Consider the following 132,114-nt stretch of genomic DNA (forward strand, 5'->3'; position numbering starts at 1 on the left):
GCCTGGGGTTCAGTTATGGGTAGCTCACCAGCATGACAGAACTCTCCTCACTTCCGATTCCCAGCAACATCCCTCCTTCTTCCTACAGATTTCTCCAGGCAATATGGTCCTTAGCATGAAATAACCAAGACTGTATCTGCAGTTCATTTCCCTTCTTTTCAACATTCTCATGGAATGCCAAACTCTTGTGGCTGGACCGACTTTAATCCTATTGCCAACAAAGATGCAAACTTGTGTGCATTCCCAATATCCCCCAGCCACCCACTCCTCCAGGGTGAGAAGTAAACCACTCCCAATTAAGACACATCATTAAATAAAGAGAGAATGAACAAGTGGGTGCTCAGTTATAGAACACTGACTTTAATTAAACAATGGAAAATGTTCGAGGTAAACTCTTTAGTAACCAATTGTTTTCATTTCCAGTAAAAAAACAAAAACAAAACACACAAACACAGAAAAACACAACAGCACCCAATTTCCCCCTTGCAAAGGCTCAGATGTTCACTTTGGTACCGAGCTTCCATTTCACGAAGCTCATAAAAATCAAAACAATAGAAACAAACAAAAAGAGAAAAACAAGTTTGTCATATGTTTTTATAAAAACGATAGTATAAAAAAAACAGTTTTGGCATCAAAAATTCTAAAAATATAGCACCAACGAGAGACAGGAAAACCTTATAAAACATTGTCACAACAACATGCCTGAAATGCATCTTTAAAAAGAGGCAAAAATGCAGTAAAATAGTGGATTTTGCCCAGCAACAGACATTATAGTTATTGCTACTTTTTTGTGCAAGTTTCACAAGTAGACAGTCGCCTCAGTTTCTTTTTCTACCTTGCTTCCTACAACTTGTCCTCCTCTGGTGGAGGGTCTTACTGTTTTTAGCAAAGAAGCCTAAACTTGTTGAAATGGCAAATCTGCTATTGTGGTCTGGAAAACAAAATAATAAAAGAAAATAAAGGACAAGAAGGCACATATGGTTAACTCCCTTTCTTGAGTTACATACATTTCCATTTCCATTCCAGCAGTTTTATTTCCATGGACAAAGCTTGGGCTCAGAGGAGCCAATGTGGTTTCTGCTCAGTGGCTCACTTGCTACCTGTTTATCTTAAGATCCATTCATGCGGCAGGAAAATCAGTGGAATTCCAGCACATGGGAGGGTCATGGTTTCAAGGTATTCCAAATAAGCCAGACCTGGTACCCCCTCCTGTAATGTGTCTTCCGAGGCATCTCTGCTCAAGATTACTGGCGTTCATTCTCAAGCAGAAAGTAGAGGCTCCAGCTTAGTGTAGGGCCAATTCACTACTCCAGTGTTGGCAGTTTCTTCAGCGGTGGCACAGATGAGAGAGATGATACCTAGGTCAAGCAAAAAGTAGAGGAGGAGGAGGAAAGCTTCCTTCTCTGGTTTGAATCGGCTTCCCTAAGCTGTTCCTTCCTGAAGGACCCAGGCGGTGAGAGACAACGTCCAGCCAACAGCCCAATCTGATGCAATGCCTGCTGGAGATAAATCTGGGCAAAGCTGACATTGCTGCAGCTATGCTGGGGAGCAGAGGAGGGCATCTCTGCCATACTTAGTATGTTCCCCGAGCAACATATTTTGGCTGTTGTTCAGTGGGGGAGCTTGGAGCACAGCTTGGATCTGTACCTTAAAATACTGATGGCCCGTGGGGAACAAACTTTAACAATCTCCGACGTGTCCACTAAGAAGGTCTCCTGCTCACAAGCCAATGGAACGAATGCGAGGAGTGTGTGCCCACAGTCGTGCCATTCTGCCTATCAGTGGAGCGTCCTTTTCCCCCTGAATGATTCTTATTTCTTGGCCAGCCTTCTACCCATTCCGCTTTTACATCAAGTCAAGCGCTATGGCAACCTCCACAGCAGTCTTCCCCAACCTAGAAGCCACCAGACTGGGGAAGGCTGCTCAAGAAGTTGTGGACTAGTAAAGCACGTCTCCACAGCTGCCTGATCCAAAAGAGGTCTCCTTTCTTTGGCAAGTGGCACAGAACCCGGAGGCATGTGAAAGGATCTCTCCAGCTCCATCCTCCATGGGAAAGAACCCATTGAGTTGCATCATATCCACTGTATCAAACGCTGCTTCTTAGCACATGGCAGTGCCCTGATGGGTGGAAAGAGAGACGACCTACAAAAACAAGTTGCCCCAGCAGACAGATGTCATTTCCTTTCCGTAACACAGCCAGTGGTACAAGGTAATGCCAACTGAGGGTTGGGGGAACGAAGCTAACATTCATGAGGAAAATAGCAGCATCAATAAGTTCCAGACCTGATGTCCCTCTGCATGAAGTCCTGTTGCGGACATTGCAAACAAAGGTCAACGTGTCCTACAGGTTTTGAGTCCACAGCAGCATAAGCATTTGCAGAATTTTTTGGAGGGTGGGGGCCAAATGTGAAGCTCTTATTCCCCTTTGCTCAACCCCAAAGGCCAAGAGATCTTCTCTGCCCCTCAGGTGAAACAAGAATTTGTGGGGAAGCTCAGAGGGGCTCTTGCAAGGGGCTCTGGGTCACTTCAATGGGTCTGTGCAAGAAAAATCCAGGTGGACTGTATGTTAACTTCAACAGCATGTTTTTTTAAGATAGATTAATAGTTTAAAAGTATACCTGGATGCATTTGGCAGAGTTGGTTGGTTATAGTTGGCCACTATAATTATCCCACACTTGTGTTTCAGCTAAATTCCTCTTGAGGAATTTCCACCATTCACACATAACGCTGAAAAAAGCAGCAGCCAAGTGTCTCGCTTTTTAAAAAAGTTTTGTTCTATGTATTTATATATATTTTAGGAGTTTAAAAAGAAGGATAAAAAGGAGAAGAGTCTCCTCGTCTTATCCTGATTGTTTCCAGTGTACAAAACGCAGCAAGGCAGGATTGTTGCTGCAATTTTGGTTTTCTTCATGATTGTCCCTGGAGAGATTCTGTCACTCATCCTTTTAAAAATTATTTTTCAAGTTTGGGGGGGGGGGGGGGTTCCGTACAGCCCCGTCAGAAAACTGCCTCTCAGTCGGGCAGCGACTGACATTGATCTTAGGGGGAAAATGGTTGGCTAATGCTGCAGTCGTGTCCCTCCATAGACACAACAGTGTTTTGCACGGTGAGTAAACAGAGGTCTTTTGACCTTTTAGAAATGTCAGTATTGATGGAAAGGAACATTCCCACCCTTCCAGTCTCCATGGTGGCGCTTGCAGATGGTGGTGAAGGGGAGATGCCGTGCTGTGGGTTGCACTTGCAGGAGGGTGTCGTTCCAAGCTCTTTGCCGCCCTCCTCTCCCAAGGCTGCTTGCTCAAAGGAGACCTGGGCACCCCACCTGCTCCCTAGTCGCAGGCAAAATAATCCTTGAGAGGAGCAAACAGGTGGCGGATGACCGGGACACTCCATGCCCTGCCAAGCAGCTTCTGGCGAGTTCCACGCCCCATGTTGGACAAGTCGGTGTAATGGTGGGGAAAGCCAAAGATCCTGTGGTAGCAGCAAAGAGAGTGGTTAGTTTAGTTTCTCTGATTGGCCTTAAAAAAAGGAAGCCCCAAAGCAACGTACAGCCACTAAATCTATAATAAAAGTACATAAGCAACATGAAACCTAGCAACAAGACTATCGTATGCCGGGAAAACAAGACGTCTCTGCCTATTGCAGAAACATCAGTGAGGATCGTGCCCAGATGGCAGAGCTGGTCCAAGACACTTTGGCACCTGAGGGGAACCACAAAAAAACCCCAGCCCCTCGAGGGAAGAAGAGGCGTGCAAAGATGTACACAAGACGGGAATAAAGATTTACACTGGGAAGAATGGTGGGAAGAAACTGGCCGAGCCTCATAATACCCCCTGAGAGGTCATTTTCCAGCTGCCACGGGTCAGATCCTGCCTCCAAGGATGGTGCCGCAAGTGCTGCTGTGGTGGTAGCAGTCCTTGGAGGCCGGAATTGCTGCCCCATGGATACGGCCGCCCAAGGTGGTTGCCACATCTTGCCTCTTGAATGGGCCAGCCCTGCAAGAGGGCCTCCCCAAAGAGAGCTCTCCATAGACGGGGAACAATCACAGAGAAGGCCCGTTTTCCCCTCAACGCCCTTTGGATGTGACGTGCAGAGAAGGGTCTCCGTGTATGGTGATGATTCCAGGGTCTGGGCAGGTTCACATGAAGAAATGTTTTGTGGTCTCAAACCATAAAAGCCATTAGAGGGGGAAACCAGAGCCTTGAATAGCTGAAAATTTTCTATTCTGCCAGGCCTATGCAGAGTGCCTGGGACAACCCAGCCAAATGGGCAGGGTATTATTATTATTATTATTATTATTATTATTATTATTATTAGTCAGGCAATTAAGAATACACCCATACCCCACACTGGTCCACTGGTGTTTCTTTTTCATTCTTTTGGTTTTAACTTGCTTTTAACATTTATGATTTTACTGTATGGTTTTATATAATTTTAAACTACTGCGATTATGATGCCAAGGCACAGATAAATATTATTCTCAAATAAATTAAATTGTTTTGCCTCATTCCCCCCCCCCAGGGTGTAATGCATTTACATTTATGTTTTCAAACGTAAGTTATTTGGAGACCTAGTTAGGTAACATGCAACTGATAAGTCTAATAATGAATAACAACAGGAACATATCATAACAATTTCAAGAGTGGTAGAAGTAACTACTCCATGACAAATAATCTTTAACATGCACCCCTTTGCGAGAAAACAAAAATTTGCACCTCTTGAAGAGAGGCTGGAACTGCTCTGAGGAAAAGAATTTCCTGGGCAGCCCCTGCCTCTTTCCTTTCATCTCTCCCTCTCCCCCCCCCCCCGTCATGCGCCATTATTCCCCCCCCCCCTTGTATCCCACCTTTCCAATTCAGTGCACCACAAATTGTCGTCCTTGCCATTCATCCGCACTGGGAAAGTCTGGGCTTTCCCCTGCCTGATGGAATTAGACTTTGTGGTGATGGTCTGGACCTTTTTCAACTGAAAGAGAAGAAAAGCAAACATTTAAAAAACACACACACACACAAATGACCACCCTAAAGGATCCCTGACCATTAGGTCCAGTCATGGACGTCTCAGGTTGCGGCGCTCATCTCATTTTACTGGCCGAGGGAGCCGGCGTACAGCTTCTGGGTCATGTGGCCAGCATGACGAAGCCGCTTCTGGCGAACCAGAGCAGCGCACGCAAACACCGTTTACCTTCCCGCCAGAGTGGTACCTATTTATCTACTTGCACTCTGACGTACTTTCGAACTGCTAGGTTGGCAGGGGCAGGGACTGAGCAACGGGAGCTCACCCTGTTGCGGGGATTCGAACTGCTGACTTTCTGATCGGCAAGTCCTAGGCTCTGTGGTTTAACCCACAGTGCCACCCGGGTCCCTACAAATGACCACCACCACCCACCCCCCCAAAAAAATACAAGCTCCTCAGTGTGAAGGTTTCCAGAAAGTGGTAGCATTAATGCCATCCGGCAGAGGAAGGGAGGGAGGCTGGCTCTGTCCAGTGATTTTAGGCTTCTCATCCATCAGCCAGAAATGCACTCAGATGTCACTGCTATGCCTTCAAGTGGCGGGGGGGGGGGGGGCGAGGTATTTTGCCCAGAAGGCAGCTAAAAATATCCAGATGAAAAGCAGCCGCTGGGAGGTCAGTTGGGAGGTCACTGACGGGCCCTCAGGAATGCAAAAGAGGGTCTTTGCATCTCTTCCTCAAAGGGGACAATGTCCCCTTAGTGGTGCAACCGCCCCCTCCAACCGAGAGATCCATTTTGGGCTGCATTTTGTCACATCTGTGGAATGTCTGAGTTCCTTGCTCACAAGTAGAGCAGGGGAGAGACAGAAGGGAGAGTGTCTCGCCGTTTCGTTCAGCATAAAGAGCCTCACATGGGTGGGAAGGGGGGGAGGGCAGCAGGAAAGAGGGGCTGAGAAGAGGGGCACCCCAGGGTCCACTAGAGATATAATACAGGCAATTTGGGACATAATTTGCAGGACGACAGACCCAGGGGGCATTCCATAGCCCAGCCCTTTGCCAACCTGTGAAACCCTTCCAGTTGTTGTTGGTCAACAACATGTGGAGGTCAATGGGTTGGCAAAGGTTGTCGTTACCTTTCTTCCCTCCCCGGATCATTCATAAGAATGGAGGGGGGAATAAGAATGGAGGAACTAGTTGAAATGGAGGGGAAAGTACCAAAAATACCTTGGCTGTTCTGCCGTACTCCAAGCAGTCCTGAAGTTCAAGTTTATCCGTCGTCGAAGCTACCAAGGGCCTAAGAAAAGACAAAGCAAATTACTCTCTTAAGCCACTGCCCCATTGTCCTCCAAGCGTATTGTTTTACAGCAATGTGGGGGAACTTTGGCCCCCTATATGTTGCCGAGCGCATGTTGTTGTGGTTGTTGTAGTGTTTGGAAAGGTTTAGAAGACGACTCCCAAAATGATCAAGGGCATGGAGTGACTCAACTACAAAGGTTGCAGCATTTGGGATTTCTTAGTTTACAGAAAAGGTTAACAGGACAGAATTTATAAAATTACGCATAGCATACGGGATTTCCCAAATTTTGGTCTCTGGCTGTTTTTTGGACTACAGTTCCCATCATCCCTGACCACTGGTCCTGCTAGCTAGGGATGGTGGGAGTTGTAGTCCAAAAACAGCTGAAGACCCAGGTTTTGGGAACCTGGGAGAGGGATGTTTTTCTCCCTCACCACACTGGAGCCTGTGGAGATCCGATGAAGCTGAGCGATGGAAGATTTGGGACAGAGAAAAGGAAGTCTTCATACAGTGCAAGAGCTGGAACTCCCGCCCACAAGAGGGGCTTCTAAATTACCTGTTCATCCCAGGCAGATTCCCCCAGAAGTATCGTGCCCGGTGTGCAGCCGAGACTTTGACGGCATCAATCATAATAGGGTTACACTGAAGACAAAAAGGGACGGTAGTTAGGGACAAAGCGGCAGAAGGACTATTTCACAATTCCTTTGACAGCAGGATTAGATGCAGCTTGGGGAAAAGAAGCAACTCCAAAAGTCAGAAAGATGAATTACAGGCTGCCTCATGCTCTGCCATGGTTAGGATAGTAGTAGCAGTGGCAATGACAACAACAGTACTAATTCTAGTACTATGCTGTGAATGACCTGTGATCTTTGGGTGAAGGGCGGTATACTAATCAAATAAAAAATAAAATAAAATAAAATATATATACTATATAAAAATAAAAATACAGGCCTTTTCAACTACGAAATGCTCTCCCCATCGTTATTGACTTTAAGACAGTTCTGTTTACCCTGGCACCTTGCTTTTAATTTGGATCACATCATACGACAATCTCCTACTCTGTTTGGTCTTCTTTTTTTTAAAAAAAAAATATTTATTAAAGTTTTAAATGTTACAAAAAGAGAAAGAGATAATTCCAAGTTAAACAAAAACTTAACAACACATCACAATAAAAAAAAGAAGAGAATAGTTTTTTTTTTATAAAAAACAGAAAAATAGAAACAATTAAAAAACACAACGAACCTTCCCATAACTTATCTTTCATTTACTTGTTTCCTTGACTTCCTCGCACCTCCCTTTTTTTGTATTCTAGTTCGGTTAGCTATTTCAGCAAATCCTTTCCATCTTTCCCAATTTTTATCCTATAATTAATCTTAATATAATGTAACTTTACCTTTCTTCCTTTCATCCATTAACAATCTATTTTTACTTAATCCTTTATAATATTTCCGCTAAAGCCACATAACTTCATTCCAACATCCTTCTAACATTCCTTAATTTTACAATGTTTCTATAAATAAACTTTAAATTTCTTCCAATCTTCTTCCACAGACTCTTCTCCCTGGTCTCGGATTCTGCCAGTCATTTCCGCCAGTTCCATGAAGTCCATCACCTTCATCTCCTACTCTGTTTGGTTTTCACCTTGCAGTTGGGTAGGGTAGGAGTCAAATTGCTTTGGGGGCATTTTGTATAATAAGCAAAGAATAAGTGCAATAACTTACTAAAAAAATACCCTGCTCCTGCCCACCTAGCAGTTCGAAAGCACCTCAAAGTGCAAGTAGATAAAGAGGTACCGCTCCGGCGGGAAGGTAAACGGCATTTTCGTGCGCTGCTCTGGTTCAACAGAAGGGGCTTAGTCATGCTGGCCACATGACCCGGAAACTGTACGCCAACTCCCTCGGTCAATAAATCGAGATGAGTGCCGCAACTCCAGAGTCGGTCAGGACTGGACCTAATGGTCAGGGGTCCCTTTACCTTTGTACACGGAAAAAATAAAGTAAATGGATTCCTAGAATCGGTTGTACGCCGATTGTGAACAGTCCGCTGCACGGTCATCGGAGCAAGGCCACGCAAAGGAGCTGAGCAAGGTCCTTAAGTGCAGGGGCACCAATTATGAAAAGGGAAATGGAAAAGAGGTGGACAGTACAACAAAGATCATTTAAAGGGTTTTGGATGAAACACGGGCACAGGAAGGTCTTACACAACAGGATATCCCGCTAATGGGCATTCACTTAGTACCCCAAAAGCCTTCTTCTACCTTCTAAGGTAAAGGTAAAGGGACCCCTGACCATTAGATCCAGTCGTGGCCGACTCTGGGGTTGCGGCACTCATCTCGCTTTATTGGCCGAGGGAGCCAGCGTACAGCTTCTGGGTCATGTGGCCAGCAGGACTAAGCCGCTTCTGGCGAACCAGAGCAGCACGCAGAAATGCCGTTTATCTTCCCGCCGCAGTGGTACCTATTTATCTACTTGCACTTTGACGTGCTTTAGAACTGCTAGGTTGGCAGGAGCAGGGACCAAGCAACGGGAGCTCACCCCGTCACAGGGATTTGAACTGCTGACCTTCTGATTGGCAAGTCCTAGGCTCTGTGGTTTTACCCACAGCGCCACCCGCATCCTGGTTCTACCTTCTAGTCTGCCCCTATTAGAACCCACCCATGCGAAAGCAGGATCCATGCCTTCAATTAAATAATTGCAAACACATTTTGCAGAGCTCAAGGGCGTTCTCAGTCATCCTCTATTTTTTTTCCTTCTGTTTTTCAAAAGCTTCCGGCCCTTGAGGAAAAGACTGACCCCCCCCCCAGCCTTTACCTCCAGGAAACGAGAGATGTCCCTCTTGTCGTTGATGCGCATGGCCACGACATTCTCAAAGAGCCAAAAGAAGGGGCGCTCCTCCCCGTCTTTGGGGCGCGTGTAATTGAGAAGGTGGTAGAACTCAAAGAAGAGTCGCCCAGTCCCCTCTGCAAGGAGGAAGGCGGGTGGGTCAAAGGAACATAGGACATTAACAAAAATAATAACTTCTGGGTTGAGGAGCCAAGCTGAGAGCCCCCATCCTTGCAAGGGCTGCTTACCATACAGGCCCTTCCTGGCAGGGTTGACGATGGAGAGGTCGTTGCAGGGGCTTCCGCCAATCACCAGGTCGAAAGGACCCCATTCATCAATCTGCAACAGGCAAGCAGAGCAATGGGTTTTGCAGGGTCAAGTGCAAAGTCATGACGCCAGTCTTGTTTGTAAATCCCAGGCTTCTGGGACTTCACAAAATCAGTGCCGGATTTACGTATAAGCTAAACAAGCTCTAGCTTGGGGCCCCACTCTCTTGGGGGCCCCCAAAAAAATTAAGGGGGGGGGAACTGGATGTGCATTTCCAAAATATAAGATAGAAAAACCACATAAAATAAAACCTACATACAGCAACAGTGTTTTGTGTTGTGTCGGCTCCTATGATGTAAGTCATGGGCCCCCAAGCATTTTAAGTTAGAGCTTAATAATTATTTCACTTTTAATATACTTCTTCTTAATTGTATTTCAGTTCAACAATTACTTTGATGTGCAAATAGCTTTAGATACCTACTAGGTCCATAAATTACCATATAGCATATATTCAACACAAAAAAACAGCGACAATTTGTTGTTGACAAAGGACAGCTGGACATATAAAGGGCCCCATTACCTTCAGTGGCTTAGGGCCTCATCAGACCTAAACCTGGCCCTGCACAAAATGACCACATCGCAGAAGACCCAAGAAGAGCCAGACAGCTGGGTCAGGCCCAAAGGAGCCCAGCATCCTCTTCTCACCATGGTTATTTATAATAAAATAAACATCTTTTAAACCACAATCAAGCACTATATCAGTTCTGTTTAATAAATAAATGTATTATCTGATGCTTTTCTTTGTGTGCCTCGTCCACATGAGGTCATAGCTGTCAACTTTTCCCTTTTCTTGTGAGGAATCCTATTCGGAATAAGGGAATTTCCCTTTCAAAAAAAGGAAAACGTTGCCAGCTATGCGTGAGGTCGCAGGGGCTCTCCATGTGTGAGATGCTCTCCCCAAGGAGGTTTGCTTGGCACCTTGGTTACACATCTTTAGGTGCCAGGCAAAAACATTCGTCTTCTCCAAAACCTTTGGCTAATTAAAAAAAAGATGACCTTTTAAAGTGGAGTGGGGAGGTATTTGTCTTTCCCCCCCTTGTGCTATTATTATATTACATACTTGATGTTTTATGTTGTAAACCACCTTATGGTCTCTTTGTGAAAGGCAGTATATAAATTTAATACAGTGGTACCTCTAGATCCGAACGGGATCCGTTCCGGAGCCCTGTTCACATCTAGAGGTAAACGTATCTAGCGACGGCACGTCTGCACATGCACACGCCGCTTTTCGCCGCTTCTGCACATGCGCGTGCCGTCATGTTGAGCGTCTGTGCATGCGGCGAAACCCTGAAGTAACGCGCTCCGTTACTTCCAGGTTGCCGCGGAGCAAACTGTAACGCGCTTAACTTGAAGCAAATTTAATCCGATGTATGACTGTAAATAATAACAGACATCTTGACCTGTCTTCCAATACAACAAGCCAGCAGCCTCAGCCACAAAGTCTCAACTGGACCACAGGGAATCTCCTTACATTTTTCTTGGTTATGTTCCTGACGTCATGCACGTATTTGATGTTCCCTTCGTGCCGCACAGTTCCCACGGCTATGGACTCCTCGCAGATCTCGGAGGCGACGTATTTCTCCACCTGGATGCCAAGATCCCGCAGGACGAGGTAGCCTAAAGAGTCAAAGCACCACGGGTGAGGAGATGGGAGAGGTGGCCCAGTGAGATCCCTCGTGATTCCCCAGCTACAGCTCCAAATGTGGGAGCCAAGATGCGCAGGGTCTCCACATCCTGACAGAAACAAGAGACTCTCAGGAGCTGCAGTGTTGATGCGCATGCTCTGGCTGCTACTGTGGCATGGAGAATGACAATTTCCCGGTGCATGTTTTGTTCACACACACACACACACACACACACGTCATGCATGCACAACATCGTTTGATGAGGAACAACACTGCCAACAAAAGATCGGTGATGGGACCAAAACAAATCACAAATGTCATAGGACAGCCTGGAAGATGCAGGACAGGGGAAGGGAGATGGACAGAGGTAGACATGGGGTCAAATGAACCAGACTGGCCTTAAGGAAGGAGGGTACAGGCTCGACCACCCCTGTGGGATGAGCTGTCCTTTAGCGGTGATGATGGCTGTTCTCGTCCATTCTGACTATGACCTAGCAAGGCAGAGCAGCATTTTTTCTCAAGGGTTATCAACGAACATTTTTCACAGTGCCATTACTATGCTACAGCTTGTGCCCAGCACAGAACCACCAGGGGGACCAGGGGCGGAGATACACTCGTGCTTTTTAACCTTAAGGGATGGTTTTGATAACTATGGCTGGATCTCCACTGATCTAAAAAAACCGCTAAGAAAAAGGAGTTGTAAAGTTCTCAATGCAAATTTTCCATTGACAGTGCCCCAGTGTCACACTTTTATAACGCATTTATAATGTTATAAGTCGCCAGTATAGATTAGTCCTGCATGGACACACGACGTCCTACTTTTAACATTCATAATGTGTTATTAAACCAGCAGTAGGGAAACAAAATGGTGAGATTGACAAAGTGAATGATGGACCTGCGCACCAGCTAAATGACCTACTCACTGCCCTAGCAAACCTGTGATTTGAACCCAGCTTCTAGTACAGTGGTACCTCAGGTTACATACACTTCAGGTTACACACTCCGCTAACCCAGAAATAGTACCTCGGGTTAAGAGCTTTGCTTCAGGATGAGAACAGAAATTGTGCTCCGGCGGCATGGCAGCAGTAGGAGGCCCCATTAGCTAAAGTGGTGCTTCAGGTTAAGAACAGTTTCAGGTTAAGAATGGACCTCTGGAACGAATTAAGTACTTAACCCGAGGTACCACTGTATATTGGTGTGTGGTCCTTTGGGTGTGTTGTTGTGTGGCTGGGGCAATCCAGTCAGATGAGCAGGGCACAAGAAATACCGTTTTTTCGCTCTATAAGACGCACCAGACCACAAGACGCACCTAGTTTTTGGAGGAGGAAAACAAGGAAAAAAATATTCTGAATCTCAGAGGCCAGAACAGCAAGAAGTATCGCTGCGCAGTGAAAGCAGCGATCCCTCTTGCTGTTCTGGCTTCTGGGATAGCTGCGCAGCCTGCATTCGCTCCATAAGATGCACACACATTTCCCCTTACTTTTTAGAAGGGAAAAGGTGAGGCTTATAGAGCAAAAAATACGGTACTTCTATGATTCCCAGACATCAGAGTTTGTTGAAGTGCTTGAGGGGGTCTCTCACCTGTTGCAATTCCATCAAAGAGAGACAGCACTCTGATTGGCCTCCTGTTTGCCGCTGGGATAGCAGGATAGATTTTTGGTGGCTCCTGTGAGAAGAGAGGGGGGGGAGAGAGAGAAGGAAATGGCACCACCAGCCACCACCGGTGCCCATCTCTCCCACTGGCTTAAGTTCATTGCAAATATAGGAAGCCTCTTCTAAGGTTGCCACATGCAAGAAGTGTGAATCCTAGCCATTAAGAAAATCAAATGCACAAGTTTCACATCACCAACTGGACCTAAGAATATCACGTAACCATAGCCTGCAGGATCAGGCCAATGGCCCATCTAGTCCAGCATCCTGTTCTCAGAATAGAATTTTATTATTACGGTCACAGACCAGTTCCGGGTCACTTACAATATCAGGTAAATCATAAAACACAACAGGAATACATTGAATTGCAAATGGGTGTAATAGAGACAATTCAGATATAGCGGTGGTTAAAAATATATATTAAATCTCAATCACTAAAATACAACCTAAAACTCTCATTTAAAGCCTTAATCATTTTGGTAGGACAGCTTGTTCCCTAAGTTTTATGGCAGTCGCACAGAATTTGGCCACCCTTAGCGTGATCTCTAGATCCTTGTCCTCTACCAGGAGTTTTAGACATTGAAGTTCGGACCCATTTGGAGATTTTTGTATAACAGGAGAGCATCCTGTTCTCACAGGCGCCAGCCATGAGCTTCAATGGGAAGCCAAAAAGCAGGATCTGACCATCAGAGCATCTCTATAATTCTACTTTAGGGCAGGTGGGCTACGCTGCCCCCCTTTAACCACACCCGTTTCCTTACGTATTCAAGCCCCTTCTCGTCGGTGAAGAACTCCTTCAGGCGGGTGTTCCAGTCGCCCCTCCTCTGAAGCATCCCGTGCCGCCCTTGCGGCTGGCACATGTAGCAGCTCCAGGGGTCCTCCTTCCTGGCGGCGTCGGCCGCGCCACGACCCACTAGCAGGTTCAGACAGTCCACACAGAAGCACCTCCACAAAACAAGGGAAGAGGAACGGGGGGGGGGGGGGGCGTAAGTGTCAGGAGTACATGCAGGAGCCAGGCTCTGTGACCAGTAGGGCTTCGCAGACTGGGGCCTTCCTGAGTTTATTCTGGGGAGGCAAGGCGTGGCCACACAGGTGAGGCTGCTTGGTAACTCGCTGCACCTGGTGGCAAGAGCCGGGAAGGGATATAAGGTCAGCATTTTGCCTTCGGCTCTTTGCCACAGCAACACGTTTCCTGCCCTGCTGCGTTTGGCTTCTTGCTTCCTGATACTCAGACCTTTGACTTGCTTCTCAACCCTCGGACCCTTGACTTCCTGACTCCTTGCTTCTCAACCCTCGGACCCTTGACTTCCTGACTCCTTGCTTCTCAACCCTCGGACCCTTGACTTCCTGACTCCTTGCTTCTCAACCCTCGGACCCTTGACTTCCTGACTCCCTGCTTCTCAACCCTCGGACCCTTGACTTCCTGACTCCTTGCTTCTCAACCCTCGGACCCTTGACTTCCTGACTCCTTGCTTCTCAACCCTCGGACCCTTGACTTCCTGACTCCTTGCTTCTCAACCCTCAGACCCTTGACTTCCTGACTCCTTGCTTCTCAACCCTCGGACCCTTGACTTCCTGACTCCTTGCTTCTCAACCCTCGGACCCTTGACTTCCTGACTCCCTGCTTCTCAACCCTCGGACCCTTGACTTCCTGACTCCTTGCTTCTCAACCCTCGGACCCTTGACTTCCTGACTCCTTGCTTCTCAACCCTCAGACCCTTGACTTCCTGACTCCTTGCTTCTCAACCCTCGGACCCTTGACTTCCTGACTCCTTGCTTCTCAACCCTCGGACCCTTGACTTCCTGACTCCTTGCTTCTCAACCCTTGGACCCTTGACTTCCTGACTCCTTGCTTCTTGACCCTCGGACCCTTGACCTCGTGACTCCCTGTTTCCTGACTCTCGGACCCTTCTGGACTCTCATTACTGCTCCCACTCGCCATCTTGCCCCCGGTCCCAATGTCCTCAGCCGGGACTTTGATCGCCCGTAGACCGGACCGTGACAGTAAGGCTGGGCAGCTCCTCTGTTCCTCCACAGCCAGGAGGTCAAAATTCTGCAAAACACATTATCAGTAAGGCCAGTATTACTATGCAAGAGTGTGGCCCAACCACAAAACTGGAAGGAACCAGTTAAAGGGGAACCTAATGGCCGAATGTTACAAAGAAAAACAACTCCAGATAAAGCACAAGGAGGGTTCTGCATGTACAGCAAAAAGGGGGGGTATCTGAGGAATTTTCTTCTATACAGAGTGCATTAGTAGTAGTAGTAGTAGTAGTAGTAGTAGTAGTAGTAATAGTAGTAATAATAATAATAGTAGTAGTAATAATAATAATAATAATAGTAATAATAATAATAATTTTTTATTTGTACCCTGCCCATCTGGCTGGGTTTCCCAGGCACTCTGGGTGGCTTCCAACAAAGATTAAAAATATATTAAAATATCACACATTAAAAGCTTCCCTGAACAGGGCTGCCTTCAGATGTCTTCTGAATGTCGGATAGTTGTTTATCTCTTTGACATCTGATGTTAGGGTGTTCCACAGGGTGGGCACCACTACCGAGAAGGCACTGGACCTCAGCGTCCGGGCAGAATGATGGGGGTGAAGTAAAGGTAAAGGGCCCCTGGACAGTTAAGTCCAGTCAAAGGCGACTATGGGGTTGCAGCGCTCATCTCGCTTTCAAGCCAAAGGAGCCAGCGTTTGTCCACAGACAGCTTTTTCCAGGTCATGTGGCCAGCAGGACTAAACCGCATCTGGCACAATGGAACACCGTGACGGAAACTAGAGCGCACGGAAATGCCATTTACCTTCCCACCGAAGTGGGACCTATTTATCTACTTGCACTGGCATGCTTTCGAACTGCTAGGTTGGCAGGAGCAGAGACCGAGCAATGGGAGCTCACCCCGTCGCGGGGATTTGAACCGCCGACCTTCTGATCAGCAAGCCCAAGGGGCTCAGTGGTTGAGACCACAGCACCACCCACGATTATTATTATTCCGCCCAATACAATTGCTGCTAGCTCAGGGGTTTGGCTCCAAGGGTTCTATCATGGATGCTGTAGTTTAGATTCTTGAGACAGGTGAGGTCTCTCACCTGAAGCAGTTGGCATTGTCGCAGAGAAGCAGCTCGTTCCCCGCACAACAGATGCTGCAGTAAGCCTGGTACCCGTCTTCATCGTACATGTAGAAAAATTCTAGGAACTGAACCTGCGAGGAAAAGAGATCCATGGCAGATTTAAACAGTTTCCGATGGCCTGGGTGACCCTAGGCCCAAAATAAGTATCAGAAGCTGCAGAGAAGGCCAGCCACCCCCAGCCTGGCCCCATCCAAATTTTTTGGAATACAGCTGAGGCTGATGGGAATTGTAGTCCGAACCGTCTGGAAGGGGCAAGGCTGGGGACATCTGCAGTATTTTTTTATTTAGCAAAATTTACATCCTGCTTGGCTGTACAAAAAAACTCAAAGCGGTTTAACAAAAAGAATAAAAGGATAGTGAAAACAATTAAAACAATGGCAGAATTTTATTTATTTTTTTAGTTTATATTTCAGTTGGACCAATCACATATTAAAAAATCTTTATTCAGCGGTTGGGACATTCCAAATTTAAGTAGCTATTATGAAGCAAGCCAACTCAGCCATCCAGTAAGAGAGTGCAGTAGTCAACACTGGAGAATATAGAAATTGATGGTGATCCTATAAGGGTATTAGCTTTCATGAAAAATAAGCTTTGATTATTGAGTTAGTTTACAAATCACAATGCAGTGGTACCGTGGTTCTCAAACTTAATCCTTTCCTAAGTCCGTTTGACTCCCAAAACCATTCAAAAACCAAGGCATGGCTTCCGACTGGATGCAGGAGCCAGTCGGAAGCCGTGTCGGACATTCGGCTACCGAAAAACATTCACAAACCGGAACACGTACTTCGGGGTTTGTGGCATTCGGGAACCAATTTGTTCAGGAGCCAAGCCATTTGACAGCCAAGATACCACTGTACACTCGCATGATTTAGAATATGGTAAAAAAAAAAAACGGGCAAAAGTTTTGGCTCCAGGTCTGTCACCTATAATTCCAATACAGCATCGTCCTCTATTTCAAAATAAAAACAGATTATATAATGTGAATGTTGCAAGAACTCCATTTATATTATTTGAAATATTATTATAGGAAAGGACAACTTCTTACAGCAGCAAAAATGAAAGTCCATTTAGAGAACAATCACATTTCATGGCTGTTAGGGTATCAGTGTAGATCAGCTCTTACAAATACACAAATTAAGAACGAAGCGAGAAGGAAACTAACAGAAGTCCCCTTGGACTTCATTGGGAGTTTTTAAGCAGAGGTCAGACGGCCATCTGTCATGGATGCTGTAGTTGAGATTCCTACCTTGCAGGGGGCTGGACAATCCTATGTCTCTATGACTTCTTACAGATGTGGAACAGTGCCAATTCCGCAAATTGAAGCGGCTTTCGTGGGGTAAGGCGATCTCGCAGGTAAATTGGTCCCATGTTGTTAAGTAAGGCAATGGCCCAGAATGAAATGGTTTGGAGGAAACCGCCCCCCCCAAATCACCTGGGCGCTCACCTGGCAAGTCTCGCAGAGGCCCCCTTCGAACAGGGGGTGGGTGGTCACTGGATTCTTCTTCCCACATGACAAGCAGCTGTCTGTTCAACGAGAGAAGGACAGGTCAGTAGAGTTTTAATAAGCACTCCTTAGGGTGCATCTGACAAAATGGTCTCAGCGTTCAGTCTGGAGAGCAGGTTGCGATTTGGCACTTCTGCGCATGCGCAAAGCGTGATTTAGCGCTTCTGCGCATGTGCAACCACCGTAACCCAGAAGTAACTCGTTCCAGTACTTCCGGGTTTCAGCATGTCCATAACCTGAAAAAACGCAAACTGAAGTGTCTGTAACCCAAGGTATGACTGTATGGCAACCCTATTTTCATGGGCAGTTCAAGGTGGATGGTCCTTCCTCTTGCATAAAATTCTCCAACCCTCTTTTCAAGTCATCCAGGTTGGTGGCCATCCCTGCGGCAGGGAGTTCCACAGTTTACCTACGTGCTGTGTGGTCAGCATATTATTCCTTTCCATCTGCTACTGACACATGACAGGGAGTATCTGCAGGCGAGGGGGGTGGTCCACTGGGCCTGAATCAGGCCAGGTTTTGATGCTGAAGGTGCTCTTTACCAGGGGTCCCCAAACGAAGGTCCGCGAGCTGGATAAGGCCCGAGGGACTCGTTTATCCAGCCCTCAACACACACCCCCGCCACCCGCTCTTACTGGCGCTGCGCTGCGCAGCTGCCCACTTCCAGGTCAGAGGAGCACCGGAAATAGCTTGCGCGTATGAGCAAGTGTTATTTGCGCAAGCGTAAGCGTTATTTCCGGGGCACCTCCGGGTCGGAGGAGGCCCGTGCACATGCGCACAATCTATTTCCAGTGCTCCTCCGACCTGGAAACGCGCTGGAAATACCGTGTGCACATGCGTATGGGCACATGCTCCCCTGCCCTCCGCGTGATCGGCGCTGGAGACACAGTAAGTTTGCTGACCCCTGCTCTTTACCTTCCAAGCTCTTCTTGTTGTGCCTGACTTCCGAAGCCATCGACTCTGGAAAGAAAGCGGCAACGACGAGTTAGCGAGTGAAGTGCCTCTCCGTGGAGAGGCCAGGACACAAAGACACAGGTGGCAAACTGTGCTTCCTTAAAAGAGTTTCAGAGTTGTACGAAGAACCGGCTTTCTATGTTCTATAGGATTAAATGGCACATACGCACACCATATCCCTGCCTACTGACATCAGACAGGAACCTGGATGGTACTCTATTCGACAAATACTAAAAACTTTGTTTAGACACTCCGACCCAGATATGCAGAACACTGACATCTGCTTTAATCTGCTTCTAGCTGATCGCTTATTGCAATTATAATCTGAATGCTATTTTTACTTTTGTTGTATTCCTTTTGTAAACCACTATGAGTTCGTTTGTTTCTTTGCAATCGAGTGACATATAAAATTTATGAAATAATTCTTTTTTTAAAAAATATCTTCCTGCACATAGAACACTAGCATGTCAGGGGTTTTAGCTTTATACACTTTTATTATGTGAAGTAAGGGTTATTGTTGTTTGATTAAAATTGTACCTCTGCAGGTGCCTCTCCCTCCCTACCTCCCTCCCTCCCTCCACACACCCCAACCCCAATCCGGCCCCAATCCTACCTCTGCTCTGGTTCTCCTCTGCCTGCTCCTTGTTGCTCCCATTGCAGACGTTAGTCTTGAGCCGTTTAGCTGGTGGGGCAGGTTCAGGGGAAGGCAGTTCAGGAGCGGCAGATTCTTCAGAGCTTCTCTGGCTGAGGAGACTGCTGTCTGCAGAGAAAGGACAGCTGGCTTTAGTTGGGACGGACATCTTCTTTGGCAGGCAGAAAGGGGAATGGTTTGTGGTCAGGTTGGGGGTCCTGGATTGTGGGGGGTCTGCCATCCCCACAAGGAGCCACAAAGGCCTTCTTCAAAGATTGCACCCTGCACAGGGAAAGCTAGTAGGAATGTCCAGCACAAGCAAGCCTAGCTGAAGATAAAACGGTCAGGCTCCCTGTCAAATATTCAAGCTGTGAACCCTGTAATTCTGCACTGTGAACAAATGTGGAGAATTTGTGTGTAGGCAGCAGGCCACAATGTGATAAGAATTTTAAGGTCTTAGGTATATAATAAATGTACCAACCAAGCACGTACATAGATCAGCACAGGAAGACTGACCTGAAACCATTTTTAATTTCCAAACTGTCCCAAACTGACCAAATGTTTTCTCTGCAAGGTCAAAGGAAAATGGAAAAGCCTCCCCACTGTCTTTTCCTTCACAAATCCTGTCTTAAGGGCACATTTTAGATATGAATAGGGTGTGAGGCTGTGACCCGGCTCAGGAACTAAGTATTTATTATTACGAAAGACTGGCCAGGCTCCCCAGGCAATCCAATCAAGTAAGCATTAATAGGTAACCTGCCAGACAAGAGATAAACAGCAACAGGAGATAAACAAGGCACTCAGATTTCTACTGTAGACCACCCTTTCTGTGATGTAGGTATGATGTATCTGGGGGTGTTCGTGATCTACATGGTGGTGATTTCAAAAGTCTATATAAAGCCTTTGTTCTGGGTTCCTCCTCCCTCCTGCGTGTGGTGAGTGAGGACCCTGTTGCAACAGATCAATAAAGATCAGGCTTACGAGCTGCTTTGCTTCTCAGTATTCTCTGGTTGGCCTCTGTTATTTTCCCCTACCAATAGGGAACCTATGTAAGGACTCTGAATGGGCTCTTGGGTACCGCATAAGGGAAAAGGGGCTGGTGTTTGTTTACAACAACAATAGCAGCTCTCCCAGGTTCCCCCGGGCTCCCACTGCCCTCCTTGCTGGGTTTCCTCGCCCAAGCTCCCCCCCCCCCCCCAGCCAGGTCCATACCTGAGGTCTTGGGGGGCTTCAGTCCTTTCCCTCCGGTGGGCTTGAAGCCATTCATGGCCCACTCCACCATGGGCTTCAGCTTGTCTTCGAGAGAATCCCCTGGGGCGCTCGAGAACGACTTGCCCGCTCGGCTGCTTGCCACCTGCCAGGAGGAAGAGGAGAAGGCCTTACGAAGGTGTCCCAGAGCAGGTGAGCATCCTGGATTGTGCTGCCTAAATTCCTGCCCTGGCTGCTTCACGACAGAGAAGGATGTGCAAGGCTCCTTGCAGCTCCTACCTGATATAGGTTAAGACCTATAAAGTCCCATATACCCTGGGCCCAGGCTACCCAAAAATGCTGGTCGGCATCCGTCTGTCTCGGGAGACAATGGAGTGTACCTCCGGGGGTGTCAGCAATACTGACGTGGCCTCTCCAGGGCACAATCCTGGCCAGTGTGTGTGGAAGTCCTGGGCTGTCCCTGTTAGGATATTGATGTTCCGTTCCACCTAAACAGATGTGTGGAGCTCTTGTATCTCGCATATCTGTTTACATTCCAGCACAGCTTGCTGGGAACTTCCATTTGTGTATTGTTGTTGTTGTTTAGTCATTTAGTCGTGTCCGACTCTTCGTGACCCCCTGGACCAGAGCACGCCAGGCACTCCTGTCTTCCACTGCCTCCTGCAGTTTGGTCAAACTCATGCTGGTAGCTTCAAGAACACTATCCAAACATCTCGTCCTCTGTCATCCCCTTCTCCTTGTGCCCTCCATCTTTCCCAACATCAGGGTCTTTTCCAGGGAGTCTTCTCTTCTCGTGAGGTGGCCAAAGTCTTGGAGCCTCAGCTTCAGGATCTGTCCTTCCAGTGAGCACTCAGGGCTGATTTCCTTCAGAATGGAGAGGTTTGATCTTCTTGCAGTCCATGGGACTCTCAAGAGTCTCCTCCAGCACCAGAATTCAAAAGCATCAATTCTTCGGCGATCAGCCTTCTTTATGGTCCAGCTCTTGCTTCCACACATCACTACTTGGAAAACCATAGCTTTAACTATACGGACCTTTGTTGGCAAGGTGATGTCTCTGCTTTTTAAGATGCTGTCTAGGTTTGTCATCTGTTAATCTGTTTAACTGTTAATAACTCATTTTCGAATTGCCCCCCTTAAAAATCAAATTGACCCCCTTGTGGGGCATGTGCCCGACATTGGGAACCACAGTTCTAGTCCTACCCTAGGCAGTTCAGGAATCACAGCTACACCACAGAGCTTCAGGATGCTTTTACCCTCATCCTTAGAAGATGGACGGGAGAGGTGGAGACCAGGACCCTCCCACTTTTTCCTTGAGAAGGTGCATTGTAAGGTTATTCCCGCAGCTCCCTCCTCTGGGTGGAATCGTGGCAGGCCCTGTTAGCCAGGCTCCCCATCTCTCTGCCTGCCCCTTACCTCCAAGACGTGAAGAATGGCTTGCCGGTACGAAACCAACTTGTGGAACGTGGTGGAGTTGAAATGCTCCTGGAACGCCAACAGCCCCACCAGTTTGTCTACCGAGACCTGCAGTCGAAACGGTAATAATTTTTTATTTGTACCCCGCCCATCTGGCTGGGTTTCCCCAGCCACCCTGGGCGGCTTCCACAGAGACCAAAAATAGACTAAAATGTCACATATTAAAAACTCCCCTGAACAGGGCTGCCTTAAGACGACTTCTAAATGTCAGGTAGTTGTTTATCGCTTTGACATCTGCTGGGAGGGTGTTCCACAGGGAGGGCGCCACCACCGAGAAGGCCTTCTGCCTGGTTCCCTGTGACTTCGATTTTTGCAGTGAGGGAACCGCCAGAAGGCCCTCAGCGCTGGACCTCAGTGTCCGGGCTGAATGATGGGGGTGGAGACGCTCCTTCAGGTATACTGGGCCGAGGCCGTTTAGGCAAAGCTCAGCCACGGCAAAGCTCACCTGCTTTGAGGAACATCACGCACCCACCGCCCCCTGCAAAACTCCTCAAGAGGAGGGAGAGGGGATGCTGGGCTGGGAGGCAGTTACAGGGCCTTTTCAGTGGTGGCTCCGACCTGGTGGAATGCTCTGTCCCAGGAGACCAGGGCCCTTCAGGATTTAACCTCCTTCCATGGGGCCTGTAAGACAGAGCTATTCCGCCTGGCCTTTAATTTGAATTCAGCCTGATCTTTTCTTTCCTTTCTCTTCCTTCCCCCTCCCATTTTATGAAGATCACTTGCTCTGAGACCCCACAGCTAATCCTCCCCTGCCCTCCTTGCTGGCCCAAGTAGAACCAATTCAGCCAGCAAGGCCTGATGATTATCTAACTGATTTTTGAATTTTATTGTTATTCAGGGGCCCCACCATCTGCCATCGTTCCCCCGCAACAAGATGCGAGTAGTCACTTTGAGAAGTGCAAAAGGAGGTCTACAAATACTCCTTGTGTCTGTCCCCATGTCTGAACGGCTCAACTCCAGGAATCACGTTTCAAGAAAGGCTAGGAAATGTAGCTCTGGGAAGGACACACAAACACACACCCCAGTTCGTAACTGGATTTTAGGACTGAAAAAAATATTGGTTTACAGAAGATGGAATGGTTGGGTATTAATGAGTGAACACTATATTTAGCTGCAGGACGGAAAAATGGAAAGTCTTTTTATCTCTCTCTCTTCTTTCACTTTTTCTTTCTTCCTTTATTTCCCATTTTGCTTATTTCTGCCTCTGTTCCTTTTTACACTCTTTCATTTCAGTGTATTATAAAAAAATATACTTTGCTTTGGGTATGAACTTTTGTATATCTTTAGACAGATATATATATAGAGAGAGAGGGAGATAAACACAACATACACATGTGTATATATACTGGATGAGTGCAGGTGATTTTCCTGGTGCCCACTGAAAGCATTTCCTTTGTGTATTCTTCATTTTACCTCGGGGGCGAGATAACAGGTGCCCCACCAGCATCTATCGGCAGCCCTCCCCCTATTTTCCCCTCACCTCCGAAAACTTTCCATCGCCAAACCACTGGACCCAACGTATCCCGGGGGCCGCCTTGCGGTTGAATGTGGCCCTCCATGACACGACGATGGCGGGCCACCAAGCAAAGCCCCTGATCTTCCCCCACACGAGCTCGCCGATTCGAAAACCCTTGCTGTCCTGGAAAAAATCAAATGAGATTGAAGATAAGCAAGCGGAAAGAAACTGCTAACAGGAGTTTTCAGGGAGCCCCTGTGGCCTGTCACTGGCTCTTGAATCAGTGGCTCCATGAAGCCCCCAAGGTCACCAATGGTAGTAATAATAATAATAATAATAATAATAATAATAATAATAATATAATTTTTTATTTGTACCCTGCCCATCTGGCTGGGCTTCCCCAGCCACTCTGGGGGCTTCCAACAAAGATTAAAAATAAATTAAAATGTCACACATTAAAAACTTCCATGAAGAGGGCTGCCTTCAGATGTCTTCTAAACGTCAAGTAGTTGTTCTTCTCTTTGACATCTGGTGGGAGGGTGTTCCACAGGGTGGGCGCCACCACTAAGAAGGCCCTCTGCCTGGTTCCCTGTAACCTCACTTCTCGCAGGGAGGGAACCACCAGAAGACCCTCGGCGCTGGACCTCAGTGTCCAGGCTGGACGATGGGGGTGGAGACGCTCCTTCAGGTATGCTGGGCCAAGGCTGTTTAGGGCTTTCAAGGTCAGCCCCAACACTTTGAATTGTGCTCGGAAACGTACTGGGAACCAATGTAGGTCTTTCAGGACCGGTGTTATGTGGTCTCGGCTCCCAGTCACCAGTCTAGCTGCCGCATTCTGGATTAATTGCAGTTTCCGGGTCACCTTCAAAGGTAGCCCCACGTAGAGCGCATTGCAGTAGTCCAAGTGGGAGATAACTAGAGCATGCACCACTCTGGCGAGACAGTCCATGGGCAGGTAGGGTCTCAGCCTGCGTACCAAACCATATTTGAAACCATTTAACCAACAAAACACTCCTCTTTTTGAAATCCGGCTGCTGTACATTTAACCTGCTGTCCTGCAGTCGTTTTGCTTCACTGTCGCCGTCTTTTGAATCCGTTATCCACCCCGAGAACACTTGGGCAACAGTGGGGGTCTCCAGCGCAGTTTGCACAGCCACCGTTGTGCCCACCGGCGACTCCAGCGGTGGGATTCAATAAATCCACAAGGCTCCAGGGACAGTTTGCTCTCCCTGCTCGGTTCCTGCTCCCACTAGTCACCCGCTTCAACAGGCCCAAACATCCATCTCTGTTTTCGGACATGGCAGCCATTTTGCGCGATGACACGTCCCCCGCGGCAGCCATTTTATGACTGGCGCCCAATGCGCTCTCTCAAGATCCCAGGTGTGCCCCTTGGCCCCCCAAAAGAGACCCCTGAGCTAGAGACTGGGATCAAAATCCTTTTGATAATAAAAACTAAAAAATATATAGTATAGGGCGGTATAGAAATTCAATCAATCGATCGATCAATATAATTAATTAATTAGAAAATTAGTCACATAAGCGAAATCCATCTGCAATGCTTTGCCCCAAAACAAGGGCCGGGAGACCCCCAAAAAAAGAACTCATGGTGGTGCGGTGGTTAGAGTTCCAGGCGAGAACCAAGGAGAGACCAGGGTTTTCCTACCCTACAGGGTTGTTGTTGGGGTTGAGCTGGAGAGCAACGTAAACCGCTTTCATCTCCATAGAGGAAAAAGTGAGACATCTCCAAATCTATGATTCTAAGGTGCTGCTTTTGACCTTTAAAGCCCTTCACGGCCTAGGACCCTCGTACCTACGGGACCGCCTCTCCCGGTATGCCCCACGGAGGACCTTAAGGTCCATAAATAGCAACACCCTAGTGGTCCTGGGCCCTAAGGAAGTCAGATTAGCCTCAACAAGAGCAGGGCCTTTTCAACTCTGGCTCCGGTCTGGTGGAACGCTCTGCCTCATGAGACCAGGGCCCTGCAGGATCTGGTTTCTTTCCGCAGGGCCTGTAAGACAGAGTTGTTCCGCCTGGCCTTTGGCTTGGAGCCAATTTGATTCCCTCCCTCCCTCTCTTTCTTTTTTCTTTTCCTTCTCCTCCTGCGATGAGGCTACATTTTAATATATTAATGTTCCATTATTTTAATGTTGTATTTTATTTTTGTTTTTAAGTTGTAATCATTCATCTTGTTTTTATTATTGCTTGTAAGCCGCTCTGAGCCCAGCCTTGGCTGGGGAGGGCAAGGTATAAATAAAAAATTAGTAGTAGTAGTAGTAGTATTAATGCAATGCATAAATGAAAATAAGGACGCAGGTGGGGTTTTAGTCACTATACTGTAATCTTCCCCCCCAAATAATCCATGTGTGCTGCTCCAGAATGCAACCCCTTCTTCTGACCACCCTGGGTTTCAGAGCTGCCCACCTCCTTGCTAAGCTTCAGCCAGGTAGCCATGCCAGCCCCCTCCCCACCAGGCAAAAGCGACCCCACCTGGTATTCCTCTGCATCTCTTGGGGTCCCTGTCAAGAGGCAGCCATTTGGTACCCCAATATTGCTGCTGCTGCCGCCGCTCTGGCCAGACTGCAGAAAGTTCTCCTCTGAGTAGTCCACTTGGGCAGATGCAGAGATTCTCCTGGAAAACTGGTAGAGAGGAAGAAAAGAGCTGAGCTCCTTGAGAAAAGAGATGGATGGCGCTCACGGGATTTCTGCCAGGCTCGTTTTCGGTGAGACACCGGTGACACATGTGCAAAAAGGCCCGGCCCAAAAAAACTGGTAAGAACCATTTACGGAGGTACCAGATGGCTAGATGCTAAAGGGAAAAACAACTCTGGGTGAGGTAGGAGGGTTCTAATATGTGCAGGAAAGAAAATGGGTTGAGTAAGTGTTTCTAAGGACTGTGGTTTTATGAGAGTGTGGGATGCTGGGGTGGTTGGATAGAGGATGAACCCCCAAGATGACGTCTATTTGGCCATATAGTGTGGGTCCTAATGTAAGGTTACCAGACGTCCCCGTTTCCCAGGGACAGCCCCCGGATTTACAAATCAGTCCCCATACAAAATCTATTGAAGTTGAAAAGTCTCCCCGGATTCATTGAAAAAAATCTGGTAATCTTATCCTAATGGAAATGCTCTCGCAAACACCTTGTAATGAGTTATACAGTGGTACCTCGGGTTACATACGCTTCAGGTTACATACGCTTCAGGTTACAGACTCCGCTAACCCAGAAATAGTACCTCGGGTTAAGAACTTTGCTTCAGGATGAGAACAGAAATCGTGCTCTGGCGGTGAGGCAGCAGCAGGAGGCCCCATTAGCTAAAGTGGTGCTTCACGTTAAGAACAGTTTCAGGTTAAGAACGGACCTCCGGAACGAATTAAGTCCTTAACCTGAGGTACCACTGTATCTGCCCATGCGATGCCCACCTGGTGGAAACTCCAGCTCACATGGCCCTTAAATGTAAAATGTATGATGATCTCCACCAACAATTTCTAGACCATCTATGTACTCCAACATGGAAACCAGAGACGGAAGTTATGAGCTTCTTATTACAGGGGAGAGACTAGGAGCTCACCAAGACAGTAGCTAAGTTCCTCTATTTGATTTTTTGTCACCAAAGTATGCTACAGGATCCTGCCCTTGCTGGAAACCCACAGAGATGAGGCGGATTGCTCGCCTCTTCTGCCCTTTGGCAGGTGACTGTGTCGTTGGGGTGGCGACAACATCGCACTGGCCTATCTATTCGGAATGTATTTTGAATGTTCTTATGTGATGCCAATAAAGGTTATTTGACATGACTTGAGTAATGAGTTATGAAACGAAGCCTGAGCAATGGGGAATTTTGTGTGAGCCTCTGTCCTTGAGCCCCCATGGGGAATTTCCCCTCACAATGTTCACGAGGTGGGGAGCATCACAAGGAATCACCCGTGCATAGAATCACGGAAGAGACCACAAGGGCCATCAAGTCCAACCCCCTGCCAAGCAGGAAACACCATCAGAGCACTCCTGACATATGGTTGTCAAGCCTCTGCTTAAAGACCTCCAAAGAAGGAGACTCCACCACACTCCTTGGCAGCAAATTCCACTGTCAAACAGCTCTTACTGTCAGGAAGTTCTTCCTAATGTTTAGGTGGAATCTTCTTTCTTGTAGTTTGGAACCATTGCTCCGTGTCCGCTTCTCTGGAGCAGCAGAAAACAACCTTTCTCCCTCCTCTATGTGACATCCTTTTATATATTTGAACATGGCTATCATATCACCCCTTAACCTCCTCTTCTCCAGGCTAAACATGCCCAGCTCCCTTAGCCGTTCCTCATAAGGCATCGTTTCCAGGCCTTTGACCATTTTGGTTGCCCTCCTCTGGACACGTTCCAGTTTGTCAGTGTCCTTCTTGAACTGTGGTGCCCAGAACTGGACACAGTACTCCAGGTGAGGTCTGACCAGAGCAGAATACAGTGGCACTATTACTTCCCTTGATCTAGATATTATGGTCCAGAAAGCATTGCTGAAAGCTTCCTGATGTGTCCAACCCTCTTCCCTGCTCATGAAGACTAGCGTAATGAGTTTGTGATGGACACATACCAGCTGGGTTGGAGGAGGATGGTCTGACTTCTCCCAATTTGGGATTGTCCGTTAGTTAATGAATTTTGGAAACAGATTGGTATAGAAATATCGGGAATTGTGGGTAGGAAGGTGGAAATATCTAAATTACTGGTTCTTATTAGTCTGAGTTAGCACTGAGTTAAAAACAAAAGAGGAATGTAAATGGGTAAAATTGATGGTAACTGCAGCCAGACAGGTTATAGCCAGTAACTGGAAAAATGCAGAAGAGCTAAGGGTGAACCAATGGAGGAAAAAACTGAATAATATTATAATATTAGAATATGTAACTGTGAAGATACACAGAATGAAAGGCTTTAAGGTCAGTGAGAAAGAGGAGGATTGGTTTGAGAAGATATTGAATTATTTGGGTAGGTTTGAACAATTTGGGGCAATTAAAATGTTAAAAGTTAAATAAACCTTGTGGACGGAGGAATATTAACGTATATTAAATTGTACATATGGTTGATTGAATATGTTATTATTGATTATGTATACCCAATGTATCAGTCGCCTGGGGGGGGGGGGTTCACTGTTTGTGTTTTGGTTGTTGGTAAAAAATAAAAATTTTAAACATTAAAAAAGAGACTTCTCCCAATTTGGCGGTTCAAAGGACTGTCAGCCCAACTATGATCCCCCATCTGCTAAATCAGGGGGTGAAATCTGGGGTGCAACAGCAGATGAGGAGGACTGGCAAAGAGGTCATTTTCCAGATCACAAGTTGACCAACTCCACTACCTCCCTGGCCCACAGGCTACAATATCCTTAGACCACCACAGACAGACAGACAGACAGACAAGACACTGCAACCCAAACCTCACCCTGATTTTGTGTCGCTCCTTGAAGCTCTCCACGCTCTCCACGTCGTCTTTCACATTCTTCTCCTGCGCAACGGGTCCAGCCTGGAAGACGATGCGGGGAGGGGGCTTCTGCCGCAAACTGTTCTCCCAGCCAGCGGATCCGCGCCTCCGCACCTGGGAATCAAAAAGGATTGGTGTCACTCACTGCCGAGTTTGTCAGGGGCAGGCGGGAAAGAGAAAGGTGACAGCCTGCCCTCGTTTCATTGGGGAAGGGGTGACATGATCCTGCCATCAAAGCTGGCACAGCGATGGAGATTCTGGGGTAGAGCGATGGCCACCAATTGAGACAGTGTGAAAAGAGGATTCGACAGATTCGTGGAAGGCAAAGCTTTCAAGGGCTATTAGCCGCAATGTCTATGTTGAGCCTCCATATCAGCATGACTTTGAAGCAGCTGGAAATCCAAAGCAGGGAGAGCATTGCTGCCCCACTCAGGCCCATAGCTATCAACTTTTCCCTTTTCTTGCGAGGAATCCTATTCGGAATAAGGGAATTTCCCTTAAAAAGGGGGAAAGTTGACAGCTATAGGCCTAAAAGTTGACCTGGCTGGTTATGGCTGCCCCTGACAATTTATACCACTGATTCCCAAAGGGGATGTTGGGATAAGCTGGAGGATGCTAAGAGGCAAGGGGGCAGCAGGGGGACATTGGAGGTGTCCATGACTATCACGCTTTGATAGTCAAGGGGTCAGACTAGATGATCCTCGTGGTCCCTTCCAACCCTACAAGTCCAAACTCATCGGTTTTCTTGAATTAATTAAACTGAACAGTTTTAATGGCCTTTCGGATGAATGTGCAATTAATTGCTACTGCATTGAATTTTATTATCATATGTGGTAGGAATGTAGAGAAATTTTTTAAAAAGGGAAATGATATATAATGAATTGAAGAAAATGTTTAAAAAGACATTTGCAAAAAAAAATCCAGAAGCATTTTTGTTAGGGATTGTAGGACAAGACCTGCCAAGGAAAACAAAGAATTTATTTATGTATGCTACAATAGCAAGAATCCTGATAGGACAAGGATGGAAGAATGAGGAAACCTTGAAAAAAAGAACAGTGGCAAAAGAAATTGATGAACTATGCATAACTGGCGAAACTGACATACAAATTGCGAGATAAGGACAACTGTGACTTCAAAGAAGAATGGGAACTTTTTACAATGTTCAAATATATAAAAGGATGTCACATAGAGGAGGGAGAAAGGTTGTTTTCTGCTGCTCCAGAGAAGCGGACACGGAGCAATGGCTCCAAACTACAAGAAAGAAGATTCCATCTAAACATTAGGAAGAACTTCCTGACAGTAAGAGCTGTTTGACAGTGGAATTTGCTGCCAAGGAGTGTGGTGGAGTCTCCTTCTTTGGAGGTCTTTAAGCAGAGGCTTGACAACCATATGTCAGGAGTGCTCTGATGGTGTTTCCTGCTTAGCAGGGGGTTGGACTCGATGGCCCTTGTGGTCTCTTCCAACTCTAGGATTCTATGATTCTACAAATTACTTAATTTTATTGTGCTACTGTTTTCCTTATACTGGGTTGTGCAATCTGCTGTTCTGAGTTATGCTTTTTATAAGGGAGGGTGGGGGGAACAGGGGGTGAGTTTATGGAACCAAAAGACAGGTGGCCCACAAACGTTTTGGGAACCGCTGGTTTGTATTGCGAGCAACTGCTAAACGTGATGTGACATTCAGGGTTTGGGAAAAGATCTCACCTCCTCCTGCCCTTCTTTGGGGACCTCATCTTGTTCCTTCCACTTCGCCTTGCGAGGCACTTTCTCTGCGTCATCGACATCTGCACAACAGGAAACGGGGCCTCGACTCAGCTTCCGCCCATTTGGGCCAAGCCACTGGGGAACCCCCCCAACCCACCCCAGAACCTGCTCACCTAATAGCGGCAGCTAGACTGGTGACTGGGAGCGGCCGCCGAGACCACATAACACCGGTCTTGAAAGACCTACATTGGCTCCCAGTACATTTCTGAGCACAATTCAAAGTGTTGGTGCTGATCTTTAAAGCCCTAAACGGCCTCAGTCCAGTAGACCTGAAGAAGCGTCTCCACCCCCATTGTTCTGACCCAGACACTGAGGTCCAACGCCAAGGGCCATCTGTCAGTTCCCTCACTGCAAGAACCAAGTTACATGAAACCAGGTAGAGGGCCTTCTTGGTGATGGCGCCCACCCTGTGGAACGCCCTCCCACCAGATGTCAAAGAGAAGAACAACTATCAGACTTTTAGAAGACATCTGAAGGCAGCCCTGTTTAGCAAAGCTTTTAATGTTTAACACACCACTGTATTTTAGTACTTTGTTGGAAGCCGCCCAGAGTGGCTCAGGAAACCCAGCCAGATGGGCGGGGAATTAATAATAATAATAATAATAATAATAATAATAATATCCATAGGCAGCTTCAAGATGCCACGACGGTTAAACTTTCCTCCAGGCCCCACTTCTGCATTCTTTGCTGCTGCCCATTGGATTAGCTATCATTTATTGCATTTACAGTGGTACCTCAGGTTACATATGCTTCAGGTCACAGACTCCGCCAACCCAGAAATAGTGCTTGAGGTTAAGAACTTTGCTTCAGGATGAGAACAGAAATCAGGTTCCGGCGGCGGAGCAGCAGTGGGAGGCCCCATTAGCTAAAGTGGTGCTTCAGGTTAAGAACAGTTTCAGGTTAAGAACGGACCTCCGGAACGAATTAAGTACTTAACCCGAGGTACCACCGTACATCCCACCATTGATGGGACATCCCTTTACAGTGATGGTTCTCCCCCCATCAATTAATCCTCATGACAACTCTGTGAGGCGGGGTAGGTTCAGAGGCAGTGACTGGCTCCCAGGGTCCCCCCATGAGTTTCCTGGGAGGGTGGGCAGGCATCCAAACCCTGGTCTACTCCAGATCGTAGTTCTCAAAGCTAATGCCCAAAGCTCTGCTGGAGAACAGATGGGTCATCTCTCAATGCAGCCAGCAGCCACCCGCAACGTACCCATGCCCAGCCGACTCCATCATCCACCCTGAACAAAGGAGGGAAGACCAAGGAGTTTGGAGGCTGCCAATGGGCAGCTTTGATCCCAACCTGCTGGCAAGGACCTCACAGTTCCAGGACTCCCCATCTTGCTATTCCAACCCCACATGATCCAGGAAGTAGACATGGACCAGTCCTGCCTTCCTCTGAATGAGAAGCTTGCCGTTGGCCTTGGCTTCTTGTTTGGTCAAGCAGCTTGCGATCCCACAGGAGGCCACCCTAGACTTCAGGGTGGCCTCAGTGCCACCTGGCCAGCTGGCCCCCACAACCAGAGCATCACACCTGCACTGCTGGCCACCGGCAGTGTTAGAAACTCAGATATATAAAAGGTAAGGGGACCCCTGACCATTAGGTCCAGTTGTGGCCAACTCTGGGGTTGCGGCGCTCATCTTGCTTTACTGGCCGAGGGAGCCGGCATACAGCTTCCAGGTCATGTGGCCAGCAGGACTAAGCCGCTTCTGGCAAACCAGAGCAGCACACGGAAATGCCGTTTACCTTCCCGCCGGAGCGGTACCTATTTATCTACTTGCACTTTGACGTGCTTTCGAACTGCTAGGTTGACAGGAGCAGGGACTGAGCAACGGGAGCTCACCCTGTTGCGGGGATTCAAACCGCCGACCTTCTGATCAGCAGGTCCTAGGCTCTGTGGTTTAACCCACAGTGCCACCCGCGTCACTATATATAAACTAGGTATATAAACTAGGCACCAAATGGCTCCTTAGAAGGTTACAGTCGGCAATATGGAATTTGAGGGCTCTAAAGTCTTGTTTTTCAAACGATGGACTGACAGTGGTTGGTTCTCAGTTAAACATCTGGCTACCTTGAGCTAGGTTAAGAGCTTTGAGAACTTCAAGAAGAAAAGCCACTTCATCCAGGGACAGTCCACATATATATGGGCCTATTCCGACCTTGTTTTCTTAATGGCGAAACAGACCATTCATAATTCACAACGAACCATTCACCAGTATTGTTCATAACTGTGAGCAGGGCAGTAGGGTTGGGTAAGCAAAGACAAGCGACAAAAATTAACTATAATACCGTTCACTGCTCCTGCTCAGGCTGCGCAGAAAAGCATTTCGGTTCCCGGAATTCATTCTGATTGTGCAGATAAAATACAGTGGTACCTCGGAACTCGAACGGCTCTGTTCTTGAACATTTCAGATCCCGAATGCTGAAACCCCGGAAGTAAGTGCTCCAGTTTCCGAACGTTCCTCAGAACACGAACGTCCGACGCAGCTTCCGCTGTGCAAAAATCTAGCCGTAGGCCAGTCGGAATCCAGGCCTCAGAACTTGAAGGTTTCAGAAGTCAAACTGTCTTCTGGAATGGATTATGTTCGAGTTCCGATGTACCACTGTACAACTGTACAACTGATAGAATCCTACGGGATGTGGCATTAGCGTGTGAAAACGTTCAAGATTCAAGGATCCCCAGGTTTGCACCTCCAGGTGCTGGTGATGGGCTTAGGCATCGCAACACCAACGCTACCAACCCACTGGAACCCTAGAGCCATTTCAGTGCCCTTCTGAGACACAGGAGCTTCAGTCAGGACCCAACCACTGCCCACTGGATGGCACCAAGCCTGGCTCCACAATCCGCTTGGGATATAAACTGGGGTGGTCAGAGCTCTTATTTATTTATTTATTTATTTATTTATTTATTTATTTATACATACCCTGCTCTCCCCAGCAAAGACCAGGCTCAGGGCGACTAACACCAAATATAAAAACAATTGATTGAAATACTGCTTAAAAACAAGATTAAAATACAACATTAAAACATTAAAATGCAGTCTCATTTCAGTGGAAACTCGATCAAAAACTTTTTTGCACCTCCTCAGCCAAAGAGGTGCCAAACCACCAGCCTCTGTGAGTGAGCCGGAGGCAGACACCCAAGGATACCTGCATTCTTCTGCTTCCTTTTGACCTTCAAGGTAGGCTCAGCCTTGTCCTTGGCTGGGTCACCGCAGCTTCCATTGACCAAGACCAGGTTCTCCTCCTCGCTGTCCATCGTCCACTGGACCACCTTCTCCTTCTTCATGTTAACCTGCAGGATGGGAGGCACAGGTGCTTTAGTTGAGATAGCTGCATTGCAGGGGGTTGGACTAGATGACCTGCGGGGGTCCCACACAACTCTGTGCCCACAGGAGCCTCAGACAGGGCTGCCAAACGATTTGCCTGAACATTGCCAGCATTTCAAAGGCAGGGGGAATTTCCGAAATGTGGTGCTTTGCCCCTGGCAAAATAAACTAAGAGATTATGTAGAATTAGCAAGAGTCTCAGCAAGGCTATGAGGCGCTACAGAGGAAAAAATTGCCAGAGAGTGGAATATATACAGAGTCTATGTAAAAGAACATTGTCAAAATATCAATCCGCTGGTAGGTCTTGATTGAGCTTCTGTGTGTAAATAGAACAACTTGAAAAATCTATAAGTACCAGTAAGTTAAATAATAGATTGAAAACAAAGTTACCGTATTTTTCGCCCTATAGGTAAAGGTAAAGGTACCCCTGCCCGTACGGGCCAGTCTTGACAGACTCTGGGGTTGTGCGCCCATCTCACTTAAGAGGCCAGGGGCCAGCGCTGTCCGGAGACACTTCCGGGTCACGTGGCCAGCATGACATCACTGCTCTGGCCAGAGCCAGAGCCGCACACGGAAACGCCGTTTACCTTCCCGCTGGTAAGCGGTCCCTATTTATCTACTTGCACCCGGAGGTGCTTTCGAACTGCTAGGTTGGCAGGCGCTGGGACCGAGCAGCGGGAGCGCACCCCGCCGCAGGGATTCGAACCGCTGACCTTTCGATCGGCAAGCCCTAGGCGCTGAGGCTTTAACCCAGGACGCACTTTTTCCCCTCCAAAAATGAAGGGGAAATGTGTGTGCGTCCTATGGGGCGAATGCAGACTTTCGCTGAAGCCTGGAGAGCGAGAGGGGTCAGTGCGCACCGACCCCTTTCGCTCTCCAGGCTTCAGGAGAGCCGCAGCGCCAGCCCCACAAGGTCAGGGGACAGCAGGGAGGCAGAACGCCGCCTTCCCGCTGTTTCCCGATGTGGTTTGGAGGCTGACGGCGGGGAGACGCGTGCTTCTCCTGGCCGCCAGCCCCGCAAGCTCCGGGGACAGCTGGGAGGCGCAGTGTGTCTTCCCGCTGTCCCCGGACCTGGTCTGCAGGCAGGCGGCGGGGAGAAGAGCGCTTCTCCCCGCTGCCGGCCCCACAAGCGCCTGGGGGGGGATAATTTTTTTTCTTTATTTCCCCCCAAAAAAACTTGGTGCGTCCTATGGGGCAAAAAATACGGTAACTGCGTATTTCAGGAATTTGACTCAGAACACAATGGGAAGATTGGAGGTCATGTTAAACTGAATTTCAGAAGGATATAAAAAACAAGTATCAACCAAGGATTGAATGAATGTTTATTTTTATTTTGATAACAACCTTTATTGATCATTTCTGTTTTACAGTTTTCAAAAAACCAAGAAAGCAAAAAAAAAAAAAATCTTGTTTCTTTGGCGATTTGGTAGAACACAAAACAAAACACACCACAATTATTCAGTTTTCTTTTATTTTTATTTAGTTCCAGGCATACCAACTCTACCAAATGCGAGTCACCCAAGCAATGGGGGGTGAGGGGAGACTGCAGCCCCCTAGAGAACAGGCACAGTCAATTTCCAGGGAAAGTATAGTCCTTTGGTTGCATTTAAATGCCGCAGGGTTAAGAACAAGCAAGCGTGGAACAGCATTGTCTTGTGGAAAGATTCCCTAGTTTTTAAAAAATCACATCAATTAAATTTGCATCCAGTTCTAAATATTTCAGCATCTGGGCATGAAGATAGTGGAGCCCCTTTCTACACAAAGGAATAAGGAATAAGGAAACGCAGACTGGCTTCCTCTATCGAGGCTTCTCTGCTGAATCCTTTGATGTGCATCTTGTTCTGTATCCACCGAACCCCTTTATAACTGCTTTGTTTGCTTTTCATTACCTACCAGGCATTCACCTCCTATCTGCTCAACACGGGACATTGCATTGCATTGTATCGTTATTATAGAAATGAAACCGTGTGCACAGTTTATTTTAGTCGTCCCTATAGCTTGTTTGTACAAAACAGGCTGGCGTTCGCAGTTCGTTCTTCTGAATAAATGAAAATTATCTAACCCCCAAAATAAAATTTCAGGCTTTTCTAGGGTAAACTTGTAATAATAGGCAAAACAGTTTGTTTTTTGCCAACAGCTCATTCTCAATGTAAAATCACATGTAAAAAAAGTCATTGGTGTTCAAAAACAACTATTTTTGCTACACAACCTGACTATACCTCTTCTCTTGGTTTTAATGTATCTATGTGGTGCTTATAGTCTGTTTATTTGTTTGCTTGTTTGAAGGTTGCTTTGGGATAAAGCGACTCACAAATTTAACAAATAAATAAACACAGTGGCTTTGAACATGGGTTTCTCCCCAATGCGAGACTCTAACCACTACCCAACATTGTCCTTCCACAGCCCCCACCCAACATTACTGAATAAGAACCACCCAAATATTTAGGTGGCCCTAAAGTGTGTTGTTGCCCAAGTCAAAAGGTGGGGTGGCACCCCTTCCCCATCATCACAGAATTGTAATAATAATAATAATAATAATAATAATAATAATAATAATTTATTTTTACTCCCCAGCCCCCCGGGTGGCTTCCAACAGAATATTAAAATACAGTGGTCTGTTAAACATTAAAAGCTTCCCTAAACAGGGCTGCCTTCAGATGTCTTCTAAAACTTTGGTAGTTGTTCTCCTTGACATCTGGCGGGAGGGCGTTCCACAGGGCGGGCGCCACTACTGAGAAGGCCCTCTGCCTGTTCCCCTGTAACTTGGCTTCTTGCAGTGAGGGAAGCGCCCGAAGACCCTCGGTGCTGGACCTCAGTTTCCGGGCAGAACGATGGGGGTGGAGATGCTCCTTCAGATATACTGGACAGAGGCCGTTTAGGGCTTTAAAGGTCAGCACCAACACTTTGAATTGTGCTCGGAAACGTACTGGGAGCCAATGTAGGTCTTTCAGGACCGGTGTTATATAGTCTCAGCGGCTGCTCCCAGTCACCAGTCTAGCTGCCGCATTCTGGATTAGTTGTAGTTTCCAGGTCACCTTCAAAGGTAGCCCCACGTAGAGCGCATTGAAGTAGTCGAAGCGAGAGATAACTTGTAGAGTTTGAAGGGCACCCCAAGACTCATCTAGTCTAACCCCCAGCAGTGCACAAACTGGACTGGCCCGGCCACTGAACCTTCATCACTGGTGATGGAATGACCAGAGCAAGGGGGCTCCAAAGGAGCAGCTGGGGACTGATGCAGCTACTGTCCAAAGTAGTGCACTGCCTCACAAAGACCCAAGTCTCTGACCACTTGGCATGCTGGCTGGGACCGAGGGAAGGAGGCTTCCAACAACCTCAGGTCAGCCACTCCTTTTCGAGTAATATATTAAGGTTACGAAGTAATTCAGCCGGGTCTTCCGTCACTCATTTTCACAAATTCCTCATTCTTTCTCCAAACGTGACATACACGCATACCATATTGGCATATTTTCTGAACCTAATTTTTAAATTATTATTATTATTATTTATAAAGTGGTCCTCAGTCAAACTGGTCACATCCACACAAGCCTTTTTGCTCCAGATAAGAGCGAAGCGAGAAAAGCCAACTAAGGTTTGCAGCTGGAATAATGACAAATGATATCCTCTTCCTCTCTGAGCTAAGCCAACGGCTTAATTTATCAAAGTCCAAGGCGACTTGTCCTCCCAAAACAATTGTTTTATGTGGGGCGAACGATGTAAAGAGGCACTTTGGAAGGAGTGATAAAATAGGATTTTCATTTACAAGGCAAGGGTTAAGTGCGACTCAGGGGCAGGAGGCCTTCTCCCTCGACTACAGAACCTGCAACGGCAAAGGCTGAATTTATGTGTCCGTCTATTCCATTTTCACGACGTCCCCCTAACTGTTAAATTCCACATTATAGCTGAGCTTCCAAACGATGCAAAAACCACTTCCAGGAACTGAGCGCAATGATGGTGCATCAACACAGTTTATTTCTGCATTATACGTGGGCTTTTGAGCATCATAAAATCCACTTCCGAAAACAAGAGTGGAACAGAGCCGTTTCACCACTTATTTCCAGGTTACTTGCTTCCGGGAAAAAATCAGTTTGCAAGCTGAGATTCCTACACTGCATGGGCTTGGACTAGATGCCTCTGGGGACCCTTCAACCCTACAATTTGATGCTTCTGTGGACACCTGAAGGGCCAGCGCTTCCACACTCCTGCTATACAGTCTCTTGATTAGTCACAAAAAGAAATTGCCACCCCACCAGCCCAGGCACTGCGCATGTGCATGGCATGAGTTTGGTGTGGCTGCATCAGGTTTAAGGTGCTGGTTTTAACCTTTAAAGCCCTATATGGCCTAGGACCCTCGTACCCACGGGACCGCCTCTCCTGGTATGCCCAACAGAGGACCTTACGGTCTTCAAACAAAAATACCTTGGAGGTCCCAGGCCACAGGGAGGTTAGGCTGGCCTCAACCAGAGCCAGGGCCTTTTCGGCCCTGGCCCCGATCTGGTGGAACGCTCCGTCACAAAAGACTAGGGCCCTGCGGGATTTGACATCTTTCCGCAGGGCCTGCAAGACAGAGCTCTTCCACCTGCCTTTGGCCAAGGCACAGCCTGACCCCTTCTTCTGTAATCCTCATAGCACTCTAGCCCAATGGTTGCCATTAATTTGATTTTGAATTGATTTTAGAATGCATTTCAATTAATTGATTGTGATTTTATGTAGACCGTGTTATTTTTATTGTTGTTAGCCACTCTGAGCCTGGCTTCGGCTGGGGAGGGCAGGATATAAATAAATTTTTTATTTTATTTTTATTATTATTATTATGAGTTTGGTGTGGCTGCATCTAGCACAACTTGTGGCAGACTTGCTGGGGGCGTGGAATTGGCCAACATCACCAGGGCTGATCTCTAGACAAAGGTCTTGTGTTGGAAGAAGACTCTGAAAGCCAGCAATGCACTGTTTGGGAACAGGTGCTTGGCTCCAACCTGAGTCTGGGATGGGCTATGAAAAACACTGTGATTCTTCTATTTAATGAATGCACAGATGACAACAAGCAGAGACAAGGGGCCTTTTTGGAGTGGCAGTTTGTGATTGCAGCATTAAGCACATGGGAACATTAAGTCGAGTTGGCTGGGTCACGCCAGAGAAGCCCACAAGCAGAATCTGAACACAAGGGCCCTCTCCCTTTCTGTGGGTTCCAGCAACTGGGATTCAAAGCATTGATGCCTCCAGCTATGGGAACAGGGCAGAGCCCCTGTGGCTGGTAACCATCATAGTCCTCTCCTCCTCCACTGTTTTCTCCAGTCCTCTTTTATAGCCATTTAAGTTGTGGCAGCGAGTTCCGCAGTCTAATTACATTTGCTGCATCCTTTCAGCTCCTTTCCTCTCCCACCTCATCTGACAAATCAAAACACTTGTGCACTTAAAAAGAAACACCACCATGACCTATTGCAGCAGCTTTCAGGCCCATGAGACTCCAAATTCCAGCATGTCGGAGGTGTTTCATTCTGTCCTTACAGATGACAAAAAAAGGTGAAAAAACCAATCACAAGAAACTGGTGGGGGGGGAATAACGCCCTTTTTAGTACAGTGCTACCTCTGGTTGCGAACGGGATCTGTTCCGGAGGCCTGTTTGCAACATGAAATGAATGCAACCCACAGTGGCGCATCTGCGCACGTGCAGGTTGTGATTTGCCGCTTCTGCGCTTGCGCATGACGTCATTTTGCGCATGTGCGAGCAGCAAAACCCGGTATTTCCGGGTCGCCGCAGGACGTAACCTGAAAGAACGTAACATGAAGTGCACGTAACATGAGGTATGACTTGTGGACAATTCAAAAACATCCATTTTGAAACACCCACGTCCTTGCATTTTTCAGGGCGCGTCCTCAGGAGTTCTGCCTACAGTGTTTTCAAAGATGCTTTCAGTTGTCCACAAGGAAAAATAAGTGCCCCTGCAGAAAGCCTGTTTTTGGCAGAAATGTGGTAGGAATTAATAAACAGTGCAATACTCTTTATTCAGCACCTTGATACGGGTTCCCCCTTTTTGGTCTTCCTCATTGGATGTGTATATTGTCTCCCTGCTTATTTAACAAAATTCATCATGCGAAAGGCTGGGCTGGATGAATCCCTAGCCAGAATTAAGATTGCCGGAAGAAATATCAACAACCTCAGATATGCAGATGACACAACCTTGATGGCAGAAAGTGAGGAAGAATTAAAGAACCTTTTAATGAGGGTGAAAGAGGAGAGCACAAAATATGATCTGAAGCTCAACATCAAAAAAGCTAAGATCATGGCCACTGGTCCCATCACCTCCTGGCAAATAGAAGGGGAAGAAATGGAGGCAGTGAGAGATTTTACTTTCTTGGGCTCCATGATCACTGCAGATGGTGACAGCAGTCACGAAATTAAAAGACGCCTGCTCCTTGGGAGAAAGGTGATGGCAAACCTAGACAGCATCTTAAAAAGCAGACATCAACTTGCCAACAAAGGTGTATAGTTAAAGCCATGGTTTTCCCAGTAGTGATGTATGGATGTGAGAGCTGGACCATAAGATCACCGAAGAATGGATGCTTTTGAATTCTGGTGCTGGAGGAGACTCTTGAGAGTCCCATGGACTGCAAGAAGATCCAACCTATCCATTCTGAAGGAAATCAGCCCTGAGTGCTCACTGGAAGGACAGATCCTGAAGCTGAGGCTCCAATACTTTGGCCATCTCCCTGGAAAAGACCCTGATGTTGGGAAAGATGGAGGGCACAAGGAGAAGGGGACGACAGAGGACCAGATGGTTGGACAGTGTTCTCAAAGCTACGAACCTGAGTTTGACCAAACTGGGGGGGGGGGGCAGTAGAAGACAGGAGGGTCTGGCGTGCTCTGGTCCAGGGGGTCACAAAGAGTCGGACACGACTAAACAACATTGGATGCCTCCCATTTCTGCGTGTTGTGTGCATCCTTGCAAATGCCAGAATTTCCCCACAAATGCCTGTTCGGCTCTGACCTTCCTCTCTGGAGCTCTGCACTCTCTGCAACAAAGGGGAGGCAGGAAGCAAGCAGCTGTGTCCTGGGTAGAGTAAACCTGCCAGCCAGCTGCTTACTGAAATCTCATTGATCCTGCACATCTGCTCCCAGACCCAGGACACAATGGGGGAGGAAGCTGCCTGGGCATGTGGGACCCCACCCTGCTACACGCAGCCCCACCTGTAAATCAGGCAGACCAGAAACCGTCTCAAAGTGGCTTTCCTCCTAAGAGAGATGCCTTGTCTGGAATGCAAGGACCAGGACCCAACTCTGTTTTCAGTTCCAGGGCTCAGCCAAATCATGTGTGAAGTGCTGGTTGAGGAAGAGACTATCCCTGACCATGTGCAAAGCGCTTTTCTCCCAAGGGAGAAAACACAAAGCCCTGGATTGTGTGTCCCATAAAAAATGTTAAAGAATTAAAAAAAATGCTACCATGTTTAGAAAAGGAGCTGCCCTCTGTATCTCTGCATAATTTGCTGCTCAGATTTTATTCCTCCCGTCAGCCTCCCTTGCAGAGCAGATAATTCTGCTGCAATCTCTGCCTTTTGCTCCTGAGGCAAGCAGTGCCATTGAAGCACATGGATTCAGAGGAGGCTGCAGGCATGGACTCTGTGGTTCAGTTCAGACCATGATGATTATTAATTTCATTTCCATACTGCTTTATCTTTTTAAGAACAACACCTCAGAGAGGTGTACAACCTACATTAAAACATCAATCCAGAATAAAACACTGCAGAAGAAAGTAAAAAATAAAGCATACGTTCAAAGCAACATAATTAACAGGAAACCGAAATATTATCTTAAAGATTCCAAAATGAAACAGTTGCCTTAGCCCATGGGTAGGCAAGCTAAGGCCCGGGGGCCGGATCTGGCCCAATCGCCTTCTCAATCTGGCCCGTGGATGGTCCGGGAATCAGCGTGTTTTTACATGAGTAGAATGTGCCCTTTTATTTAAAATGCATCTCTGGGTTATTTGTAGGGCATAGGAATTCGTTCATTATTATTTTTTTCAAAATATAATCCGGCCCCCCACAAGGTCTGAGGGACAGTGGACCGGCCCCCTGCTGAAAAGGTTTGCTGACCCTGCCTTAGCCCAATAATTCAGGTGTAGATGACAGACACAAGGCAGCAGGTAGAGGAGTGGCCTGGCTTGCCCAACACCCAAATTGCCCAATTCACACATGCACACACATCCCTCGAGTTCTTCGCTCAGCAGCTGCTAGGCAAACATGTGGACTGACTTCCCTGGAAAACACGGCTGTGCCTGGGACGCTCCATTTGCGCAGGCACCCACCTGATGCTGCAGCCTCAAGGGCGCAATAACACCTGTGTGCACCAACCTTTTGACTGGAAGGGGTGTGTAACATTGTCCTCATTTTATCTTTTCGTGGAAATCTATTGTATCCTACCCCACCCCATCCCCAATCCCTGGAACAGGTGAAGGCTCAGAGAGCAGTCCTGAAACTTGGCTGGCTCCATCAATGAATCACACGGGAAGAGGAACAAACAGGTGTGGGGCGCTCTGGGGAGAAAGAATACAGCCAGCTGCCTTCGGGATCAGGTCATCCCGAGATGGGATCTCAGTTCTCCTAACTATCTTTTTTTTAGTTAGGGTGGTGTGGGGAGAAACACATGGAGGGACTCAGCTCCTGGCTTGATAGTCAGTGATTTTATCAAAAAGCGCTGGATCCTGAAAGCTAGCTGTTATGGAGCTTGCTTCCACAGGGGGCAGCGAGGGCCACGAACTTTAAAATAATAATATTTTTTTATTTATACCCCACCCTTTCTGGTTCAAAAACTGGGCTCAGGGCAGCTAACAACAAATTTAAAACACTTAATTGTAAAAGCAGCATAAAATACAGTATAAAAACATGAATAACAATAAAATTCAAAGTTCAGAAATCAATTTAGGGGAAATCCATCTAATAAGCATGAGATAATCCCCAGGGCTAGCTGGCTGAATTGGTCCTACTTGGGCCAGGGGAGAATTAGCTGTGGGGTCTCAGAGCATGTGATCTTCATAAAAAGGGGAGAGGGAGGGAAGAGAAGGGAAATAAAAGATCAGGCTGAATTCAAATTAAAGGCCAGGCGGAATAGCTCTGTCTTACAGGCCCTGCGGAAGGAAGTGAAATCCTGCAGGGCCCTGGTCTCCTGGGACAGAGCATTCCACCAGGTCGGAGCCATCACTGAGAAGGCCCTGGCCCTGGTGGAGGATAATCTGACTTCCTTAGCGCCCAGGACCTCTAAACTATGGTTATTCATGGACCTTAAGGTCCTCTGCGGGGCAGACAAGGAGAGGCGGTCCCGTAGATACGAGGATTGGACAAATTGGCCAAATTCACGGAAGAGAGGCAGAGAGGTTTATTGATTTCTCCTCGCCAGGATATTTCTGCTCTGGTTCCACCATGGGAGGCAGCAATGCTTGTGAATCTCAGTTGCTGGAAACCACAGGAGGCGGAAAGTCTCTGTTGAGCTCATAATAAAAATAATAAAATAATAAAATTTTATTTATATCCCGCCCTCCCCAGCCGAAGCTTGCTTGTGGGCTTCCCATTGGGAGCATACAGTCAACAGGATGATGGCCAAATGGACCACTGGCCTGATTCAGCAGGCTGCTCTTTTGGTCTTAGGTTTTGGGGGGAGGGAGCAGCTGCCCCCACCAGAAACCTGGGCTGCTGCCTCTTTCTTAACCCGCCTCCTTTCTCCAGAGTTAATCCCAGCCTTTTGTCCTTGCAGAGCTGCCCCCTCTCGCTCCTTTCAAAGGGATGCAGAAATAATTGGTTGCCATTTAGCAAGTTCTGGCTGAATTTTGTTTAATTGGGGCCCCAACGGAGGAACAAGGGAGGTGCAAGTCGAAGGGAGAGGGTGCAGGTGTTGGAGGAGGAAGACAGTTGCTGAAGCCTTGCCCACCCGCCTCTCTGCATGGCAGTCATAAGTGCGGGGGACCAGCTCTTGGGAGAGGGGGCTTCCACAATGCCCGGGACACCCAAAAACTTCCAACCAGTGTTAAGAAACTGAGATATGAAAACCAGGAGCTAAAGGGCACCTTTCGAATTGACGCTTTTGAATTCTGGTGCTGGAGGAGACTCTTGAGAGTCCCATGGACTGCAAAAAGATCAAACCTCTCCATTCTGAAGGAAATCAGCCCTGAGTGCTCAGTGGAAGGACAGATCCTGAAGCTGAGGCTCCAAGACTTTGGCCACCTCATGAGAAGAGAAGACTCCCTGGAAAAGACCCTGATGTTGGGAAAGATGGAGGGCACAAGGAGAAGGGGACGACAGAGGACGAGATGGTGGGACAGTGTTCTCAAAGCTACCAGCATGAGTTTGACCAAACTGCGGGAGGCAGTGGAAGACAGGAGTGCCTGGCATGCTCTGGTCCAGGGGGTCACAAAGAGTCGGACACGACTAAACAACAACAACAACAAAGGGCACCTTAAACCGAGGTTATGGGCACAACAACGGAATGTATAGGTGCACTTTTTTATAGCAAGAATACAAAGCTGGAAATGAATGAACTGCAGCTAAAATATTATGTTCCTTTTTCACATGGTCTAGTCATTTCCCTGCCCACCCCCCTAATATTCCAAAGAGGCTCCAGTCTTCAAAGAGTAGGTGGAAGTGGGGAGGCAAAAAAAGCCATTGCTCAAGACAAGAGGCTGGGGAGGAATCCACCCCACGAGCCCCCAGATCATTTTTTGCCCATGCAGCAATTCTGCATTTGTTCGGTTGTGGAGCTTGCAGAGGCTAGGCTCAAGGTCTGTCTGAGGAAGAAAGGCCTCACCGCAGGAAGGGGCCAGCACCCCACATTCCTCTCCAAATATCTACCATTTGGTAGAGCTGGAGAGCACTGCCCGCTCCTGGGATGTAGCGGCGCACGGTGCATTGGGCTCAACAGTACCGACAGCTGGAACCACAGTCCAGGAGGAAAATGGGTGCACGGATCACTTCTAGAAGTAGTTCGGTATTTTAAATGCCTGTAACGTACCATTTTTTCTGCTCTATAAGACTCACTTTTTCCCTCCTAAAAAGTAAGGGGAAATGTGTGTGCGTCTTATGGAGCGAATGCAGGCTGCGCAGCTATCCCAGAAGCCAGAACAGCAAGAGGGATTGCTGTTTTCACTGCACAGCGATCCCTCTTGCTGTTCTGGCTTCTGAGATTCAGAATATTTTTTTTCTTGTTTTCCTCCTCCAAAAACTAGGTGCGTCTTGTGGTCTGGGTGCGTCTTACAGAGCGAAAAATACGGTATTTAGAAAATCCACTAGCATTCTCCATGTGGGTTATAAAATCATGTCAGTGGTTCCCTAAAATGAACCACTTTCTGCTACTGAATGGCGTTTTCTGCAAACCCTCAGTTTGCTACCACTTTCGGAATAATTGAAAATGTTAAAACGGTGGGGATTTTTGGTGCACAAACAAAATCTGGTTGAGCTGTTGCTTGAAAAATCGATAATACATCTACATGTTTGTTTGTTTTTTCAAAAAATGAAAGTAACTTGATTTATTAGAAACTGGTATTCCAAGTAAAAAGTGGCCAGTTTCACGCATACTAACAGTGCTTATGGGAAAGACAAAGGATGTGGCTCTGTGGTTAGAACTCTTTCCTTGCAGGCAACAAGATCCCAGGTCCAATCCCTGGCTTCTCAAGGTACAGCTAGGAGAGATTTCCATACGATCCCCCAGGTTAAAGTGCAGCTAATCTGCGCAGACCAGGAACAGGCAAGGCTTGCGGAATCTACTTTGATTTTTATTAGGATCCACCAACCAGAGCCTGTTGCAAAAGACATACATTTAGAATTAAAGAAAATTCTAAAATCCAGGAATTTACTTTGAGCACCAGATCTGAATGGAGTTCACAGTGCTCCCACCCAAAAATATATTCCTAATATGTCCCCCCACCCCACCCCCGAAAACAGCCAGCAGAAGAAAACGATCTGTCAAGGGGGCAGAAATCCCAGCTTTGGCCTTAATGTCTGAATTAATTTGGTGGGTTTCACTTCGTCCCCAAATATCACACACACAATATCCATCACCATCAGCAGTTGAACCCAAGCCAACTTCTCCGCCCTTGCCAAGGATTATAGGCAGAGACCTTCTCTGGAAACAAGGCCAGGCACTTAAAAAAAACCAAAACCTCAGCAGCTACAGTCTCATTAAATTGTGCAAATCAGCAACAATTATGCACCTCTTAATTTGCATGCTTTGTTCTGGAACCAAATTAACTAGGCTTTGCAACAGAATTTAGACTCTTTTGACAAGGAGGTGGGGAGGAGGGCAAGCAAGAGTCGGTAGAGGAAAACAGTCAGGCCAGAGACTGTGCACAAAGGAGTGACATGGAGGTTGCGAAAAGGAAAAGGGAAGAGAAACTCAGGAGCGCAAGTCCTGCTCAGCTGGCCATGACTGTAAAGGAGGTCCTCCTTGATCAGGGGTCTGCAAGGTTTACGGGCCATGGGCAGGATCACTCCCACAGAGATTGTCCGTGGGCCGGACTGGCGCAGCGTGATGCCAGAGATTGCGTCTGCAGGTGCCCGTGGTGCCAGAAATCGCTTCTGCACATGTCCAGATGCCGAAAATTGCACCTGCGCATGTCCGCGGTGCCAGAAATTGCTTCTGCGCATGCCCAGACGCCGGAAATCCCACATGCGCATGTCTGCAATGCCGGAAATCGCTTCTGCGCATGCCCAGACGCCAAAAATCATGCCTACGCAGAAGCATTTTTCAGCGTCTGGACATGCGCAGACGCAATCTCCTGTATCTGCGCATGCGCAGACGCAATTTCCTGCACCGCTCGGAGAGTCCCCATGCCGTGCTGGGCTGGGCGAGTCGCTGAGCAGGCGGCTCAGTTTGGGGGCGGCTCGTGGGCCAGTAAAACAGTCTTCGTAGGCCACATCCGGCCCATGGGCCGCACGTTGCTGACCCCTGTCCTTGATGCTGAGAGCATTTATGTAGGCAGGCCACAAGTCTTTGCCCTCATTTCAGAGGATCTCCACTCTGCAACTGCTGCTCCTCCTAGAATACGTCTGTTTATTTGTTTATAAAAGCATTTCTCTACCGCCAGCTCGTTTATTGCTACTGCCATAAAACATAAAATGACTGGTTTAAACAGCTGTATAAGCCCAGTGGCATATAAAGATCTTTCAAGAAACCTTTGGAAGGCAAAGGTGAAGAGGACTGCCAGGAGAGCGACGCTGGTTGCATCTGGTGGGCCACTGTGAGAAGAGGAATACCTGACTCAGGTATCTCAGAGCTGGGCAACTTTAAGGCATCCTGGTCCCAAGTTGGTTGGGGCTTTGTAGATTAACATAGGTGCCTTAAGAAGAAAAGAGGATCCTGCTGGCAATGGCTCATCTTGTCCATCATCTTGTTCTCAGTGGCCAACCAGATGGGCCTTGGGCCTGATCCACACATGGTTCTTATGTTATCATTCTGTTTCCACAGGGGTCAATGAGGTGCTGAAATGATGCTCATTGCAACTGAGGAGCAGAAGTACTTAAACTCCCCATTTGTGTCTCGCCAGGGAAGTTTGCCTGGCACCATTCCTTATATATTTTTAGGTACCAGGCAAAAATGTTCCTCTTTAGCCAGGCCTTTGGCTGATTAATATTCTACAGCCTTCTAATATGTGCCTGTGGGAAGGGGGGTATTATTGTTTTGCCAGTTTTGTTTTAGTTATTTCCTCGTGTTTTTATCTTGTATTTTATTCTATGAATCGCCCTGAGATCTTATGATGAAGGTCCAAAATGTACAACTTATTATCTAAACGGGAAATGGAAGATGAACTGGTAAAATCGGCGATGATTCACTGGGCAAGAGATATAGGTCATAATGTAAGAGTTGTCTGCATGGGAGAAATTATGGAAAAAGGATTTGAAATTTACAGCATGTTACACACTAAGGTAGAATCACATGGAAATGATTTATAGGTGGTATAAGTAAATTAGCAAAGATGTACAAATCTGAAGCAGATATCTGTCGGAAATGTAAATAAAAAGAAGGTACATTTCATCATGTGTGGTGGACATGCAAAAAGGTTAAGACTTACTGCGAGATGATATATAATGAACTGGAAAAAATGTTTTAAAAATCATTGGTTAAATGCCCAAAATCCTTTCTTCTAGGTATAACAGATGAAAGTGTATTGAAAGATTAGAAATCCCTCTTTATGTATGCAACTACAGCAGCTCAAATGGAATATTCCCAGAGGTGGAAAGAGGGTATAATATCAACAAAGGAAGAATGGCAGATGAAACTGATAGAATATATAGAAATGGGAAGATTGACAACTAGAATAAGAGATCAAGATGGAAAACTATTTAAAGAAGATTGAAAATGCTTTGTAGATTATTTGGAAAATTAAAGGTAAAGGGACCCCTGACCATTAGGTCCAGTCGCGGACCACTCTGGGGTTGCAGCGCTCATCTCACTTTATCGGCCGAGGGAGCCAGCGTACAGCTTCTGGGTCATGTGGCCAGCATGACTGAGCTGCTTCTGGCAAACCAGAGCAGCACATGGAAACGCCATTTACCTTCCCGCCGGAGCGGTACATATTTATCTCCTTGCACTTTGAGGTCCTTTTGAACTGCTAGGTTGGCAGGAGCAGGGACCGAGCAACGGGAGCTCACCCCGTCACGGGGATTCGAACCGCTGACCTTCTGATTGGCAGTATTACTGTAAGCATATTAAAAAGTTAACAGTAACAGAATAAATTCAGCAGTAATAACTAGGGAGATATAGAAAATGAGACAATGAAAAGATAGGGATTAATTAGAATACAGAGTAGAAAAGAAAATAATGAAGTGAACCATGGAAAGGGCAGGGGGAAGATGAAATTAAAAGTGTATTTGGATCATCATTCATTGTCCTTATTGTAAAATGAAAATGACAGATGACTATTAAAAAAGAGATCTTATGGTGAAGGGTGAAGAAAAAGAAGAATTGTATCCCACTCTTAGATCAAATGATGGCTTGAAACTTAGCCATCTCCATTTAAAAGCATCGTGCTTTGAGGTGTCTTCCGAAGACTTAAACATTCCAACTATGGCGAAGCAGGACAGTTCAATCAAGAATTTGAGTCATCGCAGTGGCCAAACAACCTGTGGAACTCACTGCTGGAAGAAGCAGCAATGGTGTCAAACTCCAATATCAGCATCCTCAAAATATATTTGCAAAAGGTTTGGAATAATTCATGAAAGATCTTGGGTGAATTTGGTGGATATCAGCTACCTATTTGTGTCCACCTTGGTGCAGCCCCCAGGGAAGCCAAGCCTCTCCCCCCCCCCATCAGTGGAAAGAGTAGGGGAGAGTCTGGCCTCCCCCTTTCTCCCTACCCCTCCCTCAATTATACTATTCATATTAAGTGACCTGGGGATAACCAGGAGTGGAATTATGTGTGGAAGGACTTTGAGCACTATTACAAAATCCCTGGAAAAAAATTTCCTGAGCTTAGGATCTTTTCCATCAATCTCTGGGTGACAGATTTTGGGATTCTACTAGATCCAGAAACCTGATTCTTCTTATGCATTTAATTCACATGTTGATCTTTTTTATACACAGATTTTTCGGGTTCCCTAGTCACAGCTAAGGATGAGCATATATTACAATGTGCTTTTCTGCAAGATCCATTTGATGGTTGGGAAATAAACTTATGAGCAGTGTCTAATTTGTTTTTACAAGGAAATGGTTGACAACAAGCATTCTTGTCGCAGATCTTTAACCATCACAACAATAACTTGGCTGTGAGCTCTCCTGCGGTCGGCCACTTTAATTGCATCCCAGGTTTGTTTGTTCCACTGTATAATTTTGTCTACTGTAATTGGTTTTATTGCTGTGGTTCTTAGCTCCCTTCAGGATTTGGAGGGACAGCATTCATATTTCAAACAATGTGTGCTATCTGGAGTGTTCAAAGCATAGCACATGCATTATCCGTAATCAATTATCATCAAAACAGCCCTGCAGTATTTTTTGCATCTTCAGATTGCAGTGGGAGTGTGGCTGGGACATGATATAATGCACAACCCATCCTAATGCAAGCGGAGACCCTTAGCCATGATAATTTGGCAGCACTGACACCCAGCTTGGCTGAGGCTCCCACCGTAGTGATGAAGGAACTCCCCACATGCTCAGAAGCACTGTTGTTTGAATCACCGCCAGAGACTTGGAGCTTCAACCAGGGTCTGGGCCCAAGCTCTACATTACGTGACCATTCCCACAGTGCACAAATGCAAAGTGAAAATTACCCCTTGCATCTAAACTCCCTGCTTCAATGTTGCCTAGCCCTCTAGCCCCCAAAACTAAGCAATGTTGCCTCTCCTAGACCTCTCCCCCTATCTCTGTCGCTCTCTCTTTTTCTGACACGCAACTTCCCAGAGCATCACCTCTCGCCATTCTAACAGAGGATGTGGCTCCATTCCTATCCACCTTCCCTCCTTCACCCTCTTTCTTTAATTACATCATTACCGGAAGGCCTCGAGCGCCAGGAAACTTCTGTTTTATAACTGAGCGTTTAGAACTCCCGTCGTCTCCTCTTCCTTCCCCTGACTCAGGAATGGCTCACTGCCTCTAACCACCAGCTAATATCTGCTCAAGACACACATTCTGCTCCCAAAGAATGGGAGATGCTATCTAAGTCAAGCAGCTTAGACTCAGGTTGGCATAACCAGTCCTTTTATCAAAGGCATGCGTGGCGCTGTGGTCTAAACCACAGAGCCTAGGGCTTGACAATCAGAAGGTTGGTGGTTCGAATCCCTGCCATGGGGTGAGCTCCCTGCTCCTGCCAACCTAGCAGTTCAAAAGAACCTCAAAGTGTAAGTACAGTGGAAACTCGGGTTAAGAACTTAATTCGTTCTGGAGATCCATTCTTAACCTGAAACTGTTCTTAACCTGAGATACCACTTTAGCTAATGGGGCCTCCCACTGCCACCACGCCGCCGGAGCACAATTTCTGTTCCCATCCTGAAGCAAAGTTCTTGACCAGAGGTACTATTTTTGGGTTAAAGTAAACGTAAAGGGACCCCTGACCATTAGGTCCAGTTGTGGCCGGCTCTGGGGTTGCGGCGCTCATCTCGCTCTATTGGCCAAGGGAGCCGGCGTACAGCTTCTGGGTCATGTGGCCAGCATGACTAAGCCACTTCTGGTGAACCAGAGCAGTGCACGGAAGTGCCATTTACCTTCCCGCCGGAGCGGTACCTATTTATCTACTTGTGCTGGTGTGCTTTTGAACTGTTAGGTGGGCAGGAGCAGGGACTGAGCAAGGGGAGCTCACCCCGTCACGGGGATTTGAACCGCCGACCTTCTGATTGGAAAGTCCTAGGCTCTGTGGTTTAACCCACAGCGCCACCCGCGAGGAGTCTATAGCCCGAAGCATCTGTAACCTGAGGTACCACTGTAGATAAATAGGTACCACTCCGGCGGGAAGGTAAATGGCGTTTCCGTGCGCTGCTCTAGTTCGCCAGAAGCGACTTAGTCATGCTGGCCACATGACCCGGAAACTGTACGCTGGCTCCCTCAGCCAGTAAAGCGAGATGAGCATCGCAACCCCAGAGTCGTCCGCGACTGAACCTAATTGTCAGGGGTCCCTTTATCTTTAAGAGCAGCCTGCTGGATCAGGCCAATGGCCCATCCAGTCCAGCAACCTTTTCTCACAGTGGCAAACCATGCCTGGGGGAAGCCCACAGGCAGGATTCGAACACAGGAGCGGCCCTCTCCCCTGCAGTGGCTTCCAGCAACTGGTATTCAGAAACACTGCTACTTCTGGCTGTTGATGCACTGAAAACATACACAGAACAACCACCCAGAGCCAGCTTTTCAGGTAAAATGAGTGTCGAAAGCTTGCAGGCCCATTTGAAGTGCTATCTAGCCTCAAGACCAATTCCCTCAGGCCCTTTGTAAGGAGAGGGCCATTGTCTTGGGCCTCCCGCATGGACAAGGCCACATTGGCCTGGACAAACAGTGCAACCTGGCTGAGAAGATAAGGAAGGGGGAGGTCTCAAATGCACATATGGCACCCAGACTTCTCTGAGTGTTACAAAGGTCCTGGTGGGCTTAAAACCCAATTCAGACATACATTTCCAGGGGGGATTGCAACCCTGGAGTCGCAACATGGTGCATGCATTGCACATCTCTTTGTCCAAAGCGACACCCCCAGCGCCAACACACTCCTTTTCCATATTTTGCAGTTGTGGAGTTTAAAACTCCACAACCCAGCGAAGAATCGCTGCGGCACAAGCAGGCTGCTTCAGAACACCAAAAGTGGCATGTGTGAATGCACCGCTGGCAGGCAAGGCCTTCATGCTTTCTCACATCACGTCAGGCGCCACCATTTCCCAGGCGCGGCTGTCAACCCCCCAGCATAGAGAAGAGAAACACCCAGGGACATTCGCAGCAGCCTTAAGAACCTGGCCTGCAAACATAAGCCCCAGTCGCAGTGGCAAGCTCTCTTAAACAAGATGGTAGCCCCTTGGACCAGCCACTGCAGCCTTGCCATGTTTGAGTCAGGCTCCCCGCCCCCCCCCCCCCCGTTATTCCACAACTGATTGTCCTCTGTTCACAGAACAGCAGCAACGGAAAAGTCTCAGATGGATGGAGAGTTGTGTAAATAATGCCCAAAAGATAGGCAAAATATGTGGGTTGTAATATCCAGTGGTTCCCAAGGCAGCCAGTCGTAAGATGGGGGCTGTGGGGTTATCTGCGGGGGGGGGGGTGCTAAAAGGCAAGAGGCAGGCACTGAGGGGGGGTAAGTGCTGGAGGTGTCAATCACTCTCAGACTTTTAAAAGCTGGTATCTCTGGATCAAGGTGATCAGTTTTGTTGAATTAAATTAAACTGACTAGTTCTAATTGGAGTTGGAATAAATGTGCAATTAATGGTTGCTGTTTTGAATTATATTGGGTTGCTATATTTCTTAAGGGGTGGTGCAAATCACTATTTTGAATAATGCTTGGGGGGGCAGGGGTCCCTGAGCATGAGCTTCTGCAACTAAGGGGGAGGTGGCCTGAGAAGGCTTGGGAGCCACTTAGCTAATTAGAGCAGACCCAGCGGTTGATATCTAGTCAAATAGTTCCACTAGCACAAACAAGCCACCTTAAAAATTTCTCCAAAGAGTTGCAGGGAAACCCATATTTAGTGGCATGGGGGCTAAAGAAGATGACTAAAAGGTTCCCTAGTGGAATTGTTTAGCTGGATGCCATCCGTTGAAATCAGTGGGCTTGAGTCGCTCACAACCATTAACGTCAATAGGTCTACTCTGAGTAAGACTAGCATTGTACAGCAGTTTTACCCATATGTGGGTGTAGGACGTAGCCACCCCACTTCTGTGAATAAAAATGTGGTCAAAGGTTTCAAGAGTTAACAAATGCACATTTCGGTATTGTTGAGAATATCAGCCAAAGAGTGATTATATTCTAACTCTCATCAATGTGTCTATTGCAGAAAAGTTAGTAAACAACCAATGCAAGTATGATCTTCTGAGTTACACACACACACACACACACACACACACACACACACCCCGCTTCATTCTGAAATCTTCAGACACTTTCTGCACAGGAAATTTCCATAGACCTCAGTAAGATTCATCAGTAAATGGATGGTTTAAAGAGCTCTCAATGAATCAGCCATTCTCAAAGGCATGCATTCCACCTAGGTGTCTTCAAGGGGAGATGGGCCACATCGCAGCCATCTCAAATTGCAAACATGGGTTGTGCACGTGGGCTTCTAACCGTTCTGTGAACTTTCCCCTTGCAGAGGATTGCCAGTGGCATGGCTTAAAAGTCGTCTTCGCCAAGCTAGCGCCCTCCAGCTGAACCACAAATCCCATCAGCACCACAGCCAAAATGGTCACTTTATAGCGTTATATCTTGCTAACTCATTTTGAGACCCTTTTTTTTCTGTGTGACGGAACCTGAGAAATATTAATAAATATAAAATGTACATAAATAGATAAACAACATCTGGAGGGTGCCAGGCTGGGGAAGGCTGGCATAAAATGTAAAAGCTGGGCACTCTGTCAATGTGCGATCCCATCATTTCACATGCTATATGAACACACACAAACACCCTTTTACCTATAACAAAGAGGCATATTATGTCACCTTAAAGATGTGCATCCGCCCTTGCCAACCTGGTGCCACCAGATGTTATGGACTACAAACATCTGGAGGGCACCACGTTGGGGAAGGCTGATGTACTGATTTGTTGCATGTGACAGAAGGACCCTTTTATCGGCTTCTGCCACAATGAGTCAGTTCCTCTTCAAACTTCCACTGGGTATCAAACAGGTTTAACTTCTGGAAAGGGTAAAAAGTCAGATACAGTAAATGGTTTCTGGAGAGATCACTTGGTCCTCAACTGGGGCAGAACACCAACCCAGCCCTACTTGGGTTTGGGGTGCTTCTCAGTGGAGAGGAGAAAAGATATGGGGCGGGGGGGGCTGCTTTTTGCAAAGCTCTTTGATGTTGTTTTGAACCAGCCACTTCCCACCTGGAAGCCCCGCAGGGGAATCCGCTTCGGGGGACAAAGGAAAGGGGCGGGAGGCTGAGCAGCCCAGCCCAGAGGGCAAAAACGCCAGGCCCGGGGGGGGGGGTCCCACGGTTCCCCCATTGAGTGGAGAAGGGGGTCAGTGTAGGCAATGCGTGGCCCGCCCCAAAAGGACAGAAAGAAGGTCCTGCAGTGCGATCCTACAAAAAACGCATAAGTTCCATGGGGCTAAGTTTGGAAAGGGGCGCAGCCTCGACGTCACGGCCGGGCTTTGGGCTACTCAAACCTCCGTCCCCCTTCGGCAAAAGGAGAAAAGCGGGGACCCACCTCACTGGGCTGTTGTGAGAATGGGCTGTACCCCTGCGAGGGGACGGCATTCTCCCCACCCGACGAGGCTACCGCCCTGCGCGCTTTTACCCTGGAGGGAGCTCCGGCGTGGAACGGCGCGCACCGCCGGGCTGCGCATCCCACCTTCCCCGGCGCGCGCGCTTCTTCCTGGTCCCGGGGGCTGCGCCGCCGTCGAGGCAGCCGAGCGTTGGCTGGGAAACTCCACGGGGAGCGAGGAAGGGGGCGAGGAAGCGGGGAGGGGGCCAAAACCACACGCGCCCTCCTCACCAACCCCCGGGCGAGCTGAATCGCGGTGGTCGGTGCGCCTCCCAGTGCCCGGCTTCCTCTTCCCTCCCCACGAGGACAAAGCCCCCGGGAGCTCTTCTCCCAGGGCCCCGATCCCGGGGTGCGCGATCCCCGGGAACCCCCCCCCCGCTCGGGCTCCCCACCAGTCCGCCCGCCAGCACGGCGCCCGAGGGCGCTCACCTCGACGCCCGCCTCCTCTTCCTTTCCGTCGGGGTCTCCGCCGTTCCTGCTGCCGCCGAGGCTGCTGTGCCCGCCCGCTGCCAGGCGTGCCTTTTCCCCCTTTTTTTCCCGGGTCTCGAATCGGAAACTGACAAGCCCCAGACGACGTTTACATGGGCGGGTTAACCCTCCCCGCGCTGCGCTCCTGGGCTCGCTGGCTCCCTTGCTGTCCCGTCGGGCGCCCCTCCTCCTTCTGGGCAGTGGGGGGGGTATCAGGGGGAGGGGATCGGCGCCGAGCACGTCCCCTCCCCCCTCCCAACCCCCACCCCAAAATCTCCCTAATCCTCTCCGGGCCAGTTGAAAGCGCAGGAGGCGGGCCTCCAGGTGAATGATTTGGCCAGGCCTGGGGGGGGGGAGGGGGAGGGAGGAGGAGGCACCGGGCGCCTTCCCCACCCCCAGGCCAGATTCTCCTCCCAGAGGCCCCCCCCATCCCCCACCGCATGCTTCTCTCCGGATCCCTCGGCCTCCGGCAGGGCCCGGGTGGCCAAAAGCAAAAGTTTCCAGGGGGTGGGATGGGGGAGGGAGGTGGAGAAAATAGGTGAGGCTGGCGACGCGAAGGAAGGAGGGGGCGAGGTGGCCTGGCCTGAGCAGGGTGGGGGTTGGGAAGGAGGTGGGGGCCTCGCCCAGTAAGTAACCCAGAGTCCGCACACAGCAGAACCAGGAAATGGACGGGGGTGCTGCTTCCTGGGGTGAATATTTTCCTGGGCAGGATGGCTCTCTGGTAACCCCATTGCCTTGCAAAGTAGAAGGCACGTCTCCCCGCTGCTTCAGTCTCCCCAGCGCGTTTCAGTGATCCCAGAACATCTTCCCAAATGCAGGAGCGTTCTGATTTCCAATGCACAGCGACATGACCCCTGTTTTTATTGGTTTCTAGGAAGCATACGCCACTCTGAGTGCACCCAGCCCCAAGGTCCCTGCCCCTAGGAACTGACAATCTGACATTCGGTATCTTAAGAAGTGTGCATGCACACAAAAGCTCATACCAATGACAAACTTAGTTGGTCCCTAAGGTGCTGCTGGAAGGAATTTTTAAATTTTGTTTCGACCACAGCAGACCAACACGGCTACCTACCTGTAATCTGACATTCGACAGGGGAGCTACACAGGGGTCCCAAAACGAGGCCAAACCAAATGGTGCCAGAGGGAATATGAACACCCAGCACATAGTTAACCTATGGAACTTCCTCCCACAGGAGGCAGTTATGGCCACCAACCTGGGTGGCTTTAATTCAGGATTGGAGCAAATTCATGGAGGAAAAGACGCCTATTGATGGCTACTAGTTAGGGTGGTTCTGCTCTGCCTCCACAGCAGTGCTTCTGAATCCCAGTTGCGGGAAACTCCAGGAGTGTGTGGGGCTCTCGCACTCAGGTCCTGCTTGCTGGTTTCCCCGCATGCAACAATGAGAGCAGGATGCTGGACTAAATGGGCTCCCCTTTGTCCTAATCCACAGGCTCTTCCTACGTTCTTAGAATCATAGAATCATAGAGTTGGAAGAGACCACAAGGGCCATTGAGTCCAACCCCCTGCCAAGCAGGAAACACCATCAGAGCACTCCTGACATATGGTTGTCAAGCCTCTGCTTAAAGACCTCCAAAGAAGGAGACTCCACCACACTCCTTGGCAGCAAATTCCACTGTCAAACAGCTCTTACGGTCAGGAAGTTCTTCCTAATGTTTAGGTGGAATCTTCTTTCTTGTAGTTTGGAACCACTGCTCCGTGTCTGCTTCTCTGGAGCAGCAGAAAACAACCTTTCTCCCTCCTCTATGTGACATCCTTTTATATATTTGAACATGGCTATCATATATATAAAAGGATGTCACATAGAGGACATTCTTGACGTTCTTGACAGGGAGGAGGCAAGTTCCAGACTTTTAAAAGGCCCCTGTTGAACCCGTGGCCTGGAGGAAGGAGGGCAGGGGTGATGGACAGGGCAGGCTCCATTGCAGGGCACCTCAGCATCTCCTACTGCAACATAGCAAGGGGCTACCTCTCATGGCACATGATGCATTTTGCAACTACCTTTCCCCAACCCGGAAGCAAATATTCTCCAAAACATCTGGATGGCATGGCGTTGTGGAAGGCGGCAGATGTTCTGTGTTCCTTCTCAAATCCTGCTTGGCAGAAAGTATGCCTTGAGAGCATGAGAAGAGCCTGGGTGCTGGATCAGACCAAAGGCCCCTTGAGTCCAGCATCCTATTGTCCCCAGATGCCCACGAGAAGCCCAGGGCCAAATTGCCAGAGCACTGGCCTGGCGCACTTGCCATCCCAGAAACTAGTACAGTGGTATCTCTGGTTGCAAATGGGATCCGTTCCAGAGGCCCGTTCGCAACATGAAAAGAACGCAACCCGCGTCTGCACAAGTTGCGATTCGCCACTTCTGCGCATGCGCGTGACGTCATTTTGCGCATCTGCACATGCGTGAGTGGCGAAACCTGGAAGTAACCCTTTCCAGTACATCCAGGTCGCCGCGGGACGTATCCTGAAAGAACGTAACATGAAGCGGATGTAACATGAGGTATTGAAGGAAAGTTTTGTTTCTGCACATCACCCTAGAATGTTCAGTTCACCATGAGTTCATGAAAACATCACATTCTGACCTGTTCTTAGTGCTTGGTTGACCACATCTACGGATGAATGCGATATATTAATCACTATTAATCACTAGTTATAATTTAATAAGGAAGCTTTCACGCCTGTCCAATTCTGTGTTCCCTTTCCCACCCTTTAATCTATTGATGATTAATGTCTATATGTAACCTTTGCTTTGTACTTGTGTTAACCAATCAGCAACAAGCACATATGTGGCAATGCTGTAATATTCAATAAAAGGGACTCCCCGAGACATGCTCGAGAGATGCCTCCCATATGACATCCACCACTTGTCTGTCGTTTATTTCAACCCAATAAGGTATGACTGAATACAGAGGCATGTTGCGTCTGGTCTTGGAGGTAGCGCATAGCCATTGTGACTAGGAGCCACTGCAAACCTTATCCTCATCCATTAATGCAGTGGTTTTCAACCAGTGTGCCATGAAGGATGGTCAAGGGTGCTGCGGACAACACTGGCCTCTGTCCCTCTTTCCTTCCTTCCTTCCCTCCTTTCTCTGATGCCCTCTCATGTCTCTGCCTCCCAAAGGCTTCCACGGCTGTTCATTGCACCAGCCCTGGCTACAAGCTCTGCAGGTGAATCTGCCTCTGGGGCTGGCCAGGGAGTGCTTCCCAGGCCTCTGTGGGGCAGTGTGAGGATACACCTTTCTTTGGGGCTGGGGGAGCAGCTCAGAGACCAGGGGCAGCAGCAGCAGCTGCCCAGAGGACTCCCAAGGAGAGGGGAGAGAAGGCTGAGGGAACTTTCCACAAGGGAGGGTGTTTGAAAAGGGGCAAGGGGCTGCCAGCTCTGCGGGCAAGGGGGGACATAACTGGGCTCCTGAGCCCCACAGGGGTGCTGCAGGAAGCATGTAGCTGGTCAAGGGAGCCGTGGACCCAAAAAGGTTGAAAACCTCTGCATTAAGAAAGAAGAATGGAGGATGAAGTTGATGGACTATGCAAAATTTAATAATAATAATAATAATAATAATAATAATAATAATAATAATAATATATTATTTATCTGGCTGGGTTTCCTGAGCCACTCTGAGCGGCTTCCAACAGAACACTAAAATACAGTTAACTATTAAACATTAAAAGCTTCCCTAAACAGGGCTGCCTTCAGATGTCTTCTAAAAGTCTGGTAGTTGTTTTTCTCTTTGACATCTGGTGGGAGGACGTTCCACAGGGCGGGTGCCACTACCAAGAAGGCCCTCTGCCTGATTCCCTGTAACTTGGCTTCTCGCAGCGAGGGAACCGCCAGGAGGCCCTCGGTGCTGGACCTCAGTGTCCGGGCAGAACAATGGGGGTGGAGACGCTCCTTCAGATAAATTAAAAGGAATGATTCAAAACCTGTGGGATAAGATTCCTAGAAGACTGGAGTAAATATATAAACTATTTGAAAAGTAATTGTGATGAACAGATTACGCTAGTAGGACTGCAAGAAGTTTTGTAAAGTGGATTATTTGAAATACTGAAAGGACTATGGAGAGAATTATTAGTTAAGGATAATTAAATGTAATATAGAAATTAAGAAATGCAGAATAAGTGATAAGGAACGGAAAATCATCAGAGGTGTTGACAGAAGTCTAAAATATTGTATAAGATGAAAAGATATGTTGTATGACTGTTGGAACTGATATGTTAAAAAAATCAATAAATATATAAAAGAAAACCTCTGCCTTAACGTGTGTGATCCTCTTTCAGTCGCCCAAGATGGCTGCCAGTGGTTCTCGAAGGCTGTGGGATGCCACCCTATTGTGGCAGGAGAGGGTGGCAAATGTGGCAGGGGCAATCAAGGACAAGCAAAGAAGCATTTCCGTGCAGTATGGAGGTCCAGCCAAAAACAGGATCCACGTTCATAACTGTGTTGTGGTTTAGTCGTTTAGTCGTGTCCGACTCTTCGTGACCCCCTGGACCAGAGCACGCCAGGCACTCCTGTCTTCCACTGCCTCCCACAGTTTGGTCAGACTCATGTTTGTAGCTTCGAGAACACGGTCCAACCATCTCGTCCTCTGTCATCCCCTTCTCCTTGTGCCCTCCATCTTTCCTAACATCAGGGTCTTTTCCAGGGAGTCTTCTCTTCCCATGAGGTGGCCAAAGTCTTGGAGCCTCAGCTTCAGGATCTGTCCTTCCAGTGAGCACTCAGGGCTGATTTCCTTCAGAATGGAGAGATTTGATCTTCTTGCAGTCCATGGGACTCTCAAGAGTCTCCTCCAGCACCAGAATTCAAAAGCATCCATTCTTCGGCCATCAGCCTTCTTTATGGTCCAGCTCTCACTTCCATACATCACTACTGGGAAAACCATGGCTCTACTTTTTAAGATGCTGTCTAGCTTTGTCATTGCTTTTCTCCCAAGAAGCAGGCGTCTTTTAATTTCATGGCTGCTGTCAGCATCTGCAGTGATCATGGAGCCCAAGAAAGTAATATCTCTCACTCATAACTACATTTTGGGAATTATTTGTGTTCTTAAGTAGCTGCATTGTTTCATACTTTCTGGGTGGCCCATGATCATGTATTAAAGTAGCTACATTCTATGTTAACCAGTCAGGCAGTGCTAGAACTTTTTTGTTTTCCAGTGCATTTATTATCAATAAAAAATCTGGTGAAAGTTGTAGTCCAGGAAAAAAAGGGTTTGGGAACCTCTGGCTCAGACAGTATGTAGTTGGCAGGTTTCCATGGAGCCTTGCCTCCATTCTTTTCAAAGGCATCAAGGTCGCCACAATCAATGGCGATTTCTGGGCCATGCATAGGATAGGTGGAATAGCTCAGTGGGTAGAGTATGAAACTCTCAATTTCGGGTCTTGTGTTTGAGTCCCACTTCGGATAAGAGATTCCTGCGTTGCAGGGTTTGGGATTTTTGATGACTCTTGTGGTCCGGATAATGTTATCTGCCACATGGCTTTGGTTCCTGCACTGCAACATGCAAACTTCTAAATAATAATAATAATAAACCTTGATTGTCACGACATCCTTTGCCTCACCTTTGCGCTCACAGTGGGATACAGTTCCTAGAGAAATGAGCTGGCTGGAAGGTTACCGCTTTTGTTTTTGTTTCCCCCTTTGCTTAAACAAAAAGCACTGTGATTTCTATAAGGCCAATTCTTGCAAAAGACTTTTGGGGAGCCCCCTCTCTCCCCTCTTCATGGCAAAATGGGCAGAGCCATCTTCATGACAAAAAGTCTTTTCAGGCAGTCGTTTGCAAGATCAACCAGCAACAAAGGGAGATTTGAATATGCAGAGATTACTGGAGCTTCTGCATTTCAATGTGCAACTTCCAGGCCATTGGTCAAATCCCAGCCCCCTCCTTCCAGCCCATGTAGATGGGTGCATGGGCTTTTTAGAGAATCAGAGTTGGCAGGGGTCCCTGAGGGTCATCTAGCCCAACCCCTGCAATGCAGGAGGTCAAGTCTAAAGTATCCATGACATATAGTCACTGAAACTGCTTAAAAACCTCCAAGGAAGAAGAGTCCACGGCCACCCGCGGGCATCTCTGTTCGACTGTCGAACAACAATCAGAAAGTTTTTCCTAATGTTCAGTTGGGCTCTCCTTTCTTGCCGTTTGGATCCTTGGTTCGGCTCCTGCCTTCTGGACCCGAACCAAGCGTATTCCGTCTTCCACGCGGCAGCCCTTCAGATAATTGCAGGTGAAAGGAAGAAGAAAGAATATATATATATATAACTAAGATATCAGTAAATCATTCATTCTTTTTTCTTTCTTTTCCCTTTTCTTGTTCCTTTCTTTATGTATTTGGATATGTATTAGATGTGTACAGTTATACCTCAGGTTAAATATGCTTCAGGTTGAGCATTTTCAGGTTACGCTCTGCGGTGACCCGGAAGTACTTCCAGGTTTCGCCGCATGAGCAGATGCTCAAAATGACGTCACACGCATGCATGGAAGCAGCGAAATGCGACCCACACACGCGCAGTCGCATGTTACGTTCTACTCAGGATGCAAACGGGGCTCCAGAACGAATCCCGTTCACCTCCAGAGGCACCACTGTATCTCTATTTTTTACTATTTTTTAAATTTTGATTCTTTCTATTTATGTGATTTGTATGACGATTGTAAGTTTTGTTCTAATCAATAAAAAAAATAAAAGCAAGATATTTATTTGCAGGTGGCTCTCATCTCCCCTCTCAGACTTCCAGGCTTTGAGACTGCTCCTTCCAGACTCCCACCTGTTCTGCAACTTCTCTTGCCTCAGAACCTGTGCTCTAAATGCCAGAGCACCAAGCAACATCTTCAGTTAATTTCTTTGCAGGCCAGACTCCCTTGCACAAACCGCCTTGCAACTCTTGGGACTTAGCCAGGCTGCCATTCATTCCCCTTGACTTATATTCTTCCCCTTCTTTATGGACTCCTGATGTCAATGGAACGCTAACTCCCCACAAAAGACTTAGCGGCGCAGTTGTGTTGGCATTGTTTGTGCTATTGTGGTTGCTTCTGGTGCTGGAGGTACACCATGGTCATTTGTGGCTGGTAGCAACTGATAGCTTTATCCTGCATGAATCCTCTTTCAAAGCCATCCCAACTGGTCACAATCACAACATCCTACAGGAGCAAAATCCATAGTTTTAACTTCGCACTGCACGAAGGTGTTCTTCCTTTAGTTTCTCCTGAATCGTCCAAAGTTTGGCTTCAGTGTACGGCTGTTTTTTGTTTTGTTTTAATGCACACTTTTAATTCTTCAGCATATTTCCCTGCATGATTTCCCGTTTTTACAGCTACTTTTCAATGGGTTTTCAGTGTGATTTCACTACATTGTTTTTACATAAAGTGCTCCCAAGGATTTATGGCAATAAAATGGTTTGCATCACTTCAAGGAGCAACATGGCTTTGGAGCTGGATTCAGATAGGGAACATGTGGCCTTCTACTACAAATCCCATCATTCATGGCCATTGGCTTTGCTGGCTGCTGGGACTGCTGGGACCTGAAGTCCAAAAGCCACTAGTGGACTGCAGCTTCCCCATCTCTAAACTACAGGAAGAGAAAACTAGGATCAGATAAGAAGAAACATTTGCAGGGATCACTTTACAGCAAGCTTACCGCCTGAGAAATGACCCAGCAGTATGATTATTGCTTATTTATTAACTTCTGTTCTGCCCCTTAGCCAAAAAGCAGTTTACAAAACAACAGCAGTAAAGGTAAAGGTAAAGGGACCCCTGTCCATTAGGTCCAGTCGTGACCGACTCTGGGGTTGCGGGGCTCATCTCGCTTTACTGGCCGAGGGAGCCGGCGTTTGTCCGCAGACAGCTTCTGGGTCATGTGGTCAGCATGACTAAGCCGCTTCTGGCGAACCAGAGCAGCGCACAGAAATGCCGTTTACCTTCCCGCTGGAGCGGTACCTATTTATCTACTTGCACTTTGTGCTTTCGAACTGCTAGGTTGGCAAGAGTAGGACAGTGCTTACCCTCAAACTTACAATCTAAAAGGCATGACACAAGTGGAAATGTGGAAGTGGAGGGAAGAGGAAAGAAGGAAGTTCAGGTATGTGCATATGAAGCTGCTGGGGGAGGTGAATAGCAGGATTGTTAACAGGGACTGGGAGTATGGTCATATGGTGTCAAATTTTTGCATGGCCGTCTCCACTGGCTACCAGTCCATAAAAATGCTGCCATTGACCCTTTTAAAGCCCTGAATGACTCTTAAGAGTCCAGGTTGCCTTAAAGTGTGATTTTCTGGGGCACCTCTCCGGTTCTCCCATGTGGTATAGGCAACAGCTACCAGAGAAGGGCTTTTCAGTAGTGCTGGAACCCTCTGGCAACAGGGGTCTGGCATTGTGGTCCCTTCCCTGCTAATTAAGACCTTCTAAAAAAGTATCCCCAGGCTTTTCAATCTTAAAACTTCGTAATGGTTTTTAATCTTCCAGGGACCCTTGAGGACATTTTGATGCTTCTGTGAGTTTCGTTGTGCCAACTGAATTTTCTGCTGCATTATAATTTCTGCTGTTCTATCAGTTTTTATAGGGTGATGCTGTAGTGCATGGGTAGGCAAACTAAGGCCTGGGGGTCAGATGCGGCCCAACCGCCTTCTAAATCCAGCCCGCAGAGGGCCCAGGAATCCGCGTGTGGTTTTTTTGTTTTTTTATTAAGGATTTTCTTGTTTTACAGAAGTAAGTGTAATGCCTCGTGTGTTTTTACATGAGTAGAATGTGTGCTTTCATTTAAAATGCATCTCTGGGTTATTTGTGGGGCATAGGAAATCGTTCATTCCCCCCCAGAAAAATATACTCTGGCCCCCCACAAGGTCTGAGGGACAGTGGACCAGCCCCCTGCTGAAAAAGTTTGCTGACCCCTGTTGTTTTAACTCAATTACTTGGTTCTGATTACTTAAATTGCAGCACCAACATCAACAAAACAAACAAGCCATGTTATTCCAGGGGTGATGCTGGTGCTGTGACTGGAGTTTAAAACGCCTGTGCTCAGAGTCATGCAGGAGGTCAGGGTCCCTTCTAACTCCACAATTTTGCGATCCTATGGAAATCGTTTGTTTTTATTTTTTGGTGCTGCTGTTGCTCTGATAACAAGCAACCTCTTTCTCTGGACTAGACGTGGGGCTTTCCCCCCACGGTCCCTCCAAGTGACCCTTACCTCGGAAGTAAGCGGCCGGAAGAAAACCCACGGGGCTTGTTTCCGAGTAGACCCGATCCGACGGCGGGGCAGGAGCGCGCGGCCTGACACCCGCCGCCATCCACCCCCTCCCCCAAGCCGCCAACTCATGCGCGCTTTTCCTCGGCGAAACATCTCCCGGCCGGGTTTACTCGCGAGTAGTAGCGGCCCCCCCCCCCCCGGGGAGCGAAATCGAAAGCGGCTGCGCCGGCCGGGGCGGAGCGCGGCGGGGAGGAGCCGGGCGGCAAGCGAGGAAGGCGAGCGCGTCGGATCCGGGCGCGCAATGGGGCTGCTGAGCTTTGCGCGCGAGCCGGTGCCGGAGACGCTGAGCGCAGACTTGCAGCAACTCAACCAGCTGAGCGCCCAGGTGCAGCTGCCGGCGGAGCGGGGGCCTTGCGAGCGGGGGGGGGGACCTCTTTTCCGAATATTGGGGCGCTGGTTGCCGGAGGACCCCCCCCCAAAAAAAAAACAACTGGCGCAGGGAGGAGGAGCCCTCCGGCCAGTGGGGCTGGCGCGTCGCCAAGGGGAAGGAAGCAGGGCGCACGAGCGCGCTCCACTCCTGCGCTTCGCTGCGCGTCATCCTAAAGGGCGACCCCCCCCCCCGGCGCAGATCCTCTGGACCGGAGTCCCGGCGTGCCCGGAGGCTCCGCGAAGCTGCGTGAGCTGGATGGGGGGCCCGGGCTTGCTTTTAAAAGCCTCGCTGGTTTTGGAGAGGGTTCGAAGGGACCCCCAAGGCCACGAACTCATAGCTCTTTTAAAGCGCGTTTTAATGATTCACTCAAGGAAGTTGCGATCAGCTTTTTAAAAAATAAATAAAACCAAAACTAGTTGTTGGCATCCGGTCTTCCAAAGAAAAGCACATGATTATGGTTAGTTTGTTATTCTGCCTTCAGAAACGGCACCTCGCGTTTTATCCGTGTTATTTTAGTTGCCCGTGTAAAGGTGGGGTGTAGTACAGTATTTGCAAGATTATAAATGGTCGGTGGAAACTGGATTAGAAGGAATAAACTTTAATTTATCCATGTGCTACTGCAAAACTGAATCTTAGTCAAGATACCCCATAGCTTCCTTTCTCTGTCGGCCTCGCCACAATCTCCACCTTGCGACCATGTCTCAATCACTTGATTCCCCATGTTTCATCTCCCTGTTTCTTTGAAAAACAAAAATCTCTATCTCTTTGGTCTTCTGATCACCCTGTCTCTTTACCTAGTCTCAGATAATTCAGAGTCCAAAATCTTTGGCTTTAACTCTTGCCCTCTCTGGGGTGTTGGCGGGGTTTTGTTGTGGTTTTTATTTTTATTTTATTTTATTTTTTGCTGTTGTTGGTGTTAGCTTTTTTTGTATCTTGCAGTGATGGTTGTGTACTTTTGAAAATGTTTTGTTTATGGCTACGTGAACGTTGTAGCTACATATTTCTTTTCCTGTTAGCCGCCTTGAGCATAGTTTGAACTGTGGAAAGGCGGCGTTCAAATAAAATTAGGGATTTATGTATATGTCTTGAGATTCTTGACTGATTCAGTTCAGGAGGGGAGAGTTGTGCTCTTGTGCTTGAATCCTGTTTGCCGGTTTCCCATCTGGTTGGCCTTGAAAGAATAGGATGCTGGTATAGATACAGATCTAATAACTTTTGTGTTCTTACAGGTATATACCTCTGATCGAGCTGCAATACTGCCTTCTTTTAATTTTGTCTCCTGACACCATATATTTATTATTTCCAAGATTATAAATGATGCACAGGGACTGGATTCAAAGGAATAATTTTTATTTAGCAGTGTGCTGCTGCAAAACTATACACGACCAACTACTGCATTCAGCTTCCTTTCCCTGCTGGTCTCACCCAGAACTCCTTCCCCGCATACAACCATTTCCAAATCACTTTAGTTCCTGCTCACGATACATCAAGCTCGCATTATCCCTCCCTCATTGCACAGCGAGCATATCTGACCAAAAGCACCCAGCAGATTTTATGTGTGCCGCCTGATGCTCTTAAACTGTTCCTGCTTCTCCTTGGTTCCTGCAAGTCCACTCTGCTGGGGCCACTTTTTATATAACCCCCCCCCCAAAAAAAATAACTCTTTATTACTGTTATTATTTTTAAAAAGGTTCTGCAAAATTCTGCAAAGTACTATGTTATCAAAACAGGATCTGATGGCAACATACGTTGCCCATATACTGTTGAAGAAATATAGACATGAAATGAAGCCAGAATAAATAAGCCACAGGCGTGCTGCGATAGCTCACTTGGTGGAGCATGAGACCCTTCATCTCTGGGTCCTGGGTTCGAGCCTCAAGTTGGGCGAAAGATTTCTACCTGTCAGGGGTAGATGATTCTTGTGGTCCCTTCCAACTCTGCAGTTTTAGGTGGATGCGTGGAAGGCAGCGACATAATGATTAGACAAGACAAGGTTAATTCAACAACGACCCTGTTTTACTGCATTAACCATATTTGTTTGTAGACCAAGCGGGGGTTCTCCTTCCTTACAAATGAAATAAAGTCAAACCAAAAAGTTATGAAATCATCCTTTTTTTTCCCTTTAGTGCCTAGGGACTCTTGGCTTATTAGTTAGTTTTCCCAGCAGGGTGATATCCCTGTGGCTACCACAGAGGTACCGTATCCTAAGCTGGCTGCTAAAACGCTGAGCCAGACTCCTGGAGAACTCCTGGACAGCTTTCTGTCTCCACTCCAACCTGGTAGCACAATAAAAAGCGCAGCTGTTAGTCATGCCTTTTTCGCATTCCAGGTATCTCCCTCAAGGTCATGCTTCTGTTTTTGGGGTTATCACCTCATCCAAGAATGCGACCGCTTTGCTCTCCTCGATGCCCTGCCTTCTGACCCTATGAGTACACTGTTTCGTGATTTATTTACTTTTTTTGGGGGGGGGAACGCTTGTAGGATTTTATTTTGATTATTTAGTTCATAAAATGTACGCACCGCTTGCAAAAAGGAAAAGAAAACCCTCAGAGCGGTTTTCAAAAAAGGCAAAACAATTAACATCATCAATAAGGAAAAAAATGCTAACATAGGACTTTTGGAAAGGTGAAATAACACGGAACTAAAAACAGATTAAGACTCTCGTCAACTTTTTAAACATCTGGGTTGGCTTGTCTAAATGCTTTAAGCAGGCGCTGAAAAGAGTACAGCGAAGGTGCCTGCCTGGTATCAAGTGGCATGGAGTTCCAAAGGCCCTGCCACACTAAACGGGCAAGTTCCTACAAATGAGGAACGGGCTTTATGTGGCACCTGTAACAGCACCTGTTCTAAGTAGCCGAGTGGTCATACATGCAGAAAGGCGATCGTGTAGGTAAACTGTTTGCATTCAGTGCTAGTTCCTCTCCAGAGTAAACCGACTAAAATTAATGAACATTGTTAGCGTAGAATCATAGAACTGAAGAATTGGAAGGGATCCCGGGGTCATCTAGTCCAACCCCCTGCGATGCAGGAATCTCAACTCAAGCATCCATGACAGGTGGCCATCTGTCTGTCCATTAATTGCAGCAGGTCTACTCTGAGTAATCGTTAGTTGGCTGCAACCCATATTATTATTGTTGTTGTTTTAAAAAAACATTGTTTCTTAATCCTTAGCACTCTGCCATAGCTCTCTAGGCTCCCTGGTGTGCAAACAGGGCTGCTGCCTCTCTCTGGGGGATGTGGAGAATGCCCTGCGCATGCAAACAGAGGATTCGAGAGCGCCTGTGTGGAGGTCGATACCTTTTAATTGGGCCAGCTCTCCTTATTTGCAAACTTGCAAAATAAAGATAAATTGGACTCCTGGGTGTCACATTTTCCACAGAGCTAGTTTGCTCCTAAGGCTGTAACATTTAAGTCAATTAACTGAATTGATGCATTAAACGCTTTTCAGCTTAAAGGTCTAAATTGGGCGGCTGTTTTTAAAATGGTGAATTGTGCTTCATGTGTTGGTGTTGACGTTTAAAGCCCTAAATGGCCTCGGCCCAGTATACCTGAAGGAGCGTCTCCACCTGCATCGTTCTGCCTGGACGCTTAGGTCCGGCTCCGAGGGCCTTCTGGCGGTTCCCTCATTGAGAGAAGCAAAGCTACAGGGAACCAGGCAGAGGGCCTTCTCGGTGGTGGCGCCTGCCCTGTGGAATGCCCTCCCACCAGATGTCAAAGAGAACAACAACTACCTGACATTTAGAAGACATCTGAAGGCAGCCCTGTTCAGGGTAGTTTTTAATGTGTGACATTTTGATGTATTTTTAATCTTTGTTGGAAGCCGCCCAGAGTGGCTGGGGAAACCCAGCCAGATGGGCAGGATACAAATAATAAATTATTATTATTATTATTATTATTATTATTATTATTATTATTACTTGCAAATCCACAGGTGATTCTGGCAGTGGGAGCAGAAGAAGCCCGCCATTCAGGCACGAGACCCCCTTCTAAGATGGTGCCCACGGCTTGGCTCCCTCCAGATGTTTCGGTCTACAACTCTCATCAGCCACATCTGGAGGGCACCAAGTTGGAGAACCCTGGCTATAGACACACATGCACACACACAGAGACACACTAACCCCAGGCCCATGGAGAAGCCTGGCCAAACATAAACATACAGTCGTACCCTGGATCCCAAACACCCTGGAACTCGGACGTTTTGGCTCCCGAATGCCGCAACCCCGGAAGTGATTATTCTGGTTTGCAAACGTTCTTTTGGAACCTGAACCTCCTGACGGGGCTTCCGATTGGCTGCAGGAGCTTCCTGCAGCCAATCGGAAGCTGTAATTTGGTTTTCAAACATTTTGGAAGTCGAACGGACTTCCAGAATGGATTCCGTTCGACTTCCAAGGTACGACACTATACAGGTTCCTTGCAGAGGGAGGGAGGCAGCTGGCTTCACTTTTCCTGGACCTTGGAGGTTTAAGCCAGCTGGGTGGGGCTTGCCCACAGCTGTCAACTTTTCCCTTTTCTTGCGAGGAATCCTATTCGGAATAAGGGAATTTCCCTTTAAAAAAGGGAAACGTTGACAGCTATGGGCTCGCCACCCTGGGCCTCAGATAAGCTGTGTACTGGCCTCTGTGTACTGGCCTCTGATATGCAGAATTGATTAAGCAATTAAAACTCATAACTGTTAGTCAAGGTGGGTAAGATTTATTTAATTAGGCCACCAGCCTCTCCTGTTCACTTTCACAAGGAGGCTGGTATTAGAGCAATCTTATGTTGAATTGGATTACTGCGTAATTGAGTTCCAAGTCTTAAAGGGAGGAGTTCCGGCAAGGGAATCGGGACCTTCGTGTTGTGGCGCAGGATGTGTCCCTGTTCCCAGGTTCATCTAACTTGATGGCTCCAAACCACTGCCTTCGCACACCCAGGCTGAACCACCAAGTGCCTTTTAAAAACTATATATACGGAGGGAAGTTTTGAGGATTGTTGCTCTTCTTAAAAAAGGAATAATCTGCCTTAGACGCGGGAAAGAGCAGTAGAGGTGGGCCCAATCCCTGGCAGGTCTTGTGTTGCTGACACCTTCGTTTTGTCTCTCTCCAGCAATTCTCCACTCTCGCGGAAGTGGTTTTCCGATTTCTGCAGGAACCGAAAGAGGTAAGCCGTCCGCAGCGATGTTGGCAAGATAGCATCCGAGGGGGTTAGCTGAGGCTATTTTTGCTGTAGTTTTACTCAAGGTGAGCATCTTAGGAGCAGCAGCAGCAGCAACTTTTAATGCTAATCCCAGTAGCATTTTGCATGAGATAAAACGAAAGGCCAGGCACCTTGCCACAAGTCTGCAAATTCTTTCCAAAGTGTAGATTGTTCTCATTTTTTAATAATAATAATAATAATAATAGCAGTGTCATGAAAGTGATTATTATCTCAATCTGAAGGACACGATGGGGTGCATATTCTGTAAGGGCGCATTCCAAGCAATAGCAGAGTGTGACGTATCGGCAGAGGAGCATGTGTATGCTTAAACATGAGATCCTGTATCATATTATTATTATTATTATTATTATTATTATTATTATTATTATATTTATACCCTGCCCATCTGGGCAGCTCCCAACAGAATATTAAAAACACGATAAAACATCAAACATTAACAACTTCCCGATTTTTTAGGGCTGCCTTCAGATGTCTTCTAAAAGTCAGATAGCTGTTTATTTCCTTGACATCTGATGGAAGGGCGTTCCACAGGGCGGACGCCACCACCGAGAAGGCCCTCTCCCTAAACAAATGCAGTCAGCCACATTAATAATAATAATAATATTGCCCTTCATCTGAGAATCACAGGGCAGACTTGCCCCCTTTGTGACCTCTAGCAATCACACTTTTCTATCGCCAACCCATTCTCATCGCTGCCTTTGGGGCCCTGGGGTTTGGAACAATTTTATTGGACTGTTTGAAAAGAAAGAAAGAAATACTGTGAATCTGACGGTTTCATCCTCACCAGATCTTCTCCAAAGTTAGCCATACCGAAATCTGTGGGGCTTCCTCCCAGGTGAGGGAGAAACAGGTTCTAAAGTCAAGATTATTAAAACGAGGCCTTCCTTAATTTACGACTTGCGCCAGGATCTCGCCCCTTCTTTGTGCCTCTTCCTTTAATGACTGCTCAGCTTTCCCTACCGAAACAAGTCATAAATTCTGCCCGAACTTGGGCAGACAACTTGGAAAGCACCAGATGTTAAGCTAAAATTATGCCCTGCTTTCTCAAACCAATTGCTATAAAAGGAGGGGAGCTTCTGTCTCTAAACAGGGACGGAGATGTCGGCTAAAATAAAAAATAACAAAGGTATTTATTATATTATATTATATTATATTATATTATATTATATTATATTATATCATATCATATCATATCATATCATATCATATCATATCATATCATCATATCATATCATATTATTATAAATTATATGTTATATTAAGGCAGTAGTCAGACAGCAGAGGAATATGTCATTCATCAACAACTCAGGATCCCCAGATTGTTTCTTAAGGCCACTTTTCACCCCTTGAACATCTGATTCTCAGTTTCGTCAGAGACTAAGGTAACTTCTAAGCTCTGAACAGAAAATATTCAAAATCAAAAGCTAGCCAAAGGTGTTGTTGTTGTTGTTTAGTCATTTAGTCGTGTCCGCCTCTTTGTGACCCCTGGACCAGAGCACGCCAGGCACTCCTGTCTTCCACTGCCTCCTGCAGTTTGGTCAAACTCATGCTGGTAGCTTTGAGAACACTGTCCCACCATCTCGTCCTCTGTCATCCCCTTCTCCTTGTGCCCTCCATCTTTCCCAACATCAGGGTCTTTTCCAGGGAGTCTTCTCTTCTCATGAGGGGGCCAAAGTCTTGGAGCCTCAGCTTCAGGATCTGTCCTTCCAGTGAGCACTCAGGGCTGATTTCCTTCAGAATGGAGAGGTTGGATCTTCTCGCAGTCCATGGGACTCTCAAGAGTCTCCTCCAGCACCAGAATTCAAAAGCATCCATTCTTCGGCGATCAGCCTTCTTTATGGTCCAGCTCTCACTTCCATACATCACTACTGGGAAAACCAGAGCTTTAATTATATGGACCTTTGTTGGCAAGGTGATGTCTCTGCTTTTTAAGATGCTGTCCAGGTTTGTCATTGCTTTTCTCCCAAGAAGCAGGCGTCTTTTAATTTCGTGACTGCTGTCACCATCTGCAGTGATCATGGAGCCCAAGAAAGTAAAATCTCTCACTGCCTCCATTTCTTCCCCTTCTATTTGCCAGGAGGTATAGGCAAAGGTAGGCATGAATAAAAGTAAAAAGGTATTTTGTTCCCAATTAAACAAGAATTCTTTGTCGCGCCAGCACAGGCTCAAATGGGTCACAGAGGCAATTCTTTTTTTTTTCTTGGTTTGAATGATGTGTGGATCTGCTCCTTCTGCACAGCGTCCCAGAACTCAGAAATCAAGTCCAAAAGGGACCTTGATTAACAGTGTGGGTGCGGTTCTGTTTTTCAGCCTTAGGATACAACCCGGGGCAAAGTTCCCTCCTGGCCTAGCTCAGTCGGTAGAGCATGAGACTCTTAATCTCAGGATTGTGGGTTCAAGTCCCATGGTGGGCAAAAAGATTCCTGCATTTCAGGGGGTTGGACTAGATGACCCTCGTGGTCCCTTCGAACTCTACAGTTTTATGATTCAAAGTCCCCGTGAACTCAGTGGAACTGACTTTGGGGTCAGGCAGGTATAGGATTGCACCAGAAACTCGCATTCATGTGCAGCTTGGAGGTGTGGATCGCGCTGTCTGCTCTTCTCCTCTTACAGGTGGAAAGGTTCCTAGTTCAGCTCTCTGAATTTGCCACCAGCAATAAACTCAGCCCGGGCCCTTTGAAGAACATTGTTAAAAGCCTCCTGTTGGTGCCGAATGGTGAGTAGCGGCTTGGGGGTCCCTGGCGGTGTGTGGTTGCCGGCCATAGACCAGGGGAATCCCCTCTTTCGTGAAGGGACCCCTCACAAGGGGGGCAGCTGCTCAGTGAAGAAATAATAATAATAATAATAATAATAATAATAATAATAATAATAAAAAATTATTGATTTATTTACCTACAGGACTGCCTCTCCTGGTATGTCCTACGGAGGACCTTACAGTCTTCAAACAAAAACATCTTGGAGATCCCGGGCCACAGGGAGGTTAGACTGGTCTCAACTAGGGCCAGGGCCTTTTCAGTACTGGCCCCAAAGTGGTGGAACGCTCTGTCGCAAGAGACTAGGGCCTGCGGGACTTGACATCTTTCTGCAGGGCCTGCAAGACAGAGCTGTTCCACCAGGCCTTTGGCCAAGGCACAGCCTGACCCCCTCCTTCGGTAATCCACACAGAACTCTAGCCCAATGGTTTCCATTTGATTTGAACTGATTTTATAATGAAATTATTTTAGAATGTTGTATCATTTTACTGTTGTTAGCTGCTCTGAGCCCGGCTTTGGCTGGGGAGGGTGGGATATAAATAAAATATTATTATTAATAACAATACCCCGCCCTCCCCAGCCAGAGCCGGGCTCAGGGCAGCTAACACCAGTAAAATTACAATTAAAGAAAAACCAATTTAAAATACAGGTTAGAAAATAATTTAAAATGCAGCCTCATTTTAATAGTAGCCAATAGATCAAGACCATAAGGGGAGGGAAACATAAGGGTCAGACTGAGTCCAAGCCAAAGGCCAGGCGGAACAGCGCCATCTTGCAGGCCCTGCGGAAAGGTGTCAAGTCCCGCAGGGCCCTGGTCTCTTGTGACAGAGCATTCCACCAAGTCGGGGCCAGTACTGAAAAGGCCCTGGCCCTAGTTGAGACCAATCTAACCTCCTTGAGGCTCGGGATCTCCAAAGTGTTGTCATTTGTGGACGTTAAGGTCCTCCGCTGGGCATACCAGGAGAGGTGGTCCTATAGGTACGTAGGAACATAAGGAGAGCCAGGGTGCAGGATCAGGCCAAAGGCCCATGGAGTCCTAAATTCCGTTCTCATGGTTGCCAGCCAGATACCCACAGGAAGACCCCAACCTAAGCACAATAGCAGCGCTTTTGATTCACAGCTAGGACAGATGCATCAGGACCAAGTAGCCACTTGTCCCCACGGATTTGTCGAAACTCCTTTTAAAGCCTCCCACGCTGGTGAACATCTTGTGGCAGTGAGTTCCAAAGTGAAAACCATGCGAAAAAGTATCTCCTTTTGTCCAGCCGGAATCTTCCAACGTTCCATTTTGGCGACTGTAACCCTGGTTTTAAGGAGCCTTTTGGCACCTAGCTTATATACCTGAGTTTCTAACTCTGTTTGGGTGTCTTATTCCCGTGCTTAACTCCATACAGTAGCAATGTTGTCTAACCAGACCTCTCTTTCTCTCTCTCGCCCCTTTCCCCCCTCTGTCTGTCTGTTTTATGCCTTGTTTATCTCAGGTGCCCTAAAGAGAGGTCTGTCGGCAGAGCAGGTTAGAGCAGATCTTATCACCCTAGGTAGGTCTCTTTGAAAAGCCTCCGGCGATTCCTGAAGGTGGACGGTGGCTGCTGGCCTCTCATTTAACCGTGTTGAATTTCTCCCGCAGGGCTGAGTGAGGAGAAGGCCAGCTATTTCGAAGAGCAGGTACTATGAGCATTCCTTTCACTACTGAAATTTTAATTCCCCGGGGGGGGGGGGGGGAGGTGCTTTTCTTCTGAGCTGCCTGTTCTCTGAACTAATTGCACAAATCAAATGAAATACCTTGAAAATCCCTGAAACAAGAAGTAATCGACTAGAAATATTATCTTATGGAAATAAACTAAATAATAAGAAAAATCAAAAAGCTTAAGGAAAAAATTAGAAATTAGAATTTTAGGTTTTTCTAATTTTTTCCTTAAGCTTCCTTGTTCTCAAACTTAATCCATTCTGGAAGTCTGTTCCAAAACCAAAACGTTCCAAAACCAAGGCACACTTTCCCATAGAAAGTATTGCAAAACGGAATAAATCCGTTCCAGACTTTTAAAAGCAACGCCTAAAACAGCGATTTAATTTCACTGTTAATATCCTTCTTAATTGTATTTCAGTTTGACATTTACTTTGATAAAATACATCTTTTGTTACGTGCAAATGGCTTGAGATACCTATTAGGTCCATAAATTACCATATATCATATATTCAACACAAAAAACTGACAATTTGTTAGACAGCTGGACATATAAAGGGCCCCATTACCTTAAGTAGCTGAGGGCCTCATCAAACCTAAATCCGGCCCTGCGTCTTTCGTGTGAATATCTGGAAGCCAGGCTTTTGCAAAGGTGGTCTTGGGTGGAATGGGGACGCTGGACACACATGCCGGTTTTTGTTTCATTTTGCTTTCTGCAATCTTTCCAGTGGAAGGAGAAATCGCCCACCGTCTCCCGCCTGGCTGTGGGCCAGACCCTGATGGTTAACCAGCTCGTTGACATGGAGTGGAAATTTGGAGGTGAGGGGCTTTGTGGGCTGGGGGAGGCCCGTGGGGGGAGGCATAGAATCCCAGTGTTGGAAGGGACCCCAAGAGTCATCTAGTCTAACCCCCTATGGCCCCAGGTGCCTCCACCCCACGGAAGCTCCACCTTCCAGCTTCCCCTGGGCACCCCACATTGATTTTCTTTCTTCTCTCCGGCAGTGACAGCAGGAAGCAGCGAACTGGAGAAAGCCGGAAGCATCTTCCTGCAGGTGGGTATCCTGCCATGCGATGCTGTTTTTGAAAGACCCCCTCAGGTAGAGCCAGGGGCAAAAAAATAGGGTGCTGGCACAGGCACTGGGAAAAGGCCACCCTGTATCCCGCAGACGCTCGTGCCTGAAGAATTCAACGTCCCAGGAAACTCTGCTTTTGTTTTGGTTTCCAAAAACCAAGTTTCTAGTATGGCAGCAGAGAGAGGCTTGAAAGGGTTTGGGCAGTGCGGTTTGGAGAGGTAGGTGGAGGGCTGAGAGGGCATCCCAGTGGTACGAGATTTCAGCATCTTTGGTCCTTCCCCTGGCTAGCAGAAGCAGCAAAACAGTAATTTGGTGCAACAGATTTGCCTCGGAGGTGTGCCTTGTACAGGTGGCAGAACTGGAGCCCTCCAGCTATTTTGGACTACAGTTCCCATCAGCCCCAGCCAACATGGGACTCAGTGCTCATTTTGGGTAGGGTGATAGGTGCAGATTTCTTCCCCTTCGCAAATCTCCATCCTTTCCTGTGGGTCACAGCCCAGAGTGGCTTGTCTCTGTCCCCCTGTCCAGAAGCATGCATGCACACACCCCAATTTTTGACTCCTCAGCCGCTCCATCTACCGTCCTGCAAAAACGTCAACGGTGGAAGAATCTCAGGGTTTTCTCTTTGCAGGAAAAAAGCACAGCGTTTTTACATTTCTCTCCTGCTCATTTGGATGCAACTTCCTTTATTCTGACAAAATAAACCTGATTTTTATTTCCAGCTGAAATTGGTGGTTAGGAAAGGAAACAAAGTGGAGCCTTTGTACATGGGTGAGTGAGCCATTATTTTGTCCGGGGGGGGGGGGCGTTCTGCAAACAGAGGGAGGCGGTTGAAGCCCCCAGGAAGGATGAAATTGCATCTCCTGAAAAAGACATTGCAAGGGCATGTATTTTGGGATGGGAGGGGGCCGGGGGGAGCTGCTTCTTTCAACTAACTCTGAGGTCAGAGTTTTGTCCCTCGACTTGAGTGCATTCAGTGGAATCCAAATTATTATTATTATTATTATTATTATTATTATTATTACTTATTTTGATTTATATCCTTCCTTTTCCCCAGACTGGGACTCAGGGCAGCTTGCACAAATTAAAACAACACAGATAAAATGCAAAAAGCTTAAAAAGGTAGCAATGATAATAATCTAAAAGCATTATTATTAATTATTATTATATTTAAATTTAAATTTTGGGAGCTGCAGCTGTAAAAAGAAAACTGCTCAGCTAGTCAAGCTCCAGTGGAGAATCTCTGGGGATGAACGGAGACTTATATCATTTCGCCTCTTACTCTCCTTTTCTCTCAACTTACTAAAAGTCCCAAATGCTTCAGCCCAGCCAGATGGGCGGGGTATAAATAATAAAATCACCGTTGTTATTACTAATCTTTCTTCTGTCCCCTTGATAATTTTGGTTGCCCTTTTCCAAGCAACGATTAACTTGCTACAGGGAAAACAAAAGTGCTTTTCTTGTTTGGTGAGTCCTGAATCATTTCCGTTTTTCTTTCTTCTCTCTCTCTCCCTGCCCGCGGAACCAGAGCTGACGCTGCCTCAGTTTTACAGCTTCCTTCACGAGATGGAGAGGATGAAAACCAGCCTGGAATGCCTCAGCTGAGTTTCCTGTGGGTCATTGGCGCTGCCTGCTTAAAACCAGAGAGTGAAAGCTGAACATCCACCATCCGAAGCCCCTGGACCAGATCCTCCAAGCCCCATTTTCCCCATTGAGAAGTTTGGGGTCAAAGAAGCACCCCGCTTTTAAAGTCTGGCTCACTTGGGGCTCTAAGAGCCATTAAGGGACAGCAGGGGTGGGAAATGTTTTGTAAAACCTGCAAAAGTCTGATGTTTTTCCTCTCTCTGGCTGCGTAAAAGGCTTGTTTGGGGAGCAGATAACGCTTGAAAGAGGCTCGAGGAAGCAAAAATGGGAGGGAAGTGACGTTTTGCTCTCCTCGAGAGGAAGAGGTGGCAGCTATAAAATCTCCTTTAAAATATATAAAAAAGGTGTAATTTAGAACATCGGTTTGCATAACCCACTGAGAGTAACACAATAAAATTCAAAACAGTAGCAGTTCATTGCACAGTTATCCAAAAAACATCCTTGGAGGTTTTTAAGCCGAAGTTGGGTTACCTGGATACTTCAGCTGAGATTCCTCCACTGCAGGGGGGTGGACCCGGTTTGGTTTAATTAACTTGGCAAAACTGATGAACCAGGTTTCAAAGTCTGATAGTCATTTACACCTCCAGCACACACCTGCCACCTCCTTGCCTCTTCGTGCCCCCCTGGGCAATCCACACCCCCCCAGGAGGTGCCAACGCCTATTTCAGAACCACTTTCCCTGAATGGAAGTATGAATCCGCCATAGCCGTGCCCCATGGGCATCCTTCTCTCCGGTGATCCAGATTGATGATCTCTTGCGGGGGTGCAATCCATCTTTGAGGTGTGCCCTGCTCACACCTATGCACATACTTGCACACGTCTCCTATGGCCATGAGATCAAACTAGCCTTCCTTGTGTGTCCTTTCTTCCAACCACACTCTGCACCCCAACAGTTTGCATTTTTTTTATATTGCAGGGAAAGGCAAAGTGCCCAAAATGGGTTTTCCAGAGTGTTCCATTCTGCAGTACTTTGCTTTTCCTGGGACAACCCTGTGCCCTGGTATAATTCTTTGTAGACTCTCAGTAAAATAAACAATTGAAATTAGGCTTTTTTAAATTGACTGTATTACATTAAATTTATACCCCACTAGATTGTTTTTAAAAAATCGGTTTGCAGAAAAGGCAAATCAGTAAGAAAAATAAACAACCATCACTTGAAAAACTTTCAAAAAGTTAGCTGCGGGTGGTGCTGTGGGTTAAACCACAGAGCCTAGGACTTGCCGATCAGAAGGTTGGTGGTTTGAATCTCTGTGAGGGGGTGAGCTCCCGTTGCTCGGTCCCTGCTCCTGCCCACCTAGCTGTTCGAAAACACGTCAAAGTGCAAGTAGATAAATAGGTATCGCTCCAGCGGGAAGGTACCGGTAAATGGCATTTCCCGTGCGCTGCTCTAGTTTGCCAGAAGCGGCTTAGTCATGCTGGCCACATAACCCGTAAGCTGTATGCCGGCTCCCTCGGCCAGTAAAGTGAGATGAGCGCCGCAACCCTAGAATCGGCCACGACTGGACCTAATGGTCAGGGGTCCCTTTACCTTTAAAATACAGATTAGAACTTGCATCAGCATTCTAAGTATCTGGGCAGGATTGTCTAAACGAGTGTTTTTAGCAGACACTGAAAAGAACACAGTAGTTGAGGTCAAGAGGCAGGGAGTTACAAATTGTTCTGTAGGTGCTGCCGCACTAAAATACAAAGTTCTTACAAATTCGGAACAGGGATTGTGTGGCACACTGGGCGTATATTGGGTAAGGCAGTCTTCCAGGTAAACTGGTCCCAAGTTGCTAATGGCTTTGTATACTAATTGAATTTGGCTTGGCAGGCAGTGCAGACATGTTGAGCACAGGTGTTGCATGTGACAAGGCCTCTTGTCAGCAACCGTGCTGCAGCATCCTGCACTAACTGCAGCTTCCAGACCAGGAATTTTGTCTTCAAAGAGTCCCTGCTTTTTTTTACAATCTGGGCCCCTGTGCTATCTTTCTGGCCAGAACGGAAAAAAGGACTTTTTGCTTCCTGATCACACTTCCTGAAGGGCACCTTTGCTGCTGCAGACAAGAACTTCCTCATTCCTTTGGGGGCTTCTCTGCACACCAAGGCTGAAGGCTTTTTCAGACAAAATGGGGAGCATCCCAAGTAGTAGAAACTTCAATTTGTGAAAGGACTATATTAGCTCCAGCCCTAATGAAGTACTAGGTGGAGTTTGGTTTCCTAAGCACGGTATCATTTGTTTGCTTTGCAGAGGGGTGTTTCTTTAGTTTGTTTTGTTTTGTTTTTAAAAAGGCAACCTTGGAAGCTGCATCTTTTGATTAACGTTTATTTCATTTCATGGGATTTATATGCCTCTTGATTGCAGAAAAACAACAACTCAAAAGCAGTTTATTAAACGACCACTAAGAAATTTCCAGCCATAATTTAAAACATACAGAAAGTTAAAACCACAATAGAATAGACTGAAACAATTAAAATTCCTGGGTAGCCTTGTCTAAATAAGAATGTTCTCAGCAGGCAGCTAAAATAATACAATTGCAGCGCCAGTCTTGATATATGGAGCGCCATTGGGCCAGGACTTGCACATTTTAAGAAAAGAGGGACCTTGGTGTTTTTCTGTTGAAAGCCATCCCGAGATCTGCGTATGAAGGGAGGTATACAATTTTTAAAAATAAATATACAAATTGAATAAATAATAATAATTCTCGTGTGGGGCGCAAAACCTTGCTGAGGCAGCATGCATATCACCCCACAAACACCATTGAGATGTGGTGCTAGCCTGCTCGTTCAGGATCCCACCCAGCAGCATAGCTGTCAACTTTTCCCTTTTCTTATGAGGAATCCTATTCGGAATAAGGTAATTTCCCTTTAGAAAAGGGAATCGTTGACAGCTATGCCCAGCATAGGGGAGCCCAAGACTCTTCCATAGGCATCTTCTGGTTCTTCCTCCCTCCTCCTGTTTAAAGAAGCCCTTGGGCAAGAGCTGCCCCAAAGCACCTTGGCAGCCTCTGAGAAATTTAAATCCTCACTCCTGACAGCAGCCAAGGTTAAGCCAAGCCAGTGTCCCACTGGAACATGGGAGAGGCCAAGGTTCGAATCGTCCCTCAGCCCTAAAGCTCACGGGGTGTGACTCTGAGGCAGCCAGTCGTTTGCTCTCGGCCAAACCTACCTCACAGGGTTGTTGGAATTAAATGAGGGCTCCGTGGAGATAAAAGGAGAGAGAGAGATATATGCAAGCTAGTGGGACACGGGTGGTGCTGTGGGTTAAACCACAGAGCCTAGGACTTGCCAATCAGAAGGTCGGCGGTTCTAATCCCCGTGACAGGGTGAGCTCCCGTCGCTCGGTCCCTGCTCCTGCCCACCTAGCAGTTCAAAAGCACGTCAAAGTGCAAGTAGATAAATAGGTACCACTCCGGCGGGAAGGCAAACGGCGTTTCTATGTGCTGCTCTGGTTCGCCAGAAGCGGCTTGGTCATGCTGGCCACATGACCTGGAAGTTGTATACCGGCTCCCTCGGCCTATAGAGTGAAATGAACACCGCAACCCCAGAGTCAGCCACGACCGGACCTAATGGTCAAGGGTCCCTTTACCTTAGAATGTGTCCTTTTATTTAAAATGCATCTCTGGGTTATTTGTGGGGCATAGGAATTCGTTCATTTCCCCCAAAAAAATATAATCCGGCCCTCCACATGGTCTGAGGGACGGTGGACCGGCCCACAGCTGAAAAAGGTTGCTGACCTCTGCAATAAATAAACAGTAATGGCATTGCCTCATCTCAGCCCCTCACTGTCCTTGCCTCTCTGTCCCCTCCCTGGATTTTCCCACTGTAGATTGTAGGCTCTGTGGGGACAGAGTCCTCTCCAGGTTTGAAATCTGTAAGCTGCCACATATGCACCCCTCCCCCCCCCTGCTTGCATTTTGGGTGGATGTTGCCTCTGCTGCTCCCTCCGCATTTCAGAGTTCTAGTTTGTATCGATGCTCAAGAGGAGATCTCGTTGAATTGTTTCACGTTGCTCTAAAACGTGGCATTTAGCATTGCGACTTTTGCCTTTTATCTGTGATGTTTTAGGATGTTTGGAAACCACTCAGAGAATCGTAGAATTGCAGAGTTGGACGGGACCACGAGGGTCTTTTGGCCGACGTTGGACTCAAACCCGCAACCCTGAGCATAGAAGTGCACCTTGAGCACCCTCTGGAAGCTGTTTAATGGAGCTGCCAGATTCACCTCTGTATAAAGGCTGTTTCGCAGCTTAGGGGCCACCACAGAAAAGGCCCTCTCCCAGTCATAGAATCGTAGTTGGGACCCCAAGGGGCATCTAGTCAAACCCCCTTTAATGTAGGAATCTATGCAAAAGCACCCACTACAAGCCTCTGCAGCTGGAGGAACTAGCAAGAGGACCCCCTCTGCCAACCTCAGCACCCAAGAAGGTCCGTGCGGAAGGAAGCCATCTTCCTGAGGGGGCCTGAGTCATTTAGGGTTTAAGCGGTATATAAATTAAGCAATCTTGGGAGAAAAGCAATGACAAACCTAGACAGCATCTTAAAAAGCAGAGACATCACCTTGCCAACAAAGGTCCGTATAGTTAAAGCTATGGTTTTCCCAGTAGTGATGTATGGAAGTGAGAGCTGGACCATAAAGAAGGCTGATCTCCGAAGAATGGATGCTTTTGAATTCTGGTGCTGGAGGAGACTCTTGAGAGTCCCATGGACTGCGAGAAGATCCAACCTCTCCATTCTGAAGGAAATCAGCCCTGAGTGCTCACTGGAAGGACAGATCCTAAAGCTGAGGCTCCAAGACTTTGTTATTTGTTTTTTATAAATATTTATTAAGGTTTTTCACAACAAATCCAAATCAAAACAATACTCCAAAAATAACAATCAAAAACAACACAACAAAAACAACAGAAACGAAAAAGAAAAAATTATTACCGTATTTTTCCCTCTATAACACGCAGATATTTTCTCCTAAAAAGGAAGGGGAAATGTCTGTGCATGTTATAGAGCGAATGTGTGGTCCCTGGAGCCGAAAAATCAGGCAAAAATCAAATCGCGGTGCTTCACGGAGAAGGGAAAACTGAAAAGAGGAAGCGGCTGCTTTCCTGCATTCTGCCTCAGGGTCTTACTGCCCACCCACCTCTGTTTCATTGCTGTGTTTGCTGAAACGGAACAAAGAGCAGGGAAAGCCCCTCCCCTCCAGGCAAGCAGAGGGGAATTCCTCTCTGTGCTTCTGTGCTGCTGGGGGAGAGGGAGAGAGAGGGGGGAAGGGAGAGAGAGAGGGGGGAGGGGGAGGGAGGGGGAGGGAGCGAGAGAGGGGGGAGGGAGGGAGGGAGGGAGAGAGAGAGAGAGAGCTAGCTTGGGTGGGGGGAAACTTTTGCCTTTCTTTCCTCCCTCCCGTTAAATCCCTCTCCTGCATTCTTAGCCAGCTGCTTCTCTGCACACCCCTCTCATGTCCCTTCTTTGTTTTTCCTTCGCTCCCCACTTAAAATGTGGTTACAAAGCATGGATCCACAGGGATCCTCAGGATCTTTGCATTGGGTCACCCCAAATTCACCATCAGATCACATAGCATGTCCATGGCTACAGCCTGCACCAAAAAAATCATGCACCCACTGTTGCCTGGGGCTGCAATGGTGCAAAAACGTGGTTACAAAGCATGGATCCACAGGGATTCTCAGGATCTTTGCATTGGGTCACCCCAAATTCACCATCAAATCACATAGCATGTCCATGGCTACAGCCTGCACCAAAAAAATCACACACCCACTGTTGACTGGGGCTGCAATGGTGCAAAAACGTGGTTACAAAGCATGGATCCACAGGAATTCTCAGGATTTTTGCATTGGGTCACCCCAAATTCACCATCAGATCACATGTCTGTGGCCACAGCATGAAGCCCAAAAATGATACATCCACTGTTTCATTCAGAATGTTTTTTCCCTTGTTTTCCTCCTCTAAAAACGATGTGCGTGTTATGGTCAGGTGCATGTTATAGAGCGAAAAATACAGTACTTGCTTACTATCTTTATAACCCTCTTTCCTGACTTCCTCACATCTCCTTTTTCTGTGTTCCCCTTTACACAAATCAGTTTTAGCAATTTCCTACCCTCTTTCCAGTCTTGTTCAATATTGTATATTTCAACCTATTATGCCTATTCAACCTTTATAATTTAACTTAATCCTTTGTATCATTTGTTTAGTCACGACATAATAGTATTCTGGTCTTACCCCTTCTTTTCCACATCATTTTTGCGTATTTCTTTTTACCAAACCCCTAATGCCCTATTGTTTTTATATCCCACATCATTTTAACATTCAAACATTTTACAATGTTTTTGAAGATATTCTTTAAACTTCTTCCAATCCTCTTCCACCGATTCTTCTCCCCGGTCTCGGATTCTGCCAGTCATTTCTGCCAATTCCATGTAGTCAATCACTTGCATCTGCCATTCTTCCAAGGTGGGCAAATCTTGTGTCTTCCAATACTTTGCGATGAGTATTCTTGCTGCAGTTGTTGCATACATAAAGAATGTTCTATCTTTCTTTGGCACCAATTGGCCGACCATGCCCAAGAGAAAGGCCTCTGGTTTCTTAAGGAAGGTATATTTAAATACCTTTTTCAGTTCATTATAGATCATTTCCCAGAAAGCTTTAATCTTTGGGCACGTCCACCAAAGGTGAAAGAATGTTCCCTCAGTTTCTTTACATTTCCAACATTTATTGTCAGGCAGGTGATAAATTTTTGCAAGCTTGACTGGGGTCATGTACCACCTATAGATCATTTTCATAATATTTTCTCTTACATGCCGTAAATTTCATATCAGTGGTCCACAACTTCTCCCAGTGAGCGAACATAATGTTATGACCAATGTCCTGTGCCCATTTAATCATAGCTGATTTAACTGTTTCATCCTGAGTATTCCATTTTAACAGCAAGTTGTACATTCTCGAAAGTATCTTAGTTTTAGGTTCTAACAGTTCTGTTTCTAATTTTGATTTTTCCACCTGGAAGCCTATTTTTTTATCCAAATTAAAGGCTTCTCTTATTTAATGATAATGTAGCCAATCTCGCACTTTATCTTTTAATTTCTCAAAACTCTGCAATTTCAATGTGTCTCGATCTTGTTCTAGTATCTCCCAATATTTTGGCCATTTGGCCTCCATATTGAGTTTTTTCAGAGCCTTAGCCTCCATGGGTGATAGCCACCTTGGAGTCTTGTTTCTGAGGCTCCAAGACTTTGGCCACCTCATGAGAGGAGAAGACTCCCTGGAAAAGACCCTGATGTTGGGAAAGATGGAGGGCACAAGGAGAAGGGGACGACAGAGGACGAGATGGTGGGACAGTGTTCTCGAAGCTACCAGCATGAGTTTGACCAAACTGCGGGAGGCAGTGGAAGACAGGAGTGCCTGGCGTGCTCTGGTCCAGGGGGGCACGAAGAGGCGGACACGACTAAACGACTAAACAACAACAACAAATTAAGCATAAAGGTAAAGGTAAAGGTACCCCTGCCCGTACGGGCCAGTCTTGACAGACTCTGGGGTTGTGCGCCCATCTCACTTAAGAGGCCAGGGGCCAGCGCTGTCCGGAGACACTTCTGGGTCACGTGGCCAGCGTGACATCGCTGCTCTGGCGAGCCAGAGCCGCACACGGAAACGCCGTTTACCTTCCCGCTGGTAAGTGGTCCCTATTTATCTACTTGCACCCGGAGGTGCTTTCGAACTGCTAGGTTGGCAGGCGCTGGGACCGAGCAGCGGGAGCGCACCCCGCCGCAGGGATTCGAACCGCCAACCTTTCGATCGGCAAGTCCTAGGCGCTGAGGCTTTAACCCACAGCGCCACCTGCGTCCCAAATTAAGCATAGTCCCCTCCAAATGGAATAAATACCTGAGTGGTGTGAAATACCTTGGTGCTGTGAAAAATCCTCATAAACGTGGAGAGAGTTCTCCCTTCCCTCGGAAAGACACAGCAAAGCAGGATCCCGTTTGCTTTCTGCGTCCCGGCCCCTTGCTGCATGCTTCAGCATATATTGCTCCTAGGTTATGCAACCAAATTAATCACCACCTTGCTTCTTCCTTGCCCTTCCTCCCTCGTTCAGCGCTTGCTTCTGCAAGCTCAGGGCAGCCTCTGCAGGCAAGGCCCCTTCAAGGCTTGAGAGGCAAAAGGCCCAGAGGTGGGTTACATACATTGCATCTTTGTGGGGAAAATTTGCTCGCAGATGTCGACCACAGCTTGCCTGTGCGCTGCATGAAGAAGGCCTTTTCTCTGCCGTGATTCTCCCAACACGCAGTTTCATGGGATGCCCACTGAGTTCCAGTGTTATGAGAGAGGGAGGAAACCTTTTCTGTCTGAGCTTTCTCCATGCCTTGTGTAATTTTATAAACTTCTGTCAGTAAACTGTTGCAGGAATTTACCGTATTTTTCGCTCTATAAGACGCACCGGACCATAAGACGCACCTAGTTTTTGGAAGAGGAAAACAAGAAAAAAAAATATTCTGAATCTCAGAAGCCAGAACAACAAGAGGGATCGCTGTGCAGTGAAAGAAGCAATCCCTCTTGCTGTTCTGGCTTCTGGGATAGCTGCGCAGCCTGCATTCGCTCCATAAGACGCACACACATTTCCCCTTACTTTTTAGGAGGGAAAAAGTGAGTCTTATAGAGCAAAAAATACGGTATGTATAGGTTGGGGGGGGTTGCCCTTCCAGCAGATATCATGCACATGCAGCCCACTACCAAAACCAGCACAATCACTTTTGTGACTTTTGTGATTTGTCCCCACAAAACACTTCATCACAGTTTCTTCCCATCCAAAGGGCCTTTGCTGTACGATACCAAATGCAACAACTCACTGATAAATGTCTCTATGTACTGGCTCACAGGGGAAAACTTCAGAAATTCCTATAGACATGTGAGCTCAGCTGCTCAGCAGCCCCTCTGCCTGGGTGATAATTCCTGGCATCCTGATACCTGAGTGCCAGACAGGTAGCCATTCCAGAAATGACAAACCCAGATGAAGGCAAAAGGGTGTCATTAACGTGGCTGGGAAACAGGGAAATGTAAATGTCTCTTTTGTTACACTTGATGGGTGTTTGGTGGAGGGCAAGGGGAACCATGGGGCAGGGTCCAGGATGCTCAGATTACTGCCACCAGACCTCCCCTTTCATGATGTAACCGTGATGTATGAGTGATGTAGTTTGGGGGGGGGGGGTATAACATGGGGATTAGCAGCTAATAAAAGTTTGGGGGCTCTTTTGTTCTGGGCTTCCATCTTGTTCCACCTGGTGGCAGGTGGGAGTCATGTTGCGACAGTCTTCAACAAAGACCAAGCCTACTGGCTGCTGTTTGGCTCTGGTATTCCTGGCTTTTTTTTGTCCAAGGGAGCCCTCAGATTTCTCCGTTAACTAAACTCAGTAAACTTACTTTCTTTTTCTGGCGGAAATGACTGGCAGAATCCGAGACCAGGGAGAAGAGTTGGTGGAAGAAGAATGGAAGAAATTTAAAGATTATCTACAGAAATATTGTAAAATTAAGGAATGTTAGAAAGATGTTGGAATGAAGTTACATGGCTTTAGCAGAAATGTTATAAAGAATTAAGTACAATAGATTGTGCATGATAAGTCTCAGTAAGGACAAAGTAAGAGCTGTTTGGCAGCAGGCTCTGTCGGAAGATGGACTGTCCTTCACAGAAGGTTTTTAAGCAGAGGCCGGATGGGTTTCCTTAGCTGCGATTCACGCATTGCAGAGGGTTGGACTAGATGACCCCGAGGTCCCAACTCTACCATTCTATAATTCTGTAACTCTATGAAAGGTCGACTTTATCATTCAGGAACCTGGCTTTTATTTGCAAAACTCTGGAGTTGCTTTTCCTTGCCAGCTTAAAGGCATTAAAAAAGCCACATAGTTAAAAAGTCAAAAACAGCTACCAGAAAAAGAGAAATCGCCCAGTGCATGAAACGGACGCAAACACAAAACCAGCCAGCGCAACCCCAGTCTCCAAAAGACCCAGGAGAATCTCCCATGTCATTTTGAAAGTGAGCATCAGGACAGCTTGGCTGGAAATATATTGCAGAGCCAAGAACCAGGCAAAAGGATGAAAGGGGAGGCAGATTTGCATAAAATTTGCTTGTGCTAATCCATATGTATAGAAGCAAATTTAGAATCAGTTTCTAAACAGAAGTACAATACATTTCACTCATCGTGCCTAAAGTCCCTGCAAGTCTCCCTTCTCGCTGTTCTTTACAGAATCAAAGAACTGTAGAGAACTACTAGAGAACTGTCTCCAGCATATTATGTCAAGAGAGCTGAAATCACAAACCCCACGTCGCAACAACTGGCGATGAGGATGGGATCCGGAATGCTAAGGAGCGGTTAAACGCAGCCCTGCCTCAGAGTCCGGATTGTAGCTAAGAACAAGACTCACTGGCCAGTGAGAAGACGACCCTGCCCACAGGACAATGGAGAGTCCAAGGGTATTGGAGCCCTTCCAGCCATCAGAGCCCCACACGTGGGAAGACTACGTCGAACGCTTCGAGTTCTTCGCAGTGGCTCAAGGGATCACCGATGCCAGCAAAAGAAGGGCCACATTCCTGAGCTACTGTGGGCCTGAGACCTTCAAGCTGGCCAAGGCATTGCTTGCCCCAGCGAAGCTAAGTGAGACATCTCTCAAAGATATTCTTGCCTGCCTAACAAGCCATTTAGCGCCTACTGAGACCAAGATGGCCCTGCGGATGGAGTTTCATAAGAGGCAGCAGCGTGCTGGGGAGTCTGTATCTGCATTTCTAGCTGAACTGCGGAAGCTCGCTCAGCACTGCGACTTCCAAGATCTGGAAGAGACTCTCCTGGATCGGTTTATCGGTGGTCTGAGCAGCAAGAAAGCCAGAAGATGCATCGTGGCTAAAGAAGAGGTTACCCTTGCTTCAGCCTTGAAGGAGGCCACCGCCACGGAGAATTATGAAAGAGAGGAGCTTGATGCCAGTCGCAGGGTCCCTAAGCCACAGATAGAAGTTGCGCATGCCATGGACGAGCTAGAGGCTACTCCGAGCCAGAGCCCAGTCTGTGGGGTCGAGTCAGTGCGTCAGGCCTGCACAGTGCACAAAGATCACCGAGGCAGGTGCCCTGGTTGTGGCGGAAACCATGAGCGGAAGGGACTTCCGGGTTAGCGCGATCCGAGTAATGGCGGATTCCCTCCGAGCTCCGGAGGGAATCGGCTCCATTGCAAACGGGTCTCACCGCGACGGCGACGCGGGGACCCTTAGAAACCGCAGGTGCGGAAGCCTGCGGACCTGGTGACTCGGCGGGCACCTAAAGCGCCCCCCCGACCCACGAAGAGCCTTTTTAAAGGCTGCGGAGAGGGTACGGGGAGTGGCGTGGTGCTGTGAGTAGACCGCTACTGCAGTGGAGCGAAGCCGCGAGCCATGGCCGGAGACCGCTGACTTTCTTCCCTGAAATTCGGACTCTAATTAATCCGTGAGTAGATTGGAATTTGGACTCTAAAAAGCTTATCCTTGAATTCGGCACGATCGGGGGATGTGCTAAAGGGAAGTCCGCACCCCCCCTGCCTACAGAAAATTTAAAGCAAAGATCGGAGAACTAAGGTGGAGAGTTCTTTCCTTGGTGTTCTGTAAAAGATAAGATTTGCATGAATTTGACAGAAGAAGATGTGTGCTGGAGAGTAAGAGTGATTTTTTAGAAGTTTTTGTTTGAACCCCCCCAGACCCGGGGGTGTCCTTTTATGTGAGCTGGAGAATAAGGAACGAGGAGTTTGACAGCTGTCAAGGAGCTGTCAAACGGGCAGCGAAAGTGAAAAACTCTATTATTTAACACTTTTTGGACTTAATTTGTTACATTTGAACTAAAGTGGTTGGAAGCAAAGTAGGGAAATAACAAAGTAAAGGACTATTGGAAAAGATTACTAAGTAACTAGAATCCCCCTAGGGGAAACATTGAAACATTGCAATGGCTGCAGATGGAAAACTACAGGCAGAGCTAGAAAGAATGTTTTTTCTTGTGGGAAAACTGGAGGAGCAGACCACGGTCATGAGTAAACAACTCATAACCTTGAACTCTAAAATAAATGACTCTGCTGAAGGTACAATGGATTTGACTGGGGAAAAATCTGCAGCTGAATCAGAAGAGATAACTTTGGAACAGGGGGAGAGCGAGCAAGGGCTAGCACAGATGGAGACTACCAACCACAAGCCTACATTGTTAGAATACAAAGAAGAAGACCCTTGGATTACAAATCTGCGAAAGATGCGAAAGAGGAGGGAGGAAGCCCCTGGAACATCTGGAATACCTGATTTTAAAAGAAATAAGAAATATGACTGGGGCTTCCTATTTGAGTATGGACTGGTTGATCTTCTGCAGCAGCTGGTGTCAAGTACTTTGGATGGAAGAAATCCTGATGAGACTGAGCTGAAATTTCCCCGAAACCTGAGGACCAATGAGGAGGGTTACCAACAAGATCGGCAAAGAGAGACTGACAAGGACTTAAAGGCCTCAGATGTGAGGAACCCAGGCTAAAAACTGTTGTTATGGATGGGGGGACATTTGGAAGGGACAGAAACCGGGGCTGGGGGGGGGGGGAAAGGAGAACTTGTTTTTAAATCTTTATGACTTTTGTGTTTGATTATTATGACCTATTTTTAAGATTAAAGGGAAATTCGTGGAAGGAACTCGAGATGACCTTAGAAAAGGTTTTAATGTTTTATAAGAAAATTGGATAAGTAAAACCTGGCCAAGTAAATGATTTTTTTTTAAAAAAAAAAAAGAAAAAACATATATATATAGATATAGTAATAATATGCAATGGATGAGAGATTTGAATTTGCTGAGTTAATGTAATTGAACTAGGATGTATGAAGGGGGGGTGGGGGGAGGTCAAGAACTGGGGTTAGGAAAGTAAGGTTATGAAATTTCATACGTGTTGTCTTTGTCTTTGTGTGTGTATGTTTGTCTTTATAAAATGTGAAAATTTAATAAAAATATTATAAAAAAAAAAAAAGAAACCATGAGCGGAAGAGTTGTCGTTTCCGGGATGCTATGTGCCGGACGTGCAGAAAGACAGGTCACATCACCAGGGTCTGTAGATCGACGGCGTTGGGAGCGACAGGAGCACCTAGACTGGAGCATCGCAGATCGCCCACAGCAAACCATGTTCTAAAGGACTGCCACTACGTAACGGAGATCAACGGGAGGGTCGTGCAGTTTCCAGCGCAAGGCAAGGCACACGTCAAGGTGAAGATTGAGGGTCAGCTGTGCGACATGGAGGTGGACTCCGGATCTGGATTCACTATCGTGTCGGACCAGACCGCAAGGACATTCTTCCCCAGGGGTAAGTTGCCCCCTCTGGAGCCCTTCCCGGCAACTTTGCAGTCATACTCAGCGGGCCGCATCCATGTCATGGGAATGTGTGCCGTGAGAGTACAGTTCTGGGACAAACAGGCGGTACTCAAACTGGTGATTGCGAAGGGCAGTCGCCCCAGTCTTCTGGGCACTGACTGGTTCCCCACCCTGGGACTGAGTATATCAGGGCTTAATTCAATCCAAACCTGCCCTGAGATGAGCGAGGCATTATGCAAATAATTTGCTGGTCTCTTTAATGGAAAACTGGGTTGTTATAAAGGGCCCCCAGTTGACTTCGAATTGGACCCTGGGGTGGCCCCAATCTGACTCAAACCAAGGTGAGTGCCATTTGCACTGCAACCCAAGATCGAAGCAGAGCTGGATAAATTGGTCAAGCAGGGAGTTCTCTCACCCGTGGACTCCGCTAAGTGGGAGACTCCAATCGTCACGGCCCTTAAAGCAAATGGGGAAGTCAGGATCTGTGCTGATTACAAATGTACTATCAATAAGGCACTCAGGGGAAACTCATACCCCATTCCAGTCGTATCACATCTGTTGGCTAAACTGGCTGGGGGCAAGGTGTTCGCCAAACTTGACCTGGCACAAGCTTACCAACAGCTGCCAGTAACCCCACAATCAGTGGAAGCACAGACTATTGTCACACATAAAGGGGCGTTCAGAGTTAACAGATTACAATTTGGAATTTGTGTGGCCCCAGGAATTTTTCAAGGGCTCATGGAACGCCTGTTAAGAGGTCTGCCAGGGGTCTTGCCATTTTTTGATGACGTTTTGATTGCTGGAAAAGACCCACAGGAACTGGCCGCGCGTGTCCGTGCAGTGTTGCTCAAGTTCAAGGAGGTGGGGTTGCAACTCAAAAAAGAAAAATGCAGTTTTGGGGTGCCAACTGTGGAACTCTTGGGGTTTAAAATTGATGCATCAGGCATCCACCCCACAGATGCTAAGGTTAAGGCCATCATCGAGGCACCACGACCACAGAACAAGACGGAGTTGCAGTCATTCCTGGGACTTATTAACTTTTATCATTCGTTCTTACCCCAGAAAGCTTCGGTAGCTGAACCATTACATAGACTGTTGCAGAAAAAGAATGTGTGGCGATGGGGGCAGGAGCAGCAGAAGGCTTTTGACTCCTTGCGGGGAATGCTGAGTAGCAAGAGCGTCCTTGCTCATTATGATGAATCGAAGCCACTGGTCCTGGCATGTGATGCCTCTCAATACGGCCTGGGGGCGGTGCTGAGTCATAGGGAACCGGATGGGTCGGAAAAGCCCATCTCTTTCTATTCCCGTACGTTGTCGCCCACGGAGCGCAACTATGCTCAAATTGACAAAGAGGCGCTTGCAATTGTGGCAGGAATCAAAAAATTCCATGATTATGTGTACGGTCGTTATTTCTCCATTGAAACGGACCACAAACCACTGTTGGGGTTGTTCAACCCGAACAAACAAACGCCACAAATTCTCTCCCCCAGAATGTTGCATTGGTCTATATTCCTGAACGGGTTCCAGTACACCTTGACCCATGTGCCAGGGAAACGGTTGTGCCACGCTGATGCGCTGAGTCGATTGCCCCTTCCTGGCGGGAGCAATGAGGATCCTGCTCCAGCGGAGCACATAATGATGCTGGAAACACTTCCGGGGGCTCCTGTAACGGCTACTGATATTGCTGAGAAAACGAGGAAAGATGCTGTTCTCTCCCGTGTGCTCACTTGGGTGGGGAGGGGGTGGCCAGGTGGTCCGCATGAAGACAAATTCAGGCCTTATGCGACAAGGCAGCACGAGTTATCCATGCATAAGGGTTGTCTCCTGTGGGGAGATAGGGTGATCATCCCAGCACCACTGAGAAACAGGGTTCTTGAGACGCTTCACATGGGACACCCGGGAATGGTCAGGATGAAGTCGCTAGCCCGATGTTATGTGTGGTGGCCTGGAATGGACCAGAACATAGAACAATGGGTACGAACATGCAAGGCATGCCAAGAGGTGCGGCCAGAAGTGGCCAGAGCACCAGTTCACTGGTGGGAGCAGTCCAGATCTCCCTGGAGCCGGCTGCACTTAGATTTTGCTGGGCCATTCCAGGGGAAGGTCTTTTTGGTTATCGTCGATGCATATTCCAAATGGTTAGAAGTGGCGATGGTCCCTAGCATGGCATCAGCTGCCGTAATCAAGGTGTTGAGGCAGCTGTTTGCAACCCACGGGTTACCTGAGACCATTGTATCAGATAATGGGGCAGCTTTTGTATCCCAAGAATTCAGGGCATTCTTGGCTGATAACTTCACAAGAGGGGTCACATCCGCGCCCTTTCACCCATCCTCCAATGGGCAGGCGGAGCGCATGATAAGAACAGCCAAAGAATCCATTGCGCGCTTAATGGAGGGTAACTGGTCAACTCGCATCGCGCGAATGTTATTTTTTCAGCATGCGACGCCCTGTACTACGACGGGCAAGTCGCCAGCTGAGCTGCTCTTGGGTAGAAGATTGGTAACGGTGCTGGATTATGTCCACCCGGATAAAATGCCAAACCGTAATTCAAGAGCAATCCCCCAGGCTGAGACTGACACAACAAGGTATTTCGCCCCTGAAGATCTGGTCTGGGTGAGGAACTATTCACGAGGTTCACGGTGGGTGGCTGGTGTGGTCACCCGAACTAGTGGACCTGTGTCCTATTATGTGACCTTGGAAAATGGGCAAGTTTGGAAGAGACATATAGATCAGCTGAGGCGCCGGGCGCTCAGCAGGGAGGAGTCTGATAATTCATTTCTGGCTAACGACGCAGAGCTGCAAGACCAGAGTGAAAATGGCCCAGAGGTGCAATCACCAGGGGCTTCAGCAAATGAACCAGGGTCTGCTAGTCCTCAGGAAGACGAGGTACAGATAGGGGACCCTGAGATGTCTGGGACTCCATCTGTTCCTGACAAAACCCCTGTAGCAGCCCCCCTACCACAGGTGACACCCAATCCAGAACTGGCAACACCTGTTGTCAGGAGATCAAGTAGAAGTTGTAGGACCCCACAGTACCTGAGAGATTACGTCTGCTGTGCTCACTAGGGGGAGAGGGGTGTTGTGTATTGAGTCAAAGGATTTTATATCTGTATTATTATTGTCTGTATTGCATTAGGGTAAAGTAACTGCCTTTTGGTTCCAGAGGGTACAGCTACTATTGGTTCATTTAAGCTGCTGTATTTGGATCCTCTCTCTTATTGGTTTCCTCCAAAAGGCAGGACTGTGATTGCCTGATATTGTTCCCTCCAAAATGTATCCTTTCTAGCTAGTTCCCTGTCCCTATAAATGTAGCTCTCCCCTCCTCAGGCCCCGGTCTTGTTGCTTTAATAAAGAAGTGTTACTAGAGAACTGTCTCCAGCATATTATGTCAAGAGAGCTGAAATCACAAACCCCACGTCACAACAGATTGTAAATGGATTAAAGGAAAAAATAATGTTAGAATTTGTCAAGTTAAATGATAGGACAGAAACTTGAGGAAGATGGAAAGGATTTGCTGAAACAATTAATTGAAGTGGAATACAAAAAAGGGAGGTGTAAGGAGGTTGCTGAAACAAGTAAAAGAAAGTTAATAACATTGAAAGTATTGGATGTGTTTTTTTGGTTTTTTAATTGTTTTTGTTTTATTTTTGTTATGTATATGTAATATTTTTGTTTTTGTATTGTATTGTATGGTTTTGTTATGTTTAATCCTTTTTCTTTTTCCTTTCTGTAACTTTCAAAACTTTAATAAATATTTTTTAAAAAATAAATAGAAATAAACTTACTTTCTTTTTCTTTAAACTGGAAAGTCCAGAATGCTGCAGCCTTTTCTCAAGGGAGAGGAGTCTCTCCATCCCCTCGATCGTTTTGGGGACTCTTTTCTGAACCTTTTTCCTCCTCTGAATGCGGTTTGTGCCAGTGATGCGAACAAAGGGTCCGAGATCTCCTTCCCTGCCCAGGCCAGGAAGAGAGAAGGAAAGCCATGATAAGCAGGAAAGGGATAAGCTCCAAGACAATGGCCTGCCTCTCAGTGGGAGAAGCAGCATCTTCTACCAGCAGCAGGAAGCAGGATTCGAGAAATGCAGTAGCAATTAGATGGATGCAGTTGTGTGTTTCTCAAAGCATAGTTACAGTGGCACCTCGGGTTACAAACGCTTCAGGTTACAGACCCCGCTAACCCAGAAATAGTGCTTCAGGTTAAGAACTTTGCTTCAGGATGAGAACAGAAATCGCACAGCGGCAGCGGGAGGCCCCATTAGCTAAAGTGGTGCTTCAGGTTAAGAACAGTTTCAGGTTAAGAACGGACCTCCGGAACGAATTAAGTACTTAACCTGAGGTACCACTGTACTTAACTCCAGTTTCGAAAGGTTCATTTGCTTCCATACCAGGTCAAAGAAGCTTATAGATGAATTTAGCAGTCAGCAGAGGACTAAGTAGAGCCGGGCTGGATATAGTTTTAGAAGGGGATTGCATACCCCTCCCCAAATTTATCCAATGAAAATAGGAAAGTCCTATGCTATTCTTCTTATTAGTATTGTTATTATACCCCGCTCATCTAACTGGGTTGTCGTAGCCATTGTGGGCAGCTTGTAACATATATAAAAACATAATAGAACATTAAATATAAAAAACCCTTCCCTATTTAGGGCTGCTTTCAGATGTCTTCTAAAGCTTGTACAGTTAGTTATCTCTTTGGCTGGGGGGGGGGGTCGCATAACTCCATTTCTTCCAACATTTACAGACACAATGGGCTGAGTAAAATCTATTCTCTCTCTCGTTAAATTTGCTGAAAATCTTGCTTTCTCTCTACCACCCTGCCCTTAAACATTATTGGGGGCACACTGCATGAGTGTGCGAGAGCCCCTTGCGCATTCGCAACACCAATTTCTCCCTGTGAACAGGACAAGCTTGTGCATGTTTGCTCACAGATTAAGCCTCGCTGCCTCCTTTGCACGAGGCTTTTCCCTTGGTAAGCTGTGGCTCAGGGTGTCTGCTTGACAGGCAAACCTCCAGGCCCTTGCTTTGCTCGCTTCTGCCCGCCTCCCCACCCCACCCACGAAACAACACACACACCCCAAGGACACACTGCAGAAGGCTCTGGGCCTCCTGCTGTGCCAGATTGCATTCATTTACTGTGGAACAGCCTTGCGCTGGCTGCTGAAAGCAGAGGGCAGAAGTAATCTCGCCATTAGAAAGGAAAATCAGGGTAATGAGATTAAGCAAATAGGTCACATCCATACCATAAATCTAAGGCACATTTGAAACATATGGCTTCCTTTCTCCCCCCCCCCCTCGACAACTGGGAATTGTAGTTGTGTCCCTCCCACAGCATCCTTAACAAACTACAGTTCCCAAGATTCCTCGTGGCGGAAGCCACACGTTTTAAATGTGCATTTTCAACGTGAGGTGTCTAGCTTCTGCCCATGCTTCAAAATAGCTGCAACTCAAACCCATTCAACAACCATCTCCGTCTGAAATCGCTGCTGCGGCACACAAATGGGAGTTTAGGGTCCCCGCCATGTGTGATTTTGTGTTCCTGTAACTTTCTGCTACTGTTTAAAGTGGCAACACCTTCTGCCATCAGGAAGCAGTTAGTCTTGAAGGTGACACAAGGCGCTTGGGCGTTTTCAGTTAGTTTAGGCTCCCTATTAGGTGCTCTGCGGGTTCCAGGCTGCACCTAGGACTGCTGGGACAATTCTATGTGAAGCTTGAAATAATAATAAAAAAAGGTCTTATAAATATATAATAAATGTTCATAAATGCACCAAGCAAACACGTACATAAATATATAAAGGCTGATTGCCGAAGAATTGATGCTTTTGAATTCTGGTGCTGGAGGAGATTCTTGAGAGTCCCATGGACTGCAAGAAGATTCTGAAGGAAATTAGCCCTGAGTGCTCACTGGAAGGACAGATCCTGAAGCTGAGGCTCCAAGACTTTGGCCACCTCATGAGAAGAGAAGACTCCCTGGAAAAGACCCTGATGCTGGGAAAGATGGAGGGCACAAGGAGAAGGGGGCGACAGAGGACGAGATGGTGGGACAGTGTTCTCGAAGCTACCAGCATGAGTCTGACCAAACTGCGGGAGGCAGTGGAAGACAGGAGTGCCTGGCGTGCTCTGGTCCAGGGGGACACGAAGACATAGCTGTCAACTTTTCCCTTTTCTCGTGAGGAATCCTAAGGGTTTGAGCAGTCACAGCTGGCCAAATAGGCAAGGCGCTTGCCTCCATATCTGGCAGAAGAAGCAACTGGCAGCTATGAATATTCCGTGGTTATTAATATGCCAGAATAACTGATGGATACAGGGTCTCCGCCCCAAGGTGCTTACAATGCACAATTCAAAGATGTGGAGATAAAAGTGAGGAGAGGAAGAAGATGGAGAGCTGGGTAAAGGGGTGAAGAAGAACTGCCCAGTTTATGTTCTCTGGCATCATTTCAGTAAAGGATTAGGAGTCTGGAGGTGTGCCCGATTCACTCATATATTGTGTGAGGAAGCTGAACAATCAGCGACCTCCATTTCTCGCAGAAACAAGCCTTCCTCAGAGCTCTGCCATTCCAAGCTGAGATCCTTCTGTGACAGAAACTGCATAGGAAGGAGGAAAAGAATATTCTCTCACCAGTCGCTGCCCAACGGAGCGTCAGATCACCCACTTCTTGTGATGGGGAAACGAGAAAATGAAAAGCCCTGATTACCAAACCACACAGCCCAGCTGTCTCTCAGGGCCTGCCTGACCTGGTTTCTAGGTGTGCACTGATTCAGCAGAGGCACAGCGATGCGGAGACCCTGCCACCTGCGACAGTGGCTGTGAGCTCTGATTCTGCCAGTTGCAATCGAGTCACTATGGAAACTTATAGCCATGTCTGAGAACGTATTATGTGTGCATACACACACACACACACACACACACACACACACACACACACACACAGCTTGCATGCACCTATACCAGCCAAGAAGGTGGCACTGTCAAAGATGATTTCAGTTTTCTCCCTTGCAAGTGAGATGTTAAAATAGTGTAATGAAAGTGTTGTGGGTTCGGGGGGTGAGTCTGGATGGTGCCCTGTGTCCCTTCCAGTTCTTGGGATTCCGTATCAGTGGGGGTAGAAGGTACAAGCCAGTCCCTTTGCCTAGGTAATGGTTTTGACAAGACAGAAGTACTGTTTTGGGGAGACAGGGGTCGGGCGGGTGTGGAGGACTCCCTGGTCCTGAATGGGGTAACTGTGCCCCTGAAGGACCAGGTGCGCAGCCTGGGAGTCAGTCTGGACTCACAGCTGTCCATGGAGGCGCAGGTCAATTCTGTGTCCAGGGCAGCTGTCTACCAGCTCCATCTGGTATGCAGGATGAGACCCTACCTGCCCGCAGACTGTCTCGCCAGAGTAATACATGCTCTGGTTATCTCTCGCTTGGACTACTGCAATGCGCTCTACGTGGGGCTACCTTTAAAGGTGACCCGGAAACTGCAATTAATCCAGAATGCAGCAGCTAGACTGGTGACTGGGAGCGGCCGCCGAGACCACATAACACTGGTCTTGAAATACCTACATTGGCTTCCAGTACGTTTCCGAGCACAATTCAAAGTGTTGGTGTTGACCTTTAAAGCCACAAACGGCATCGGCCCAGCATACCCGAAAGAGCGTCACCACCTCCATCGTTCTGCCTGGACACTGAGGTCCAGTGCCAAGGGCCTTCTGGCAGTTCCCTCACTGCGAGAAGTGAGGTTACAGGAAACCAGGCACAGGGCATTCTCGGTAGTGGCACCCGCCCTGTGGAACGCCCTCCCACCAGATGTGAAGGAAATAAGCAGCTATCTTCTCTTTAAAAGACACCTGAAGGCAGCCCTCTTTAGGGAAGTTTTTAATATTTAATGCTGTATTGTTTTTAACACTTGATTGGAAGCCGCCCAGAGTGGCTGGGGAAACTCAGCCAGATGGGCGGGGTATAAATAATAAATTATTATTATTATTATTATTTATTATTATTATTATTATTATTATTATGGCTGACTAGTTAAGCACCATGATTTAGCATAACCAACGAAGTTGCTCTGTGCCACAGAATGAATGGGTGGCAATACTTTTTGCTCCGTGTAGATTTTAAATTCACACTTGGAGGGTCAGCCTTCATTCCTTCGTAACCAGGGGTGGCTGGAGTCAGGGTGATGCCTTACGCACCTGAGCTGCGCAGTTTAAAAGTTGCATCCCAGAATCCTTTGCAAAGTGGCATAGAACGCTGGGACACAACCCTAAGATTGTGTGATAATTTTAACTGCAAGTGCTGGGGGATAAACCCAGGGCCTTGAGTGCCGTCAGATATGGGTGTTTAGATAGGTGCTCCTGGTGCACACATAGTCCTTGCAACATCTACACGGTGCTACTGGCACAAATGCCAGCCTATATCCTCAAAGAGCATCCCTGCGCACACATTAAATTGAGATGTAATATTTCCAGGGGGAAATGGTGATTTTGTTTTAAGTGTTGCCACTTACCTGTTTGCAACATCGGTCTAACTCGTTTGCAATTTAAACTCCCATCGCGAAATGCCCTTTCTGTGTTCTGCTACTGAGCCAGCCTTTTTCAAACTTTTGCTCTCTCAATGCTTTGGTCTACAAGCCCCATCAGCCCCAGCCAGCAGTCAATAATAATAATAATAATAATATATTATTTATACCCCACCCATCTGGCTGGGCTTCCCCAGCCGCTCTGGGCGGCTTCCAACAAAATATTAAAATACAGTAATGCACCAAACTTTAAAAGCTTCCCTATACAGGGCTGCCTTCAGAAAATATCTGGAGGGCACCAGGTTGGGGGAGGGTGGGGGTGGCTGCGCAGAGCTACAGGATTCTCCTGCTCCAAAGCTTTTTAAAGTATATAGAATCATAAAATCAGAGCTGGAAGGGATCCTGAGGATCACTTAGTCCAACCCCCTGCAGATGGAATAATTCATTAAACATGAATTAATGGCACCCAACCTCTGCTTACAGGATGCAGGTGGCGCTGTGGGTTAACCCACAGAGCCTAGGGCTTGCCGATCAGAAGGTCGTTGGTGCGAATCCCTCCAACAGGGTGAGCTCCCGTTGCTGGGTCCCTGCTCCTGCCAACCTATCAGTTCGAAACCACGTCAAAGTGCAAGTAGATAAATAGGTACCGCTCCGGCGGGAAGGTAAACAGCGTTTCCGTGCGCTGTTCTGGTTCGCCAGAAGCGGCTTAGTCATGCTGGCCACGTGACCCGGAAGCTGTACACCGGCTCCCTCGGCCAATAAAGCGAGATGAGCGCCGCAACCCCAGAGTCGGCCACGACTGGACCTAATGGTCAGGGGTCCCTTTACCTTTAAACTATCTGCTGATCACAGAATCCTAGAATTGTAGATTTGGAAGGGACCCCAATGGCCATCTAGTCCAACCCCTGCAATGATATTCTCTACCTGATTACGTACTGCGACAATTTGGCACCCGTCTGGAGGGTATCAGTTGCTCAATGTGGGGTTTTCGCTGCAAAACTCTGCAAAAAAAATTCTGCAAAACTTTGGCGCAGGTTTGGAGAGTCCCCCAAATTTGGGTGTTTGCAGTTATTTTTGCTACTGCGACGTTGACACGGAGAGATCCACAAGGCCTCTCTCTTTTTGAAACTTCCCACCCAAGTGCTTCTTAGACATGCAGTGTGACCAGACAGACTGCAGAAGGCGTCCAAGGACCACGGTTTATTGCAACTGATCACCAGCAGGAGAAGTAATGTAGCTGCAGTTCAGGCAGTTCATTAACAAGGAAAGTGGGTGGCAGCAATGATTAGCAGGCCCACGAACGCAGGACCACGTGAAACCATTCTGGGCAGATCTCATCATGCTGCACTCGAGCGACCAACTGGACCAGTTGCCAGTAAAGTCTCTTTAAACGTAACAGGGCCACCTTCCTTCCGATGGCCCCCTTCCTGTTATTTTTCACGAGTCCTCTGTGGTTCCCAGAATTGCAGTGTTTACTGGAGGTTGAGATGCAATTCCAGGGAAGCAGTAGGGCAGGACAGCAGCTGGGGCAGCAGCGAATGACGGAATTATTTGCAATGCACAACAAGATGACGAGCTCCTAAGAGAGAGAGAGAGAGAGAGAGAGAGAGAGAGAGAGAGAGAGCGTTTATTTGGAAATCGGAAATGAAATTCGACCCAACAGACCATCTTGATGCCAAGTGAAAGCCTGAATTTAGAAAGAAAATAAAATAAACATCTGATATTTGAGGAAGGTTTGATTGCACCTTGATTGCGTAGCATTTTTGCAACCTGAATCTGCAAAACAACAGTGTGTTTGCTAGGCAATAGAGACATCCCTGGTGCTGGATTCTGGCTGTCATTAACAGTGAGGAAGTAAAAGGCAGATGAGGAAGAATGCAAAAGAGCACATGGGCGAGCCTCCCTCAACCCAGAATCATAGAATGATACGATACAATACAATACGATACAACACAACACAACACAACACAATAAAGGTAAAGGGACCCCTGACCATTGGGTCCAGTCGTGGCCGACTCTGGGGTTGCAGCGCTCATCTCGCTTTATTGGCCGAGGGAGCCGGTGTACAGCTTCCATGTCATGTGGCCAGCATGACGAAGCTGCTTCTGGCAAACCAGAGCAGCGCACGGAAACGCCGTTTACCTTCCCGCCGGAGCGGTACCTATTTATCTATTTTGTGCTTTCGAACTGCTAGGTGGGCAGGAGCAGGGATCGAGCAACGGGAGCTCACCCCGTCGTGGGGATTCAAACCGCCGACCTTCTGATCGGGAAGTCCTAGGCTCTGTGGTTTAACCCACAGCGCCACTCACAATACAATACAATATCTTTATTGTCATTGTCACATACAGAACAATGAAACTGAAAATCTGCATAAGACATTCAAAAACCCCTAAAAACTCTGAAACCCCATTTTAAAATGCAATGTAGTATAGAGACTCCTTATGCTGCGTTTAGAACCAGAATTGCATTTGCGTAGAAACTGTTTCTCAGGTGGCTAGTCCTGGTCTTTATAACCCTGGACCTTCTTCCAGAAGGCAGAAGCTGAAAGAGATCATTTCCGGGGTGCGCACTATCCTGCGCCATCTCTGCAGCTTTCTTATGGCACCTGGAAGCATAGATTTGATCCAAGGTGGGAAGAGTGCACCCAATTATTCTCTCCGCAGTCTTTACAACCCTGGATAGCATTTGTTTTTCCCTTGGCTGTGCAGGGAACTGTAGAGTTAGAAGGGATACCCAAGGTCATCTAGTCCAACAGCCTGAGGACACAGGAATCACAGCTAAAGAATTCTTGACACGTGGCCATCCAACCTCTGCTTACAAACCTCCAAGGAAGGAGCGTCCACCAGCTTCCGAAGTAGTCTCTTGCCATCAGAAAGTTCTTCCTGATGTTGAGTTGGAATCTCATTTCTTGTAAATTGAATCCATTGGTTCTAGTCTTACCCTCCAGAGCAGGAGAGAACAAGCTTGCTCCTTCTTCCATGGGACAGCCCTTAAGATATCTGAAGAGGCTATCAGTCTCCTCTTTTCCAGGCTAAACATACCCAGCTCCTTCAACCACTCCTCATCAGGCTTGGTTTCCAGACTCTTGATCACTTTGGACACCTCCTTTGCACACCTTCCAGATGGTGGACCAGAGGCGGATTTTGGGGAGTGTGAACGGTTTAGCCATGCTGGACGCGGAGCCTTGGGGGCATTGCAGGGGACGCTGCAACTATGATTCAGAGCAGAGCGTGAGAAGCAGGGGGTGCCCAATTTTGGCGCCACATAAGGTTGTTGTTGTTGTTTAGTCGTTTAGTCGTGTCCGACTCTTCGTGACCCCCTGGACCAGAGCACGCCAGGCACTCCTGTCTTCCACTGCCTCCCGCAGTTTGGTCAAACTCATATTCGTAGCTTCGAGAACACTGTCCAACCATCTCGTCCTCTGTCGTCCCCTTCTCCTTGTGCCCTCCATCTTTCCCAACATCAGGGTTTTTTCCAGGGAGTCTTCTCTTCTCATGAGGTGGCCAAATATTGGAGCCTCAGCTTCACGATCTGTCCTCCCAGTGAGCACTCAGGGCTGATTTCCTTCAGAATGGAGAGGTTTGATCTTCTTACAGTCCATGGGACTCTCAAGAGTCGCCTCCAGCACCAGACTTCAAAAGCATCCATTCTTCGGAGATCAGCCTTCTTTATGGACCAGCTCTCACTTCCATACATCACTACAGTGGTACCTCTGGTTACGTACTTAATTCGTTCCGGAGGTCTGTTCTTAACCTGAAACTGTTCTTAACCTGAAGCACCACTTTAGCTAATGGGGCCTCCCGCTGCTGCTGCGCCGCCGGAGCACTATTTCTATTCTCATCCTGAAGCAAAGTTCTTAACCCGAGGTACTATTTCTGGGCTAGTGGAGTCTGTAACCTGAAGCGTATGTAACATGAAGCGTATGTAACCCAAGGTACCGCTGTACTGGGAAAACCATAGCTTGAAACTATAGGGATCTTTGTCGGCAAGGTGATATCTCTGCTTTTTAAGATGCTGTCTAAGATTGCTTTCCTCCCGAGAAGCAGGCGTCTTTTAATTTCTTGACAGCTTTCGCCATCTGCAGTGATCATGGAGCCCAAGAACGTAAGATCTCCCACTGCCTCCATTTCTTCCCCGTCTGTTTGCCAGGAGGCGATGGGACCAGTGGCCATGATCTTCGCTTTTTTGATGTTGAGCTTCAGACCATATTTGGTGCTCTCCTCTTTCACCCTCATTAAAAGGTTCTTTAATTCCTCTTCACTTTCTGACATCAAGGTTGTGTCATCTGCATATCTGAGGTTGTTCTGGCAATCTTAATTCCGGTTTGGGATTCATCCAGCCCAGCCTTTCGCATGATGAATTCTGCACATAAGTTAAATAAACAGGGAGACAATATACAGCCTTGTCGTATCCGCTGAAATTGGAGACCCCAAAGTCCACCACAGGGTGGACTCTCCCTCCTTGGAGGTTTTTAAGCAGAGGCCAAATGGGCATCTGTCAGGGATGCTTTAGCTGATTCGTGAATTGCAGGGGGTTGGACTAGATAAACCTGGGTGCCCCTTCTAACCCTACAGTTCTATGTGTCTATAACTGAGGAGGCTTTAAGGTTGGATCTGTTAGGTGTGGCATCTTTCCTGAGCTTTGCTGGCTGTTATTTTGGTTTCTGCCTGGTCCCTGTCCAAAGGAAGGGCAGCCAAACAGCTTATGGGGCAGCTTAGGGCAGATTACTGGGGTGCAGAGATATCAACCAGGTTGGTTCGGGGGGCACACGATGCCTCGCAAGGCTGGAATTTTGTATATCAAGGCACGATGCTCCCTTCTGCGCATCTGCTTCGGCCCCCTTCTGTGCACGAAGCGCCTTCTGATCTCAGCATGGCCTTGCTCCATAGCAACTGCATTCCATTTGGCACAGAGACTTCCCTTTGCGTGGGGCTCTGGGTGATATCCTGCAGCTGCCAGAGTGAGTCAGATCAAGGGAGGCCACCGCTTACAGCCGTCAGGATCAGGTGCATCCAGGGTGGGGAGAAGTTAGGGAGCCCAATACACACACTGCCGGGAGGAGCTTCAGAGGAAGCGAGTAGAAGCAGTACAGCACAGTGGTTAGAGTACCAGACTGGGACCCGCTTAGTCATGAAGCTTGCTGAGTGACCCTCGTCCAGTAAGTCACTCTCAACCTAACCTACCTCACCCTTTTTTTTAAGGGCAATTCCCTTATTCCGAATAGGATTCCTCACAAGAAAAGGGAAAAGTTAACAGCTATGACCTCACAGGGTTGTTGTGGGGATTAAATGAGGAGGAAGGAAGAACCTTCAGTGGGTTGGACTAGAGTCCAAGGGGTCAGCAAACTTTTTCAGCAGAGGGCCGGTCCTCTGTCCCTCAGGCCTTGTGGGGGGCCAGACTATATTTTGAAAAAAACCACATATGAATAAATTCCTATGCCCCACAAATAACCCAGAGATGCATTTTAAATAAAAGGACACATTCTACTCGTGTAAAAACATGCTGATTCCCAGACTGTCTGCGGGCCGGATTTAGAAGGTGATTGGGCCGGATCCAGTCCCCGGGCCTTAGATTGCCTACCCATGGACTAGATAATCACCCTCATGATCCCTTCCAAAATTCTATGTACGCGGCCTTGAGCCCCTCAGAGGAAAAAGAGGAACATAGATGCAATAAAATAAATGAGTAAAATAAGGAGAGGGCGTCATCCGCTGATCAGTGAAGGGGTATTGCTTTCCTCTTCCCTCCTCCTTCTTTTTCCTCTTCTGTGTCATGTCTATCAGGTGGTGAGCATGCAGGCAAGGGATGGGCTTATATTTTAACAGGTGCAGAGTGCTTGGAAAAGTGTCAGCACCTTACTCAAGTTGAATTACAACAGTATGCACACTGACACACAAACACACACAGAGAGAGTTCTTGGTATCAGATGATCCCTGAGAGCTATACATAGCTCCATTCTCTGGCCTAGTTCTCAGTGAGGTGGTAGACCTGTATGTGGGTGATGCCATTTCAGAACTGCGGGCAGAAAGGCGGCGGGAGGCAGGGAGGACGAAACGCTCACTAGCAGCAACAACAACAAAAAATCCCCCCCCCCAAAAAAAATGAGTGTTCCAGGGAGAAGCAGGGAGAGGGTTATTCTACTCTAGCCTTCTTCCTGATATGCTAGTTTTCTGTGTGCAGGGATTTTTTTTGTCTAGACAAGTGTTCCGGCATGTCAGACTTCCCCCTGCAGTCTGTGGTACAGCCCAAACACAGGCTGCGCACCCCTATGAGGACTAGGCGCATGATAAGTCTCAGTAAGGACAAAGTAAGAGCTGTTTGGCAGCAGGCTCTGTCGGAAGATGGACTGTCCTTCACAGAAGGTTTTTAAGCAGAGGCCGGATGGGTTTCCTTAGCTGCGATTCACGCATTGCAGAGGGTTGGACTAGATGACCCCACGAGGTCCCAACTCTACCATTCTATAATTCTGTAACTCTATGAAAGGTCGACTTTATCATCCAGGAACCTGGCTTTTATTTGCAAAACTCTGGAGTTGCTTTTCCTTGCCAGCTTAAAGGCATTAAAAAAGCCACATAGTTAAAAAGTCAAAAACAGCTACCAGAAAAAGAGAAATCGCCCAGTGCATGAAACGGACGCAAACACAAAACCAGCCAGCGCAACCCCAGTCTCCAAAAGACCCAGGAGAATCTCCCATGTCATTTTGAAAGTGAGCATCAGGACAGCTTGGCTGGAAATATATTGCAGAGCCAAGAACCAGGCAAAAGGATGAAAGGGGAGGCAGATTTGCATAAAATTTGCTTGTGCTAATCCATATGTATAGAAGCAAATTAAGAATCAGTTTCTAAACAGAAGTACAATACATTTCACTCATCGTGCCTAAAGTCCCTGCAAGTCTCCCTTCTCGCTGTTCTTTACAGAATCAAAGAACTGTAGAGTTGGAAGGGACCCAGGGGTTATCCAAAACAACCCACTGCACCGTCCTCAGCTCTGCCTATTGAGACACTGCCCCCAGCAGCCATTCTCCTCTGTTTCCAGTCTGTACAGGACACAGCAAAGACGGCCTGGGCTCTGCATATCTTAGAGACCGTGTCTCCCCATATAAGCCCCCCCACCCTTGAGATTGTCCAGAAATGTTCTGGTCAGAATCGCTCCCTCTCATAGCGGAAATGGGGATTTAAGGGGCTGGGAGCAGGGCCTTTCCGAAGTGGCACCCTCTTACTGGAACACCCCATTTTTTATTTTTCATATATATAATTCTTTATTAGTTTTTTTAACATATCATTTTCAACAGTAATTAAACATACTTTTTCATCTTATTCAAATGTTTGACTTCCATCAATCCTGTCTGAAAATTTTCCAATCTAATCTCTCATTATGCATTTCTTATCTTCCCTGTTACATTTCAAACTCATAACCAATATCTCTATCTTTTTCTACTTTGTAACACTTCGTTTATTTCTCCTTACAAAACTTCTTGTAGTCCTACTAGCGTAATTTGTTGATTACAGTTACTCTTCAAATAATTCATATACTTCTTCCAATCTTCTGTAAATCTCTGGTCCCACAGGTTTCGAATCCTTCCTGTCATTTTGTCCAATTCTGCATAGTCCATTAATTTCATCTGCCATTCTTCTTTCGTCGGAATTTCTTCTTGCTTCCATTTCTGGGCTAACAATACTCTTGCCACAGTTGTTGCATATAAAAACAATTTAACATCTTGCCTATTAATGTCCTGACCTATAATACCAAGTAAAAATGCTTTTGGTTTTTTTAAAAAATGTATATTTCAACATCTTTTTCATCTCATTATATATCATTTCCCAGAAGTTTTTTTACTTTTTTTACATTCCCACCACATTTGATAAAATGTTCCTTCTTCTTTTTTCCTGGAACACCCCACTGAGGGAGCCAGCTGAGCTCATTTCTTTCTCGCCATCAGAAGTCTAGCAAATGGAACTTGCCGAACTGACCGGGAGACTCCGAGACCAGAGGGAAGAGACGGAGGAAGAAGACCGGAAGAAGTTTAAAGAATATCTGAAAAAAACCCACCGTTGAAGAATGGCAGATGAAAGTTATAGACTATATGGGACTGGCAGAAATGACTGGCAGAATCTGAGACCAGGGAAAAGAGATGGCGGAAGAAGATTGGAAGAAATTTAAGGATTATCTTAAGAAATATTGTAAAATCATTGAATGGTAGAACGATGTTGATTTAGAAATTAAGGGGTTTTCAGCTGTAATGATTAGGTATTAAGAAAAGAAAGATTAAAAATTAAACAGAAATTAGGGGAAGGATTTGCTGAATTGATTCAATTAGAGATTGGAATACAGGAAGGGGAGGTATGAGGAGGTCGGGAAAATAAGTTTTATGAATATAAGGGATTGAAATTATACTTGTTATTGTATGTGTTTTGTATGTTTTGTATGCATTTTTTCTCTCTCTTCTTTCTTGTTTTTTCTATTTTAGATAACTCTTTGAAAACTTTAATAAATATTTTATAAAAATAAAATAAAATAAAATTTAAAAAGATTAAAATCCAACATTAAAACATTAAAAAAAAAAGAATATCTGAAAAAAATACGTTAATATTTAAATCTTAGAAAAGCTTTGGAAATGGATATAGGCTGTAGGCTTAGAAGTAAAAGATAGCGTATTTTAAAACAGTATTATTTGCAAGTGATAAAATGTGAAGATTTTTATGGTAAAAGTAAGCGTGATAAAAAAAATGGTTAGAAATTATGATATATGAAACTGCTAAAGATGAGGTAAAATGAAAATCAGATGGGGGGACTTGGGGAAGCCCACTTAACAATGTTTAGAAAAAATAAGGATAAGACAATAATTTGTTTGTATTGTTTGTATTTCTGTTTGTATTGTTTATTTGTGTTATAAAATGAATAATTTTGGGGGGGGAGGGGAAGAAGTCTAGCAAAGGCCTTCAAAGATTTGGGTTGTAAGTCATGGCATGGATGTTCCTTTCTCCAGAGAGGCTCAAGGAGCCATGCTCCCCAATTAAAAGGAAAATTACAAACATCAGATTCAAAATCCGTATTCGTTTTCTAACATAAGCCTATTATATAGTTAACTAAATTAAAATATACCTAATTGCTCTAGACTTCTCTTTGCTGTATATAAATACAACGCAATTAGAAATTTTATATTAAAATTTTGACATTATAAATAATATTATAAATTCCCCTATACCCCCCACTCCCCTTCACCCATGTGTGACCTCAGTTTTTGGTTTTTTTACTTCTTCCATCTTGTTGTGTTGTTTTCCTCCCCAATTCTATAGTCACAACAACCTGCAAAGTACAGGGTGGACTGAGAGATAGCAACTGGCCCAAGGTCACCCAGAGAGTTTCCCGACCGGATTTGATCCTAGTTTTCAGTGAATACTCTTGCTAGCTCATTCTTATGTTAGATGGTTTTGCTATACCATAAACCGCTTCAAGAGCTCGTTCCGTGCCAGTTAACGTGGAATTTGTTTATTTTTTTTTAGAAATGAAAACGTTCCATATATTTCAGATACAGAAACAGGTGTCCACGTGGACTCACAAATCACATATTTTTAAAACAATAGTGGCATTTACATTTATTTTTGGTTTTTTTATAATAATTATTATTTTATTTGACATTTACATTTATGAAACCACATTTTGCAGGGAGCACAGCAGCCAGAGCTTCGACCACTTTTAATTTATTTTTCGTTTATACATTGCATTTGTAACCCGCCTTTTCCTCTAAAGAGCGCAAGGTTCTCCCCCGTCCTTATTTCATCTCCACAACAACCCTGTGAGGTAGGCCAGGCTGAGAGGCAGTGACTGGCCCAAGGTGACACCCAGAGAGCTTTGCGGCTGAGCCAGGATTCGAACCCTGGTCTCTCGGGTCCTAGTCCGACGCTCTGAGCACAACGCCACCTTGGAGAAACATTCAGAAGGTGATGACATGCTCGTTCCTTTGTATCCTCTTCCCTTCATTTCCCTGCAAACTCCCCTTCCTTAAACAGCTCTAGCCCCTTATGGAGAGACCCACCTTGCTTTGAGAAACACACAGAGAAATAATTGCTGTAATTTAAGTAGGGGGAAACTGTGACCAGGTCACTGGTCTCCTAGCTATTGATGGGCAGCTGCAAAGCCCGCCCACCTGCCCCCCAACTCTTGCTCCCAATCCCCCCTCACTCCCCCTTATGATCCTTGATCAGCTTAAGCAGTTTGGAGCATGAAAAAAGTGGAATAAAATGTAAGGATAAATAAAATCTCAGCTCTACCTCTCTTTCAAATCAGAACCAGTGTGAAGGCGGTGAAGGTCCTGTGTCAGTGCCTGGAGGCTGTTGGAGGATGGATGGCGGCTAACAGATTGAGGTTGAATCCTGACAAGACAGAAGTACTGTTTTGGGGGGACAAGGGACGGGCAGGTGTGGGGGACTCCCTGGTCCTGAATGGGGTAACTGTGCCCCTGAAGGAGCAGGTGTGCAGCCTGGGAGTCATTTTGGACTCACAGCTGTCCATGGAGGCGCAGGTCAATTCTGTGTCCAGGGCAGCTGTTTACCAGCTCCACCTGGTACGCAGGATGAGACCCTACCTGCCTGCAGACTGCCTCACCAGAGTGGTGCATGCTCTGGTTATCTCCCGCTTGGACTACTGCAATGTGCTCTATGTGGGGCTACCTTTGAAGGTGACCCAGAAACTACAACTAATCCAGAATGCGGCAGCTAGACTGATGACTGGGAGCAGCTGCCGAGATAATATAACACCAGTCTTGAAAGACCTACATTGGCTCCCAGTCCATTTCTGAGCACAATTCAAAGTTTCGTTGCTGACCTTTAAAGCCCTGAACGGCCTCGGTCCAGTATACCTGAAGGAGTGTCTCCACCCCCATCATTCTTCCCGGACGCTGAGGTCCAGCTCCGAGGGCCTTCTGGCGGTTCCCTCGCTGAGAGAAGCAAAGCTACAGGGAACCAGGCAGAGGGCCTTCTCAGTAGTGGCACCCGCCCTGTGGAACGCCCTTCCAGCAGATGTCAAAGCGATAAACAACTACCTGACACCAGTCTTGAAAGACCTACATTGGCTCCCAGTCCATTTCTGAGCACAATTCAAAGTTTCGTTGCTGACCTTTAAAGCCCTGAACGGCCTCGGTCCAGTATACCTGAAGGAGCGTTTCCACCCCCATCATTCTGCCTGGACACTGAGGTCCAGCTCCGAGGGACTTCTGGTGGTTCCCTCCTTGTGAGAAGCCAAGTTACAGGGAACCAGGCAGGGGGCCTTCTCGGTGGTGGCACCCACCCTGTGGAACGCCCTCCCACCAGATGTCAAAGAGAACAACAACTATAGTGGCACCTCGGGTTAAGAACTTAATTCATTCTGGAGGTCCGTTCTTAACCTGAAACTGTTCTTAACCTGAAGCACCACTTTAGCTAATGGAGCCTCCTGCTGCTGCTGCTGCGCCACCACTGCACGATTTCTGTTCTCATCCTGAAGCAAAGTTCTTAACCCGAGGTAATATTTCTGGGTTAGTGGAGTCTGTAACCTGAAGCGTATGTAACCCAAGGTACCACTGTACCAGACTTTTAGAAGACATCCGAAGGCAGCCCTGTCTAGGGAAGCTTTTAATGTTTAAGAGACCACTGTATTTTAATACTTTGTTGGAAGCTGCCCAGAGTGGCTGGGGAAACCCAGCCAGATGGGCGGGGTATAAATAAAATAATAATAATAATAATAATAATAATAATAATAATAATAATAATTGTCAGGGGCTCAGGAGCAGAGGCACAGGGAAGAGAGGAGATGGAGAGCGAAGGGGAAGAATCCGAGGGGAGAGTAGGAGAAGAGGACAGTGGACCGAGGGATTCCATGAGCCTCTCCAGCGAATCGGAAGATTCACAGAAGGGGGCGCCAGTGGCCAGGGGTAGGGGGTTCCCAAGGGGAATGCCCCAGGAGCAAGGGGGCAGCAGGGACTCCCAGAGCAGTAGCTGGAAATCAGGACCAGCTTCCCCACCAGAACAGAGTGGGGGGGAAGAGTCCCAAGGATCGGGGCCAGTGCATTCCCCACCAGGGAGAGAAGATAAGGCAGGGCTGACCACGCCTCCATCAGAAAGTCGGAGAACGGAGGAGAGGTCAGATCCGGCCAGTGTCCCGGAAGAGGGAAGCAGTGACAGAAGTAGTGTAACGGTCAGGAGGAAGGTCACTGGGTTGGCGCGAGAGGCAAGTTCAAATGTACAGGAGCGCGGGACAGCAGAGAATGAGGATTGGGAACCGGGTCCTAAAGCCCGCCGGAGGGAGGGGGAGGAGCTAAGCGACTCAGCGTCGGAAGAGTCCAGAAAGGGCAATGCCCCAGCGGGCAGGAGGACCCAGAGGAGGAGAGAGCAGCGTAAAAGGTGGAGCAGGGCTAGGATCTTAAACTGGTGTCATAGGGGAGGAGACTCAGTCGGGACTTCGCCGATCTAGGGTTTAAGACGTAGAGCTGCGCGCTGCGGCTTTGAAATGGAAACTGAACTTCAATAAAGACTTTTGTACATTACTACAGCCTAGCGTTGGTCCTCTGTGAGCTGGGACCTAGAGGCAGCTTTGACAATAATAATAATAATAATACTGTAATAATAATAATAATAATAATAATAATAATAATAATAATGCCTAGTGAGGAGCCCAGAGGCAAAGCATGACAATAACAGCTCTTCCCGGCCCGCAACTGCTATTCCCAGGTACACTGCTCTTGGCCATGCAGGTTCAATTAGCTAGCTGAATCCTCCAAGAATTTGGCTAGTCCTGGAGGTGCACAGAAGGGCCCCTGAAACGACTTATTGGCGAGGAAAGCAAACGGCCAAAGCACAAGTCTGCTTAGTTAATACAGAAGAAGCAGATTTTGAGAGGATGGTGTCTCAGGTTTCGGGGGGAGCAGAATCCCTTGTTACAAATGCGCTTGGGGAAGGACGAGCGAGGCATAATAATTTACAATCAACAAATAACTGGGTGTTAAAGAAAGGGAAAGAAAATACCCAGAGGATGGGATTAAAAGCTAAGCGGCACCGAAACAGAAATAGCAACATGCAATTTTGTTTTTACGCCGAGGTTATCTACCAGTGCATGCTGCCCACAGAAGGGGGGGGGGATTTCCCAGTCAGGCTTACCCCTCCCTCTCCCCTCCCCTCTCCCAGAGACAGCTCTGCAGCTGCAAAAGCAACAACAACAACAACAAACAAACAACAAAAGTCTATTTCCATGTTGTGAACCGCCCAGTGATCTTTGGATGAAGGGTGACATACAAATTTAATAAATGAAGTAAATAAAGAACAGGCTAAAAATGCAACAGGGGAAGCTTTTCCGGCAGAGAGGAAGTTTTACCTGTTCAGTTTCTGCCTGCAGTGTGCCTTGCCCTGCCCACCAAAAAAAGCAGGGAGAGGTGGTCTGCCCATAGGCAATGAAGTGGCCTAGGCGATGACAGCAGGTTGGATTCTTACATAGATGAGTCCTCTTTGGCCTGATCCAGATGCAGATGCTCGTCTGATGGTCCCATCTGGATGCAGTGACTGCACTGCAGGCGGTTGGACTCGATGGCCTTGTGTGTCCCTTTCAACTATGCAAATCATAAAATCTTAGAATTGCAGCATGGGAAGGGGTCATCAGGTCATCTAGTCCAACCCGCCCCGCCCCCGGCAACACAGGAATCTCAGCTAAAGGACCCCTGACAGATGCCCATCCAACCTCTGCTTTAAAATCGCCCCGTGAGAGTCCGTCACCGCCCAGGGGAATCTGTTCCGCCGTCAAACAGCTCTTACAGTCAGAAAGCTCTTCCGAATTTATTTATTTATTAAAGTTCTCCGTCACTTGTCACTCGAAGGTCTTCAAGCGACTTAAAGCAAAGAAAAATATACAATACATAATACCATGGGGGGGGGGAATCATATAATACATTAATATTTCCTATAACGTAACATTCGGGGGGGACGGACATACCAGCTGTATAGATAGTAGCGAACAACATTAACAATACTCAAATAATAAACAAAGCAATCCTCTAACCCGCTAATTAGCAAATAAACAAAACCTCAGCCTCCCGCTAGCCCCAAAATTGTTCAAATTGAAGCATTCCCCCATTTAACCTCCCCATTGGGATGCGGGTGGCGCTGTGGGTTAAACCACAGAGCGTAGGACTTGCCGATCAGAAGGTCGGTGGTTTGAATCCCCGCGGCGGGGTGAGCTCCCATTGCTCGGTCCCTGCTCCTGCCAACCTGGCAGTTCGAAAGCACGTCAAAGTGCAAGTAGATAAATAGGTACCACTCCGGCGGGAAGGTAAACGGCGTTTCCGTGCGCTGCTCTGGTTCGCCAGAAGCGGCTTAGTCATGCTGGCCACATGACCCGGAAGCTGTATGCCGGCTCCCTCGGCCAATAAAGCGAGATGAGCGCTGCAACCCCAGAGTCGGCCACAACTGGACAATAATGGTCAGGGGTCCCTTTACCTTTTAACCTCCCCATTCCACCCAGAAGCCTTGTGGCCAGGCCAGCTGTGAGAAATCAGTGATGGGGGGGGTCCCATGTCCCCCAACATCTATCCTCTCATCTCAGGAGAGAGCAAAGCAGGAAGTTGCTGTCATCCTAGGATGCTATGACTCCCATCGGTTGTGCAGCCCGGTTCTGAGCTTGGCGTCTATAATGCTTTTAGCGTCCTTAAGTCCTCCTTCTGCCCCTTTCCTCCTTCATTCTCACAACTCCTTTGCGAAACCTCTGGAGGACTGGGCAGACTCGCCGGGCAGCACCCAGAAATTGAGGCCGGAGGGCCTTGCCATTTGCTGGACTACTGGCTTTCCTCGAGATTACATGCCTCCAAGTGCCCCCATTTTGCAGGGACAGTCCTGGATTTACAAAAGCCATCCTGGATTCTGATTCTTCCTGGAATGTCCCTATTTTCCTTCTGCCAGTGCTGCTGCTGCTGCTGAGCCCAGGGAGGAGGATAATAATAAATAATAATATATATATTTTTAAATTTATACCCCACCCTTCTCAGTTCAGAAAACCGGGCTCAGGGCAGCTAACAACAAATTTAAAACACTTAATTGATGCAACAAAAAACAGCATAAGATACAGTATAAAACATGAATAACAATAAATTCAGAATTCAAAAATTAATCTAGCGGGGAAATCCATCCAATAAACATTGGATGATCACCAGGGCTAGCTGGCTAAATTAGTCCTATTTGGGCCAGCGAGGAGACCAGGGGAGAATTAGCTGTGGGATCCCAGAGTGGGTAATCTTCATAAAAAGGGGAGGGGGAGGGAAGGAAGGGGAATAAAAGATCAGGCTGAATTCAAATTAAAGGCCATGCGAAATAGCTCTGTCTTACAGAGAAGGAAGGAAGTTAAATCCTGCAGGGCCCTGGTCTCATGGGACAGAGCATTCCACCAGGTTGGAGCCATCACTAAGAAGGTCCTGGCCCTGGTGGAGGATAATCTGACTTCCTTAGGGCCCGGGACCTCTAAACTATGGTTATTCATGGACCTTAAGGTCCTCTGCAGGGCTGCTTTTCCCAAGCAGTGGCTGCAGCTGCAAGAAAACACCCTGTGAACTCTCCATCGCCTCTCCATGCGCACCACTGCCAGCCTTGGGCAGCTTGTAGCAGCTGCTGGAGAGTGGAAAGGAGGTGGAGAGGCTGCCATCCCCAAGGCCCAGTTCCATGTGAGGTGCCAACCTTTAGGGGCAGGGCAGAGGGCACATCTGCCCTGAGTGGGAAGAAAGGAGGAGCGGAACAGAGCACAAGGTGTCTTGATTTATTAATTTTTTAAAAAATTCTTTGTGCATCTGTGTCTCGTCTTGGTGAAGTGGTCGTGGCACTCACCGTTCTTCTGATAGGAAATGCTCTGGGCGGGGGACACAGAAATGAGGGTTCAAGGAGGGTTAATTGTGGGGGAGGGAGAAATGTCCCCATTTTCATCTGATGAATCTTGGAGGGTATGAGATTGCTCCTATAGCCCACTGACCCCCAAGGTCCACGCCTTAAGGCCTTGCCCCCCCCAATTCTAACTTTGAGGAGCAGAATTATATATTGTTGTTTAGTCATTTAGCCGTATCCGCCTCTTTGTGACCCCCTGGACCAAAGCATGCCAGGCACTCCTGTCTTCCACTGCCTCCCGCAGTTTGGTCAAACTCATGCTGGTAGCTTTGAGAACACTGTCCAACCATCTCGTCCTCTCTCATCCCCTTCTCCTTGTGCCCTCCATCTTTCCCCACATCAGGGTCTTTTCCAGGGAGTCTTCTCTTCTCATGAGGTGGCCAAAGTACTGGAGCCTCAGCTTCAGGATCTGTCCTTCCAGTGAGCACTCAGGACTGATTTCCTTCAGAATGGAGAGGTTTGATCTTCTAGCAGTCCATGGGACTCTCAGAGTCTCCTCCAACACCATAATTCAAAAGCATCCAATCTTCGGCGATCAGCCTTCTTTATGGTCCAGAATTATATATAGCATGCAAAATAAGTACAGTGGTACCTCTGGTTACGTACTTAATTCATTCTGGAGGTCCGTTCTTAACCTGAAACTGTTCTTAACCTGAAGCACCACTGGGGCCTCCCGCTGCCGCCGCGCCACCGGAGCACGATTTTTGCTCTCATCCTGAAGCAAAGTTCTTAACCTGAGGTACTATTTCTGGGTTAGCGGAGTCTGTAACCTGAAGCATATGTAACCTGAGGTACCAATGTAGTGGTTTGCATATTATGTCCACAATTTATTTTTTGTTTCAGAACCAGTGCTCTGAACTGGCACAGAACTGGGTGTGTGGCTTTGTTTGCTAGAATAGTGTGCAGAATCCTGATGACACTGACATCTTACGGACCCGAGGGAGGTGGAAGGAAGGGCGTCCAGCTCTGCCGGACCTGCTGAGAAGCCATAGGGGATGGCAGCAGAGCCCCTTCTCTCTCTCTGAGTCAGCCCCCAACTGTGGGCACTGCTGCAGCTGGCTGGCAGGAATGAGGGCCGGCCTGCCTGCCTGCATGTCTGCCAGCCAGCCGTAAGATCAGCTGCTCTGCGGAGCCCGGAATCAGCTGGACTCTGGGGTTTGAGCGAGTCCCTCCTGTGCCCCAGTCCCAGTGGGAAAAGTCTGGGTGGCCCTGACCTCCCATCTTAAACCTGGCTGAGCTGGCAGTGCCCATGCAACTGTGAGTCATGCCCAGGATGATGTGTATCGAAGCGACACAGTGCGGGGTCACATTTGGCAGCCGAGGGCGGGCATGCCTGTCTCGCATGACGCCAGCTCCTCAGATTTGGGGAGACGCAGGAGCAAATAAACAATGTGAGTAAGCCTTCCTCTGGTGGCTGGTACACAGCCCCCACAAATTTCACGCTAAAAGAATAATAACGGGCACCTCTCTTTGCCACCTACTTAGGGAGGGGACGGCAGCAACCATTTTTGAAAAAAATAAAAATAAAAAACTTCTTTTTTCCTTTTCTGTTTAGCTTCCGGCAAGCTGCAAATTGCTCTGTGTCATGCCAACCTGGCTCCCAGACAGTGCGATATTCGGGCTTTCAGATCTCAGGAGGCCCTTGTGCTATTAAGGGACTAAGGTGGCACTTGGGGCTGAACAGTCACGCTGGCAACCGGTCCAGCAAAGTTGCTGGGTTCAGGGGGAGGAAGTGGAAGGGAAGGTTAAGAGAGAGAAAGGGAACGGTGATATTTCTCCCAGTTCGGGAGCTGAGCTGGGGGGAAAGAGGCTCCATTCTCCAATCGATTCTCTCCAGGGATGGAGAGAGAGAGAGGGAAAAAACAGCCTTAACTGGGTGCAGCGGGAGGCTGTGATCTGTGCCCTGCCTTGATCCAGCTGCCTCCTGCTCTCCAACTTCACCCCCCAGCCCTGCCCAGCTCTCCTCCTCTGCTGCTACAAAGGCTTGCTTGGCTGGCGAGCGAGACTCCAGCTGCCACACATCTGCAAGCTTCTCCTCTCTAATCTTGACATGTACATAGATATGCATGCATATAAATATATATATAAATATACAGAAGAAATATGCATGTGTTGTTTTGCCACAGAGGGGGAAAATGCGAGGAGTGGGGTGGCATTTTTTATTTTTGCAGGGAGAAGACTGGAGAGCACAAGGCAGGAGGAGGGAAGGAGGGAGGAAGGGAGAGGGAGGGAGGGAGATGCTTGCAATTATTCTCCAGCCAAACCCTTCCAGCAGATTGCAGTCATAGCAACCGCGATGGGTTGTCCCAGCCAGAGTCTGCAGCGCAGTAAAAGGAGTGTGGGACACACAAGAGGGAAAAGGCAGGCTTGCATCGCTCAGCGCGCTGGGCAAGGGGGGTGGCGCTGCTGGCACTGGCACAGACAAAGAGCAACTGGCAATCCCTGCAGCGCCAAGCTTTACCCTCCCTTCCCTCGCAACACACACACACACACACACACACACACACACACACACACACACTTTTTGTAAATGCTTCCTGACATACATTTGATCCTAGCCAGGGCTGACTTTGCAAGTTTTCTCGGCTTCCTCTCGCTGACTTCCATGCGACTAAATTATACACGAGGGGAGAGACAGGTTGGGAATTGGAAGAACAAACCCTCAGCAGGTTTAAGAGCGTGGAGAGCTAAGAGAGTGAGCCGCAAAGCCCAGGGTTCAAATTTTGCTTCTCTCATGCATTTACTTGGCAAACCTTTGGCAAGTCATTCCATCTTCTTCCATCCTTTGCCCTAGACTACCTTAAAAGGCTGTTGTCAGTCTGAAAACGTAATGCAGAGGTTTCGCTTCTCCATCGTATTCAAGCAAACGTGATGCGTCCCTCTGGTGCCTTTGGTCAAATGGAAGAAGTTGGTTTTTCAGGCAGTGCAAAAAAGCAACAAAACACTGCTAAACCTGTTTACTAACAGTGGGGTGAGTGTGCACAAGGGAGATTGAAGGGAGTCCAAGATGGATGGGAGTTTCTTAAAGGTGAAATATTGAAGGCCCAAATGCAGACAATTCCAACAAGAAAGAAAAGAGGGAGACATTTAAGGAAACTGGTGTGGCTGCATAAGGAGCTTGCAGATGAGCTAAGAAGGGCATGCATAAGAAATGGAAGAAAGGGAAAATCACAAAGGAGCAGTAGACAGGAGTAGCCAACACTTGCAGGGTGAAGGCCAAGAAAGCCAAACTCAGAATGAGCTCAGAATGCAAGAGAGAGGGAAAATAATTTTAAAAGGTTTCTTCAGCCATGTTCGAAGCAAGAGGAAGAACAAGCAAGTGGCAGGTCCTCTGTTTGGAGAAGACAGAGAAATGATATTGGGTAACAGAGAAGGCGGAACTCCCCAACACCTACTTTGCCTCTGTTTTTACCCCAAAGGAAGGTGATGTTCAACCTGGTGATAACAGAATAAATGATGCAAGGAGGGAGCTGCAGCCCAAGATAGGAAAAGGGGTAGTAAGGGACCATCAAAGCTCCAGGGCCTGATGAGCTGCACCCATGGGTGCTAAAGGAGCTTACGGATTTCTCCATGATATTATGGAATATATGGAATTAATTTTATAATGAAATGATTTTAGAATGTTTTATCATTTTACTGTTATTAGCCGCTCTGAGCCCGGCTTCGGCTGGGGAGGGTGGGATATAAATAAAATTTATTATTATTATTATTATTTGAGAATTCTTGGAGGTGAAGTCCCTATAGACTGGAGACAGTGAAAGGTCCCCATCTCCAAAAAGGGGCGGGAGGAAAGGAAGACCTAGGTAACTACCAGCCAGTGAGCTTGACATCAGTACAGTGGTACCTTGGGTTACAGACGCTTCAGGTTACAGACTCTGCTAACCCAGAAATATTACCTCGGTTTAAGAACTTTGCTTCAGGATGAGAACAGAAATTGCGCAGCGACGGCGTGACGGCAGTGGGAGGCCCCATTAGCTAAAGTGGTGCTTCAGGTTAAGAGCAGTTTCAGGTTAGGAATGGACCTCCAGAATGAATTAAGTACATAACCAGAGGTACCACTGTATGAGGAAAGGTGCCTGAACAGTAAACAGTTGGTCTGCGAGCACTTAGAAATGGATGCTGTGATGACTAAGGCCCAACATGGGTTTCTCAAAAAATAAGTCATGTCAGACGAATCTGAGTTCTTTTTTTTTTTTATGGAATTACAAACTCGGTGGATCAGGGGAGTGCTGTGTATCTTGATTTCAGTAAGGCTTTTGACAAAGTCTCCCATGTAAATCTTGCTGCGAAGTTGGTAAAATGTGCACTGGAAGAGGTAACTGTGAGGTGGATTTGTAGCTGGCTGACGGACTGAACCGAAAGACTACTCTCTAACAGTTCCTCATCATCCTGGGGGGGAAATAACAAGTGGGGTGCCGCAGGGTTCTGTCCTGGGCCCGTTGTTGTTCATCGTCTTTATAAACGACCTGGATGAAGGAATTGAGAGGATGCTCATCAATATTGCAGATGGCACCAAACTGGGAGGGGGAGCTAATGACAGAAACAGAATTCAAGATGACCTTAACAGATTGGAGAACTGGGCCCGGGGTAACAAAATGAATTTCAGTAGGGACAAGTGCCAGGTTCTGTACCTTAGGCAGGAGGAAAACGATGCACAAATATAGGATGGCGGACACCTGGCTTACTAGCAGTATGTGTGAAAAGGATATAGGGATCTTGGTGGACCACAAGCTTAATATGAGTCAACAGTGTGGAGCTGGGCATATTTAGCCTGGAAAAGAGGAGACTGAGAAGAGATATGAGAGCCATCATCAAATATCTTAAGGGCTGTCACATGGAAGAGGGAGAATGCTTGTTTTCTCCTGCTCTGGAGGGTAGAACTTGAACCCATGGCTTCAAGGAAGAAAATTCTGAATAAACATCAGGAAGGAGCTGTTTGACAGTGGAAGTCTCCCTGGTGAGGTTGTGAACTCTGCTTCCTTGGAGGTTTTTAAGCAGAGGTTGGATGGCCAGCTGTCATGGTTGCTTAAGCTGAGATTCCTGGATTGCCAGGGGTTGGACTAGATGACCCCTTGGGATCTCCTCCAACTCTGCAATTCTATGATCCTATGATAAGAGAAGGAGAATTCTCTTGCAAGTATTGCTCCTTCTTTTCTCAAAGTCCTGCTCCCTCCCCTCCATGGGAAAACCAAATAGCCTTGCATGAGAGAGGAAAGTACCTCTGCTCATGTAAAGAGTGCCTTTCCTTACACAAGGAGCAACTGTGCTGGGCCGAATTTCCCCCACGGGAGGCCCTTCTCTTTTCAAAGAGTTAAGAACAGCCCACACCTCCCTTGACAGCATTCTGGTACCCGTGGATTCCTGAAACTTTGGTGGCTTATAGCTGCTCTTCCAGACCAAGGCAAAACCCACCCTGACGTCAGAAACCACCTATGCAGGAACTGCTCCTGTCTCCAGAGTCTATATATATATATATATATATATATATATATGTGGACTGAAAGTGACTTTTTGGAGGCTTCATTTCTCTTTGCCCTCCTGTTATCATTAGTCAAACAGGTTTTTCCAGGCCTCTGAAACTACCAGAACCTGTTTAGCAGAGGGGAAAGTGGGATATGTATTAACTCCTCTTCTCTTTGCTCAAACTACAACCTTTTGCCATCCAAAGGTCTGCAGTGAAGCTAGCCGTATTCAAGCACATTCAAAGCATGCTTTGTTGTTGTTTAGTCGTTTAGTCGTGTCCGACTCTTCGTGACCCCCTGGACCAAAGCACGCCAGGCATTCCTGTCTTCCACTGCCTCCCGCAGTTTGGTCAGACTCATGCTGGTAGCTTCGAGAACACTGTCCCACCATCTCGTCCTCTGTCGCCCCCTTCTCCTTGTGCCCTCCATCTTTCCCAGCATCAGGGTCTTTTCCAGGGAGTCTTCTCTTCTCATGAGGTGGCCAAAGTCTTAGAGCCTCAGCTTCACGATCTGTCCTTCCAGTGAGCACTCAGGGCTGATTTCCTTCAGAATGGAGAGGTTTGATCTTCTTGCAGTCCATGGGACTCTCAAGAGTCTCCTCCAGCACCAGAATTCAAAAGCATCCATTCTTCCGTGATCAGCCTTCTTTATGGTCCAGCTCTCACTTCCATACATCAGACACATTATTTAAGCCCTTTGAAGAGCCAACATTGGAGCAGTAGCTTTCCTTGCAGGAGAGCGCCAGGGTTTGAGTTCAAAGGACCTGATAGGAAGGGCTTGGAAAGACCTCCTTACAGATAATTCCAGACAGCCTTGGGGCAGACGGACGGAAACTGGAAGGAGTCCTTGTCCTTCTGCAGCCTTTCTCCCTGACCTTGAGCTGGACCATTGTCCAAACAGTGCTTTCTCTGGGCTCTCCACAAGCCCTCTCTTTCCCAGGCCTTTTTTGTCTGGAAAAATTGGAGGATTAGCTGGTGTCATTTTGCACATTTTAGTTCCTTGTTCTTCAAGCTCCTTCTGTTTTACGGTTGCCTGACCTGTGTTTCTGGTATCTAGTCGGAGATGGCAGAAGGCAGTGAAATGTCTTTCACTGGCGGTTTCCCCCTCTCTTTTTTATTTTATTAATGATTTTCTTGATTTACAAAAGTGTTTGCAATGTCTCTCTCTCGTATTCCCCCCCCCATGTAACATTTTACAAACCAGTTTCATTTATCAACGAAAAGAAAATAACTCATTCTATAACTCACCCATAGGTGGTACCTAACACCAAGAAAACTAGCGCTAATACGCCCAGGAACCTCACCGAAATGCTGGAGAGGGTCACCTCCACAGGCACATACCTCCACATGTGGTGGGAGTACCCCAAAATCCAACTATTCTGCACAACAAGAAAAAAGTAAAATAACCAAGGAAGTATTAGAAATCACCCCAGAATTGACCTTACTAAACATCTTCCTAGACAATAATGCCCACTCACACCACAAAGAATTCACTGGCGGTTTTTAAACAGAGGTTGGATTATCATCTCTCAGGGATCCTTTAGCAGTGATTCCTGCATCATTGGGGGTTGGACTCAATGACCTTTAGGAGCAGCGTTCAAAACTCCCTTTGTTTTAGGAGCATTTTGTGACAGGCAGTTTCATTAGAGCAAGCAATTTCTGAGCTCTGGGCGCAGTACTGCGCCTAAGATTTCAGATTTTTTATTTTTATTCAGTTTTCTTTTTCATTCATTACATACATCTCATATCCATAACATTCACCGTATTTTTCGCTCTATAAGACGCACCAGACCATAAGATGCACCTAGTTTTTGGAGGAGGAAAACAAGAAAAAAATATTCTGAATCTCAGAAGCCAGAACAGCAAGAGGGATCACTGCGCAGTGAAAGCAGCGATCCCTCTTGCTGTTCTGGCTTCTGGGATAGCTGCACAGCCTGCATTCGCTCCCTAAGACGCACACACATTTCCCCTTACTTTTTAGGAGGGAAAAAGTGAGTCTTATAGAGCAAAAAATACGGTACTGTGCATTCCTTCCTCCCTCCCCTCCTGGTCTTCCCCCAACTTCCGCTTCTGGTTTGTTTCTCCTCTCGCCCACCTTGCTACTTCCTAAAAGAAAAAATACTAATCATATACTTATACAATAACATCTAACCTAAAAACATAAAGATGAAAATAAGTACACCATATTATTTCTCTATCTTCTGCAAATTTTCTAATACTAATGATGTGAATGTTTATTTAAATCCTGCCATCAAGTCTATTGCCTTCCTTTGTTTCTGCAAATATAATATGAATGGTTCCCAATCTTTTTTCAAAGTCACTGTTGTCTTTTTCTCTTAATCTGTCTGTCATTTTTGCCAGTTCTGCATAGTTCATCAACTTCTCTTGCCATTGTTCTTTAGTTGGTATTTCTCCAGTCTTCCAATTTTGTGCAATCACCATCCTCGCAGTAAGATTTCAGATTAAAACTGCTGAGTAGAAGGAAAGGAGGACCTTTTTCTGCCTCCCCACTTCCAGCTACTTTCTGAAGACTGGAGAAGAGCCCTCTTAAGAATATTAGGGGGGTGGGCAGGGGAAGGACTACAGCATGTGAAAAAGGAAGATAATATTTTAGTTGCAGTTCATTCATTTCCAGCTTTGTATTCTTGTTATGAAAAAGGCATGCCTAGACATTCCGTTAAACCTCGGTTTAAGGTGCCATTTGGCTCCTACCTTTCATATCTCAGTTTCTAACCCTGCCCTTAGGGGTCCCTTCCAACTCTATGGCGATAATATGGCACATATTATCTTCTCCTCCTTAAACATGAGGGATCCCCACGGTTTTGGTCCTGTTTCCTCTTTTCCTGGGACAGCATTGAAGTTCTTCAATAACGGCGCTTGTCCCTCCCTCCTGCGACCACACAGGTTGGCTCCTCCTGCCTCAGGGCCAAGGACAGGGTCCCCAAACTAAGGCCCACGGGCCGGATAAGGCCTGAGGGACTCGTTTATCCGGCCTGCGGCAACCTCCGCCACCCGCTGCCACCACCCGCTCTTACTGGTGCCACGCTGCGTGGCTGCCCACTTCCGGGTCGGAGGAGCAACGGAAATAGCTTGTGCTCATGCGCAAGTGTTTAGGGAAGTGTTATGTACTGAAATTCTCACCCTGGGCCAGCAGGCGGATACTGTAGATAGTTATGCAAATGAAGGATTGAAAGTGACATTCAGTGATTGGACAGTTTTAGAAAGTTGCTACAGTAACGTTGTACTGGATCTCTATATAGGCAGGCTGACTGAGCCCTGCAGCTCAGTTCTGTTCTGGCCTCTGAATAAACAAGAGCTGTTTGAAGAATCACTGTGTCGTCTGATATGTTCACCCACAACTTAACAGGAAGCTTTTAATGTTCGATGTATTACGGTATTTTTATATTTTGTTGGAAGCTGCCCAAAGTGGCTGGGGAAGCCCAGCCATATGGACGGGGTATAAATAAATTGTTGTTGTTGTTGTTGTTGTTGTTTAGTCGTGTCCGACTCTTAGTGACCCCCTGGACCAGAGCGCGCCAGGCTCTCCTGTCTTCCACTGCCTCCCGCAATTTGGTCAAACTCAATTCAAAAACATCCATTCTTTGGCGATCAGCCTTCTTTATGGTGCAGCTCTCACTTCCATACATCACTACTGGGAAAACCATAGCTTTAACTATACGGACCTTTGTTGGCAAGGTAATGTCTCTGCTTTTTAAGATGCTGTCTAGGTTTGTCATTGCTTTTCTCCCAAGAAGCAGGTGTCTTTTAATTTCGGGACTGCTGTTTAATATTTTGTTGGAAGCTGCCCAGAGTGGCTGGGGAAACCCAGCCAGATGGGCGGGGTATAAATAATAATAATAATAATAATAATAATTCATTTTTTCCCTTCAACATATAGTCCGGCCCCCCACACGGTCTGAGGGACGGTGGACCGGCCCATGGCTGAAAAAGGTTGCTGACCCCTGGACTGGATGATGCTCTACATTTCTATGAATCTATCTGAAAGCATCCCGGCTCTGCCTCTGCAACCTTGCCCTGGCACCAGAGCACTAGAAATTGTGTTGGGCTGGATGGAGTTGGCACAGGTTTTCCCCTTCATCCTCCATCATTTTGCTGCACAGAGGAGAGACTGTTTCTCTCCTTGCCATCTTAGCATTCAGCACTGCTTGCTTGGTTTCTCAGATAAGGGCTGCCCAGGGCCTCCGTAATCCTGCAGGGCGAGAGGCGCAGAGCAGGACCCAGCGGTTTTGGGCACCTTCTCCGCCCTGTGAAGGGGTTTCTCTCCCTCCAGGCCCTTCTGTCCCTCACTTCTTGTTTGGGAGAGAGAGAGAGAAAGAGAGAGAGGGAAGGGGGGGCAGGAAGTAGCAGAATGGATGCTTGCAATAATTATCCAAGCAGCCCCTTCAAGTATAGCGCAACCATAGCAACAGACACATGTTCCGTCCCAGCCAAGGAGAGGCGCACAAAAATTAACCTCTTCCAGGCTACAGAGAGCCAAAACACCCTTTTTTCTGGACCCCGCCAGGGAGAAGGGCTTTTGTTTTCCCCCCTGTCCTGGTGCAAGCTGGAAGGCAAAGTGTCCAGGCCCTCTGAGTGTCCCAGGGAGAGTCCCGGATTTGCAGAAGCCATCCCGGTTTCTGATTTGATCCCAGAACGTCTCGCTTTTGCTTAGGACGTCCTTGTTTTCATCGGAGAAATGTTGGAGAGTAGGGAGTTATCCAACTCCTGAGCCGTCTGAAGGCTGCCCTGTATAGGGAAGGTTCTTTTAAAAAATGTTTTTATATATGTTGCGAGCTGCCCAGAGCGGCTGGGGCAACCCAGTCAGATTATTATTATTATTATTATTATTATTATTATTATTATTATTATTTATACCCCGCCCTCCCCAGCCAAGACCGAGCTCAGGGCAGCTAACACCAAATATAAAGCAATTGATTGAAATACAACTTAAAAACAAGATTAAAATACAGTAGTACCTTGGGATGCGAACGGGATCCATTCCAGAGCCCCGTTCGCATTCTGAATAGAACGTAAGATGTGACTGCGCATGCGTAGGTCGCGTTTCGCCACTTCCGCGCATGCGCGTGACGCCATTTTGACCATCTGCACATGTGCGAGTGGCGAAACCCAGAAGTAACCGGGTCGCCGTGGAGCGCAACCCGAAAATACTTATCCTGAAGCATATTTATCCCGAGGTATGACAGTACAACATTAAAATGCAGCCTCATTTCAGCAGAAACTCAAAAACTTTTTTGGGTGGGGTATAAATAGTGAAATAATACCAATACCAATATAATAATAGGATGCCCCTATTTTAATTTAATACAGGACTGCCTCTCATGGTATGCCCCACGGAGGACCTCAAGGTCCATAAATAGCAACACCCTAGTGGTCCCGGGCCCTAAGGAAGTCAGATTAGCCTCAACAAGAGCAGGGCCTTTTCAACTCTGGCTCCGGTCTGGTGGAACGCTCTGCCTCATGAGACCAGGGCCCTGCAGGATCTGGTTTCTTTCCGCAGGGCCTGTAAGACAGAGTTGTTCTGCCTGGCCTTTGGCGTGGAATCAACTTGATCCCCTCTTTCCTTTTTCCTTTCTCCTTCTGTTATGGAACTCCTATTTGGGGACTTCCCTGGCTTTTTTCTGGCCCACGCAGGACCAGTCTGGATAGTTGGCCTTGGTGAAGATTTGAATGTTTTCATCCCCCCAAAAAGTTTTTGATTTGAGTTTCTGCTGGAATGAGGCTGCATTTTAACGTATTTTAATCTTGTTTTTAAGTTGTATTTTAATCAATTGTTTTTATACCTGGTGTTAGCCGCCCTGAGCCCAGTCTTGGCTGTGGAGGGCAGGGTATAAATAAAATTTATAATTATAATTATAATTATTATTACTATTTATTATGATTTGGAGAAATGTCAGACAATATATTGCAGCCTGCAAAGCCACCGCAATGTCCGAAGATTCAGAGCCAATGAAAGGAAGTCCTTTTTCATGCGGCGCATGGATAAACTGCGGAACTACCTCCTGCAGGGGGACGGATTCATGGCGGGGAGGGCTATCAATGGCACTCGCCAGGGTGGCTGGGCTCTGTGCCAGGAGGCAGCAATGCTTCTGAATTTCAGCTCCTAGAAACCACAGCAGTGGAGAGTTGCTCTCGTGCTCCGATTCCCATGGGGACATCTGGTTGGCGACTGTGAGAAGAGGCTGCTGGACTAGACGGGCCATTGGCCGGATCCAGCAAAGTTCTTCTTCTGTTCTTACATCACATTTGCACAAGATATGCATGGATCAGCCTTTGGCCAACTCGCTGCCACCTTCCAAATGTTCCTGTAGTCCAAAACAGCAAGGCAAAGGCTGACATAGACTAGACAAGACTTACATTGGCTCCCAGTACGTTTCTGAGCACAATTCAAAGTGTTTGTGCTGACCTTTAAAGCCCTAAACGGCCTAGGTCCAGTATATCTGAAGGAGCGTCTCCACCTCCATCGTTCTGCCCGGACACTGAGGTCCAGCGCCAAGGGCCTTCTGGCGGTTCCCTCGCTGGGAAAAGTTACAGGGAACCATGCAGAGGGCCTTCTCGGTGGTGGCACCCGCCCTGTGGAACGCCCTCCCACCAGATGTCAAAGAGAACAACAACTACCAGACTTTTAGAAGACATCTGAAGGCAGCCCTGTTCAGGGAAGCTTTTTATGTTTGATGCATTACGGTACTTTAATATTTTGTTGGAAGCCGGCCAGAGTAGCTGGGGAAGTCCGGCCAGATGGACGAGGTATAAATAATAAATTATTATTATTATTATTATTATTATTATTATTATTATTTGTGTGTGTTCTTTCTGAGGTTTTCAGGGCGAGTGTGGTCAGAGCACCCTCACTTCTGCTCCTATGTGTGTGTTAATTAATGTGCACATACACAGATCAGAGCACCCTGGTTCCATGGATGTGCTTTAAAAACAAGCCTCTGAGCAGAACGCAGCAAACATCTTCAGTCTGGCTGCTCAGAAGCACCCCCAGCCTGGCAGCTCTGAAATTTCTGGATGTGGATTTCTGCTTCCTTGTGCCCAGAGCTGTGTGGGCGCTGAGTTCAGTGACAGCCAAGATGTAGAGCCGTGTGCCTCGTTGCCAGGGCTCGGGGGGTGGGAGTGGGATGACGATGACTTGATGGGCGCCCTCCTGCCTCACACCTGGCCTATACAGTCTGCAGCTGCCAGGCCTGCCCTCCGTTTTTCAGAGATGCAGTTTTCAGAAAAAGGAGGAACCTAAAAGCCTGAGGAAGTCCTGGAACATTTGGGGCATGTTTTGTGGGTTAATGGGGGGGGGGCAGGTTTCCTGGGGAGGTAAAGGCCTCCCGTTACAATGCTTCAGAGATGCCCATCTTCAAGTCGGGTTTATTTGCTGGTTTCCCCCCTCCCATGAAAAAAAAGAAGGAAGCTGAGTGTGTCAAAAATAGTTCTATAGTTTGAGAAGTGAAACTTTGCCAGCGGGTGCATCTCAGGGGTCCAGCCAGCCTGCTAAGGTATCAGGTTATGTGTGGCTAACCAAGAACCAGGATTGGTGGCCCGCTTCACTCGTGGGTGGGTGGTTGTGCTCTGCCTGGAAACCCATCTCTTCCTCTCCTTCAAGACTGAGAGGCAGTGTGGTGCAGTGGTTAGAGTGTTGGATCTGGGAGACCTGGGTTCTGTTCCTCACTTGGCCATGAAGCTCGCTGGGGTGACCTTGGGGCGACTGCCGCCTCTTAGCCTAACCTAACCTTGAAGGGGAAAATGGGGAGAGCGAGCGAGCGAGCGAGCGAGCGAGCAATCAATCAATCAATCAATCAATCAATCAATCAATCAATGAATGAATATATATGCCACCTTGAACTCTTCGGAGGAAAGGTGGGATACAATTATAATGAAATAAATTAATATTCCTATCCATTGATGAGGGGCAGGCCTGAGCATTGCATCCCAGGATAATAATAATAATAATAATAATAATAATAATAATAATAATAATAATAATTTATATCCCGCCCATCTGGCTGGGTTTCCCCAGCCACCCTGGGCGGCTTCAAACAAAATTTTAAAATACAATAACCTATTAAACATTCAAAGCTTCCCTAAAGAGGGCTGCCTTCAGATGTCTTCTTAAAGTCTGATAGTTGCTCTTCTCTTTGACATCTGGTGGGAAGGTCCCACCACACTGGGTGTATGCCCCAGTTTAGTCACAGATGAGGAACTTCAGGCGGTACCTGGAACACTTGTGTCCAATTCTGGGTGCCACAATTTAGGAAGGAGGCTGACAAGCCGGAAGGCGTGCAGAGGAGGGCGACCAAGATGGTCAAGGGTCTGGAAGCCAAGCCTGATGAGGAACGGTTGAAGGAGCTGGGTATGGTTAGCCTGGAAAAGAGGACACTGAGAAGAGATAGGATGTTGTTGTTGTTTAGTCGTTCAGTTGTGTCCGACTCTTAGTGACCCCCTGGACCAGAGCACGGCAGGCACTCCTGTCTTCCACTGCCTCCCACAGTTTGGTCAGACTCATGTTTGTAGCTTCGAGAACACTGTCCCACCATCTCATTCTCTGTCGTCCCCTTCTCCTTGTGCCCTCCATCTTTCCCTACATCAGGGTCTTTTCCAGGGAGTCTTCTCTTCTCATGAGGTGGCCAAAGTCTTGGAGCCTCAGCTTCAGGATCTGTCCTTCCAGGGAGCACTCAGGGCTGATTTCCTTCAGAATGGAGAGGTTTGATCTTCTTGCAGTCCATGGGACTCTCAAGAGTCTCCTCCAGCACCAGAATTCAAAAGCATCAAAGAGATAGGATAGCCACCTTCAAATATCTGAAGGCCTGTCATATGTTAGAGGGAACAAGCTTGTTTTCTCCTGCTCTGGAGAGTAGGACTCAATCCAATGGCTTCAAGTTGCAAGAGATGAGATTGCGACTCAACATCAGGAATAATTTTCTGACAGTAAGAGCTGTTTGACAGTGAGAGAGTCTCTCTCAGGAGGTCGTGGACTTTCCTTCCCTGGAGGTTTTAAAGCAGAGGTTGAATACCCATCTGTCTTGAATGCTCTAGCTGAGATTCCACTGACAAAACAACAACAAACAAACCTCTGGTCACGTATGGACCTTATGCATGAACTGACTAGAGAATGATCTGATCCACTGGGTCTTCTGCTTTGTTCGTTTGTTGAACTTTACGCGTTACTTCTGTTGAAATTTACAATTTGATACAATGAATAGTATACCTTATTTATCTAAGAACGCAGCCGGTTACGTCTCATGTGTTTATTGGGGATTATTCATCTGAGATTCCGGCATTGTAAGGGTTTATCATAGACTCACAGAATCACAGAAATGTAGAGTTAGAAGGGACCCTGAGGGTCATCTAGTCCAACCCCCTGCATTTTACACGACCCAAGTATATTTTGTGCCCCACACTAGGAAATGGAGGCAGTGAGAGATTTTACTTTCTTGGGCTCCATGATCACTGCAGATTGTGACAGCAGTCACAAAATTAAAAGATGCCTGCTCCTTGGGAGAAAAGCAATGACAAACCTAGACAGCATCTTAAAAAGCAGAGACATCACCTTGCCAACAAAGGTCCGTATAGTCAAAGCTCTGGTTTTCCCAGTAGTGATGTATGGAAGTGAGAGCTGGACCATAAAGAAGGCTGATCTCCTAAGAATGGATGCTTTTGAATTCTGGTGCTGGAGGAGACTCTTGAGAGTCCCATGGACTGCAAGAAGATCAAACCTCATCACAACTTTCTGGTATTGGTGGTTAGGCATTGGAATATGTGTGCTGTGTTGGAGGATTGGGTATGCACCATCATGTACCCCTCCTCTTTTGGGTATTCCGTTAAAGGAATCCGGCGGTCGTGGATCCTGTCCGATGCCCTGCTGGTGGCTAGGGCCATGGCATGACCCCCGGTCATGTCACGGGGAAGCTTCCAGTTGTATTTGCATCAACAAGCTCCTCCCACCCCCCCTAGGTATGCCTCAGCCCGCACAGGATCACTCTCCCCGCCTGTGCCTTCTAGCAATTGGCATTCAGAAGCACAGCTGCCTCCAACTGGGGAGGCAGAGAATAGATGTCATGGATAGTAGCTCTTGATAGCCCTCGCCTCCTCCCTGAATTTGCCTAATCCTCTTGAAAAGTCATCCAAGTTGGTGGCCATCACTGTGGCAGGGAGTTCCACAGTTTGATGTGTCCTAAATCTTCCAACATTCAGCTTCATTGGATATCTTTGAGTTCTGGTGTTGTGAAGAGAGAGAGAGAGAGAGAGAAGCTTATGCACTTTCTCCATGCCATGTATAGTTTAATAAATTTCTATCATGCTACATCTTTCTTACCTTCTCTGTGGTATCCCAGCCTCTGGCTCTCTGGGAGAGTAAAGCCCTGAGCTCTCTCATGGGCCGAGCAACAGAACTGGGTTCCTGCCTTTTGCAGAGGGGCAGCCGGCATGGCCAGCCAGCTGGAACAATTAACAGAACGGAGCCAGATGGAAGTAGGACTACAAAGGTAGTGGGGCTCCCTTTGAAGGTGACCTCGAAACTACAACTAATCCAGAATGCGGCAGCTAGACTGGTGGCTGGGAGCGGCCGCCGAGACCACATAACACTGAGGCATCTAATCATAGCCTGCATTTTTATTGAGGCTTGATCAGGGCCTGTATTTTAAAATGAGCTTAAAGATCTTCAAATGTTTCATGCCAGGCAGAAGAGCAGCTGCCTAAGAACCTTGGCAATGTTTTTCCTCCTAGACAAGGGGCCCCCCTGATTTATAGCAGAAAACAATTCTCAAAGTAAAAAGGGAATTACAGGCTGACAGCCAAGGTTACACCGACCCTACATATTACAGAAGATAAAAAAAGAGATAAACATAATTAAGAGTGGGTAAATAGTAAAATAAAACCATGTGCCTCCCATTAAACTTGAGCCATATTTTCCTAAGGTTCAAAGGTCAAGAGCAATGGAAAAGCATCTAACTGGCAGAAAGGAAGAGAGTATTTTGGGAAGTCTTTTTCTAAAGTTGTTTCTTTCTTAAACTGAGATCCTTTTAAGATTTATTTTTCTTTTAAAAGGTTATTTATGTTATGTATTAAATATATTGGCTTAAATGTAATATGCAAAGGATTTAAGAAATGATGGATTCTTATTTCATATAGTTGGAAGAGACAAGCAGGAAACATCATTAGAGCATACATATGGTTGTCAAGCTTTTGTTTAGAGACCTCCAAAGGAAGGAGATCTTTCAATGAAGATCCTTGACATCTGTTTAAGATAAAAATTTAAGATTAACCATCTGTTTTGGAGGGCAATAGGGCGAGGTGAGCTGGTAATTAAGGTTCCTTGTTGAGACACATGTAAGATATATTACTACTTATTTGTCATTTATAGATAGAAGAATATATAGCTTTTTGTTTCCCATAAAAGGACAAGAGGAAATGGGTGTATCTTTTGTGATTGGTTCTAGCAAACAGCCAATAGGAATTTCAACCAGGCTGATTGGACAGAGGCAGCCACAGGAGGAGCAAGGGGGCTGGATTAAGGAAATATAAGTGCTGGCCAGAATGGCAGGAGGCCAGGCCAGAGCTTGGTAACCATATACCACTGTGCCTCATATTTATTTGTCTGACAAATAAATTATTATTTTAATTTCTCTATTGCTGCGTTGAATATTTCATTCCAGCTAAGCGTTAACCACAAGCAGGGTGCTACAACACCAGTCCTGAAAGACCTACATTAGCTCCCAGTACGTTTCCGGGCACAATTCAAAGTGTTGGTGCTGACCTTTAAAGCCCTAAACGGCCTCGGTCCTGTCTCCACGCCCATCGTTTTGCCCGGACACTGAGGTCCAGCGCTGAGGGCCTTCTGGTGGTTCCCTCCCTGCAAGAAGCCAAGTTACAGGGAACCAGGCAGAGGGCCTTCTCAGTGGTGGCACCCGCCCTGTGGAATGCCCTCCCACCAGATGTCAAGGAGATAAACAACTACCAGACTTTTAGAAGACATCTGAAGGCAGCCCTGTTTAGGGAAGCTTTTAATGTTTAATAAGTTATTGTATTTTAAAATTTTGTTGGAAGCTGCCCAGAATGGCTGGGGAAACCCAGCCAGATG

At 47.2% G+C, this 132,114-nt stretch overlaps 2 protein-coding genes across 5 annotated transcripts; one reads left to right on the plus strand and one right to left on the minus strand.

Annotated features, from left to right (window-relative positions):
• Nucleotides 1-333: 333 nt before the first annotated feature.
• Nucleotides 334-55,031, minus strand: DNMT3B (DNA methyltransferase 3 beta). 3 transcript variants are annotated; one of them, XM_079979131.1, is made up of 21 exons: nucleotides 54,864-55,026; nucleotides 33,394-33,538; nucleotides 30,183-30,262; nucleotides 28,441-28,593; nucleotides 25,518-25,667; nucleotides 23,054-23,212; nucleotides 21,514-21,621; nucleotides 20,104-20,245; nucleotides 18,874-19,020; nucleotides 18,222-18,266; nucleotides 17,247-17,326; nucleotides 15,761-15,873; nucleotides 13,430-13,613; nucleotides 12,600-12,684; nucleotides 10,865-11,010; nucleotides 9,315-9,405; nucleotides 9,055-9,203; nucleotides 6,801-6,886; nucleotides 6,175-6,244; nucleotides 4,844-4,962; nucleotides 334-3,468 (listed from the first exon to the last, which is right to left on the minus strand). In XM_079979131.1, exons 2-21 carry the CDS (start codon nucleotides 33,530-33,532, stop codon nucleotides 3,327-3,329), a joined length of 2,388 nt encoding a protein of 795 aa, XP_079835257.1. In that variant the 5' UTR covers nucleotides 33,533-33,538; nucleotides 54,864-55,026; the 3' UTR covers nucleotides 334-3,326. The 3 variants fall into 3 exon arrangements, with proteins under 3 accessions (XP_079835257.1, XP_079835256.1, XP_079835258.1); XM_079979130.1 differs by having other exon boundaries at nucleotides 9,055-9,405; nucleotides 54,864-55,030; XM_079979132.1 differs by lacking the exon at nucleotides 25,518-25,667 and having other exon boundaries at nucleotides 9,055-9,405; nucleotides 54,864-55,031.
• A 7,693-nt stretch (nucleotides 55,032-62,724) lies between these two features.
• COMMD7 (COMM domain containing 7) lies at nucleotides 62,725-77,273 on the plus strand. 2 transcript variants are annotated; one of them, XM_079979958.1, is made up of 9 exons: nucleotides 62,725-62,982; nucleotides 69,601-69,654; nucleotides 72,325-72,427; nucleotides 73,946-74,002; nucleotides 74,092-74,129; nucleotides 74,877-74,967; nucleotides 75,151-75,200; nucleotides 75,944-75,992; nucleotides 76,750-77,273. In XM_079979958.1, exons 1-9 carry the CDS (start codon nucleotides 62,770-62,772, stop codon nucleotides 76,824-76,826), a joined length of 732 nt encoding a protein of 243 aa, XP_079836084.1. In that variant the 5' UTR covers nucleotides 62,725-62,769; the 3' UTR covers nucleotides 76,827-77,273. The 2 variants fall into 2 exon arrangements, with proteins under 2 accessions (XP_079836084.1, XP_079836083.1); XM_079979957.1 differs by lacking the exon at nucleotides 62,725-62,982 and adding an exon at nucleotides 64,313-64,470.
• Nucleotides 77,274-132,114: the final 54,841 nt, after the last annotated feature.

The sequence above is a fragment of the Podarcis cretensis genome, assembly GCF_951804945.1.
Source record: "Podarcis cretensis genome assembly, chromosome: 6".
Classification (NCBI taxonomy): domain Eukaryota; kingdom Metazoa; phylum Chordata; class Lepidosauria; order Squamata; family Lacertidae; genus Podarcis; species Podarcis cretensis.

Bases quoted from the DNA above. Each gene is read 5' to 3' on its own strand.
- DNMT3B (XM_079979130.1), bottom strand. From the start codon at position 33,532: ATGAAGAAGGAGAAGGTGGTCCAGTGGACGATGGACAGCGAGGAGGAG. The intron at 9,406-10,864 runs GTAAGGAGATTC...TGCCTGTTGCAG, and splicing joins GGAACATAACCAAGAAAAAT to ATTGATGAATGGGGTCCTTT. The intron at 4,963-6,174 runs GTATTTTTGGTA...CTTCTCTTTCAG, and splicing joins AGTACGGCAGAACAGCCAAG to TTGAAAAAGGTCCAGACCAT.
- COMMD7 (XM_079979958.1), top strand. From the start codon at position 62,770: ATGACTAAGCCGCTTCTGGCGAACCAGAGCAGCGCACAGAAATGCCGT. The intron at 72,428-73,945 runs GTGAGTAGCGGC...TGTTTATCTCAG, and splicing joins CCTCCTGTTGGTGCCGAATG to GTGCCCTAAAGAGAGGTCTG. The intron at 74,003-74,091 runs GTAGGTCTCTTT...TTTCTCCCGCAG, and splicing joins AGCAGATCTTATCACCCTAG to GGCTGAGTGAGGAGAAGGCC.